The 140437-nt window shown below is 55.3% G+C and overlaps 1 protein-coding gene, 1 long non-coding RNA gene and 1 other non-coding gene across 14 annotated transcripts; 1 reads left to right on the top strand and 2 right to left on the bottom strand.

Annotated features, from left to right (window-relative positions):
* Positions 1–31128: 31128 nt before the first annotated feature.
* LOC105489811 (uncharacterized) lies at positions 31129–103334 on the bottom strand. Of its 9 annotated transcripts, XR_011614211.1 has the most exons (6): positions 101021–103334; positions 94839–99398; positions 42582–42666; positions 42038–42101; positions 37200–37257; positions 31129–31219 (listed from the first exon to the last, which is right to left on the bottom strand). XR_011614211.1 is itself a non-coding variant. In XM_071080752.1 (5 exons), the coding sequence occupies exons 1-5, from the start codon at positions 59301–59303 to the stop codon at positions 31154–31156; spliced, it is 333 nt and encodes a 110-aa protein (XP_070936853.1). In that variant the 5' UTR covers positions 59304–59747; the 3' UTR covers positions 31129–31153. The 9 variants fall into 9 exon arrangements, 6 of the variants coding, with proteins under 6 accessions (XP_070936853.1, XP_070936851.1, XP_070936852.1 ...); XR_011614210.1 differs by having other exon boundaries at positions 37200–42101; XM_071080752.1 differs by lacking the exons at positions 94839–99398; positions 101021–103334 and adding an exon at positions 59244–59747.
* Positions 82616–91358, top strand: LOC105489804 (PRR34 long non-coding RNA). Of its 4 annotated transcripts, none has more exons than XR_011614215.1 (4): positions 82616–82706; positions 83392–83564; positions 88040–88103; positions 88215–91358. It is a non-coding gene; the product is annotated as a PRR34 long non-coding RNA (transcript). The 4 variants fall into 4 exon arrangements; XR_011614214.1 differs by lacking the exon at positions 82616–82706 and having other exon boundaries at positions 83192–83564; positions 88215–88707; positions 88959–91358; XR_011614216.1 differs by lacking the exon at positions 82616–82706 and having other exon boundaries at positions 83192–83564; positions 88578–91358.
* On the bottom strand, positions 82708–88521 carry LOC105489805 (uncharacterized). Its single transcript, XR_011614217.1, has 2 exons — positions 88402–88521; positions 82708–82855 (listed from the first exon to the last, which is right to left on the bottom strand). It is a non-coding gene; the product is annotated as an uncharacterized lncRNA (long non-coding RNA).
* Positions 103335–140437: the final 37103 nt, after the last annotated feature.

Below are 140437 nucleotides of genomic sequence, written 5' to 3'. Positions count from 1 at the left end.
TTGGGCACCCTCCCGGGGGGCTCCGGCCTGGGGAAGAGCCTCCTCTCTGCCTGGGAGCCTCGAGGTGTGCAGAGGAGGGAGTTGGCTGGAGCCAGATGTGTGAAGGCAATCAGTGTTTCTCTGCAAGGTGACGGTGGCACGGGGCAGGCAGACACAGGACCAGCATCCTGGCAGGCAGGGTTGTTGGATGGCTGGTGGGGAAGACAGGCTGGGAGACTGTCAATTCATCGTTCCCCCTCTCCAGGTGGGGGCATTAAACTAGATCAAAGCATCTTGGTGAGTGTTCATGCTAAGTTGAGTTTTTAAAACAAAACCAAATAACTAGCTAGGGGGTGCTCAGTGGGTGCCAAGGACTGAGTTGGCCTTTCCAAGCATGACCCTGCTTCCCTGTCCAGTGTGCCCAGTGCTGACTTTCTCAGAGAACATGGTGGGCTCTGGGCTCCTGTGGAGTTGCCAGGACGTTTTCTCAGCTCTGCCCATTCCCTGGCTCCCTGGGACTTCGGAGTGTGCTGCAGGAGGGACTGGCCATCTGCCTGGCCTAGTCTAGCTGCTGTTCACTCAGGGCTGGGTGTTCTCAGTACCTCCCCTCCCTGCTGGGCTAGGAGTCTGCCCTCACTGCCTCCTCATGCCTGGGGCAAACCTCAGTTTCCCACTAACCCCATTCTTCTAACTCCCTCTCTGTGTGCCTGCCTCCCTCATCACTCCAGGAGGGGCTCCAGCAGAGGAACCCCGCCTTCCCCCCATGTGGCCTCAGCTCCTAGTAGACAGAATCCCTCCTGCTGCAAAATGGCTCCAGCTTCATGCTGCCGGCCCTTGGAGTAAGAGTCAGCCCTGAGCCCAGGCAGGCCAGGGGTATAGCTGAGAAGCGTATGCAGCAGGCACCTGGAGGGCCAGAGACCCAGGTTGAGGAGCTGGGATTGTCCTGCAGACAGTGGGCAGCCAAGAAAGATGCTTGAGCACCGGCGGGCTCAGACACAGGGGACCTTCCCAGCCCCCTGTCCTCACCTGCTCAGAGCCGGCAGAAGGAGCAGGAGCGGTGTCCTGAGACACTGTTCCATAAGGAACAATGGCACTGCTGCAAAGATACCAAAATGGAAAGTGGTCTGGCCCTACTCGAAAGACAGCAGTTTGAGTGGAAATTCAAAAGTACCACCTGTAGGCACAAGCCTGTCTTCTTTCTTTCCTTCTTTTATTTTTTTGGGAGGTGGGATCTTGCTCTGCCACCCAGGCTGGAGTACAGTGGCACAATTACAGTTCACTGCAGCCTCAAACTGCTGGGCTCATGTGACCCTCCTGCCCTGCCTCCTGAGTAGCTGGGACTACGGGTATACACCACCATGACTGGCTAATTAAAAATATTATTATTATTTGTATTATTATTTGCTGAAGGGATCTTGGTATATGGCCCAGGGTGATCTTGAACTTCTAGCCTCCAGTGATCCTCTCACCTTGACATCCAAAGTACTGGGATTACTGGCGTGAGCCACTGTGTGTGGCCTCAAGTCCATTTTTTAAAGTATTTCAGTGACAAGCTTATGCAGGCAAAGCAAAGCAAAAGTGATCAAATCCAGTGAGGGTGCTGCTTAAGGGGGTTAACAAGTGACTCGGGTAATTATGTAAATTCTAAACTCTTTACATCCCCCTCAGAAGGTGTTAGATTCAGGAAATGGCAAACAACACCGAAGGCAGAAAAACAGCTAAAGGAAAGTGCCCATGTGCTTCAGAAGGCAGACGCTGCCTCAGCCATGAAACTGGATCATGAGTTAATCTGTTTCTGCAGACGCGTTTTATGAATAGCAGATCAGTTTCTCCCTGTTCCTCCTACATTGAGGCTGGACACACCTTTACGGGGGATCAGGGTGAGGGGAAGCTGGTGAGGCTGCCTGGGCAGCCCCCTGCCTGCGTCCCCAGTGGACTCCTTGGGAGCACCCCCTCCCCGCCTCTGCCCATCAGCGCCTGAATCGTGGCCACTTGCACTCCTGTGGCCTCCCCTGTGGCTTGAACTCCAGAACTGGCCACCCTTCAGTGGAATTCCTGGAGGAGTGAGGAGCTCTGTGCTATGCCTGGCCACCAGACATGTGCCATCTCTTCTATTGTGGTTTGAAATGTCCCCTAGTGTCTTGTTTGGTAATTTTATTTTATTGTTTATTTATTTATTTATTTATTTATTTATTTTCAGATGGAGTCTCGCTCTGTCGCCCAGGCTAGAGTGCAGTGGCGCGATCTTGGCTCACTGCAAGCTCCGCCTCCCGGGTTCACGCCATTCTCCTGCCTCAGCCTCCTGAGTAGCTGGGACTACAGGTGCCTGACACCTCGCCCGACTAGTTTTTTGTATTTTTTAGTAGAGACGGGGCTTCACCGGGTTAGCCAGGATGGTCTTGATCTCCTGACCTTGTGATCCACCCGCCTCAGCCTCCCAAAGTGCTGGGATTACAGGCATGAGCCACCGCGCCAGGCCTAGTAATTTTATAATCGTATAGGGAGACCGTGCGGGTGTCTGCTAGCTTGTCTGCTGGTTCTTACTCATGCTGCCTTCTTCCCTTTCAGACTTGGATATCTTTGTGTGCTTCTCAGGGCCCTCGGAAGGGTGTCTGTGTGGTTTCCGTGAGTCCAAGGACAGAGGTTCTTTCTCACAAGGACTGGTGTTTGCTTTTACGTGGACAGCCCAGACCACCTGGAACCAAGTGCACAGAAGCCCCACCATCCCTGGGCCTCCCAGGTGTGATGGGCGAGGGGTCCAGGTCCACATGAACTCTGAGGCTCTTTGTGCTTGAATCTGTGTGTTTCCTTTCCTTTTTTCCTCCCACTCCTTTTAATGCTTACGAATTCCTTGTTTTGGGGCAGGGGCCAGGGTTATCTCTGCTTCAGTCTGCACCCTAGGTGAGGCCTTTCAGGCTCCCAGCTTGATATGGGGGTGAATCCCCTATCAGGCTCCTCATACCTTGGCCTCTGTCTACCCCCCTATTCCCTCCAAGGTCGAAGCCCAACTTGTCAGGTTGGCAAATGCTTGCAGGCAATGATGGCCCCAGCGTTTCTGTCAAGGTTCTTGGTTTCCCCCAAAACCTTGGCCTGGAGGTTTCCCACCAGCTTAGCAGCCCTTTGATGCTTTTAACATAATTTTGTTAAATTATTGTTTTATCCAAAATTCGTGCTTGTTTTCAGAAGGAAACGGGGTCTGCCATTACTCACAGAGAAGCTGGGGCAGTTATTATAACCACAGACATTTATTTTCCACGTGCTGCCCCATCTTCTAGATGAGACAGATGTTTAACAGCTGGAGAACTGGACCTGTCTTTGTCCCCATCTTGCCTAGCAACAGGAGGTGGTCACTAATCAGGGATTTTCGAACCTGCTGCTTAAGGACATTGTTGACCCAAAGGGTAGTGGGTCCCTGAGCCTCTTCCTGGGGAGAGACCCAGGTGCCCGGAGGGCCCTCCTGGCTTGGCTGCCTGCAGAGTGGCTGATGAAGTGCCTGCTGTGCATACAGGGCACCCGGCCCCGCTCCTCCCCAGGCAGCCTCACAAACAGCTGTTCCTCTGCCTGCTTCCAGCTGTGAACTTGAGGCTGAGAGGCTGAGCCATCGCCCTGAGCCGCATGCCTAGGAGTGGCAGGCCTGGACCCGGTGCCCAGACCTGGCTCACGTGACCTTGCTTTTTCCACTCTGCCTGCTGCTCCCTCCTGGGCTCTGTGACCTTGGGCAGCCATGGCCGTCCTGCGCCCATTCCCAGCTGTAAAATGAGAGGCTGGGCTGGCTGATCTCAAACGTCCCCTGCCAGCCTGGGATTCTGCGTTGTGCCCTGGGGTGTGACTGTGACATGCCTCCGAAGGCAGCTGCCAGTGCTCATGAGGGAAGCCTTTTCCTGAGTCAAGGCTGGTGGGGGGATTGGGGCTGAGTTGAGGGACTGGGAGGTGGGGGAAGCACGCACGGTCCCCCCCAGCCGAGCCCTCGTGGTGAATTACCTTCAGTCCCAGGCTCAGGGCTTTGGAAATGCTCTCAGGCCCAGCACCCAGGCCTGGAACCAGCCTCCAGGCCCCTGGCCCTCCCTTTCTCTACTGGAATCTTCCAGGCCGAGGCAGGTCAGCTGAAAGTCACCGACTCTGCCTTCCACAAACTCATAGCTGACAGACCATTCCATGTCCCCTCCCAGCCCCGTCCCGGGAGGGGAACTCGCTTTGCCTTCCCACCCTCCAGGCCGACTCACTGTCCGCTGCTCTCTGGGTCCCACCCACTGTCCCACCGACCTCGTTGGTCTAAAAATATGCTCTGGCGTCTTGTTGGAAAGCAGCAGGAATGATGCGCCCTGCTGATAAGGTGAAGAAAGTGACCCGACGGGGCAAACTTACGGACGGGACATGCTTTGGCAAAATAACAAAACAGCACAACCTGAAGGCTGGCTCCCCATGCGTCCTCAAGGCCTTGTGCCAGGAAGAGGACCCTCGGGCTTAGGGAAGTGAAAACCAGGCTCGGGTCCCTCACCCAGTCCCTTCTGCCCACTTTGGGAGGGAGCCCAAGAAGTCAGCTAGGGAGGGACCTCCTGGCAGGACCTGAGGCCTGACTGGAACTTTCTGGGGGGTTTCTTGGGGACAGGACCCCATGGAATCCTCTCTGGGTTCTCAGGGCCAGGCTCAAAGCCCATAAGAAAGATGTGGGCAGCTAAGAGAGGTACCCTCTCCCCTTCCCTGCCTTTTTTCTTTTTCTTTCTTTCTTTCTTTCTTTCTTTCTTTCTTTCTTTCTTTCTTTCTTTCTTTCTTTCTTTCTTTCTTTCTTCTCTCTCTCTCTCTCTCTCTCTCTCTCTCTCTCTTCTTTCTCTCTCTCTCTCTCTCTCTCTCTTTCTTTCTTTCTTTCTTTCTTTCTTTCCTTCCTTCTTCTTTTTATTTTTTTGAGACAGAATCTCACTCTGTCACCCCAGCTGGAGTGCAGTGGTGCAATCTCGGCTCACTGAAACCTCCTTCTCCCAGGTTCAAATGATTTTCCTGCCTCAGCCTCCTGAGTAGCTGGGAGCACTCACCGCCACACCCTGCTAATTTTTGTATTTTTAGTAGAGACGGGGTTTCACCATGTTGGCAAGGCTGGTCTGAAACTCCTGACCTCAAGTGATCTGCCTGCCTCAGCCTCCCAAAGTGCGGGCATTACAGGCATGAGCCACCACGCCCGACCTCCCCTTCACCCCTTGTTCTGAGAGTCTGAGCTGGAATCCTGGCTCTGCTGGGGGACCTGCATGGATCGCCTCACCTCTCTGCGCCTGTTTTCCATAGGAAGAAGAAGGCTACCTTCGGAGGGTCACTGTGAGGGTCAGAGGTTATGAAGGTCAACGGGGCCCATGTCAACAAGCTGTCGCCCAGGCTGTGCCCCTGCTCTGCCCACCCTGCCCTTCCATTTCTCATTTATCCACCCACACAGCCCACCCCCCGGCCAACCCCTTCACTGCTGATGGCTCCGCAGGCCTGGGTAGAGCCCCTGGGCCAACACCTGGAGTCGGCCATGGTCACGTCTCTTCCTCTCTCTCCAGCTCTCCACTTCCATCCCATTGCTTTGCACTTGCTTTTCCTTCTGTAAGGCATCTCCACCCTGCACTTCTGTTTTTCCTTTAAGGATTTACTTCAGGTACCACCTCCTCCAGGAAGGCCTCCCTGATCACTCCTTCCTGTGTTGTGTTCCTCTTCCTTACTCCCTCAGCCCAGTGCCTCCTGATGATTTCACTTTATTGTATTTGTTGACTAAGTCATCTCCCTCACTAGACTGGAAGCTTCTTGGGAATCTGGATCTCATCTGAGGTGATTAAAAACAATAACTACAGGAATGGTGGAATCATCATTTAATAACCATTATAATAATAACTGATCCAGGCAAGAGTCATCTAAGGATGCTAAAATTACTGGGTGAAAGTTTGAGTAATAGGATATTTACAAAGTCTCTAAGTATCGCCCAACAAGATAATTGTTAATGACAAAAGGAAACACAGTAACTTTTCAGTGGAGAAATCTGGCCAACTCGGTATTTATCAAGTGATCACCAGGAATGAAAGAGACATCAACAAATACCTCCTGCTCTGATGCACTAAGAACCTGAGGTCCTTTTGTGGTCTTCCTGCCAAGCACGGTAACCTGGATCTCATCATGATAGCCTGCAAAATAACTAATTTGTACTCCTCAGACGTGTCAATGTCATGAAAAACACACACACAGGCTGAGGAGCTGTTTCAGATTAAAGGAGATGAAAAATCATGACAGCAGAATGCAATACATCATTCAGATCCTTCAAACATTTTTTGTTTGTTGGTTGGTTTGGTGTTTTAAATCCTACATGTGCAGATTTAACAAGCATAGCTATTTTGTGCAGGAAATTTTTCTTTAGTGGTTGCTTTTATTCACCCTGCAATATTATTAGTATTTTTCCTAGCTGCTGGACTATATGGGATACAAAATTACTTTATAGTTAAATAAATCACATATGTGCTTGAATTTTGCTTGTTTTTATTATAATACATATAATATAAACTATATTTAAATACATTCAATTTATTTATTTATTTATTATTTTTATTTTTTTGAGACAAAGTCTCCCTCTGTCACCCAGGCTGGAGTGCAGTGGCGCGATCTCAGCTCACTGCAACCTCTGCCTCCTGGGTTCACGCCATTCTCCTGCCTCAGCCTCCCGAGTAGCTGGGACTACAGGTGCCCGCCACCACGCCCAGCTAATTTTTTGTATTTTTAGTAGAGATGGGGTTTCACCGTGTTAACCAGGATGGTCTCGATCTCCTGACCTCGTGATCCACCTGTCTCAGCCTCCCAAAGTGCTGGGATTACAGGCGTGAGCCACCGCGCCCGGCCTATTTATTTATTTTTATTTATTTATTTTGAGACAGAGTCTTGCTTTGTCACCCAGGCTGGAGGGTAGTGGCCCAATCTTGGTTCTGTCACTGCAACCTCTGCCTCCCAGGTTCAAGTTTTTCTCCTGCTTCAGCCTCCCAAGTAGCTGGGGTTACAGGTGTGTACCACCTGTAATCCTCACGCTCAGCTAATTTTTGTATTTTTAGTTGAGACGGGGTTTCATCATGTTGGCCAAGCTGGTCTCGAACTCCTGACCTCAGGTGATCCACCCACTCCAAAGTGCTGGGATTACAGGCGTGAGCCATCATGCCCGGCCAGTTTTATTTTTTAACAGTAATTTTTGCTGTGGTAACATACACATAACATAAAATGTACCAGTTTGTCAGTGCACGGTTCAGTGGCATGAAGTCCATTCACGTTGTTGTGCAATCATCACCACTCTCCATCAACTTATTCTTCCTTCCCAACCTGAAACTCTACACGCATTAAAGAGCAACTCCTGGCAGGGCGCGGTGGCTCACACCTGGAATCCCAGCACTTTGGGAAGCCGAAGTGGGTGGATCACGAGGTCAGGAGATTGAGACCATCCTGGCTAGCACGGTGAAACCCTGTCTCTACTAAAAATACAAACAATTAGCCGGGCTCGTGGTGGTGGGCGCCTGTAGTTCCAGCTACTCGGGAGGCTGAGGCAGGAGAATGGTGTGAACCCAGGAGGCGGAGCTTGCAGTGAGCCGAGATTGCGCCACTGCACTCCAGCCTGGGCGACAGAGCGAGACTCCATCTCAAAAAAAAAAACAAAAAACAAAAACAAAAAACAAAAAAAAAAATGAGAGAACACCTCCCCGTTCCCCTATTTAGGACTTTTATTTGATATAAAAATGATTTTGGGAACATTTAGTGGAATCAAAATGAAGTCTGTAGTTTAGATAAGAATGTATCATTGTTACCTTCCTGATTTTAATCATTGTATTTTGGTTGTACAAGATGGTTATTCTCAACATTTTGATTTCCTGAGTCTTTCACACTCTTAAATGGTATCGAGAAGCCCAAAACGTTTTGTTAATGTGGGCTGTCCTTTTTGAGATTTACAGTATTAGAAAGTAACACTGAGGCTGGGTGTGGTGGCTCATGCCTGTAATCCCAGCACTTTGGGAGGCTGAGGAAAGAGAATGGCTTGAGCTCAGGAGTGCCAGACCAGCCTGAGCAACACGGCAAAACTCCATCTCTACAAAAAATGTAAAAATTAGCCAGTTGTGGTGGTGTGTGCCTGTAGTCCCAGCTACTTGGGAGGCTGAGGTAAGAGGATTGCTTGAGCCTGGGAGGTGGAGGTTGCAGTGAGCCGAGATCATGTCAGTGCACTCCAGCCTGGGTGACAGAGCAAGATCCTGTCTCAAAAGAAAAAATAAGAACGGCTGGGCGTGGTAGCTCATGCCTGGAATCCCAGCACTTTAGCTGGCCGAGGCGGGTGGATCACGAGGTCAGGAGTTCGAGACCAACCTGATCAACATGGTAAAACCCCAACTCTACTAAAAATACAAAAATTAGCCGAGTGTGGTGGTGTGTGCCTGTAATCTCAGTTACTCAGGAGGCTGAGGCAGGAGAATTGCTTGAACCTGGGAGGCAGAGGTTGTGGTGAGCCGAGATCATACCATTGCACTCCAGCCTGGGTGACAGAGTGAGACTCCATCTGAAAAAAAAAAAAAAATTAAAACTGAGAGAGACTTTAAATATTTATTAATTCTTAGAAAACTACGAATAAATCATTCATATATTAACACAAGATTTTCATGAACTTGGTTATATTCAAAGCAAAAAAAAAATTTTTTTTTTTCCGAGACGGAGTCTCGCTCTGTCACCCAGGCTGGAGTGCAGTGGCGCGATCTCGGCTCACTTCGAGCTCCACCTCCCGGGTTCACGCCATTCTCCTGCCTCAGCCTCCTGAGTAACTGGGATGACAGGCGCCCGCCACCATGCCCGGCTATTTTTTGTATTTTTAGTAGAGATGGGGTTTCACCGTGTTAGCCAGGATGGTCTAGATCTCCTGACCTCGTGATCCGCCCGCCTCGGCCTCCCAAAGTGCTGGGATTCCAGGCGTGAGCCACCGCGCCCAGCCTAAAGCAAAAAAAAATTTAAAGCATTTTTGCAAATCTCTTTTTTTTTTTTTTTTTTTGAGATGGAGTCTCGCTCAGTCGCCCAGGCTGGAGTGCAGGGGCCTGATCTCAGCTCACTGCAAGCTCCGCCTCCCGGGTTCACGCCATTCTCCTGCCTCAGCCTCCCGAGTAGCTGGGACCACAGGCGCCCGCCAGCTCGCCCGGCTAGTTTTTTGTATTTTTTAGTAGAGACGGGGTTTCACTGTGTTAGCCAGGATGGTCTCGATCTCCTGACCTTGTGATCCACCCGTCTCGGCCTCCCAAAGTGCTGGGATTACAGGCTTGAGCCACCGCGCCCGGCCCGCAAATCTCTTTAATGTCTGGTTTAATCAAAGATGCTGGATTCTCACAACTCTTTCGGCATTCCATCTGCTGCAATGTGTTGTTTTGGTTGACGTCTATAAAAGAAATCTAGCCTCATACGCATGGTGGGCGGGAGAGGGCGGGAATCTTAGCCCTGGTTTCAGGTCATCGTGGGGATTCTTTGATCCTGCCTCCAGATTCAACATGTGGATGTTTCCTCTTTCTTTAATACAACAGCTCTTTTGCAGTGTGAGCCACATACCATGCAATTCACCTTGTTACAGGGCACAATTCAGTGGTGCTCAGCACATTCGCACTGAACAGCCTGTACCACTGTCTCTTCTCCCCTGGGGTCCTGAGGACACATCTGAAGGGAGGGTGCTCAGGCCAGGGTTAAATCAGGGAAGCCCCTCATCCCACAGAGGAAGGCGCCATGGAAGAAGAGGTGCCATGTGGCTGTCCCCCCATACAGGAAGGTGGCAGAGGGGCTGGCTGAGCAGAGGGTGGCTGTCCCCAAGAATTTACTCCATGGCACCGTGGTCCTTGCTAAGAAGCCAGGCTGCTCTCTGGGTCATTCTCTCATGCAGTCCACACAAGCGTCCTGGAAGGACTTGTTGGCACCGTGGGGCACAGACAAGAAAGCAGAGGCTCGGTGAGGAAGGGGCACGCTTGGTGTCTCCACTGGCTGGTGGCCGAGGTGGCCTTCAAGCAGCCTCCAGAAGGCAGGTCTCCCTGGCTTGGAGGTGCCGCACCTCCTCATTTGGGTCCTTCTGGACTTGCAGAGCCTGGGGTCTGCTCAGGTTAGAGGATAAGTGGGCAGGGGCCTCCATGGAGGGGTGGGAAGCTCCAGGGCTGTACTTTTGCTTTTCCTTCCCAGGAAGGCAGGGGTCCTCGAGCCCCACAGACAGCAGGGAGCTGAGAGCCCCTCTTGGAGTCCTCCTGCCTGAGACCACATGGGAAAGTCGTTAAGTGAGAGGGGAGAGAGGAATGCCGGGCAGGACTGCGGTGTTCGCATGCATTCCCTGTGGCTGCTGTAACAGATGACCACGGACTTGGTGGCTTCAAACACCCCAGTGTTATTCTCCTGCAGTACTAAAGGTCAGAGCCTGGCGTGGTCTCCCAGAGCGAAGGTTAAGGTGTTGGTGGGGCTGGTTCCTTCTGGAAGCTCCAGGGAAGGATGTTTTCTTCAGTTTCCAGCTTCGAGGGGTGCCTAGTTCCTTGGCTTGTGAGTCCCTCCTCCAGCTACAAAGCCAGCAGTGTGGCATCTTCAGGTTCCCTCCCTCCCTCCCTCCCTCCCTTCCTTCCCTCCTTCCCTCTTTTCCTTCCTTCCTTCCTTCCTTCCTTCCTTCCTTCCTTCCTTCCTTCCTTCCTTCCTTCCTTCCTTTCCTTCCTTTCCTTCCTTCTTTCAAGACAGGATCTCACTGTGTTGCCCAGGCTGGAGTGCAGCAGTGTGATCTCAGCTCACTGCAGCTTTGACCTCCCAGGCTCAAGCAATCCTCCCACCTCAGCCTCCCAAGTAAGTAGGACTACAAGCACGTGCCACCATGCCCAGCTAATTTTTGTTTATTTTTTATTTTTATTTTTGGAGAAATGGGGTTTTGCCATGTTGCCTGGCTTGCTCTCGAACTCCTGGGCTCAAGCAGTCCTTCCACCTCGGCCTCCCAAAGTGCTGGGGTTACAACTGTGAGCCACTGCACCTGGCCCAGGTCCCTTTCTGACTTGGATCTCCTTCTTCCTCTCATAAGGACCCTGTGCTAACCTTGGACACACCAAGATCACCTAAGAGAATCTTGCCATCTTAAGATGCTTCATCACATTTGCAAAGTCCTTTGGCCATGAAAGGTGACATGTTTGCAGATCCTGAGGATTAGGGCGTGAACATCTTGGGGGGGCACTTGGCTCTGCCACTGGCTGCCAGTGGGGCCTTGGGCAAGTCACTTCACAGCTCCGTGCCTCAGTTTCCCCATCTATGAAGAGGGGATAATGATGGTCCTACCTCATTCGGTTGCTGAAAGGATCGCTAAGGTAACATCTGTGAGGTCCTGGGGTAGGGCCTGGCTCTTCATCGGTGCTGGGTGGAGGTTTGTGTTCAGGTGGGCATGGGGACGAGCACTTCCAGGAAATGGCCCAGGAGGAGGAGTCGGGGGAGGGGAGAGTGAAGTATCTGCAGAGACAGGAAACCATCCCTGTAATGGGCGATACATTTTCTGAGACTTCCAAGAGGCTGGCTGTGCTGTCCATGGGCCTGGGGCAGGTTCCCAACACACAGCCAGGGGCTGCTCAACTCTGGTTCCTGAAAGGCAAATGTACAGTCCTGGAGGGGAAGCCGGCCTGTGCCCTGGGGCTCGCAAGAGGCTCTTGGTCAGAGGGCAGCATGGCTGCCACCCACAGGGAGATGTCCTGCTCCACTGAGCCATGGTGTGGGTGGGAAAATGGAGGCCCAGAGGGGATGAGCTGGCCTGGGGCACCACATTTCCCTGGCTCCCGCCTCTGGCCTGCAGGTACTTCCACACACCTACTGCAAATGCCAGTGTTGTGGGCAGTGGCCATGTTTCTGGAGCCTCCCATGGCCCTGGCCCATGTAGCTGAGGGACTGACCACTTAGGCCAGTAGACAGGACAGCTGTCCACCTGTACATCACTGCATGCACACTCAGAACACATTTGGCACACCCTGGAGCGAGGGACAGGAGGGCAGGAAGGTGGCCTAAGCCAGCTGTGGCCACTCGGCCGGCAAGGGGCTGCCTTTGCTTGGATTCCGCTGGTTGACAGAAAGAGGACTGGCGTGTCTGTCAGGGTTGTGTTCTCTCACGTCGCTGGGAGGTCCCTGCAGTCTCCCCTTGGAATCCCGGAAACCAGAGTGAGCAAATCTGTCCGACTTTCAGCAGGAGTCTGTGTGCCACCCACAGATGGGAGTTGGGAGTTCCCCCAAGGCCACGGCTCCACCTCCTCAAGTCCCTCGTGAAGCCTGCCTACCACCTGGGGCCTGCCATACCTGTGTGCACAAGGGCGTGTGCTTGTGTCTGCATGCGTGTGCACACACGTATATGTAAGCAGGCTTGTGTGTGCATACATACATGTGAGCAGGCGTGTGTGTACATACGTGTGAGCAGGCACGTGTGTGTACATACGTACGTGTGAGCAGGTATGTGTGTATATACATACATGTGAGCAGGTGTGTGTACATACATGTGAGCAGGCATTGTGTGCACATGTGTACGTGTGTGGCACCCGTGTTAGCACATGTGTATACACATGTACAAATATGCATATGTGCTTGCACACATCTGTGTACACGCATGCCTGTGTGTGCACGCATGAATGCACCCATGTGTGTTGCATGTATACGTGAGTAAGCACCTGTGCATGTCTCTATGTACGCATATAGGTGTGTGTGCTATTCGTGTGCACACATGTACATGTCTGTGTGTGTGTGTCTGTGTGAGTTTCTTGTTACTCCCTCGGACAATCAGGAGCAGTAGAGGTGGAGATAAAGCCAGAAGTGAGAGAAGCACATGTCCCAGGCCTGGGGCCCATCCTACATCAACTCAGCACGAGGAAGGCCTTGAGATCTTGAGCTCCACAAAGCCAAGGTCAGCAGAGCCAAGGTCAGCAGAGCCAGGAGGCGTCTCAGGACAGTGGCGCCAGCACCTTTGTCCTTCTCTGACAATTATTTCCCAACTTCTCCCCATGGAGGGCATCTTGCTTGTGTCTTTTGGTTTCAAGCCCGTTCTAAAAGCCAGCCGCATGTCCTTGTGGAAGCTTCCTTTTCCAGTTAGCTCCCCACGGACACGTGCAGGCCAGCACTCCATGGAGCCCTTCCCGCCGGCCAGACTCCATCACTGGGAGCTTGCCGCCCTTCCCCAGGGCTCTGAGGGGACTTCTCTTAAAGGCTCGACAGGAATTGGAATGGCCGTCCATTTCCCTATCATTTGCTGCAACTGGGGAACAAAGATGATGATTGTAGTGGCTTGTGGGAAAGGGACACAAAGAACGTATTTTTTCTTCCCTTATCCGAGCGGGGTCACCAGGCCCATGGGCTGCCTGGGAATTCCGAAGCGGCAGGGAGGAGCTGGGGCAGGGGGCGGGATGGTCATCCCCGCAGTGCCTCCGGGCGTCCATCCTAGCCTGCATGGCCCATGCCTGGCCCACGTGCATGTGTGGGACACCCTTGGCCTCTCTTTCTCCCTTCCCGACACAAGCCTCCCTGACCTCCTTCTCCAGGCCCCTTGCGGGCTTCAGCCTCCTCCCGGCCTGCCACCCTCCCTGGGTGCTCTCCGAATCCCCGGGCACCAGTGTCTCCTATGCTGCCTCCAGCTGCCCCCTACCTCCCAAGTTGCCAACTGGGGTGCCTCACAGGAGCCCCCAAACTGCCCTGAAGCCTGACCTCTCTCAGTGCTCCCCATCTTGGCGTAGGGCATCGCCTGCCAGAAATCTGTGCATGGCCTAACAGCCCCTCGCCCTCCACACCTGTGACAACCCCTAGGAGTGGCTTCCTCAACACCTCACCACCCTCGACACTGTCACTGTCACCTGTGTCCTGGCAGGCTGCCTGCTCTCAAAACAGCTCCCCACTGCACTCCCTTGCCCCTCCCAGTCCTTCTTGCAAAGTGCCTCTGGGCCGGGCGCAGGGGCTTACGCCTGTGATCCCAGCACTTTGGGAGGCCAAGGCAGGTGGATCACTTGAGGTCAGGAGTTCGAGACCATCCTGACCAACACGGCAAAACCCTGTCTCTACTAAAAATACAAAAATTAGCCAGGCGTAGTGGTGCATGCCTGTAATCTGAGCTACTTGTTAGGCTGAGGCAGGAGAATTGCTTGAACCCAGGAGGCAGAGGTTGCAGTGGATGGAGATCTTGCCATTGTACTTCGGCCAGAGTGATAGAGCGAGACTCTATCTTGAACAAAATTAAAAAATAAAAATAAAAACACCTCTGACCCTGTCACTCTGCCTAAAATGTTCTGGAGCCTCCCTGTGGCCGCAGGATGAAGCCCCCAGTGTCACATGCCTCTGGCTCGTGGGGAATGTCAAGGACACTGAACCTGCAGGGTTGGGCATGCCAGGAGCTGTAGTGCAGGTCCCCTGCCCCCACCTCTGCTGAGGGTCCTGCACAGATGAGTGTCCTGGCTGCCCAGGCCTCCTGGGGGGTTCGTTGTTGTGCACTCATTGTTTTTGGCCCCAGACAGTCATGGAATTCAAAGTTTTCCAGACATCACAGGCCACGGAATCTTAAGAGGACAGAAGAACGGCACGTTGAGGATTACCATTGCCTTCTGCAGGAGGAGGGAACTGTAGTGCTGTCCGGGGCTGGGCAGGGACCAGGTTTGTTCTGGATGGGGGATGCAGAGGTGACCCCATCTCTGGCCCTGTCCCCAGGATCACCAAGCCAGTGGTGAGTGCTCTGGATCATGGCCTGGGCAGTTGGGGTTGGGGGTCAGGAGGCCCCTCCCAGGCATGAGGCCCATTGCTTTCCAGGTGGAAGGGGTGGGGTGGGGAAGGCACTGTGGGGAGAAGGAGCACCAGGAATGTTCTAGCAGGGAGAACACCTAGACCAGACTGGAGCAATGGCCGGTGCTGCATTCTCAGGTTTTGTAAGAACTTGCTCATTTAATCTCCATACTGGCCCTATGGGATGGCACCAGTGATCCCCACTCTGGGGGTGAGAAAAATGAGGCAGAGGGGTTACAGATAAAACTGGTGGAGCCAGGATTTGAACCAGGGACTCAGCTCTGGAGGCTGGGCTCCTAAGCATCATGCAGTCCTGCCTCTGGGACTTGGGGGGTTCGGGGGGTCAAGGGTGAGGCGGGACAACCACAGGGTGCCAGGGCCGGCTTCACACTGCACCGTAGGGCCGGGGAGGTACAGGTGACTGGGAGACAGGTGTCTGGGAGGGGAGGGCAGTGACCGAGAGAGAGTGAGGAGCCCAGGATAGCTTGAGCCCCAAGTGAGAGCTGGGGCCTTTGCCCTGGAAGGAAGACAGACATGGAGGTCTGGGGTGAAGAGGCCAGTAGGGCCCCGCGGGAGGGCTGGGGAGGGAGCTGAGTGCTGCCTGGGGCTCTGTGAGTTCCCAGCCAGCCAATGTTCCCCTGTAGCCCTCCTTGGAGCTGTGGGCTGGCACTTCAGGGACCAATGGGACCTGTGACCCAGTGCCAAGCTGGAAAGGGCCTGCTGAGTAGACCGAGGTGGCTGCAGGCTGCATCATCTATGGGGCAGGAGGCCTTCAAAGGTGGTCCAAAGCCATCCCTTCCCTGGGGGTCAGGCAGTCAGGCCCTTAGGCTGTGCCCAGTCACCCTGCCAGAGCCAGAGTCCCCCCAGCATGCCAGCCATCTGTCCCTGTAACCAGCATACCCGGAAGAGCTGAGGATGCCACGGACTCCTGCTAGGATTTCACGGAGCTCACATTTCCTTCCCATGAGTCCACAGCCCTTCGGAGCCCAGCCCTGGCAGCTGAAAACTGCAGGTTCATGGCCCCAGGCCTGGATGCTGTGGCCTGAACAGAGGAGAGGGCTCAGTGCAAGGGTCAGGAGGCTCAGCTTCCAGCCCTGGCCGACACTGACCATGGCATGACCTTGGCCTGGCCTTTGGACTCTCAGGGCCACGTCACACAGGAGTGAGGAGGCCCTTTGGCCTAGTGGCTTTAGGGGATGGCTGTGCCTGTGATAATACAGCAACCCAGCCCCCTGTTGCTCCCTGGCCTTCAGTGGCCCCCCGACCCAGCTGGACCCCACTGTGCCCTCTGCCTCAGAGCACCAGCCAGCAGCCAGTACTTGGGTAACTGCCTCCATCGCAGGGCCGGGTCAGTGGTGTGCAGCCCAGGGTGGCTGTGTCACCTCAGAACTGTGCAAGACCAAGCTCCTCCACCCGGTCACCTCTTCCCCTTGTGCCCAGGGACCTCCCAGCTGCTGTCAGGTGGGTGGCTACCACCATGGCACTAGCCAGCACAGGCCAGGTACACAGACAGCATTAATTACAAGATGAGGCTGGGCATAGTGGCTCATGCCCGTAATCCTAGCACTTTGGGAGGCTGAGATAGGTGGATCACTTGAGGTCAGGAGTTCAAGACCAGCCTGGGGACGGGCGCGGTGGCTCAAGCCTGTAATCCCAGCACTTTAGGAGGCCGAGACGGGCGGATCACAAGGTTAGGAGATCGAGACCATCCTGGCTAACACAATGAAACCCCGTCTCCACTAAAAATACAAAAAAATTAGCCGGGCGTGGTGGCGGCGCCTGTAGTCCCAGCTACTCGGGAGGCTGAGGCAGGAGAATGGCAGGAACCCGGGAGGCGGAGCTTGCAGTGAGCCGAGATCGCGCCACTGCACTCCAGCCTGGGTGACAGAGCGAGACTCCGCCTCAAAACAAAACAAAACAAAAAAAAAAAAAAAAAAGACCAGCCTGGCCAACATGGCAAAACCCCATTTCTACCAAAAAGACAAAAAATTAGCTGAGTTTAGTGGCACATGCCTGTAATCCTAGCTACATGGGAGGCTGAGGCAGGAGAATCGTTTGAACCCAGGAGGCAAAGCTTGCAGTGAGCCGAGATCACCCCACTGCACTCCAAACTGGGCAAGAGAGTGAGACTCCATCTCAAAACAAACAAACAACAACAAAAAACAACTACAAGATGAATGTCTGTGTTGGGTCTGGCTGGCCATCAGCAGATCAGGGGCCTGAGTCCACTCTGTCGGGTGGAGAGTGCCGGGTCCCCACGTGCCGCTTCGCGGGTGACCTGATGGCTGAGAGCAGCCAGTGCTGAGGCCATGCAAATTTCAGCGTCCAGTGTGGGGCTGCAGACCCCAGCGCCCTGGGTCTGAATCCTGCTGCTGGTCTTGAGATATGGGAGCCACAAGTACCCGGGTGTGGGTGCTGATGGCTCTCGGGAAACCTGGAGGTGATGAGGCTGCTCCTGGCACGACCCCTGTCCCAGTCACCCTGACCATCCACACTCTTAGCTCCTGCCACTGCTGCCCCAGTCTGGGACCTGTCTCCAGCCCGGTCCCCCAACCCACGCTCCTGTAGGCGAGGTGCTTCTGGAAGCCTGCCCTCAACCACGCCTCGTCTTCCCCTCCTGTGCTTCTCCCTGAACTAAGGTTCTCGTTTGTGCTGCTCGCTGCTGATCCCGGGGTCCTGCACTGAAGGCCCTGAAATAGGCCTGGGGGTCTCGGGAGGTGTCACATAAATATGGCGGGCGTGTTCTGGACAACCTCGGTGACCTCTGTGGCCAGCTCAGCATCTTCATTCCGTCCCCTCCCCTCATGTGCACAGGGCCCAAGTCTCCTCCCAGCCTCTGCTGCCTCCCTCCCTTCCGCCCGCCTGGAGCGCTTTCCCTCCTTCCGTGGCCCACACTGAACACAGGGCTCCCTCTCTGAACCCCAATCCACCAACACCCCCTGCCGGACCCACCCACTTCCCTCCACCTCAGCCTTCACGCATCCTGTTCCCTGTGCCCGAAACACCCTTCCTGCCCTTGCTTCCTGGGACCCAACTTGCAGGGAGGGGCTTCCCTGGGGCCTAGCAGGAGTGACCCCTGCCCTGCACCCTTATGGTGGCATCAGCTCTGGCACCTGCCCAGCGCTCCCAGGAGCGGACGCTCTCACTGCTCTTACGGCTGTTTGCCTGGATGTGGGCTAGGAGCGGGGCACAGTCTGAGCCAGGCCCATCCCCGGTGCGAATCCCTGTGCAGGGGCCGACAGGAGATTGAACCCGGGAGGGCAGAAGGACTGGGCGTGGGAATGGGGGCCAGAGGCCCGGCAGCACCAGCCCCAGATCTGGGCTCTGCCAGAGGCAGGGGGCCACTGAATCCACACCCCTCATCCATCACTGGAGAGAGAGTTCAGGGCCGTGGGGTGTAGCCCCTCCCTCATGTCCCATCTCCACCGGCTTCCCTCCACACTGCAGGGCACCTGCCTGGGGAAGCCCCCACCTACCAACCTGTCCTCTCTGCCTCAACCCTTGTGACCCCAATCCAGAATCTATACCCAGTCAGAAGGAACTTTCAAAACACTCCTCTGGGCCAGGCGTGGGACTCATGCCTGTCATCCCAGCACTTTGGGAGGCCCAGGTGGGTGGATCACTTGAAGCCAGGAGTTCAAGACCACCCTGGCCAATATGGTAAAACCCCGTCTCTACTAAAAAAAAAAAAAATTAGCCGAAAAAAATTAGCCGGGCATGGTGGCGCATGCCTGTAGTTCCAGCTACTTGGGAGGCTGAGGCAAGAGAATCGCTTGAACCTGGGAGGCAGAGGTTGCAGTGAGCTGAGATTGTGCCACTGCATTCCAGTCTGGGCGACAAGAGTGAGACTCCTTCTCAAAAAAGCAACAACAACAACCATAACCACATTCCTCTCATCTCATCACTCACCTGCTAAAACCTTCAATGACTTCCCGTGGCCCTCAGGGACCCACGGGTGCCCAAGGCCCTTGGTGGCCTGCCTACTCTCCCCTGAACCCCAGGCCCTGTCCCTGGCAGGGGCTTCCTCACCTGTGGATGCTGTGCACGCTTTTCCTCACCCCACAGCCCTGCTTTATCTCTGCTCTTTGCCTTCAGGACTCAGGTTAGTGGTCAGGAAACAGTCCGTGATTCTCAGGCTGATGAGGGCACACCTCCCATGGCCCATGCATGCTCCCTATGGGTGCCTTCACCCACACAGAATGGATTTTGGTGCCAGCCTCCCGGTAAGGCTGGACATTCCTGGTTCATGCCGGGGAGGCAAACCTCACTACGGGAGTTGGGGCTGTGTGCGCAGGCAGGATGCTAACTTAGAGTCCACGGATGTGCTCCTGCTGCTCCTCCCCTCAGCCTTGGTTTCCCCATCTGTGAAATGGGGAGCAGTCCCACAGCACAGGGGCAGTGGGGTGTGCTGGAGAGAGTGTGGCTGTGGCTCCGTCCAGCGGTTGCCTGCGACACCAACTCTGTCACTCACCACCGTGTGACCTCGGTTGACTTCCTCCATCCTCTGTTTCCTGGCTGTGAAATGGGGATGACTGCAGGGGCCAGAACTTGGGACTCCGCGGATGATGTGCAGCATGCACCGTCAGAGTCAGGCTCGCGGGAGCAGCTCAGGCACCAGAGCAGTCAGAGAGCTCCCAGCCCAGATGGGAGGCTGGCACTGGGAGGGTCCCAGGGGAAGGAGGGCCTGCGTGAGGACACGGTGGGCATGCCGTTGGCCCTTCCCTGACTGCCCACCCTTGGGAAGGTCGTTGGCCTCCTGAGCAGTCCGCCCCTGCGAGGCCTTGCAGCATGGCCAGGCCTCACTGTGTTCCCAGGCCCTGGGTCATGGCGTGGCAGCCCAGCTGTTCCTGGGAGCTGGCCCTGGCTGAACGCGGCACTCAGCCAAGCCGTATTTCTGCATTTAGCACTGGAATCACAGACCCGTAAAGCAGAGGGGCCACTTCCTCTTCCTCCTCCTCCTCCTGCAGCAAGAGAAGCACCAAGGCCACCCCTCTGCAGCTGCAGGTCACCTCGGGTAGCTGGTCACCAGCCCCTGCCCGGGCTGAGAGCCCCTCCATCGACACAGGCTCTGGGGCAAGACACTGGGGGCCACCACAGGCTTGGGGTGGACAAGTGAGCATCAGGGATGAAAGCAGCCGTGTGGAACCTGAGGCCGTGCTGGCCTGGACTGGGCATTTCACTTGCTGTGCCTCAGTTTCCCCATCTCCTTCCCCTCTCTACTATTTTGTTCACCAAAGGCCAGGTGGGCCCAGCACCACACCAAGCCCTGGCCTTGGCCCTGTCCATAGGGCTCCATCTGATTCAACTGATTCCTCCAGGCAGGCCTCAGCCCCTCCCTGACCAGGGCCCAGTGAGCTCCTGCAGCCAGAGTGGGCTTTGTCACCTGGTGTGGACAGACCCCCCTAGCTGGGGGTGGGGTGGCAGGATGGAAGGCCCAGGGCGGCGGTGAGCCAGGACAGGGCCAGCAGGAGGGTGTCTGAGGCGAGGGCCTCCCGGGAGCCGTGGCCAGATGCCCTGTCCTCTGAGGTGGCAGGGGACGGCTGCAGGGAAAGGGTTGTTCCTCAAAGTGAGCCCCTCAGAGCTGGGGGAGATCCAGCTGAGGCTGGGAGCCAGGTGGGGGAGGACCCCTGTCATCTGGGCCCTCTGGCTCCAGTAGTTTGGTGTCTCTGGGCAGTGGACCCTGTCCGGGACCAGGCCCTGCACTGGGCAGGACAGCAGTGACCTTGGCCTTGACCTCTTCAGGACGACCTCCCCCAGGCCCAGGGAGACAGCTGAACCCATCACCTCCAGACAAGACTGCCCTGGCTGGGATTCTGCCCTGGCTGGGATTCTGCCCTGGCTGGGATTCTGCCTGGGATGTCAGGGTCAGAATAGAGCAGCAGAGCCCACCAGGCCTGGCCGCAACTCCTAGCCCGCTTCCCTGCCTGCCACCAGGCTCCCGCTGAGCCAGCCAGCAGCCACCCTGCCCACTGCTGATGAGGCAATCTCACCCGTGGGCCACCTGCCCCTCACTGAGGCACGGGTCGTTCCAGCTGGGAGAGCCGGTGGTTTCCCTGCCCTTGGGGTCCCAGCTCCCATCAGCTGCCAGGGCCTCCTGCCCACAGCCATTCCCACACCCTGAACCCTCCCTGCTGCTGTCTGCCCCGATCCCCCCGAGACTCCCTTACAGATGTCTCCCCGAGGCTCTAGGAGGTTGGAGACTTGACCAGGGTCACCCAGCTGTCACCGTGCTGGGCACAACAGACAACAGTGTTTACTGCCCCCCACTCCTATGGCTGGCCCAAGGGCAGAGGGGAGCAGGGAAGGCCCCTATCCCTGAGGGACACCACAATGTGACCTGGACCCATGTCTCTGGGTCTTGTATCCTCATCTAGAGCACAGGGATGGGACACTGGACCTCGGCCTCTCCTGGGATGAGATGAGAGCACGGGAGACGCCTAGAGATGCCTCCCACCACCTGGCAAGTGCCAGACCACCGGGGCTCCCTCTTTGTTCCTGTCTCTCGCCATCTCATCTGCTAGGTGTGACCTCGGGCCACACGACCTTCTGCAGCTGGGCATGGGGCAGTACCCTCTGCTCTGCAGGCGGCCCTGGTGGGGATATCCTGTGTGCAGTGGCTGGCACCACGGTGGGGGCAGTGGGAGCAGAGGGTGGTGCAAACAGGAGGGGGATGGGCAGGGCCTCCTGGTCTGGCCTGTGGCCAGCCTCACCCATTCACGGAAGGGGTGGAATTATTACCTGTTTTACATATGGGGAAACTGAGGCTGGGAGAGGCAGAGGATAGCGGAGCCCAGGGTGAAGTGGAAGCGAGCACAGAGGGAGGTGGGGTGAGACCCCAGTCCGGCAGAACTCCTGCAACCCCACTGGAGGGTTGAGGGGCCGGCCTCCTGCACACCCCTCCACCCACAGCCCCCCGCTGTACCCAGCACCGTGCCCGCCTGGGGGATGTTGCTGCCGGAGCCGGAGATGCCCCCGGCAATGGTGGTGGTGGCCAGGCTGGTGTTGGAAACGCTGCGTACCCACCCCACCACCTCCGTGCTCTTGACCCCAGGGCCGCTCAGCCTAGGGGCCGGTGTAGGCGGGGCCAGGCCTCCCTGACACTGATTCTCCAGCCTGGGGCGGTGTCCACATGGCTGCCCCTTCCCAGACCCACGCGTTTCATTGGGCGCCAGGCGCCACCTGGTGGCCAAGCCAGAAGCTGCCGCTACCAGAGCCGCGTGGAAAGCATCCCCAGACCCTCAATGTCCTCTTCCTGTGAGCTTGGGGAAACTGAGGCTGGGGAGGGGTAGGATCTCCCCAGGTCCCTCATAGAGGCAGGGCCTGGACTAGGGACAGAGATCAGGGCTCCTGACGCCTGTCCAATGCCTGCAGCTGGGCTTAAGTGGCTTAGGGGATGTAGGGGCCTGGCCATGCAAGGATGGAGGACGGAGCCCAGCGCCTGAGGTCCGGTGCACTCGCCCTGGCCATGCCAAGGCCTGGGAGCTGTGAGCACTAGCAAGTCCCACCTGCTTCCCCAGCACGGGTCCCAGGGCCCACATTTGGCAGCATCTTTGTAGGAGACACTGGCCTCACTTTTGAAAGCAAGGAAATGGGACCAGGTCTGGGGTTCACACCTAGGAGCTAGGCCCTGCCCAGGCCCAAGGCCCAGCTCACTGGGGAGAGGGGGAGTCCACAATGGCCCAGAGCTTTGCCTAGAGCGGCAGCACCAACAACCACGTGTAAGCGCCTGTCCTCAGAGGTCCCAGCCCTGAGCCAGCCTCATGGAGCAGCTCAGAGCACTGCCCAGCTCTGAGTCCTGTCTGGGGCCTGGCTGCTGTTCCCTTTGCTGCTCCGGAGCCCGCTGAGTCCCATGGGGACAGGGTGTGAGGTGCGCTTTCTGACTCTGAGGGCCCCAACTGACAGGGTAAGACAGCCAGGCCTCTCTTCAGAAGCCCCTAGGGCAAGGTGGGCAGGGAGGATGGGGGTACCGGCAGCTACTGAGTCTCATATCACAGGGTGGGTCTAGGTGGCTCCCCTGGTAGCAAAGGCCTGGCCTCCAGCTCTCAAGGTCAGTCCCTGGGGCACCTCACATATGACAGGTCCTAAATCTCGCCTGCCCAGATCTGTCCCCAGCCTGACTCCTCTGTCCCAGTGGCCATCCACCTACCCACCTGGAGAGACCTGGGCCTCCCCGCCACCCCCGTCTCTGCCCCAGCCAGTCCCCAGGTCCCAGCTATGTCACCCTTCGACAGCCTCTCAAACCCGACACCTCCAACACTCCCTGGTCATTACTGTCGTCTCGGCACATCCTTTGGCCTGAGCCTGGGCAGCCACCCTCTCAGAGCTCTATACCCCTACAACTCCTCTCCCTTCACGGTGGCCAATGCAGGGTTGCCAGCCCAGGCTGCACTCAAGCCCCTGTGTTGGCCTCTGCACTGTGGGATAGCCACTGGGTCTGACTTAAAAAGCCAGAGCTGGTACAGTCCGGCTAGCCCAGGAAACTGTGGGTAAACCAAGTCACATGGACCTGTTTCCTCCCTGCAGGCCTTGTCAGAGCCTTCAATAGGTTCACCACAGCATGACACCGAGAGAGGGCATTGTGAGCAGCAACCGTGGGGCATTTGTCCAGGGAACGTGCCATCCAAGAGTATTTCCCAGGCTCCTGAGAGGGACAGCCAGCCAGCTACCTCCTCAGCCTGGGTCCCCAGGGTCCCCCAGGGGCTGCCCCCTGCTGCTGGTCTGCCCTGCAGCCCCCTCTGCCACTTTCCCCCCTGGTGCTAGGTTCCACCCTATTCCACTTGACTGAGTCCTCACTCTAACCTGTTTGTTCATTCAGTGGGCTTTTTTTTTGTTTTTTTGTTTTTTTGTTTTGTTTTTTTTTTTTTTTTTGAGATGGCACCTTGCTCTGTCACCAGGCTGGCTGGAGTGCAGTGGTGTGATCTCACCTCACTGCAACCTCTACCTCCTGGGCTCAAGTAATTCTCTTGCCTCAGCCTCCTGAGTAGCTGGTATTACAGGCACCCAGGCAGGAGGCTGCCAGGCATGTCACTGGCTCAGGACAATGACCGGCGGTCCTGTGGCTGTAGTGGGCATAGAGGCCCTCACACCTCCCCTTCAATCACACACACGCCAGGGGAGCGGGAAGCGCCCTGGGGTCCCTCCCCAGGATTGTCCTCAAACCCAAGGCTTCCATAGCCCAGAAGGGGTCACCCTATTCCCAGCTTTGGCCTCGGAGGTGGGGGCTGCTGCCACACAGTGTCGCTGTCGGGAAATGCACAGTCCAATGGCGGGGGTGGCTGGCGGGCAGGGGCCCAGGCTGCCCAGGAGGGGCGGATGGTGGGGGAAGCAGGGTGGGGTGAGAGATGGCAGCCACTGAAGGAGGCACTGACCGCCCAGGGCAAGGCCCTTTACGGCTTCCCTGGCAGGGCACGTGGCCCTCCTGGGCCCTTCCTCCACAATTCACAACAAAATCACAAACCGCACCCCCGAGCAGGGTGGTGAGAAGACACCCAGAGGCCAGGCTGGGTTCGCCCGTCATCCACCCCATTCCAGAACATACTCATTACACATTCTACATTCAATATTCGAGGGGCCATTTTCCCTTCCTGCTTCAAAAGAAATGGAAACAAGACTCTTCCTGGGCCCTCAGCTCTACGCCCCGTGCTGACGCGTGACCCGAGAAAGGTCCCCCTCAAGATGCTCCCTGTCTGCCACCTCGCTGGTCTTGTCCTAGCCCTGGCCCTGGATGGCGGCCCTGTCCCTTGGTGCTCAGACTGCTGGGTTCAAGAGGTAGACTGGCTCTGCATCCCTCCTAGGAAGGCCAAGGTCAGCAGTGGCCCTTTTGAACCTTAGGGCCCGGGGGCCTCTCAAAGGGCCCACTCCGGACAGCCCAGGAGCCCCCTCGAGTCTCTCCGAGACCTCATCTCCTCGGCGAGCAGGGCCGTGCAGACCTTTCTGCCTCGGGTAAGGCTGTGCCCTGGCTGTACTGCCTGAGCTGGGAGGGGTCCGTGGCACGAGGCTCCTGCACGGCCCAGGAAGCTGGGGCCATCCTGAAGGTCCCTGGTCCCCGACTCTTCTCTCTGGACTTTGTTCTCAAGGTGACTCATCCACATCCCTAGGCACTCTGATATAGTATCAGCTTAAATCCTCATGGGCGCCCTGGGAGGTGGAAGCTACGGTGACCCCACCACGAGACGGGAAACAGGCTTGGTGAGCAGAGTGACTGATCTAGGCCTGTCACCCCCAGAGCTTTCACAAGCTGCTGCCAACCAGGTGATAAGTGGCTCCCTCCTCCCAGGGCCCTCATCCTATATTTTGGGCGAGTTCTGGCAACCCCATCTCTAGGTACAGCCAGTCCTTTGGTCAGCTGGAGGGTAGGGAGGGACACGGGGTGAACCAGGCATCACCTCCTCCAGGAAGCCACCCCTGACTGCAGGGCTGGGTCCAGGGATCCTTAGGGTTCCCCAGCCCTTGGGCTGCTCCACTGTGATGCTGACCCCAACACGTGGCCACTGTGTGTCCCTGGCAGCTCCCCGACCAGGCCTTGAGCTCTGCAGGGCCAAACCCTGCTCCAACTACACAGTATGGGGGCCGGGAGGAGAGGCTACGTTCACAGTCTGCTCAGACACAGACAGGGACTACGGTGGCCAGAGGTGGGTCTGAGCCGTGGACTGAGGGGTGGGGGAGCCATGGTGAGCAGGAGAGAGTCCTGGTGGAGGTGAGCACAGGCATGAGGGAGGGGTGCTGGGAAGCAGCGCAGGCGAGGGTGTCGGCAGAGATCTGCTCCGGAGACAGAGGGGGTTGCTCTGAGACTCTGAGGCAGTGGGAGTGGGGAGGTATGGAAATGGTGTTCACAGGACAGAAGTGACCAGACGTGGCTGCAGACTGATTATGGGGTGAAGAAGGGGAGCTGGACAGTGCCCATGTGTCACTCACTCTGGCCCCAGAGGATGATGGGAGAAGGGACCACGGGGCAGGTCACTCACTCTGGCCCCAGAGGATGATGGGAGAAGGGACCACGGGGCAGGTCACTCGTCTCCAGCTGCAAACTCCTATGCTGTCAAGACCCAACTCAGATGGCCCCTGCTTTAGGAAGCCCTCCCTGCCCTTGGGCCCCTCCTCCACATTCCCTTTGCCCTTGGTCCACACTGTGGCAGCAGCTCTGGGAGGGTAGGCAGGCCTGGGCTCTGAGGTGCTTGCCATGAAGAACTGGCACAGATGGGTGTCAGGGTAGGGGGTGCTGGTCTGTCCAGATGTGGCCATGCAGGGCTGGGGTTGCCTGCAGAACCAAGGGAGGTCAGGAGGGCACAGGGGGGAATCTGGGCCAAGATCGTGGCCTGGGTCAATAGGGGTGAGGATGGGCATTTGGGTGGGGGAGGTGTGGGCCCAGTTGTGTCAGCACCTCCCCTCCAGGTGCTCTCAGTGCTGGTGCAGGCATGGACAAGCCCACCCTGCATGCCCAGGGTGGGACTGCTGAGACCAGCCTATGGCAGCTGCTGGCACAGGGGCATGAGGCCTCCCAGGAGAATAGGTGCACATTTGGGATGGCAGTCAGTCAGAGGAATTACGGGTGCCCTGGAAACTGTCCTGAGGGAGGACGGAAGGACAGGCATGTCCAGGCTTTGGTCAAGGCACTTAAGGCACTGAGGTGGCCTCGGGAGCCAGGCCTTGGCAGTGCTCTGAGCTGCGGACCTGGGGCCTCGGTGGCTGCCCCGTGGGGACCTCTCCACTGGGCTTGGGTCCTGGTGCTCAGCCTGCCTGGCTCAAAGGCAGCATAAGAGGGCAGAGAATGGGCTGGGCCTGGCATCCTGAGCCCAGGGTGCAGCATGGAGCCAGCTGAGGACTCTGGAGGCGCTGAGAGGCACGAGCAGACAAGCCTGATGACCTGGAACAGCTCATGGCCGGGGGCCTCCACACTGTCCCACAGCAGATGCCCCCCAGAGCCCAGTCTCTGGGCTTCCAGAATGAAAGGGGCCAGTTCCAAGTTCACAGTCAGAACAGCTTTATTGACTCTAGGCCCCAGATGCCCGCCCATCTTCGGCTCAGGCCCCCTGTAGGTCAACGACGTTGGGGGCAGCCCTCCCGTGGGGTCGTGTCACTGGGCTCCTCAGGGAAGGCAGTAGGTTGTATAGTTATCTTCTGAGGGGCAACATCACTGCCCTGAAACCACACAACCTACTACCTCACCCCGCCAGGCCCGGCCTTACACTGCGGGAGGGCCCGCCGCCCCCGCCCAACACCAGCCCCTGCCCAGCGGTCCTCAGTCACCGGAGCAGGAGGGCTGGGCAGGCGCAGGGCAGGAGGGATGGGGAGATGGCACCCCAGGAAGGGGCAGCTGCTACTGGCTGGTCTCAGGAAGCCCCGGCTCTCTGGGCCTCAGTTTCCCCAGGTACAGAGGAGCCGCCGTCTGCCTTCAGGTTGTGCCTATGTGGGGCCCAGTGTGTGCAGAGCTGTTCCTCTTACTTCCTGCTCGGGAAAGGTGCCTCGGCCTCCCTTCCTCCACAGGCAGAGGCCCTGCCACTGAGCTGGCCAGGCTGGGGCACATGCTGGGCACCTGGGGTGGTGGGCAAGGCCAACACTCACGGCCCCGTGACCTCCGCATGTCTCAGCCACCCCTGGCCCCGTGGTGCCTTCTGGTGCTCAGCGGAGGGTATGGCTCAGTCTCCTGCTCAGGGTCACCCATGAGCCTGTGTCTGATGGGGCTGGTGTTGGGAGACAGAGGTCGGACAAACAGCCGCATGCATCGCTGCTCTCAGTGTGGCTGGGGCAGAGGGTGGGGTTGGCTCAGCTCTCCTCTGCCTTGGATGCTCTCCTTCCTTCCTCATCTGCCTCCATTTTACAGAGGAGGAAACCGGCCCAGAGAGATCGGGGCCTGTCCAAGGTCACAAGGCAAGAGGAACCTAGGCCTGTCAAACTTCTTAGTGCAGGGAGCCCCTGCCCCCGCCTGCTGCCAAGCCTGCCCCCAAACCTGCCCCCACCTGCTGCCAAGCCTGCCCCCAAACCTGCCCCCGCCTGCTGCCAAGCCTGCCCCCAAACCTGCCCCCGCCTGCTGCCAAGTCTGCCCCCAAACCTGCCCCTGCCCCTCCCAGCCAGGGTTCCAGATGCTCTGTCCACCGCAGATATTACAGCCACTTCAGGAAAGACAGTAGATTGTATAGTTATCCCATAGCAGGGCAGAGCCCCAAACTATACAACCTACTACCTCACCCCAAAGGGCAGTCGGTCTTGGTGCCGATGGGACTCCATGGCTTCCAGAGGCACCTCCTGGAGCAGGGGAGGAAAGAGGGCTGAGGGGAACAGGGCTCGGGGCTTGGTAAGCCACAGGAACCAAGGGCACAGGGATTCTGGCGGGCAGGTGCGGTGGGTGCAGGGGACTGGGACACCCAACCTCTGGGAGTGGGGACACCGTGGCCAGCACCAGCAGGGACAGGAGCCTGCAGGAAACCACCAACCAGAGAGGGACGAGAAAGAGAGAAGGAAGGAGGGAGGGAAAGCCCCAGTGGCATTTTGTGACGCTGTCACAGGCAGCCGGCCCCCTCTCATCTGGACAGGAGTGGCCGTAATGTCCCCAAGGAACTCCGCACTGGAGACCCTAAGAGGAGGGCTGTCATCTATCAAAGGCCAGCAAGCCACGGGCGTGCGAATGCCCACCCTGCTTGGCCCTCCCTCCCCACACAGGCCGCCAGAAGCAGCACTTGGGGCCCCCAGGCTGGCTGAGCAGCAGCCCCCGGGGCGTGCTGTCTCCTCCCACTGGGCAGGCAGGCATCCCTCCCCAGGGACTCCGGCTTTGGCCCTGCTATGCAGGCTGGCCTGAGCTGACCATGCTATAGGAGGTGGCGGGACATGGTTCTTTCCTTCCTTGAAGGAAGTGGCCTCTTGGGGAGAGCAGCTGGAGGGGGGAAGCACAGACCCTCCGGGCCACCCAGGGTCCAGTGCCTGTCCCTACGGGGGCTGGCACACTCATTGCCCTAGCTTGGGGCTCACAGGGCTGGGACAGAGTGTGGCATGAGGACAGCACTGAGGGGGGTCTCGGGGTTCCCCTAGCAGGGGAACGTGGCAAGAGATGGGCCTCCCTGAGCCCCGCCTATCCTGGGCCTGGGGCAGGGTCAGCCTCAACAAATGCTAACTGTGGCTACCACCTTCCTGGGGGAGCCTAGGGAAAAGCTGAGGAGGCAGGCACGACTGTCAACTCCTCTTACAGGTGAGGAGACCGAGGCCCAGAGAGGCAACATGACCCAGATGTCACACAGCCAAGGGGGGCAGCAGAGTGAAGTCCAAATGTTCTGCTTCCTGCCAAGTTAAACAGCGCGCCAGCTCTCAGCTCCCCGTGCCCAACTGGACTTGGAAGGTCTACCCAAGCCCTCCTTCCACAGCCCATCCTGAGCAGGCCGCCTACTCCAGGCAGGCACCAGGCTGAGCTGGACCATTTAATCCTCACAGCCCTGGTGAGGCTGAGATAATGAATCCCACTTCGTAGTGGGGAAACTGAGGCTTGGGGGTACTGAGGCTCTGGCTGGATCCCACTTCGTAGTGGGGAAGCTGAGGCTCGGGGGTGCTGAGTCTCTGGCTGGATCCCACTTCGTAATGGGGAAACTGAGGCTCAGGGGTGCTGAGTCTCTGGCTGGATCCCACTTCGTAGTGGGGGAAACTGAGGCTCGGGGGTGCTGAGTCTCTGGCTTTAGGTGCCTTTGCTCTCAGAAATTGGTCGGGGAGGGGGTCTGCTTGCTCTCTGGGCACTGTGTCCTACTCCCTCCCGAGGGGCATCTGCAGCAAATCCCAGGTGCTCAGCCAGCAAGGAGACCACTGAGGCTCACACCTGGCGCCACCCACCCAGAACTGGAGACTGAGATGCTGACTCACCCAGGCGTGGGGACCGGGAGGGCCCCAATGCAGCCTGACCCTCCTCTGTCCGGGCATCATCTGCCCTGGGGTCTCGAAAACCCCATGTTCCCTCAAGGCCTCAGAACAAAAGCTGTATGAGAGGGTCTGGGGGTCCTGTTCCCCTGCCCCAATTCTGGATCCCCTGACTGGTGGGCAGGACCAAGATGTCCCTAAGGACTGTCTGGGCAGAGCCAGCCAGGGTGGGGCGGGGGCTGAAGGGACAGTGGCTGAGGGTCTCCTTGGACCCTCCCAGCTGTGGTGAGTGGCCAGAGTGGGAAGATCAAGGCCATCCCAGCTCCGCTGAGCTCAGGCTGACTCAGGCTGTCGCTCACCTCATCACCAGCTCCCAGTCAGGTGGTCCACCTTGAATGTCCCCGCATCTGCCCCCATCTGCACCCCTGGGAAGTGCCTTGGGGAAGGCTGTGGGGTGGGCTGCACCCTAAGCATGCGCTCTGGGCTCCTGACTTAGTCTCTGGCTGGCTGGGTCCCCTCACACCTACCTACTGGGTTCTGACCCATGGTCCCAGCAGGCTAAAAGCAGGGTGGCGCAGGACGGCCCAGCAGGTGGAGCTGTGGGAATCCAGGCCGGCCTTTGGGCTATGCTCTGGGCAGGTCTCATGCCCTCGTGGGCCGTGGTCTCTCCACTGAGGCAAGGGGTCAGCTGCCAGGTCCCCCGCCACCAGCCATCAGAGCTGGAGTGCAGGTGGGGACCACCACACAGATTCCAATGGCCCCAGCCCGGCCCCCACAGGTCCCCCAAGCCAGGACTTCAGCCCCCCAGAGCCTGCAGTGCCCACCATGGGGGGCCCCAGCCCACAGGTCTGGCTCTATAAGGTGTGGCAGACAGAGAAAAGCAGACAGGCCCCTAGTCCACCCTGGTCGTCACCAGAAGTGCCCTCTCCCTGGGCCCCTAGCCCTGCCTGGGAGAAGCAGATATGACTCAGTTTCCCTTATTTGGCCTTTCTTGTTCTGGGTTAGACTTACCCAGGTGGCATCTTGAGTCATCCTGGGCGATGGCAGGTAGCCTCAGGGCATTAGGGCTGCATTCCAGGATGACCGGTGGCTAGGTGACAGGAGGGGCTACCGCAAGGCTTCTGTCCCCATGGAGCACTTGAGGCAGGCTGGGCCCTGCAGACAGGCAGTGCACGTAACAGAGCCCAGGCCCAGAGAGTCTTCAGGGTGTGGAAGTGAGGCTGAGGGCGCCTCTTCCACTCAGACACCCTGCAACGAACCACAGCTCCTTCAGGCCCTGTCTAGCCTGAGGGGTGCACCACCAGAGTCAAAGGTCACCATGCCCCAAGTGCACAGGGGGTGGATGAGGTGGGCCAACCAGGGGAGCTTGCTGGAAGGGTGGCGGGAAGACAAGAAGACATGGCTTCGGGGGAGGCCACAGCCTGGGCAAAGGTTTGGCCATGAGACCATCAGGTCCCCATCTAAGGACCTCTGTGCCTGAGTGTGGGGCCTGGAGAGGACCAGGAGTGGCCTGGTTCAGACGATGGCCCTCCCTCCCTATCAGACCTCCCATGGCTCCTCCTACCTCCAGAGCCAGGACGGCAGGAGGCCTAGCTCACTGCGAGGACAGCCAGCCACAGGCAAGGGCTCCAGGTCAGCGCCCCTTCTTGACCTGTCTGGTTTTAAAAACAAAAGTGACAAGTGTCAGCTCTAGAAGAGATGTGGCCTCGCCCAGCCCTGAACCCCTTTGTGACCTTGGGCCTTGCCCAGACATCCCGCACCAGAACCGACACTCCAGCCTGGCCTGTCTCTAGCTAGTGGCTCACCCACCCCTGCAACGGCCTGAATGGAATGGCCTCCGTGGCCAGCCCTGTGTTGGACAATGCCAGATCAGAGGCGACCAAGACCCAGGCCTGTCCTTGAGTGGTCAGTGGTCACGTTCCCCTGCTGGGAAGCCTGTGCCCTGCCAGGCTGGTGCCTGGATGTCTACGGCCCAGAGGAGGGCCGGAGGATGCACAGGGGGACAGCCTGGTGCCACTTTCCCGGGCGCCTGGCCTGTCAGCAGGTAGCTGGACCCTGTAGGGAGGGATTAAACCCCCACTGCACCGAGGAGGATGCTGAGGGTCCACAGGGGCTGCGGCTTCCCCTGGGACCCAGGGCCAAGGAAGGCTTGGCGTCCTCCCACGAGCGGAAACCCCCCAGAGGGGCCCACAGGATCCAGTCTGGGCTGCACGGCTTCGGCAACAGCTTGTCCAGTGAATCAAAACTTCACTTCACTCCACCCATTCTGGCCGGAGTGCCCTTGCAGGCCAGGCACGGGGTGCAAAGGCCAGAGTTGTGCATCCAGGCAGGAAGGGATGTGGGTCCCCAGGGCTGAGCTCAAGATGCTGGATGGGAGCAGACATACTCTGGTTCCCCGCAGCCCTGTACTATGTGACCTCGAGCAAGGACAGCCCTGCTGGGGACAAGGAGAGTCACCCACCAGGCTATTGAGGGGCCTGTGGGGACACCGGTTGGGAGGTGCCTTTCCCTCCTCCTCCCTGAGCACCAGCCCTGCCCGCACTCCCGGCCAGCCAGGCCATCCACCACTGCTGCCACCCTCTCTACTGTCTCTGCCCCTCCCCAGCGTGCCCGCAGCCCTGGCTCCCCCTCCAGCCTTCCAGAGCAGCGAGTGCCCCAGGCAGGCCTCCGCTCCCAGCATTGCCCTGGCCTGTCCCTCTGCCAGGCACGACCACCCTCCTTTTTCCCGCTCCTTTCCCCAGAGGGCCCTGTGTTCCCCGGTGAGTCCCGGCTCTGCTCCCAAGGCTCTAGGACTCACATCTGGACCACCCAGGCTTGCGGTGGTCAGGGAGCCTCAATGTGGTAGTGCCCGCTCTGGGGGACTCTGAGGAGGGTGTCTGGACACGTTTCCTGCACACCCTACACTGCTGTGTTCTACAGGACCAGGAAACAGACGCTGTGACCTTAGTGGGCTCCACCCCCACCACAGGAGGATTTGCACAGGAGAACTCCAGCCGACAACCAGGACTTTCTTGAGTACGGGGTGGGGAAAGACTGATGTTTCCGTGTCGTGACCCACTCATGGAGCCATTTCTGAGCCGGTGGGGAGAAGGCCCCAGTTGTGTGCATCGTGGGGTGTGCGCGAGGGTGATCTCCAGGCCCACCTGCCCGGCAGCCCTGGGGGTGAGCATGGGGCTCAGGCCTGGGGAGACAGCAGGAATCTCCCCTTTCTCAGGAGGCTTCCTGAGAAAGACCAGAGAGACCCTTCCCAGCCAGCCTGGATGAGGGCTGGGCGGACCACGCAGCGTGAACGGCGCTCCCTGAGCAGAGCTGACGGGGAGTGAGCAGTCGGCAGGCGCTCTGCCATCTGCCAGCTGCCACCTCCCGGGCACTGCCCCGGCCCCACGGTGTCTGCCCGTGGGCAGGGTGCCCGGCAGGCCCAGGCAGGGGAGGGGCCAGGCCAGCCAGGACAGGTGTGCGGAGGCCTCAGTGGGCAGGTGGCCATTTCAGGGCCGGGCGGATGTCTGGAGCAAGTGAGGCAGACAGACGGTGTCACCCTGAAGTCACCTCGGGCTTGGCTCAGGGCCACTGGGAGCCGGACACCCCCCAAGGAGCACACCCCCGCCACCCTGATTGGGTTTCTCCCCATAAGGCAGCCAGTGTCTCTGCTCAGCAAGCCGTGCCAACAATGGGGTCTGGGAAAAAGACGGGGAGGGGCGGCGTCCGGGGGCGCGGACGGGAGGCGGGCCTCCTGCAAACACGGCCCAGAAAGCTAACGAGACGCGCACCGGGCAGCCTGTGGCTCTGGCTTGGCCGCGGCAGGGCGGGGACCAGGGCGAGGTGTGCGAGGCATGTTAAAAGGACCAAAAACCCAGCCATCAGCAGAAATATCTTATTGCAAAATTTAAAAAAATCAATGCAGAAGGGTCCATGATCTAAAAATACCAACTTAAATCAAGATGGGACGGGTAAGGGTTACTAACCTCTCCTCTGGCCTCAGGCTGCAATACAACTAGGCCGCCCACAGTCTCATGGTCCCCAACAGCATGCCACGAGGTGGCCGTGGCAAAGCCACGACTAGAACTGCACTCCTCAGATCCAGGCTCCTCCCCTGGCCCTGCACACCTCACGCAGGTGGGAAAGGAGTGGCCCCAGGATGGAGCATGGCCCAGACCCCAGGCCTGCCTTTCTTCCAGGGCTGTCTGGGGTGCCAAGGTCCCCTCACTGGCCCTCCTGCTAGCACCCTCCCTGTCTGGCTTCCCCAAAACTGACACCCACATGCTCCGGGTCAGGGTCTCCACCGTCAGGGGTCTGTGCCCTGTCTAGCTTCCTGCTTTCCTGTTTTCTCACAGCCACTAAGCTCTCAGTGGGGGTGGGGGGCAGGCTCAGGGAATGTCCACTCCCTGGGGCAGGGGCCAGGCCTGCTGTGGCCACATGTCCTGCACCTAGAACAGGGTCAGAGGTCCAGCAGCCTCCAGCGTTGTGGCCACAGGTGTGAGCGTGGAAGCTCACAAAAGTAACGCAGCACCCGAGACACCTGAGGGCTGGCACTGGCAGGGGAGGACCGTGCTCTGCAGACGCACCTGCATCCATGGGGCACAGGCCTGGGGGCTGCCAGGCCTGGTTCTGACCTGCTCTGTCTCCCTCAGTGATGGGCCTGGGATGGGGCAGGTGAACCCCTCTGGGCCTCAGCTGCCTCCTCCGTAGGATGGGTCAGGACGCCAGCCCCCGGGATGTGGGGAGAATCCGGCGGAGCTGCTCGTTAATGCTCCAGGGTTACGCAAACAGGCTCACTTGGAGTCCAAAGGGGAAAAGCAGGAATGCGGAGCCCGCTCTTCTCCTGTGGGGACCTCTGTCTGGTGTTTAATCATTAGGCATACTTTTAACCTCAAAGGCGTGTACTTATCTGAAAACATTCTTAATTCAAGTCACAGTCTGGGTCACAAGGTGGGGAGACTAGGAAAGAATCGGGGGTGGCGGGGGGCGGTGACCAGATGCAACCACATCATTAAAAATACCCCAGCCTGAACCCCGCCCTGCGGTCACCCCACCCAGCAGCAACTCCCCACCAGGGACCAGCTCTTCTGCGGCGGGGGGGCTTTTCCTGCCGGGAAGCCTGGGGCTCCGTGTGCCCCAGGAAGCTGCAGGCCTGACCTGGCATGTGGGGCAACTCTGGTCTGAGCGGGCAGGCGGGCAGAATTCTTCCTTCCCATGCCCAGCTGGGTTTCCCCGGGGCCAGGGCAGGGCCTGGGCAAACTTCGCTTTGTGGTGACGGAATGTTCTGTCCAGGAACCACAGGGAGAGGAGTCTGGGCGGGGTGTAGGGTGGTGTCCAGAGACCTTCCCAGGCCTCAAGGGCTTGGCTGGGTGCCTGGCAGGTGTCTGGGGTAGGGTCTCCTCCAGCGAGGAACCGACCCACGGCCATGTAGAGAACACAGGCCACCGTGGGGTCCACCCGGCACCACCCCATGCCACCCATAGGACCTGCGTTGACCCCTAGAAAATGCACACACTTATCAAACACCATTCCCTGCTTCGCCTGGAGATTTCTCCCAACTTCTAGGAGGCGCACTGCCCTCCAGGGGACCTTGTTGCAGAGATTGCAGGAACCCATGTGTGGCCAACCTCACAGGGCTCCCACAGGGCCCACCTGCCCCCTCCTGGCCTGGCCAGGCCAGGGGCACAATTGTCCTCCACAGCCCACACCCAGTGTCTCCCTGATGCTGATCTGCAGCCCCCCGGCCCCCAGGGGTTTCCTGGAGACCGTCCCTTCAGAAATGTGCCACTTGGGATCCTCTGGGTGCTGGAAGGGCAGGTGCATGGGGCAGGAAGCAAGCTCAGAGGCTCGGGAGAGGCCGAGGGGCTCCAGTGAGGAGGGAGATGCTGTCTGGAATGGCTGAGGTTGTGGGGATGGGGCCTGCAGGAAAGTGGGGGCTGTGCAGGTACCCAGGAGGGAACAGGTCCTCCTCTCCTGTGTGTCACAGACCTTGGCTGGCCCCACCACAGGAGAATCCTGGCCAGAGTGCGGCCCTGCCCTCTTCCTGAGGTTGGCGGTGCCCATCTCTAAGTCAGAAGCTGGGCTGGCCACTGAGACACCCACTCCCGGCCAGGCCAAGCCAGAAGCGTGATAGGTGAAGCGGTCAAGGCCTGAAGGCATCGCCCCTGAAGAGGTGCGGGGAGCCCATGGGGCCCCACAACTGCCTGCACTGCCCTCGGCCCAGGGCTCCCCTGCCAGCGAGGCTGCACCGGCCCAGCTCTGGCTCAAGGCTTCTCTGTCTGCTCGGCAGGACCGCCTCAGGGTGGCAAGGGGCCGGCAGGGCTGGGTGAGGGGCCAGGACTCCCAGCCTGCCTTGCCAAGGGCTGGCTGGTGCCAAGCCTGGGTCAGACACGGCCAAGGCCAGAATGGGCGGGGGCCGGTGCTGGGCTCTGTCCAGGCCGCCAAGGGCAGGCAGGCGGGCCATGGCCGCCCTCCCTGCCAGGCCTCTCCAAGGCCGCGGCCACCTCAGCTACAAAATGGCGGCAGGCCGGGCGGCCATTTTGCAGAGCGCTTGGAAGACAAAGGCCGCCGCGGGCGGGAGCGGCTATGGGGCCGGGAGGAGGAGGAGCCACTGGAAAAGAAGCACAGTGCCCGCCCCGTGCGTGGGCCCAGAGATAGGCAGGTGGGCCTTTTCTGGGACCTTCTTCCACCCAGGCTCCCAGCGGCCGGGGCTTCTAGAGACCTTGTCGTCCCGTCTAAGGGTCTTGCAGTGGCCCCGGGGGACTGGGGCCTGCCTGGGGCACGGATGCCCTCCCATCTTGCAGCCCAGGTGGCCTAGCCTGAGGCACGACCTCTGGGGGAGGTGGCAAGGGCCTACTGAGCCTGGGCTCCCGGATTCAAAACCTTCCTTTGCCCCCAGACCCAGGGAGGGCTGCTCCTCATTTAGCCGAGGTTGGAGTGGTCCCCAGACAGGCGGCTCGAGGGCCTGGCCTGAACTCCAGGGACCACTGTGCCATGAAGCAGCTGCCATGGGAACGCTAGGGAACCTGCTCCAGGGATGGGAAGCTGCTCGCCCCTCCACCTTCCACAGCACCCACCCCACAACCTGGAATTTTTGGGGCCCTGCCAACAAGGGTGGGAGGTGGGGCCCACTCGGCCCCTCCTGGAGCCCTGCCCCAGCCAAGCTCAGCACCAGCCACTTCCCAAACAAGCTCCGAGCCCCATCCTGCTCATCTGTCTGGTGACCGTCTGTCCACTCCCTTCTTGTGTCCCCTTCTCTGGCCTCCTCTGGACAAGAGGCACAGGCCCCACTGCCCCCAACAAACACTCGCTGGAGGCAGAGTAGAGCCTGGCAGGCAGCACCCCCAGATCCGACAGACGGACGGCCCCAGGGTGCCACAGGGATGCCTTCCTGCCCCTGCCCAGCAGTGGTCTCCATGTCTCTTCACCAGGTCTTATTGAGAACCCAAAGGTCCAGCCAGAGGTCCAGCAGCGAGGCTGCTCCCGGGCTGGGGGTGCAGCCATGTGGCACTCCCTCCTGGCCTGTGCAGGGCAGAAGCCTGTGATCGCCACCAATCCCACTGCACAGACAGGGAGGCCAAGGCCCAGGGCAGCCGAGCTGTGACCGGCAGCGGGGTGCTCACAGGGCCACGGGGTCAGGGGACAATGTTACTCACACACCTGAGGACTCAGCCCAGGCCTCTGACGGGGACCGCCGATCTGGAGCCATGGGCAGGGCCTGCATCAAAAAACAAGAATGAAATGAGGGAAGCCCGCATGGTGCTCACGGGGTGGGGGTTGCCTGGGTGACACAGTGCAGCATCAAGGGCAGGTGCTACTGTCCCCATCACCGCGTCCCCAGGTGCCCTGACGACTCTCTGGGGGTGAACGGTACAGCCACCTTGCCTGTTCCCGGGGTCTCTCCACGGTGGGGCTAGACCAGCTGCATACCGCAGGCTCCTGGGCACATCCTCCCAGCTGGGGACCTGGCCAATGTGAATGCTTTGCCACTGTGACACGCCAGGCACCCACTGAAGCCCCTCACACCTGGTGACTCACTCAGTCCATTCCTGATCAAATGCAGGAATGGAGTGGCTGTTCCTTCCCCCACAGCCACAGCCAGTGCAGGAGCAACTGTGCTCCCCATGTTTCAGGGATGAGGGAACGGGGACCCAAAGATGTTTACCTGCGCACAGGCACTAGGTCCTTCTGTGTTGGGTGAGCCCAGGAAGCCCCCATCAGGAGGCCCGTTTTCCTTTTTCAGGGACAGCCAGGGGCCTCTGGCTCCCCAGTTCTCGAGGCCAGCCTGGCTGGGTGGGCGAGGTGTTTTTGGAGAAGGGCACGTCGTACCTGGGACAGCTGGAGCAGCGACACGAAGCTGCGGGATGAACTGGGAGCCTGCTCCTTCCCAGAGCTGGACATGGCAGTGCTTTCAGCTCGCTACTGTGTGGTGAACAAAGCCCCCAGCATGGGCCATGCCTGAGGCCAGGTGCCCAACCAACCAGGCCAGGGAGGGAAGCTACAGCTAAGGAGGCAGCAGCCTTGGGCACTGCCAGGAGCACTAGGGCTGGGGTTTGGCCCACTCCGACACCATCCCGGCAAGGGCCTGAGTGGCAGGGCCTGTCCCCACCACACAGTCAGACTTCGGAAGGCTCGGCCCAGACCCCAGACCTCAGCCCCTCCCTGCCCCTGAGGGATCTGGCGGCCCCACGCCTTGGCGAGACTATGTTCATGGAACCCAGAGGTGCTTCTACTGTGGGGCAGCTTGGGGCCAGAGCCCTGCTCTGCTGTATGCCAGCCTGGTGGCCGGGGCAAGTCCCATAGGCTCTTGGAGCCTCAGGTGAGGGACACTCAGCAGGGACATCAGGAAGAGGGATGACTCCACGTGACTGGCTCAGGGCTTGGCCCACAGGAACTCCTAACAAATCTGAACCGAATCAAGAAGGTGTTTCACCCAGATGCTGTTGCAGGTGGTTGTCCTTGCACCATGTCGCATCCCTCGTCACAGTGAGGGCTCAACCTCATGCTCACCGAAGTTTCTCCCAGCCAGAGAGCGCTGCTCAGAGCCAACAGGGAGGTGCCGAGTGACAAAATCACTCCGCATTCTGTCCATAAAGACAGCCCCGACTTACCAGGGTCCAACTTAAGATTTCTCAACCCGGAGGGATATGAATTCAATAGAAACCAACCACACTTCAGTACAGTGTTGAATAAATAACAGGAGATCTTCAACACTTTATCATCAATAGGCTCTGTGTTAGATGATTTTGCCCAAATGGAGGCTAACATAAGTGTTCTGAGCACGTTTCAGGGAGGCTGGGCGAGGCTATGATGTTTGGTAGTTAGGTGTATTAAATGCTTTTTTGACTTACAATATTTTCAATTTACAGTGGGTTTCTCAGGACAAACCCCACTGCAAGTCAGGAAGCATCTCTATTTTCAGTGGGACTGAAAGATCAAATGCAGGGCCATTGTAAGGGCTTGCTTGCTTCTGTCTGAGTATAAAAAGGCATCTGGGGCCGGGTGCAGCGGCTCACACCTGTAATCCCAGCACTTTAGGCTGAGGCGGGCAGACCAGCTGAGGTCAGGAGCTCGAGACCAGTCTGGCCAACACGGTGAAATCCCGTCTCTACTAGAAATACAAAAATTAGCCTGGTGTGGGGCAGGCACCTGTAATCCCAGCTACTCTGGAGGCTGAGGCAGGATAATCACTTGAACCTGGGAGGCAGAGGTTGCAGTGATCCAAGATCGTACCAAGGCACTCCAGCCCGGGCAACAGAGTGAGACTCCTGTCTCCAAAAAAATAAAAAATAAAAACATTTTAAAAAATTAAAAAAGGCATCTGGGTTGCTGGACGTGGTGGCTCACGCCTGTCATCCCAGCACTTTGGGAGGCCGAGGAGGGTGGATCACAAGGTCAGGAGATCAAGACCATCCTGGCTAACAGTGAAACCCTGTCCCTACTAAAAATACAAAAAAATTAGCCAGGCGTGGTGGCGGGCGCCTGTAGTCCCAGCTACTTGGGAGGCTGAGGCAGGAGAATCACTTGAACTCGGGAGGCGAAGCTTGCAGTAAGCTGAGATCATGCCACTGCACTTCAGCCTGGGTGACAGAGCGAGACTCCATCTAAAAAAAAAAAAAAGGCATCTGGATATTTGACATGAAAACAAACTTCTGTCCCCTCAACCTGCATGCAGAGGCAACCTGGGGCCGTGGCTCACGCCCTTCAACCTCTGGGGAGAAGAGAAAGTGCCACTCCACCGTCTGCAGAGGCTGCTGAGGTCACATCATGGTCCGCCGGGGCCCATTCTCAGGCTGTGGATACCAGGTCCACTAGGCAGTCTTGGAGCCGGCTGATGTGGCTTCTCAGCATGGCTCTGCCATGGGGTGACAGGCCATCACCTATCTCACATCTGCACCCATTCCTGAAGGACGGGGCGGCCTCTCCATCAGCCAGAACCCAGGGTACCCAGAAAAGGACCAAGTTCCTTCAGAAAACCAGCCAGTGCCGGGGATCAAGGGGGCCACATGGCCGCCGGCTCTGGTTGGGGCTGTGGCTCCTGTTGTCTGCCACCAAGTGTGGGTGAGGCACTGGGCTACTGCCACGGTGTGGCCAGCAGGATGCCACCTCCTGAGTGTGAGGCCTGAACAGCCCATGAGAGGCAGGCAAGGCCGAGGGACCTGCCTGGCTGAGGTTTCCCCGTCCTGGGCCAAGGACTCCAAGGGAAGCAGTTTTGACTTAGCTAAAAAACAAACGCTGCTGAGGGAGTCCCTGTCCCCACGGACCTTCAATGGCTCCCCCAGTCCAAGTCAGCACCCCAGCACCCAGGCTCCTGGTCCCCAGGCTCCGTCTCTGCAAGAACAGTGTGGGACGGTAGCCCTCTCTTGCTGGTGGTCCTAACAGAGGGTGTGTGACCCCTGTGGTGATTACGCCAGCATCTGGCATCTGATGAGCACTGAGTAAGCACCTACTGTGTGCACCCAGCCTCATCTTCCACGGGTCATGCATATTCGGGTGCTGGTCCCAGCCCTGGACTGTCCACTCTCCTCTGCAGGCCTCTTCTCCTCCACTCCAGGCCCTATAATCCAGGGGGCACACCCTCCCAGCCTCCCTGGACCTGTCTGTCCAGGCTTGGGAGTCAGAGACTCAGGGAAGGGCACATTCCATGCCCAATCCTGTGTGAGGGACACGCCTGTGGGGTCTGTTTCATTTGGAACCTGGAGGCCACCACTGCTGCCCATGGGATGTCGGGGGGATTACATTAGATGGTGGCCAGCTGTGTATACAGGGAGGGCTGGGTGCAGGTGGGATGAGGTCCCACGGGCAGGCCTGGGCTTATGGTGGGTGCCAGAAAACCCCGGCTCCATGGACCAGATCACCTTGGCCAAGACCCACTAGGTCCCCATCAGATACCTGGGGTCGGCTGCTCCCCCAGGCTGGTATCCCTGTGACAGCCCTGCAGTTCCAAGGGCTGCCTGCCCTGCCCTGTGTCTCCTCTTCCCCAGTCCCTGCCCCTCTCCTGCCCCCACGCTGTTCTCCTTCCTCTGTTACCCTCTATCCTCTTTCTCCTCTGTCCTGCCCCTCCTCCCTGATTCCCCCAGGGGCCTCCCCCCACTCCCCACCTGTGTCCCTCCCCAGTCTCTGCTCGGCTGGTGGCCCAGCCCTGCATGCAGACACAAAGGCCCCGGGGCAGCAGCGTCTGCAGAGTCTGGCGGGCAAGGCCGACCTGTAAACACGCCGGGCCCCAGATGGCAGAGGGGTCCGGGCCAGACGCCGGCTGCTCTGCTGACATGCAGCGGCCTGGGGTCCTCTCCGCACAGCCTCGGGAGGGGGGCCTGCCCCTGGCCATGGCAACAGCAGGGAGGGGAGAATGCCAGTCCTGCCCAACCCACATGGCCGCACGGATGCCCCAGGAGGAAAGAATCATCGGCGACAGTCTGCACTCGGGGGCTGGCTCGCCAGGGCGAGGGGCCCCAGGCTGGCTGCAGCCTCTGAGCAGTTCCCAGCATGACAGGCCCGTCCCCGGCCATGGCCTCAAGACAGCCATGACAGACAGCAGCAGGCAGGGGACATCTTACCTGCTGAGCCCCCAGCAGATACTGCAAATTGCCCCATAGTCACTGGTCCCCTAGGCTGCCCTTGGCCTCCCCTCCCAGGGCCCTTGAGACAGCTGGATCCTTGCAAACAGAAGCGGCACCCAACTCAGGCAGGAGGGAGCCCAAAAATCAGGGCCAGACCTGGACCAAATCTGGCTTCTTGGAGCCCCGGTTCCTCAGCTGCAGAAAGAGGCTGGCAGGGGCGAGGAGGGTGGAGGCCAGGCCAGCCCCAGCTGAGCCCATGCCAATGTGCAGCAAGCACCTGCCTGGCTCCTTGGCCCCCAGAGCTCTGGGGCTGGTGCAGTACACACGCATGGTGTGTGTGTGTGTGTCCAGTTTTAGGCACGCCCGGCGGAGGGTGGAGCCAGGAGGGAGAGGTCTGGGGAGCCCCGATTTTCATCAACATTCACAAACTGTACTCACCTGAGGATAGACACAGTCCCTTGAGCTTCAGGCGTCACTGGGGAGGTGGCCAAGGGTGGAAGACCTGGAAGGAAAGAGAAACGCTGAGGAAGCCTTATGGTGGAACCCCCGGGTGTGTGCGGCACTCTTCCCTCATCTGTTCCCTGTCGGCTCTGGCCCTGCCTGCCCTGAGACCGCCATGAGGCCTGGGCCCAGCCCAGGGGCTGCCTGAAGCTTTGGGTGCCCCCAGGCCATCTGGATGGTGAGGAGGCAGTGGGGGGGTCCCTGTCCCATTGGGCAGGGCTGCGGGCAGTGGTCACATAGTAGGCCAGGGACCCTTTGTTCTAATCCCTCACTCCCAGGCCTGGAGTGGGGTCTCTTCTAGCTGTCAGGGTCAGGCTGGGCTCCTCGAGGATCCTGGGCAGGGCAGACCGGGCTGCAAGGTAGGCCTGGGAGCCGGGCTGGTGCCGGGGTTTCCCCTTCTCCGCCAGATCACCCATCTTCAGGCTGCCTGTGACTGGAGTGAGTCCCTTCCCGCCCAGGCTGAGGGGAAAGATGCAGCTACCTGGGCCGTGAGGTCCCGGAGGGTCTTCCCAAGCCCGCGATGTGCTCCTGATGTCTCGGGTGGTGCTCTGGGACGGGGCCACGTTCTGCAAGACACGAGGAGACCAGGAAGTCACTTCAGGAGGTCTGGTGGCTGAAGACTGGGGAGGGAGTGAAGGTGGCCCCTCCCTCCACCCCTCAAGGATCCCTCACAACCTCCTGCAGGTGGGCCCAACCCAGCGAGCCCTGAGATGAACTTTCCTGGGAGGCAAAGGGCTGTGAGGACGGCCTCTGTCTTTGCCTCTGCTCCTGCCTGATGCACACGCCCAAAAGCAAACCCCACCCACTGGCTCTTGCACAGCCAACTGTGGACCTGGGTGTCCTCTAGGGTCCGCAGAGGAGGGGCCAGTGGGGCTCAGGGTGCTGGCTCACAGGTGCTCAAAGAAGCCCCTGCCCCCCTCGCTCAGCCCTGCCTTGGCACCCACTGTTCCGAGGGCTGGAGTGTTCTCCCACCATCAAAGGCCCCATTCCTATCCATTCTTTAGGTCACCTCCTCCAGGGAGCCCTCCTGAGTCAGGGATCTCCCTAGCTCTAGCAGTAAACTGGGGGTCCCTTGAAATCAGCTCACAGATACTTGCAATGCCCACATCTCCCCAGGCCTGGTAGCTCCACAGCAGGGACCATGTCTTATGTGGCTTTGTCCCTGGGTACGGCACATAGTGCCTGGCACCCGGGATGTTGGGAAGTGCCCCACTTATCCCCCATCACTCCTGGAATGATACCCAATATCTGGGACTTACCAGGTCCAAATAGGGCTTTGGTTCTTTCCCAAGAGGTGACTCAAGTGGTCACTGTGAGCCACGGAGGGAGACACCCTAAGACTGACTGCAGGAGAACACCAAGGCCCAGCAGCTGGCATTCGCCTGGGGTGACCCAGAGGTCCACTCCGTACCCTCCCCATCCTGCCTCAACTCAGGCTGGCAGGCGGGCACCACTTGCCATTGGTGAGGATTTGAGGGCAAACCCAGGCCAAGTCTGATGCACCATGGCTGGGGTTCTGCTGGGCCTCAGGCCAGACTCAGGTGGGGTGCTGAGCCCTGAGTGGGGGTAGGAGGAAGGTAGGGTCCAGGTCCTGAGGCAGGAGGGCGCTGCACAGCCCTGTACGGCTGCACACCTCGGGCACTGAGGCCCCCGGCGACTGTTTTCTCTCTCACGCTTCCTGGAACCCTCCCCAGACCCAGGCTTCCCAGCTCCTATGGACCCCGGGTTGCAAGAATGCTTGGTCGGCTGGGTGGCCTAGTGTGGCCGCCCTGAAACCGTGTCACCTGAGGACTGGGGCAACTCTCCTCTTTGACAGCTGAGAGTAAGTGGTGCTGGGTCAGGGACGGGGTAGGGCCAGGAGTCACCCCGGTCACCGCTAACGAGCTAAGGGGGCGTCTTCTCAGCAACACTCCCGGCCTCGAGTTGGTTTCATGAGGCCTCCGAGGCTGGGAGACCTGCTGGTGGCATCCCACAGATGTGCTTGGCCACACGCTGGGCAGAGCCTGCAGCCAGCACCCCCACCCCGACCCTCTTCCCATCCCACAGAGGCTGTGCCACAATCAGCCCATCTCTGAAAATGGGAACAGGTCCACGGTGACAATCTCCATGCCCACTGAGGGCTGGGAGAGGTCCGGGGTCCCACAGAAGCTGCAGGTGGTAGACAGCAAGGGGAAGTCGGCGCAGGCCCACTGCTCCTGCCTCTTGGACAGAGCCTGCAGGAGGCGCTGTGCTGCATATGCTGTCCTAACCCTTAGGAGGCTGCGCTGAGGCCACAGAGCCCATCATCGGGATGGCTGGGGCTCCCTCTCCACTCTCCCACCAGCAGCCTGGGCCAAAATAAAAGCCCCCACCCTGGGGCCCTGCGTGCCCTGATATCCACTCTAATAACCCTGGGTCCCCCTGCCTGCCACCCACGGAGATGCCCCCCTGCAAGCTGGTTAAGGAATCCCACGTGACCCACCCTCACCTGCTACCCCGGGCTGGCGTCACCCCAATGCCCTCACCTGGAGCAGACAGGACAGGAGCTCTGGGGCCCCCCAGGAAAAGTACCACAGACTGGAGCTCCCCAAACAGCATGGGGGCTGGCATGGCATGCCCTGCTCAGGTTCACAGGGCTGCCACCCGGGCAGGCCCAGCCGCAGAGGCCTACTTTTTTGTAGCTAGCCTAATTTAATGTATCTCAAACCCAGATTAGCATCAGACGTCAGACTTCCAGCTTACAGGAGCCAAGGGAGGGGAGGGGAGATGGGACAAGCCCGTTCCCCCAGTGGCAAGTGGAGAGAGACAGTGGGCAGCCCTACAGCCCACCTCCCGTCTGCCCTGGATGTGCCAGAGGTGTGTGGGATTTCTACCCTCACAGGTGAGTGGGCACCAGCTTTGGGGCAGGTGTGGTCCTGGGAGCTTCAGCTCCCCCCCTTGGAGACACAGGAGCCCCGTCGAGCAGCACCAGCTCCCGCAGTCTGCCCACCACCACTCACCCCAGCAACCTCCCTTCCTCTCTGCCTGGTTTTCGTCACTGGGTTCTTGAGTTGGACAAATGCTGCATTACCTGCCCACGGAGACTTTTAAAAATCTGAAAATGCCCTGCTCCCTGGGGGCTGCCTGAGTCTCCCAAGGCTGTCCCCCCTCGGAGCCCACACCCCAAGGTGTGCTTACTTGCAGCACAGGGCCAGCTTAGGCCATTTTCACAGATCGTGGCCCACTGAGGCTGGTGCTAAACCTGTTAGAGTCAACACTGGGCTGGGAAAAATGCCCCAGAGGCTGATCCCCAGTCCCATCCCTGCCCCCTCCCTGCCCCTGCCCACAAGCACCCCTAGGTCCATCCGCAGCGTCTGTTCCCATCTCAGCTCTGCCCCCGGTCACCCTGAACAAGCTTCTTTGCCTTTCTGGGACCCAGTCTCCCTGTCTGTATGATGGGGACAATGACACCCACCTTCTTGGATTTACACATACGTCAGAGACGATGTTCCTTGCCTGGGCATGGTGGGACTCAGTGGACGGCAGCACCCGCTGCTAATCCCCCAGGGGGCTTTGAGTACATGGGAGACGTCACTCCAGGCTTCAGTGCCTGGAGAAATTCCTCCCCCGCCTCTTTTCGTACAACTGACTGCCAGCTGTAGTCTGGGCCTGTGGTAGGAGGGGCCTGGGAGGAGGTTGCAGGGGCTGGCTGGGAGATGTGGCAATAAATGTGGCCAGCAGGACCTGAGCAGACACTTCTGGAGGCAGCCCAGGAGGCTCTGAGCACCCTGCAGGAACCCCGACGTTGGCCAAGCTGCAGGGCCTAGGTCCGGGGGCCAGGACTAGCCAGGGACTCAGTCTCATCTTATCTTCAGCACTGAACTTGGTTCCTCTCCAAGGTCACATGTAGGAGAAACAACCTCCATGCACAGGTCAGTTACACCAAGCGCCCCTCAATTGATGTGTGAAGATGCTGTGGAAAGGATTGAAATCCGGCCCTAACGCTGTCAGATGCCCAAGGCCTCCAAAGAACCCCAAGCAGGCCAGGCACAGTGATTCACGCCTATAATCTCAGCACTTTGGGAGGCCAAGGTGGGCGTATCACCTGAGGTCGGGAGTTCGAGACCAGCATGGCCAACACAGCGAAACCCCATCTCTACTAAAAATATAAAAATTAGCCGGGCGTGGTGGTGCATGTCTGTAATCCCAACTACTCAGGACGCTGAGGCAGGAGAATTGCTTGAACCTGGGAGGCAGCCGTAACAGTGAGCCAAGATCACGCCACCACATTCCAGCCTGGGCGACAGAGTGAGACTGACTCAAAAACAAAACAAAACAAAACAGGCCGGGCGCGGTGGCTCACGCCTGTAATCCCAGCACTTTGGGAGGCTGAGGCGGGCGGATCACAAGGTCAGGAGATCGAGACCACGGTGAAACCCCGCCTCTACTAAAAATACAAAAAATGAGCCGGGCGCAGTGGCGGGCGCCTGTAGTCCCAGCTACTCGGGAGGCTGGGGCAGGAGAATGGTGTGAACCCAGGAGGCGGAGCTTGCAGTGAGCCAGGATCGCGCCACTGCACTCCAGCTTGGGCGACAGAGCGAGACTCCGTCTCAAAAACAAACAAACAAACAAACAAACAAAACCAAAAACAAAAAAACACCCAGCGGTCGGCAGAGGTCAAAAACACATGGCAAAGTTGCAGGCAGTCATGTCCCCTAGTGTCCCTGAGTTTGCACAAACCAGGGCTGTATCCTCATCTCAGCCACTTCTCTTGGGCCAAAATGGCTCCAGTCGGGACGTCTGACAGCTACCACGGCAGCTAGTGGGGTCAGGGCACAGGGGGAGTTCAAATCTCCAAGGACACGGCATCTAGTGGTGGAGCTGTCACCCCTGGGAGAAGCACGGGCTCTCGGGCCACACACAGGTTGCACAGAATCTTCTAGGCTCTTCAGTCTTCAAGAAGCCGGCCTCTCCTCTCTGAGCCCCAGCTTTGTATCCTAAAGGCAACTATTTACACCTACTCTGTGATCTGATGCCACAGGAAAGAGAAAATGAACAGACGTGAAATTCCCAGCGGCTTGCCTGGCACACAGTGGGTGCTCACACGAGGCAGCTGGCAACGACTGCTAACCACCAAGTTGGTTCTGGAAAAGCAAGCCACGGCCAGACACGTGGCCATTCACACACCCACCAGGAGCTTCTGTTTGACGAGGGTTTGTCACAAACACTGCTAGTATCTGTAATGGCAAAACGACAGGCCACTGGTTCTAGATGAGAGAACTGAGTCCTGCTTTCTTTACAGGTATTATTTCCAGACATCACACTCGCAGCATTCTAACCACGCGCCCAAGGCTATACAAGGACGGATTCTGCCCCAGAAGCAGCAGCAAAGTTGCTCTCATCAACCATGCCAGATGTGGGGGAAGGCGGCCTTGCAGCACCCCTGTGCGCCCAAATCTTCAGAACACCCCTTCCTTCCCCTTCAGTCGGCTCTGCTCCTTTTAAATGGAGGAAAGAAAATGTGCCTGGCAGATGGGTGCTGCCGCCCCATGACCTCCTGAGCATTTGCAAATGTCTCTCTTTTGGGGGAGAACATGTTGCGATAATTTAGCCAGGTTAGTGTCACTCTGGCCAGATGATAAGTTTTGTAACTTAAACATTTTTTGCACATTGCAAAAGGAATGGGTGCTCATTCAACAAAGTTCTGGAAAACTGAGAGAGAGAACGCTGCAGCAAACACTGACAACCCCATGCCAGGCCCGGCACTCGGCACCCTGGCTCGCAGGGGCTCCCGTGTGCGTGTGGACGTGGGCTGCCTCCACCCGCCCACAGAAGCTTCTCTCATTGTGAAAGGCCACACGAGAGTCCAGCAGGTCATGTTATCACAACCCCTCAGTTCAAACGCCCAACCCCAGGAGCACAGCTGGTGTGTCGAGCTTTCCACATTTAAAGAGGCATGAACATCTCTGCAATAAATCTCTCTTCTGTCCTCCAAGTGGGATCCTGGGTTGAAGCCCAGGAATGTTTCCATGCCTGAGGCAGCCATTCCACACCTGGACCCTCAGAACCCTCTAGAGATCCATCATCTGTCAGAAGTGGGGATCAGAGAGATTGCGGGAAGCTGGGGTTCAGAGCCGGGGAGGGGCTGGTCCAAGATCCCACAGCTGAGTGGGACCCAGGCCCTGCTCGCTGGCCAGCCGTGAGCTCCCCAAGACACACTTGAAAGGCCTTCCCCGAGCTGCCTCTGATCCTCTGGGCAAAGATGCCAGGCCCCAGGAGGGTGTGTGGCATCTACATCCTTGTTCATTGCACCTGAGAAGGTGGAACGTGGAAAGACAAGGCCATGGTGACTGCGACGGTTCCTTCCGGAGGGACCAGATTGGCCAAGGACCCAGCTGCCAAAAGCGGCCAGGAGAGAGGGCCCAGCAGCGTGTGAGGGCTTCCTGGAGGAAGAGGATGTTCGTGAGCAATGATGCAGACGAGGGACTGTGCAGGAAATCTGTAAACTGAACCTAAATTCTCTGACCTAAATTAACAGAATGCATCACCACCCACCAGTGACACCTGACGGGTCAATGGGTCCCTGCCTTCCATACCCAGCAGTCTAGGAAGAAAAGGCTCCATGACCCTTCTGGGCCACCTCTGTTTGTTAATGTTCCCCAGTGAAACCCCCAAGCAGTAACCTCGGCTTCCCTGTAGCCTGACGCACACAGCCGTCCTTACCCCACAGCCGGCGGAATGGTCCCCCACCACAGGCTGTACCAGCCTGCCTACTGAGTGCAAAGATGCTGTTTTTGATGACGTGTGGCTTCACAACCTCTCGGATCAGTCCTGAAGGGGAACTTACTTAGTGGACGTGGAAAAATAAACTTGCCGGGGCAATGCCACACCTTGGTGGCTTCTGATGTGGCACTGAGCACAGGTAGGCAGGTCATGGCTTTCTCTTCTGATTCATTCACTCATAAAATGTTTCCCAGAGGAACACTTCCCTGTCCCCAGACAGGCAATGACTAGGTCCCAGGGCCCACAGCAGGGCAATGGGTGAGTGGAGAGCAGGGAGGGCTTCCAGGAGGAGGTGACACTAGGCCATAGTTTAGAGAGGTCAAGGATGGGGCCATGGAGGGGGTCAGGGCTGGCTGTTGAGGGTCTCAAGAGTCCCCTGAAGAGGAGACTGGAATTCCGCCAGGAGAAGGACAGGCACCCTGAAAGGCAGGAGACAGGGCAGGATGGGCAGAGGCCTGCTTTGCGACCACCACCACTGCCACTCCACCTGCATCCCTTGTTCTAAGGAGGGACAAGGGTCTCTCCAGCCCTTCCCACCCAAGGCCGCTGAACGTGGCCGTGGTAGAAAGGCCTAGGGTTTGGGCCGGTGGCCAGACTGGCTCAGGCTCCACCGTTTAGAGGGCCACACGAGGCTTGACCTCTCACACCTGGGCTTCCTAGCCTGTAAGAGAGGGCCGGTGATCCTTCAGGGTTCTGTGAGGTGGCCGTGATGACAGATGTCAGTGCCCAGCACATGGAGGAGCTGTGTCCCCTGTGCTGTGCCACCTGCCCAGGGACTGCCAAGAGCCTAGAACCAGGAGATTAAGGCGGAGCTCTGGTGCTGGGCCCACCTGGTGGCCTCCATCTTCCCCATGGCCACTCTCCAGGGTACAGGGCACTGGGAGGGAGGGGGCAGGGAGCCGCCAGGAGCCGCCTGCCCGGCCGTAAATCACCAACCACGCTTAATAATCATGTGGGCACTTAAGCTCCTCTGTCTTCTCTTCCCTTTTCCCTGGGGAAATTTCCTTCATTTCCTACATTATCCCAGCCTCCCCGAATGTCTAAATCAAGCCCTGGCCAGGACCGCGGCAGCCGCTCTGTGCTGATGTCCTCGGCCTACTTTTATCGGGAGGGTGGGGTGGGGTACGCAAAGGCAGGGGATGCAAAGGCTGTGGCCACCCAGATGCGGTCACTCGAACCAAGGTTTCATTCCTTCCCAGGACAGAAAACTGAAAATGCCACCAAGCCTGCCCTTTGAGCCACAGTGACAATGTCCCCTATCACTGGGACCAGTCAGCAAAGCCGGGTGGCCTTGGGCAGGAGGCAGGGGCAGAAGCTGAGTGGGGAATTGACTCAGCCTCTTGGCTGAGATGGAGGAAGAAGAAACGACAACTTTCAGGCTACCTGAGCCACCAGGGCACGGTGGCTGTCACCCTGGAGCCTGCCAGCAGCCACTCCAGGTGGGCCTGACCACCGTCAGCCTGGCCCTGTTCTCCCATCATGGAGCTGGGCTCTCTGGGACATGTGGTCGCTCTTGCTCATGACAAGGATGCCGGGTGGGCACAGTTCCGATGCTGTCTCCTGCCATTTATCCAGCTCTGATCCCGCTTCTCGTCTCGTCGAACTCTCACCCTAACCAGGAGGTCAGGGTTACTAGCCCCATTTTACAGATGAGGATACTGAGGCTGGGGGGAGGCTAAGCAAGTTGCTCACCCCACTGGGCCATTCACTCCCTGCTGCTAAGAAGGTCCCCCGCCTCCCAGGCTTTGTTCGTCTGTGAGCTGGAAACGTGTTCCCAGGCCAGCGCCAGCACCCACAGGGCCCAGGGGAGGCCAACACGCACCACCACCCCAGGCAGCAGGAGCTGCGAGGTCCCGTGGGGAGAGCCAAGCTGGCCACTGGCAGGCCAGGCAAAAGGCCCCAGCGCCATCATCACCTCCCCGCTGGAGCCTCCCAACTCCCAGGAGCCGGGGGAGGAAGACACCACCGGGACGTAGTCTGGGCTGGGGCCACCTTGCTGCTGACCCTAACAGCCCGGCACCCCCAGGTCCGGCCCGGCGAGCTCTTCTTGCAACTCAGCCATGTGGTGGTGGAGGCACCTTCCCAGGCTTCCCTAGGCTCCCTGGGGATGAGTCGGCCAGGTTTTTAAAAGCTGGATCTCATTTTCTGCCCACATTTCTGACCTCCGGAAACCTCTTGGGGAGTTTTCCAGAGCCCTCTGGATTCCGGCGCAGGCACGCTTCCTGCCTCCACTCACTGTGTTCACAGACAGGTCACTGGGTGCTAAGCAGATGCCAAGGCGGGCTAGTGGGTACCGCTGCCCGGGCTTCTGGCTGCGCCTTCCATGCTGCGTGTCCGTGGGCTCTGGCTAGCTCTTGGCCCCTCAAACAATCACCTCTGGTCAAATTCCATGACTCCTTCCCTCAAATAAAACCCTCTTTGAAAGCAAACAAAAATCCCAGTTCTGAGATCCCGGCACACCAGCGTACTGTGGCTTCATTTTCTCTTTGTCTTTCTTTCTCGGCACTGCAAGGAACTCAAGACATAGACAGAGGCTCTCATTTTACAGGTTGGTAAACTGAGGCTCAGAGAGAGGAAGGGGCTTATTCAAGGGCCCACCAGTGATTCTACTGCCCAGCCAGGATGAGAGCCCAGTGCCCTGACTCAGATCCAGGGCTGAGTCCACAACACCAGGGCCCAGCCGCAGCTGGCCTTCAATAAGAAAGGACAGGGGAGCAGCCACGGTGCTGGGCATCAGGCACTGCTGGTGGGTGTCGGCCAGGGTGGGCAGGGCCCAGACCGCTGGGTTCCCTGGCACGGAACGGCTGGTGCTCAGTAAATGTGGGAAGAAACCCCCAGGGGAAGCCTTGAACTGCAGGGGCAGAGCTCAAGGAAAGCAGGCCGGCTCTAATGGAAACCAGTCAGCGGGCCAAATGCAGCAGGAGCCCGCCCCCCCACACCGTGGTTTCCATGGGGACGGAGCCCGGGAGGCGGAGCTCTGGCATGGCTGCTGCAGCAGATGTGGCCTGTACAGGGCCGGCACGGGGCGGTGCCTGGCAGTGGGGCCCTGGGATGTGGCAGGCCCAAGGGCTGGACGCAGGGGCCCTGCAGCTGCACTTGGAGGTCAGCTTTGGGAAGGAGCCGGGGGCTGCAGAGCTGCCACCTCTGGAAGGCTTCCTGGCTTCCTAGGATGCTCCAAGCTAACTTCTCAGCCCCACCTGGTACTGGCCTCTGACTGGTCTCCGTTTGGTGCCTGTGTTTGCTGAGGACACGCAGCCTGCCTCTCAGTGAGGCCGCCATGCCTGTGGGCCAGGCGCAGGCAGTGCAGGGCTTAGAATGTGGGTCTAGGGCTCCAGCCCCTCTGGCCAAGGTCCCAGTGCTCCACCAGGTCTGCTGGATCCCATCACTCAATGGCATTCTCGGGCCTCTTCCCGTGGCCATCCTGGGGTCTGGCACATGACGGGTTCCATAACCTCTCTGAGCCAGTGCTCTGCAGAATGAAGTGAGCTCAGAACTGCTCTGAAACATGAGAAGAGCCGTGGACTCAGGGCCACGAGTGCCACAGCGCTCAGAGATGACTGGTCATCCAGGAGTGTGAACCATGCTGACAGATGGGGTGGGGTCTCCAGAAGGTTCTTGTGCCCCCTGACCTGACGTGGTCCCCATCTGCCCATGCAGGGCTGGTGTCTTGTGAGCCCATCCTGGTCTGGCACATGGCGTCTGGGTGTACAGTCTCATATGATTCCCACCTCTGGGCCGTAGGAACACCAAGAACAAGGACGACCGCAGCTCCCTCCTTCCCACCGCCTGCTGCCACACTGCGTGCAGTCTCGCACCCGCCAGCACACCAGCCTGGGCACAGAGCCCGAGTGGCAGGGTGCCCTGGAGCCCCGTACAGCCCAAACCATCACGCTCTGAATGCTAGCGCAATGGCCACCCAGCCATAATGGTCTCAGGGCCTCAGAGCCAGAGTGACCCATGCCCCCAGGACAATTCCGGCTTTCCCTGGGGCAGAAGAACTCCAAGCCGACGGAATGGTCCTTCCTAGTGCTGGGTATCTGGAGAGAACCGGACAAGACTAGCATCCAAGAGAGGCTGAAGATCTGAAGATAAACAGGGATCCTGTGTGGTTCTGTGCAGGCACAGTTGTGGGGAGGACCTGGGTTAGGGAGAAGGCTCTGGTACCTGCTGGCCCCGTGACTCTGGGGAGATCCCTCAGGCTCCCTGAACCTTGGCCTCCTCATATAGAAAACCGTTAGCACCCACACGTCACGAGACTGGAACTTCCACCCAGACAGGGACCCTGTCTGTCCTGTTTACTCCGTATTCTGGCCTGAGAACAGCACTGCTACATGCTGGCTCCAAATGGATGTGGCAGTGAAATAGAATTGGCAGATTAAATTTAAAAATGGATGTTTATAAAAAATGGACGGAAAGCACCTGGCCTGGGGTCTGGCACTTAGTAGGTGCTCAACAAAGCTCAATACCCCTTGCCCTGTGGGGGCTGAGTCTAACATCCAACAAGCTCCAACACTGACCTGGGGGTGCCGAATGTGGCCCCCAGCTTTCTCCCCTGGACCAAGGCAGGGGATTTCTACCACCCAGAGTTCCCCACTGCTCCTGCCCTGCTGGCACCCGTCGTCCCGGCCACAGCGGCCTCATCTTTTCCTCCACAGCACCTGGCCGAGGCTGTGGCCGCCGCGGGCCGGCGTGGCCTGCCACATTGCTTGGCCCCAGGAGAGCCCATTTGCAAGCTGCTTCCATAGCGCGGATACCGCGGGCCGAGCCCAGTGGGTTTGAGTCATTTGAGTCCGTCACAGGACAGACCTCACCCCTGATGCTGGAGACCCAATATGGAGGCCCGAGCCCCCTGCGGCCCACCCACCAGGTGCTGAGCGTCTCCACAGGTGCAGGCATTGAGCAACTTACTATCTCGAGCTGAGGGCACCGTCTCCACGCCGCCCAGGCTTCCAAATGCGGCCACGCGGACTCTGAAGGGCGTTCGCTGTGGGGTCACAGGCGCCAGCGTCTGCTGTCTGGACCTCGAAGCACCAGGCCCAGGAGGAGTCCTCCTCCCGTCGAGTTGAAAGAAGCCGCGCAGGCGGGAGGCCTGGCAGGGTGGGATCCCTCCACCCACGTCTGGGCCGGAAGCGTGGGCACACCCACTCCAGGAATCCTAGGGCGGGGTCAGGCTCCCAGGAAATGGGGCCAGAGGTTCCCTTACAGGCACTGGCGCAACCCAGCTGCCTTCCCGGTCCCCGCCTCCTGTGGATTCCTTCTGGGGTTTTGCCGGAACGGCTGGCCCAGCCCACACCCTGAATCCAGCCTGCCTTGAAGCTCCGGAACCCAGAGACTCATATCAGCTGATGCCGGGACCCTTCTCCAGGACCACCTGAAACTGCCACTCACCCGGCACCACCCTGGCATCTGGGCGAGTGCCGGGTAATACCATCCTGTTAAGGTCTTGGGAAGCCGGTGGGTAGGGTTTGAAATGGGCTGAGACGAGCCCACTGCAGAGCCCGGGCCTCCTGTCCCGTCTTATAGGCCACGGCAAGGGAAACACCAACGAACCAGTGTCTCCACAGACCAGGGGCTCCCCAGACCAGGGTCTCATGTGGTACCTCCAGCCGTCTACTGAGGCAGAGGCTGGAAGCCCCATTTTAAAGACAGAAGCCGGGGCCTTGTAGTAAGAATCGTTTTTATCACGGTCTCTTTTGTCTGAAGGTGTGCTGGGCGTTTACACCGCCTCATCAAACCCCAGGCCCTGCTATGTTCCCTATTAGGAAATAAGGCTGCTAAACCTCCCTGTGCCCTGGCACGCAGCTACACGTGTGTGCATGTGGGCAGACACACAGACCTGCCCGGGAAGGCCTGGCCAGCTGGCCGCTTCTTGGAGAAAGGCCGCTAGCACGCTGACCGGCTGACAGAGGCCTTCCAGGCCGCTCCCTCCCTCGGCCCGCCTTCCCGGTCCTGTTCTGGGCCTGCCCACGCCGCCATTTCCTCTCCAGGGCCTGCAGGCCTCACATCCACTCCTCCCAGTCTGCAAATGGCCGGCGCCCAGAACCGCCTGTCCACATAAGGAGGCAGCAGCGCGTCTGGCCAAGGCCCAGCATGCAGGCCACTCAGCCAGGGCCTCCCTCAGCAGTGCTGAGCACCTACGAGAAGCCCACGCCTGGATACCCAGTCCACCCACTGCCGGCTTTGGCTAGCCCTGGGCTGGGGAGAAACACCCTTCTTCACACAGGCATCCCTGGGGCAGTGGAGAGCCCAAGGCCCAGTCATCCCCAGGGGCGGTCTGAGGACTGTGCGGCCCACTCAAACAAATGCACCTCCAAACACCAGTTCACCTCTTTGGAAACTGCCGACCTACCAGGAACCTCACGCAATGGAGAAACAAGAGGACACCTGTGCACATGTGCAAACATTACACACACACACCTGTGTGTACAGGCATGCTGTCCACACCCGGGGCCCCACACACACAGGTACAGCAACACCCGTCAGTGAATGCTATGGCAGCACATGGGCTTTGGAGGATGGCAGGGCTGGGTTCAAGTCCTGGCCAAACCCTTATCAGCTGGTTGAACCTCGGGGAACCCACTTAGCCTCTCCGAGGTTCGCGGCCTCCCCTGGTGGAATGGAGGTGATAAAAATGCCCCCTTGCAGGCACAGTCTGAGCCTCAGAAATCAGGCAAGGAAGCAATAGCATTTATGGGGTGCTCACCATGAACCCAGCTTTCCATATGTTCAGAAAGTTGACATTTACTGCCTCCATTTTACAGATAAGGAAATGAAGCTGGAGAGGTGAAATGACTTGCCCCCGATCAACATGGCCCAGAAACAAAGACGACTCAATCTGAACCCAGACCTTGGGTCCCAGAGTTGGTGCTTTTCTGAATGCAGGAGCCACCGCACCCAGCGGGCGCCTGTGAAGAGCAGCAGAGAGTGCTATTGCTACTATTACCACCATGGCCACGCTCACCGCTGCTAAGAGGCTCTGAGACCCAAAAGCTGCGGCTGTTTCACTTTGCCTTATCTTTTAGAGCGCCCAGACCAGGGCCATATTCCTCTTGCTACGAGGGCGGGAGTCAATAGGCTAAAAGACCAGAATTGGAAGGGATGACGTCGTTAAAACTACCAGACAGCAGAGCTGGCTCCCAAGCAGCTCTGGCGAATTTCATCAACTTTTACTTTTCCTATTATTTGCTAACATCTCCGCCAACAGGTCCATCCCTTCAAATAAATAAGCCACAACAAAGTACTTCTGTGAACAAATGGATGTGGCGGCTGGAGCTCACAGGAGGGAATACAGGGGGGTGCGCCCTTCCCTCCTCCCGGCCACTGCCACTGAGGCAGGAACGTGGGAACGTGGTCTCAGCCGGTGAGAAACTGCAGAGCCTGAATTCAGAATTTAGAAACACAGAGGCAAACAGTTACACATATGGGAAAAGAAAGAAGCCTCCACTGATTACATCATAATATGAGCATATTTGCAAAATAAACAGTTATCATCATTTGCAAATTACTGTGGCTGTAAAAACTGCTCTGCCCTCAAGGAGGTTGATACAAACCAATAAATTCTGCACTTCGCTATCTAGGTGAGATAATTTTTTTTTTTTTTAAGTTTATGGCTACTTTACGTATTTTACCTGCTGGATTTTTTGTGGATGGTGTTTGGATTTAAATGTGTCTTTAGACCATCCTAAATATTCATCATCTGATTTTTCATAAAGGTCTCAAAATAATATGCAACTCAACACAGAACAGTTAGAAATTTAACACCTTCCCTATAGAGATTAGAAAGATAATAAAATTATTAAGATGTTAAAATTGCAGCCAAAAGATATTAAAAGCCACACCCAGGAGTTTGAATTTAAATCTTGTGTCCCGCTGCTGACGTTGCAGCACAAGAGAAAAATGGGTAATTAGTTAAAACATTGATGGGTCTTTCACACAGGGCACGTGGGGTCTTAAAAGATGAAGACCAAAAATTAAATTAAAGTTTAATGAAGGTGATGATTGTTCCTCTGCCGAACTTTCCAGGGGATGAGAAGATCATTGAATAAGTCTGTTTCTATACACAAATGCAACTTGTTTATTTTGACCCCAGTTCTTCGAAATTGTCGACTCCACAATTGAAATATGCTGTGTGTTCCAACAAGTACCCAGCAGCCGTAATGACAGACCAGCCCATCTGTGCTGCGAGAATGTATAATTTCAGTCTATAGTGGAATTTATATAGAAGCGATGATGTGAAAAGTGCTTTGCGTGGTACTTTCTTCAAAAAAAAAAAAAAAAAAAAAACTGCCGAGAAGCACTGGGAGCCATGGAGAATGCTGAGATTTTAGCCTGATTTTTTAAAAAGCAGAATCCACAGCATTTTACTGATTTTGAGGTGGCAGGGAGGGGTCAAGTGTTAGCCAAGCTAAAAAACTAAGATGATAGTTGATCACATACAATGGTCCCAGGTATCCAAGGTATACACAGGAAAGCGTGTTATCCATACATGTTAAAAATACTAGATAAATGTAACTGCAGTGGCAATATTAATTTAGAACGAAAATGTTTCCTTATGTGAATTAATTGATTTTTCTGCTACTTGCCCCCTACCCTGTCCAAAAAAACAAAAAACAAAAATGATAAATTAATGATCAGGAAATTTGACCATCTTTCATTCCAGGATTTAGGATTAAGGGTCTATTTGCCTACATTAATTATACCAAAAAAAAAAAAAAATGAGTGTCCAGCTGTTAAACACGGAAATTCTTTTAAAATGCTGAACTCTCCCCACTTTCCCCCCGGCCCATTCCCTATCTCCTTGACTCTTGCCTTTGAAATATATTACGCGCTGTTTTTTTTTTTTTTCTATTACTTTTATTTTGCCACCAGTGTTTTATTTGATGCTTGCTAAATATTTGGGTGGCATGAATCCTCCAGCTTGCAGCAGCAGAATGTGGCTGTCACAATCATGAAATGTTTTAATTATCTCTGCTATATATGCCTGTTTCTGCAGCCCCAGACCCTCCAGTATCGACTGCTGGCTCATCTACGAACAAAAGCAGCCGCCGAGAGTCCTCGCGTGAGCTGAGCTCCGTTTACAGATTTGGTGCTGTCTGCCGAGGCCGGCCGCTCAGACCGAGGCCCGCGCACGCAGGGCCCACGCGCCTCCGAACTGGGAAAACAAAGATGGATTTCCATGGGAGTTTTCCTCTCAGTGCTGTTTAGAACTTTCCGGGTCTGATTCTTCCATTTTCTATAAATCAAGACCCTGGCTCCCCTCAAGGGTGGGAAACCAGGCCACATCCCAGGACGCTTTTGTCAGCCTGCCAGAGCGTGGAGGTGGGCATGGGCTGCGCTCTGCAAAGCCCACCTCTGAATCAAAAGGGTCAGCACTTCTGGAGGGCCAGGGACCAAAAGGGACACCCAGGCAGCCACTGAACCCAACTCCGGGACAGCAGTGGCAAGGCGGGGGGACTCAAAGGCCTTTGAGGGACTTCCAGCCCTGCCGGCCACGTTTCAGGCCCTGGACGACCTGGGTGTCTCCCCTCAACAGCTCTGCAGGTGAGGAACTGGGGTGGGATCCAGGACACGGGCAGCCCATGAGGCCACTCAGGACATCCCCAAGGGGCCGTGTAGTGGACAGTGCCCAAGCGCACCCCACATGCAGTCTGTGGGCAGGGCGGTGACAAGACAGGCACAGCACTTTCAGGCGGAACCCCCAAGTTGAAATAAGTGCTCAAAAACAAAGCCCAAAACAACCTAAAATATTTTTCCCCACGCTGAGCTGAGAGCCAAAAGGAGCTTTCTTTCTTTTTTTTTTTTTCCAAAAAATAAAACGAAAGGGAGAAAGAACTAGATCCCTAAACTGTGGACATGGTAGCATTAAAGATGCCGGACAAAATAAAAGGGCCTCTGTTTCTAGATGCAAAGTCCTCCCTCCCGGGTGCTGGCCTGGCCCTGCCTGCCGATGAGTTTGCTGGGAGGAGCCGTGGACGGTCCTGGTGGTTTTCCCTTTGCCACTCCTGGTGCCACCAAAAATTAAGACAATAATAATAATAATCACAATGAGACCCCACACACAAACTGCCACAACCAGGCAGGCAGGAGTAGGCCATGGCTATTAATACTCCCAAAGCATTTGTTCCCATTATAATGGAAGACATAGCTACTGTGAAATAATAAACATTCATTTTTATTGTGATTTCTAAAGCCTGTAGCTTTGGATCTTGAAAGTAAATGGGCTTGGCTTCTGCATTTTCCCTGCAGTTTTTGGCAGGGCTTCCTGCACGGAAGATGGAGGGCTCTGAAATAGAATTCCGAGTTTGGAGAACCAATTAGAGGGAGGACACGTAACAGGCACCGGGGCACAAGATGGCAGCACCCTCGGCTCGTCTTCACGACAGAAGGAAAGAAGGTGACTTACCCGAGGTGCCGGAGGATGGAGGCGCCTTCTCCAAAGCCAGGAAGTGAAAATGACGTCCATGGGCCCGGCCGGTCACCCGGGCGGGGGAGGAGGGCAGGTCCTCCCGGCCAGCCGGCTGCCCGGTGCCAGCCCCGGCCGCGGGCCTGTGGGCCCCCGGTCTCTGGCTGTCACCGTCCCTCGGTCCAGTGGGCCCGGCTGGGCCTCGGCCACCCCGGCACAGGGGGCAGGGCTGCCAGGAGCCATGTGGTGCTGGGGGAAGGCCCTGCTGCCAGCCCCGGAGTACGAGGAAAATGCTACTTTTGTCTCCTGCTCTCATCTGGCACTGGCTGCCCGGGGAGGGGGGGCAGAGGCGGCCGCTGCAGCTCGGCCCCGCCCACCGGGAATTTTTGAAAGATGCTCGTGGGTGCGGGAGGATGGCAGACGTGGCAGTGGCGGGTGGGCCAGGCCCCCAAACCCACCACCAAAAAGGAGGAGGCTGGCCGGGCGGGAGAGGGAGGAGGAAGCCGGCGTCTGGCCACTCAGTGGCCAGCCAGGGAGGACATGGGGAGCGGCCGCCTGGGCCTGGCCAAGGCGCCCGCACCCTGTGGACGGGCAGCGTGGCCTGGGCGCCATGCTGTGGGCGCCTGCCTGACCGGGCTGCTCTGAGGGGCTGGGCGTCCGGGCAGCCTGGCTCACTCCAGGGATAGAGGCCACATTGTTCCCACGCCAGGCTCAGCAGGAGGCAGCCAGCGCCCTGCCCGTTTCTCCAGGGTGAGGCCAGAGACCCCACCCTGAAAGCTGCCCTGGCCGGGGCCCTGGCAGTAAGCCCCCTTCTAACGCCTGCGGAGGCTGGCGCTGTTGTAGCCGGGGACCCAGGCTGCAGGTTTGAATCTGGCCCTGTGTCCGACTGGCCACTTCACCATGAGCAAGCCTGCCTCAGTTTCCCCATCTATAGAAAGGGGGTAATGGCTCCTCCCACTCAGGGCTGCTGGAGTGGCAGAATTAACATGCACAGAGCCCCAAGCCCCATGCACGCACCCAGTCAGCACTCGACGCCAAGGGGTCCGAGAGTGGCCAGGCAGCTGCGATGGACAGGGCATCGGGGTGGAGTCCAGGCCCATCACCCTCCCCTCTCAGACCCTCACAAATCCTTGCCTTTCACCAAAATCAAACCTTGCCACTACCTCAGGGAAACATCCCCGTTCTCTGGCCCTGCAACTGGGGTTGGCAGGCCTGGGGTTTCACTGTGGCTCTTTCATTTGGAGACAAAATATCAGACCCCATTGCTCTCTCCTGTGGGCATCAGGCTGGGTCTGCTGGGTCACCTGTTTGTCCAGCTCTCCCTTCTCACCCTCTATGTGACCGGGAGCTGCAGCAGTGACCACTGGGGTGTCCTTGTGTGAGTGAGCAATAAGGCTGGAAGTGTGGGAAGGGGTTCCCCAGGAAGCGGTGCCACCCACCCCATGGCCGTCTAGGGGCAGGCAGGGCCAGCTCTGCACCAGAGGGAATGGCATGGAGTGACCATTGCCTTGTTCTGGGCCTGACTCCTGGGTGTACGGGACACATCAGGGCCTTTCTGTCCATAAGGACTCGAGGTAAAGGGTGGTCTAGGTGGACCGCGAGAGCCCGAGTGGACTGTGAGAGCCTGCCGCAGTGGACAGGAGCTCCCTGCTGCCTGGATTCTGTTTTCACACTGTTTTACGCCTGCTCAGAGCTGGTCCTGCTGAAAGCCAAAAAAAAGGGGGTGGGGGTGAGTGAGCGAGGAGGAAGCTGCCCGGGAGGAGCCCTCAGTCCTGGGCTCTGGTCTCACGCACACGGCCACGTGACTGGCTCGCCAGCTGATGCCAGAGACAAAGCAGGTAGGACTCTGATGCCATGCGCCCCAACAGGAACGCCGGGAATTCCATTCCAGCAGCGGCTTGGCCTGGCTGCCAAGAGTCTGGCCCTGGGAGGGGAAGGGTCCCCCATGCTCCACGGTGCGGGGCCTGTTCTGCCAGCAAGCAACATCGGGAAGCCACTGAGGACGAGATGGCAACAGTGGGACCCACAGGAGCATGGCAGGGGAGGCAGGGCCTGGGTTACAGTTGCAGGAGGAGATGACCGTCCCCCTACCCGCGGAACCGCTTCGACCAGAAACGTCCACTGCTGTGCCCGGCTGGCCGCCCAGGAGATAATGGCTTCCAAAGCAGGCCTGCAGGCCACTGTGGGGCTCAGGACACGAAGGCAGTGGGCCTGGACCCCAGCCCGTATCAGGACCTTCTCAGATGGAGCTGCAGGTGGTGAAGTCGGGCAACCATCGCACTGTGTGGGGCCAGAATCCCCGTCAGGCCCTTCTCCTGGCAGTGGAGGGAGGGCCCCACAGGTAACACCCATGCAGCCACCATGCTCAGGACACACGTGTGCCCTGCAGGCCAGAACCCACACGGTGGGTGGGGGGGGCTCTGGGTGATGGGCAGCCCCCATTCAATTCACGACAGCTTCTCTTACAGTTAAAATACATGGAAAACTGGAGCGCCGGCACCATCATTTTATTATAATTTAAAATGTAATTATAAAAGGCTGATTTGAATGTAAATATCTCTCTTAAACACATGAAAGGGGATTCTAAATTTAAGAGCCCCAAATCAGCAGGTAAATATTTCAGCTAAATGCTCTTCCTGCCATCTGAAATGCCAGAATTAAGGAAAGGGCGTTCCACAGGCACAAAAAAAAAAAAAAAAAAAAAATGCCCTGCTTTTAGAAAACCAAAAGCATCGGGGATGATTCTTTTTAAATCTGGAGGGAAAATTCTATCACTGCTTAAAAAAAAAATTGTTTGGCCTTTTTACCACGTAGATCTCATGCACACATTTAGTAACCACAACCACCGGTCTTATTTTACGACACTAATCGGTGACCCTGCGGTCACATCTCTACTCAGAAATCCTCTCGGCGCTGGCTGGACAGTGGGCCCAGCCACTCTCTCCACACAGGCTCCTGGGTGGTCAGAAAGATGAGACTCCCCAGTCCAGACCCCACCAAGAAGCTTCCCATCCCCAATTTTCGTTTTACTTTCAAACTGCCTCCCACCATGCACAAAAAAAGTGACTAGACACCTGGTTTTTTTTTTTTTTTTTTTTTTTGCCCATTGTCACAAGATTTCATTCTTTTTCATGATTTCCATTATACCAATTCTGCCTATAGCATCAGAGGCTCCTGGACACCCGGAAGGAGAGCTCTTTTCTGAGTGGGCTGACGTAAAGGGCTACAGGGGCCAAACTGAGAAGCTCTGGCATTGAAAGCAAAATAAAACATGTGACAGCCGATTGACCAAAAAAAAAAAACCCCTCATTTCTGAAGCCAAATATTATACTTGGCCAAGAACACTGCTTGGGTGACCCTGGTCCCCCACCTGATCGGGGCCACTCCCTCATCTGTCCTCCTTCAAGGCCTCGCTGGGCTGTCCAGACAGGTCCCCCTAATGCGCTGGGTGTCCCCGGCCGATGGGCCACCTCAGCCTTCCCAGCGCTCCCCTGGCACCACAGGAATGCTTCACTACAGCCCCAGCACGACCCACTCCTCCCAAATCTGCTAAGGCGAGCCTGGGCTCTGGCCTGGCTTCCCCGGGGCAGCTCCTCCCGCACCTCGGAGAAGGGGCCGAGGGATGGCTCGTGTGTAGGCCTCTTCATTCTATCAATTCAGAAAATATTCACGGAGCCCTAACTCTGGGCCACATTTGTCAGAGTTACAAAAACACCCTTTCTAGCCCAGAAGGGTGTTTGCTTGTGCGTGGCTTCCCCAAGTCAGGCTGGACTCTCCCACAACCTACGGGCCACTCCCAGGTTCATCTGACAATGGAATTTGGGGAGGAGTAGACACTGGTAAACCACAAATATTGGCCCAAATCGCCCTCTCGATGGCCTCTCCCTTAGCCCTTTGGGGACAGACCCTTCCTCTTCTGGGCTCTATTTTTCCTCACACTTCCATTTTGTGACCCAGCCGGCTAAGGCCAACTGGGTCTGGCCGAGGGAGGCCCCATCCGGCTCACGATCCCAAACCTGGCCATCGTTCTAGCACTCGCAAGTGAAGCCCTGCGGCTTTTAAAAAGAAATCATGGAAGAAAACAAAATTAACTCGTGCAAGCTTAGCCTCCACTCAACAAAGAAAGCCAGACATGCCCACTGAAATTGTTCAAGAACCACGGGTCAGGAGACTTCCTTTTTTCTCTCTAAATCTCTGTCTCCAACTACACGTTTAGGGCCTGCCATTCCCGGACGCTCGAGCTCCACAGACTGTCCCAGCCCAGGGAACACTGGGCAGCTCTGAAAATAAATATTTCATATGAAAGATCCATTGTCTCTGCTTGGAGACAATTGTTGCTTTTTCTCTCTGCTCAGTTCTATAACATCAGAAACCATGACCAATGCCATTTAGGGCTCTCTCTCATTCCGACAAGATGTTTTCAGCAAGGACGATCTTGCTGGGTCTTCCTGAACGACCAGCTAGGAGGGAAAACTCCAAAGCAAGCATTTTGGTTGATGTACCAGGCCAAAGAACAATTAGCTCGTCAGAGTGGTGAAATCCTCCCACCAAATCACCATCTGCATTTCCAGCGAGGACGCTGGTGGCTGGTGTGGCCGCTCTGGGACTCTGCACCAGGACGTCCTACCCCGTTCTTTCCTGCCCCTGAAGTGAGTGGGAGAACAAAGGTCAGACCCAAGGCCAGCACCCACGTGTGCTTTCCATCCTGCCCCTGGGAAGGGGTGCCTCCTCCGTCAGCACTTCCCAGGTCCCCAAGGAGACCCTGGTCTCATCTTGTGTACCAAAGGTGAGGTGCAAGATGCATCTGGAAGCCACATTCACACCAAGTCCCTGTGATGAGGAAAGTGCGGGCTCTGTGAGCTCCTGCCAGTCCACCTGAGAGATACCATCAAGGTCCACTTTTGCTCCCACTTGTGGGGTCGGGAGAGTAAACTTCTTGGTTCATTTTCTGGTGAGACTGAAGTTGGGTTATCTGTTACTTAGAATATAACATCATACAATATATAAAATAATAGTAGTGGTAAATAAAATAAATATTAAGCAAAAACAGTGATTATTGTTGACAACAATAAGTGACAATAGCAGTAGCCATTTATGTCCCGCCCCTCCCCGACAACGTGCCTGGAATGGTGCTTTATGGAAATAATGTCTGAGGTCTCTGAGGTGGGTTAACACTCTTCCCGCTTCAGAGCTCAGAATCCAGGCTCAGGGAGGAACTCAAATGTGCCACGGTCACCCAGGCAGAGGCAGGGGCAGACTGAAGCCCAGGGTGCCGACTCCAGCTTGCTGTGATTTCGGCAAGAGCATTCTCCTCTCTCCCCAAACGTGCAAAGAACCCTCAAAACCCAACACCCCAAGGAAGCACGGTGGCTTTATGGTGTTTCTTGCCTGGCCTGGAAGGACCCCTCCCTTCCTAGAGGCCACCCTTCAGCACAGGCATGCGTCTACACTGCACGAGAGGACATTGCACCGGACACGAGGCAGCACCTGCCCAGGCAGGGTGCCCATCTGGGTGATCTGGGTGGGCAGAGCTCTTCCCAATTCCTCCTGGGTCTGCCTTCCAGTCTGCCTTCCAGTCACGCCCCATCCATGCTGGGCTGGGACAGGCCCCAGTGCCCTTTAAGGGGTCGGAGGGAGTAAGAAAGGTTCACACAGACAGCCTGACCCAGCCAGGTGCAAACCACATAAAAGGTAACCCTGCTGCAAAGCACCATGCTGTTCCTGTGGAGCAAGGCAAACTGCTAGCCTGCACCTGCTCAGGCATGAGACCTCACCATGGCGGAGGGGCACTGCCCAAGTGGAGCCCAGCTCATCCCCACCAGCACCCTGGAGACCCTTCTCACCCAGGAGGGGCTGGAGCCTGGTGAGGCCCCAGCACAGGTGAGGGACTATCCTGGGGTAGGCCCTGGTTTAAAACAAAACCAGAAAAACCAGGGCCCATCCTTCCACCAGCCCACACCATAGTGCATGTGGCCCTCGCCCCCTGCTTTCCACATTCTTGATGTTAAATCCAGAAGTGATTTAAAAAACAGACAAGTGCCAGTTTCATTTTCAGAGCCTTCTCTTGTGTGTGTGTGCCCTCAAAAATGAATTGTGCCGGGATGGGAGATTCCACCACCACTGGGAAGACCCTGGTGGGACCCTGAGACTCTGTCAGGTTGAGCTGGCTCGAAGGAACATGGACAAAGGCAGGACGGGGCCTCGCCGGGGCCTCTGTGCCCAGCGCTGGCCCCAACTGTTGGCTGCAGAATCTTGACCTCATCCCATTTCATGGGCCAGGGGCACACTGTGTGGCAGGAGACGGGGCTCTGGAGCTTTGACGAATAGCAGCCCTCACTCAGCGGCCCTGGAGACTGCCTCCTCCAACGCTCAGGCCTTTGCCTGGCTCGCCCCGGGTCTGGCCTGTCGAGCAGGGGAGCTGGATGCCGCTTGTTTCAGAATCTGTTTTAATCCAGAGGGACGCCCTGCAGCCTCAGCAGAGCACCACACCATTCCTGTCCTCCGTGCTATGTTCCGTCTGCTGTGGCCTCCGGGTAAACGTCTCCAGCATTTTATAGGCAAGGCCCCGGTGGAACTTGAGCTTCTTCTAATTACCAACCTCGTCACTGCCAACGCCATGCCAAGCAGAAGCTCCCGGCTATCATGGCATGCCTTCCGCAGCTGCACCCCGATTCTGAGATCGCCCCAGAATGTCCCACCCCAGGTTTCACGTCTGCTAACTGCGTCTCATAAAGTCATAAATAAAAACTCAAAATGGGGCGACGGGGCAGTGCGGGAGGCAGCCCAACAAAAAAGACGGCCAAGGTTAGTTCCTCCAGCACAGAGGTAAACTTCCCACCTCCGGCCGTGGCTGGCTGGACCTGACTGAAATGGTCCCCTCAGTCCGTGGGGTTCTTGGGGAGGGCACTAGGCAGCTGAGGGGGAGGGAGGCGTGAGGCAAGCCTGGACTACCCAGGCCTCTGTCCATGTTCCCAGAAACACAGCCTCCAAGAGCCAGCTCATAGCCCTGGGGTGTTATGGAAACAGGCCCCCCATTATTTTGTGGTGAAAGCACCCAGCAAGGTTATCCAAACCACCTCAGTAAGGTGGGGAGGGCAGGGGGGATATTGCACCTGTGGCACAATCATATTAAAAAGCAGGCTCAATCCCCCACTGTTTGGGGTTTCATTTTAACCCCAGCTCTGTACACACGGACAAACATATTTTAAACCCCAAAGAGCTAGAACCAATGAACTAAAATAAAATGAAGCTATTGCTGGCCTGCAGGCTGCCTTGGCTTTTGAAACACAACTACGAAAAAATTAATCTCCATGTTACCTTGAAACCCTATAATCATAGCAAGCAAGCATTCCTTCACCCCTTTCTTGCTCCTCACAAACTCCCCAGGGCCACTGGCTGGGCCTGTGTGTGAGGTACCTATAAAGGGGCATTTATTACAAAAAGTTATGAGTTGTTTTTCGTTTTACACCACTATAAACAGCAGCTTCCACACAAGGGCCTTTCACTGAACCGGCCCAAATGCCGCCAACGCCGAACCGAGGATCCCCCCTTGAATCAGCTCTCCCCAAGTGTCTGACCAGGAGGAAAAAATCAGCAGTGTGGATTTAGAAATTAAATGGAATATTTCAATTTTCCAGGAAAGAGGTGTAGCTTCCCAATAACCTTTCCAAACACATCTAACAAAAAAAAATTAATAAAAATATATTCTAAAAACAGATGTTTTCTTTTTTCTTCCCATTGTGTTTAAGATGTCTGCTAACGCTTATTTTACGTGTTCAACAAGATTCTCTCTGGCAAATAGCCTGCACACCTGAGATTAGAAGCTGTGCTTCACAAATTCCAAGATCCAGATTAATGCCGAGTGGAGTTTTCGCAAGCTGGTGCGGCTTCAGGTTCAAGAGCAACCTCCTCGGTGCGTTCCCTGGTCTGTGGAAGGCCTGCCCTACGGAAGTGTCCCTCTTAGTGATCTCCTCATTAATATTTAAATACTCACTAAGTAGCGAAAGTGAGAAATGCACTTACCGTCCTCGGGAGTAGCCGTGAACCCGGATCGTGACCTGGGGCGCACAGGTCGACAGCCCTGCCCTTGCGGGAGGACCGCGCCTGGCCGCCGCCGGCGCCGCGCTCGCGTGCCCAGAGCGGCACAGGCCCTCAGCTAGCGGTCTGAGTCCTGGGTTCCAAATGCTCACCCTCTTCACGCGTTGAAGCGGCGGACGACAGAGCGGGGCCAGTTCCCGCAACTCCGCAGGGTGGGACTGCTCTGGACGGCCGCTGGCGAAGCGCACGGCCCAGGCCCCGCTTCCCCGGCCCCGCGCCGCGTCGGTCCTTGCCTTCGGGCTCCGGCTTCCCTGCGCTTAGCGACCCGACTGCGCCAGAGAGTGGCCCGCAGGACCCGGTCACGGCGTCCGCGCGCCGCACGGGACCTTTGTCCCAGACGAAAACGAAAGTGCGCCGTCCCGGGGACGCCCACGCCCTGCCGCGGAGAGCCCGGCCGGCGCGCCCCGCGACTTTCTCCAAGTTCACGTGCATTCCGGGGCGGGCGTCGCGGGCCAGGACTTGCAGAGCCGGGCCGTCGGGCGGGCGGCGAGATGCAGGCGGGCTTGGGGACAGCCCCGCGGGGCGGGTCGGGGCACAATGGGCGCCACCGGGCAGGCGAGCGCGGGGACAGCGTGGGCCCGGCCGCCGCGCGGCCGCTCGTCTCGCCCTGCCCGGGCGCCGAATGCGGCGGCGGCTTGGCACAGACGCGCCGCGCGCCCGGTGCATGCTAATGGCCGGCGGCCGCGCCATGAATTATTCAGCAGCGGCGCGGAGAGGGCTAGCGCGGCGCGGAGGGCGACCCGGGCCGCGCGTCCCCCGCCGCTGCGAAGCCGCCGCGGCGACTTCCCAAACTTTCCCGGGTCGGCACCGAGGATGCGGCCCCCGCGGCGGCGCCGTCCCCGCCCGAGCGCGCCGGCCGCGCTTCCCCCGTTGCCGCCTATTTTATGTCTTTTGTCTCGGAGTTGGCACCTGTCCCAGAGAGCGCGTTTCCCTGCCCACCCCTTCGCCGCCGGATCGGAGCGGGGGAGGGAGTACTGGGGACCCAGGGAGGAGGGGACGGGGAAGGCAAGGCGCCTGCGGGCCCCGCAGCCCGCGGAGACCGCCCGAGAGCGGCGGCCGTGCCCGCGCGCCCGGGCTCCCCTGTTCTGAGGGGAGATCGGGGCTGCAACCGCGCCCGGAATACCAACGAGGCCGCCCGCGGCCCCCGCCGTGCCCGCTGCGGGTGAGGACCGGGCGCCGCCCCTCCTGGGTTCCCCCCTCCACCGCCCCCTACCCCGGGACGGCGCGCGCGGGCGGGGCACGCGGCGCGAGCAGCGGATTCGCCGCCCGGGCCCCGCGCCTCGCCCCGCAGCCCCGCGTGCGCGTCCCCGCGGGCACGCCGCCCCGGGCGCTCCTCGCCAGCGCGTCCCCGCCCCGCAGCCCCTCCCGCCGCCCGCCCCGGGCAGGGGCACCGCGCCGCGGGGACCCAGCGGCTTTCCGTTTCGCGCCCCGGGGCCCACGCTGCCAAAGCGGGCGGGCGCGAGCGCCCGGCCCGGCCCGCCCCTGCCGCCCTGGCACCGAGGCGGCTGCTGGGGCGCGCTCGGCGGCTGCGCTCCAAGGCGCCGGCTGCCATGATTGCGGGCAGCGGGACGCGCGCGCACGCTCGGGCCCGGCTCGGGGACCCGTGGCTGACCGACGGTCCCTGCAATCCCCGCAGCCTGGTGCCCGCAGCCCCGAGCGCGTCGCGGACAGCGTCCAGGCTCTCCAGGCTCGTCCCCGCGGGGAACAGTGTGCGCTGCGGACCTCTCGACGCGGCCCCGGGACAGCGCTCGGGGCCGACAGTGGCAGCGGGCTTCCCCCAGGGCGGAGTTCGCGCATGGGCGACCCCGCGGTGGCTTCCAGGACACTGCGGGCTCCTCGGAGCGAGGGGTGTCCAGAGGGGTGGGAGTCGGGACTCGGCACACGGGAGCCGGCCTGCGGAGGCAGGGGTCAGCGCACAGTGCCGGGAGATGTAAGAGGGGCGCGCAAGGTGCCTGGAGGAGTTGGGTTGGGGGGTTGTTCAGGGTGCCCCGGGAGGCGTGGGATGGGCGGGGACGCGGTGCCCGGAGCCGCTGCCCAGCTCCGAGCGCGCTCTCTTCCTTCCCAGTGGAAACAACTTCCTGCTTCCCCGACTCAGGGCACAGGAGCTGTGGGGAGAAGTTCAAGGCCGCAGCTTTGCTCTCTCGGAGCCCGATGGCGACACTGCTGGCCCCGGGCCACACGATTCCTTCCCAGGCCCTCCGGGTGGTCGGGACCGGCTGGCCTCTAGGGTCCGGACACGGGTTAGAATGCCAAGGAGGCCGCGGCGTCTTTTCCCGCCCGCTCCACAGAGGCGCCCGAGTGGTTCCCAAACCGCAGAGGGGCCGGCCTGGGCCTCCGGCTCTCGGGGACGCACGCGGACACAGAGTCACTATTCGGACACAGAGTCACTATTCGCAGACCCGGTCCCCCTGCCCAAGCATGCCCTGGCTCAGAGCCGCATGGAGCTGGCTGTCCCCAGACGCCTGCGACGGCCCGTTGGCGGCCAGGGCCCGAGAGAAACAAGGCCTCCCGGGTCCCATCCCAATGTCTCTCTGTGCTTGTCTCCCCCCAACCCCCCGCCGCCGGCCTTGGCATTCTAACCAGTGTCCCTTGACGTCACATCTCGCCATTTCTGCCAACCAATTGAAACTTGCCCGTTGTCATAAAAATATATATACTTTTTATGCCATTGGTAAATTCAAAAGTTCCTCGTGTGCCCTGCTTCCCAGGAAACTTCATTTCACGTTGGATTAGACTGCCCAGGAGGGCAACGCTGGGCTGGGGCAGCCGGGCAACTCTGCCAGGGCCTCGCTGCCCACTGAGCTGCCTTCCACAGCTCCCTAGACCCCCATGATTGTGGCTGTGAATTGTGCCAGCCACCCTGATATACACACCACTGCCTCCACCCCATGACACAGAAAATTTTGGGTGAGGGAAGGAAGAACTCAGGGTATGTTAAGAAACCTTCCCAGTTGCTTTCCTGGGAGTTGGGGCGGTGGGGACTGGAATCTTAGTCTAGCATCTTCTTTCTAGAAGCTGAAGGAATTCTAGGGATAGCTTTATTTATTTATTTTTTGCTATGGGAAAACTCAGTTTTAGAAAATGGAGTAGAAATGTTTTCCAATTAATCTTTTCATTGGAATCCGGACCGACTTTCCCTTTCCACAGCTGCCTGGTGGCTTCACTATCGCGTGGGTCGCCCTCTTTTCCTGAGGAAGGTCTTGTGTCTCCCCCTCACCCCCCAGCTCCAAGGGCTGTGGGGCCCAGAACTGGAAGCTCAGGAGCTCTGTGCTTCCCCAGAAAAGGGCACTGCTCTCTCCGCAGCCTGAGTCTCAGACATGCAGTGTCTACCTTCTAGCAATACAGCAGGGGAAATCAATCCTGTCTAGCACTGTGCTTTATAATTTTCTTTCTTCACTATTAAAAATTTCAGCCCCAGATAGGAAGTGTGGGGTAAAAGCACACATTCCCACAGGATGAGTCTGTGCCCAGCAGCGCCCAAAGCTCCACATATGCCCCTGTAGCCCCTCCTAACCCGGCCACACCAAGGCAGAACTGAACCACTAACTGGTCTATAAACTCCTCCTGTACCCCATCGTTACTGTATGGTTCAACTACTTTAAAAAAACATACTACAGATATTTTGTGGTTTAGCAAGTTTAGGGACTCCAGAAGAACAAAAATGCTTTAGAAACTGAGATGAATGCAGAGATCTAAACATCATAAGCACCAGGCCTTTTAATATGGAATCTTGTTTTTCCAAAATAATGAGCACACCCGGTAACGACCAAATGGGGATTCTGAACATAAATATATGGTTACTATTCTCAATAAAACTGTTCTCAAGGGCAATCTCTAGAAATGATGCATACCTCGGAAATACACGTTCAAGGGAAAAAAGGAAAAAAAAGACCGCATCCAACAACCACACTATAATCTATTTATAATCACGTTCCTAAACACTATAAATATTATAACTAATGTGATATATGTTTTGTGATTAAATGGGTGGATTAAAACATTGAATTTAAAAAGCCACAAAGAAAAAGAGATTATCTTCTATTATGCCACTTACAACTTTTGTTCCATTGGCACAAATACAGATTTGACAACTATATCATTACTGAACGCAGTGACTAAATGCCAGGATATTAGCTTTGTAATTTTCACCTGAAATCATTGTATAATCATACTGGCTTGCTAACCTTCTTTTTATTAACTGATCTTTTTTTTCTTGCTCTCACACCGTAATAAGTTAATTTAATGCCTTTTTTCCACTTACAGTTTTTATTTGGTAAAGCAAGAAATCAGGTAAGTCAGAACAATATTCAAGAACACACACTTTTTAAAAAAAATTTCCCCCTGTACTTGGCAAGGATTTACATATAATTTGGTTGCAAATGCAGAAATCAAATGCTGCTTTATTCAGCAAAAATCATAGCACTCAGGTAATTCCACTGGGTAATATTCAGGTTAGCTTGTTTTTGTCTATTTGCTATCATATTATTCAAAGTAAATAATATTTTTTAAAGTATGCTCAAATTATCAACAAGAAAACCTGGAAAATTTACATTGTCGTTGAGCACTATGATGGACAAGTTTCCAGGAAGAAAAACTTGGTTTTTGCCTGTGGGCCACAGCCATGCCTGAGGTCAGATGTTTGAAAATAAGCTCTAGGAAGGCTGTTGCTGTACTGGGATGTTTACAGTATCAGCTTTATACAGTTATTTTTTTCCTGATTTCTCCCCAGATCTGCCTAATGGGAATGGAGCCGGCAACTTCCTGCTGCCTTGCTTTCTCCGCCAGCCCCTAGCCCACAGTCCAGCCTCAGAAGGCTGAGGGGGGTGCTTCGGTTTAGTTTCTTTTTTCTCAACCGATCGACATTTAATAGTTTAAATTTTTCAGTATCCAAGACGTTAGGAGGACTTAGTAAACAGATGCATTTAATCTAATTAAAGCAAGGACAACGAGTGTGAGTGAAAAATCACGTTTTCACTCGGGTTCTGAACACTTAGTTGCACATCCAAGAATAATTATGTTTTTAAAGCCAGCCCAATAAACTTGAGATTGCAAGTTTTCCGTGGCTCCTGGATAAGATGCCACTTCGATCATCCTAGACAATGTGCCTTTTGAGGAGTTGCTCAGCAGCTTTGGGGACTCTGGATAAAGGCAAACCAGGCTTATGATTTTTTTTTCTTTTGCCTTTGTTTCAAAGTAGTTTGCAGGTTTGAGAGTCCATTTTGATAGGCCTGTTTCATAATAACATACGCTCTTACTGCATGATGGGTTTATTTTCACTCTCGGTTATTTATACGCAACCTCTAAGCATCAATCCGCCTTGGACAAACATGCGTTTATAATTTTCATAGAAATAAAACAGCAAAAGATAATTCAAAGTCAATAGGATCTCAGGCTGGACGAGGAAATGTGAGCAGGCACCCGTGAAAAGGATTCTTTCCTTCTGACATGATGAAGCATTTTTCAAAATCTTTTGCTTTATTTCACTGTTTTTTGTCAAACTTGGCATTTGTTTACCAGCAACAATAATGAAACTCTGACCAGGGAACAAGCCTGTTTAAGGACAAAAGCATACGCCGGACACTGCACTAGTGCACCCCACCCCAAAACAGCAAACCAAAAAAGCCCAGCATGCTGGCACCATTTTTTTCTATCTTCTTTCCTTTCCTTTTCAATGTAAAGAACATACTTAAGTGTGCCTGCGTCTGTGAGTCATGCACATCGTGCTTTGATGGTGCCAGCTCCACACGCGTGCAATCACATGTCTGGTTCTTAACCTGTGTAAGCAGCGCTTTGCCGCCTTTAACGTGCTTTGGAAGTCTCCACATTCATGTTTCATGTTGCGGCGCCTGCGTATGTATCTCAAAAAGAAGTCTAACGACCCCGAAAGCATTCTTAAAGGGTTAATTATTACTTTTCAATTAAAAGGACCGCATAAAACAACTAGAAGTCTACGACAGGCGTGTGTTCAATCATATAAGAATATATTGTACATAATATTAATAAACACATGCTAGTATGAAAAATTTCCCCTTAGGAATGAGGAATTACAATTAAGTTTTCCATTCCAAAGAAGTAACAACAAAAATCTGAAAATATGTATTAAGGATGACGGGCCAGTGTCTCTGATTATATACGCATCTATCAAATGCCAAAGCCAGATTCTTGACTTTAAATGAGGAATGAGAAAAGGCACCAAACTAAATTTTTTAAAAATAAAAATTACCATTCAAGAAGTGAGTGCTGAATTAATTTTAGTCGATCACGTCTATAATTTCTAAAATTGAATGATCAGAAATTGGGAAATTAACATTTTTCTAAAAAGTTTATGTGCTACTTATAATTTTATCGTACAGATCTTCAGTAGGCTAGGTAAATTCCTCTAGAATAAACAGAAAAAGAAAAGAAAGGAGAAAAAAACTGATTTCGAAGTCAAATGGTTGTTAAGTTGCAAGGGACTGCAGGAATTTTTACTAAAATCAAGATTTCACAGATTACTTCTTTAAAATTACTACAACAAACTTAAGCTGCCCACAAATGGAACTCATACTGAAATTGGGATTTGGTTTTGGGGGACTGTCAATTACAAGTTGTTTGGAATGTGACCACACTGGTCTTATTTATTGAGAGACTCCCATTTTATTTTTAAAAAATCAAATGTGACTTCACACAACACAGGTGACTAATTTATATATAAAAACAGTTTCATTTTCCTGACTATGTCCAAGTATCCTAGCTTTTAGATCTGGCTAACTTCAAGGTTAAGGTCAGATTTTTCATAGGAACCCTTTCTACAGAAAGGAAAGAAGTGTTTTAACTAAACTTATCACTACAAGACAATATTTAATTGCTGCAAAAAAAAAAAAAAAAAAAAAAACAAAGAAGAAAACCAGTGCTTTTTTGTTTCTTGTTATTTTATAGGGCAACTTCTGGTATAGTTCCTAATTTTAAAAGAACATGGAAGTTCATTTTTTTAACTCCCAAAAAGGTGGTAATGTAAGCAACCAGACAAGAAGGGACACTGACCTTGCAAATAAATGTCTATATAATATTTACATGATGAATATATATTTTTAAAATTGATTTCAAAGTAACCTGAGATGTGGATAGGTATTTTCACTCCTATTTTGCTTGGTTTTCAATGATGCACAGAGGCAGGGGTTTTTGAATATCATCAAAGGTTTGCATCTTCGCTAATATCTTATCCATCAATTTTTCAACTCCGCATTCTAAATATACTGCAAGATGCTGCTTCCCAAGCGCTCCTTGCCCGTTGACTTTCTGTCTGAGAGGAGGCAGCGGACCCAGAACCGCACGCTCCTTCCCTCACTCTCTCGACTTCTCCAAAACTGGAAGTCTCTAACACAGAGAATGCCGGAAATTTATAGAAGGACTCCAAGGCTCCCTGAGAAACTTCTCGAGTTGGGAAAAACCTTGTCAACGCACACCTGGACCTACAGATTCGGAAAAAGTAACCGGCTGTAGCCAAAAACCAAACACTCAACCACCGAACACAGTCTGCAAGAAACACAGAGTTCTTTGACGTGACAAGAAGAATTATAAATAAAATAGCTCCAAGGCAGACAGGCTGAATGAGCCTTTTAAGACAGCCTGTTGGTGCCTCAAACTTTAATACTTAGAATATCAAATGTTAGCTCCACGAGGACAGTATCCTGGGATATGTGTGTGTGTACACATATGTATTCGTGTGCATAAATGTGTATACATAGGCGTGTGTGTAGCGATAAATGTTCTGTTGCCTTTACGGCCTGGGGGCTGATCGAGGGCCTGGTGGAACGTCCCTAGCCCAGAGGAAGGAGCAGGCCCTACCTGCGTTCTCCCTGGGTCACTCCCTTCCTCATTACACGTACACAAACACCAAAAGCCAGGGAAAGCATAACTGCTGTAGATAACAAGGGCAGATCTCAGATAGAGAAAAGCTTTCTCTGCAATAAAGAATTATTTTGTGAATGGTAAGCCAGGCTGACCACATTCACCATCATCAGGACAAAGCATAAGCAAGCCGGTCTTGGGAGCATGGCACAGTGCGGCACCAGGGCACCGAGAAGGTGTGCCCCCTGCCAGGCAGCTCTGGAGGCCGCACAGTCCCGTCCCCCAGGAGAGACGGCCCAAGTGTGTGGACTGGGCTGGGGTTTGGGCCCAGTAGACGCTTACGCAGTCCAAGCTGGGCAGAGCAGTGGAGGACTACAGATGACAGGCTTGGACCCCGGGAGAAACACGTAGGGCTCTGAGGCGTATATCCCAGGGGGATCTCCAAACCGTCCACTCCAATCCCCCAAAGTGGGGGCCATCTTGCTGTCATGTTCAAAGGCCTTCAGAGGCCTGCAGTGCTCTCTGTTTCAACTCCATTTCTCACCGTGCTCAGCCCACCTCTTTCTTATAGCCAGTGCAGAGGGTTTTGACACCACGGTTCAAGTCAACAAAATCATCCTGATCACTTAGTAAGTGCCCGGCACCATGTGAATCACTAACCATTTGAGTCCTAAAACAGCAGCCTCCGAGTAGAGGGTTTTTCCTAAGGTAGTAAGGACAGCACCTCACGTGTGCAGAGCAAGCACTTCATCATTTACACAACGTGTTCTCACCTCGCCTCACATGACTCTCCTGGCCCGTGTGGCAGACAGAACGAGAACTCTCTTAGCTCTTTCAAGACTGGGGAAACTGAGGCCTAGGTGAATGGAGTGGTGACTAGGCCTGATACTACACAGACTTGGGACCCTGACTGCTGTGTATACACACGCACTTTTGTCATTTTTGTTTTTTTAAGGAAAACATCACCATCCACCCCTTCACACTCATACACACATAGGCTTATTTTATGAACAGTTTCCATGCAAAACAGAGCCCCATTGATATTTAGGTCCCAGAACTGCCTTAAGCTGGTCCGGCTTTGGGAACTCTCCCCCCATCTCCCCTGCAGTGGCTTCCATCGTCCGAGGTGCCCACCTTTCCCTGCCAGGTGCATTCTGATCAGCCCCTAAAACTAGACTGGGGCGAATAGACCTTGGGTATAAAATCACAGACACAACAGCCCCACCAGAGTCCTTGTCACAAAGCTGCTTTGCCTGAGCTGAAGAATCATAATAACCCCATCCTCTGTCCTCGTCTGCCAGGCTGCCAGCCCCTGCAACCAGAGCCTCCCTGGCCAGGCACCCGGGGTGGTTCCAAGCCCCACTCAAGCTTCATCCCTGCTTACAGCCCTCTGTGAACCTGGCAGGCACCTGCCCCATGGTCTCAATATCAAAGGCCAATCAGTGTTGAGGACAGCCTGGGAGAACCCTCACCATCTCATGTCTGCAAGCACTCCTGAGAGAGGGGTGGCGGGGTGCCCAGCCTGGGCATCAGCATTCCACGGAGGCAAAGTTTCGCTGATCAGATTGGATTACTGCTCCTCAGAAAGGAGAAAGGCTATGGAGAAGTGGTGGCTTTGGGAGAAATGCACGGAAATGAGGCAGGCGGGTAAAGAGGCACCGGGCTATTTGGCAGTCGTTCTATGAAAGGCAAGAATTATAAGGCATGCCTCCCAGGGGCTTTCCTTCCCAGGTGGAGATTTGCACCGCACACCGAGGTGATGGCCACACCTGCCTCCCCCAACTCATGGCCCACGGCAGGACCCCTACTCAGTTCCATCCTCACAACAGCAGGGCATAGCCAACAACTCCTGACCACCAAGTCTTCCCAAAGCCAAATTCCACATTAGAATATTCCACCGTGCAATCAACAAGCTCAAAAAAAAAAAAAAAAAAAAAAAAAAAGTCTTCCTGGCAAAGTCTGGCAATATTTACAGCTGATGAACAAAACTGAAATCAGTGAGAATCAGGCAGAGGGCCTTCCTTGCCTGGCCGGGCCAGGAACTGGAAGCCATTCCGCTAGTCTTGGGAGGCAAAGGCTTTCAAGAAGAGTCCTTTCTCTTCTTTCCTTTTTGCACCTAATTACAAAAGAAAGTACCTTCTTAAAAATCAAACAGAACCCTTATGAAAATTACAAGTGCTAAGTCTCAAAAGCTTCTTAGGATAAAAATTATAACCTTGTCCAACATTTGAGGAAAAAACGAAGAAAGAGGTAAAATGGTCAAGGCCTGAATTTCGTGTCAACGGATGCATTCATGGCGTTAGCATCCTCCTCTGGCCTAGAACCGTTCCCAGGTGCTGGAAAGGTTATGATGTGGAGGAAAAAGAAGTTGTGGGGGGGAGGGGGCCCACGTGCTGAGGGTCTGAAGGGTTCCATCTTCCCCTCACCAGGGGAGTGAGGTTCGCATAGATGGAGCGTCTTTTTTTTTCCCCGTGTGACAGGCTTCCTAACAGAAATAAAGAGCAGAAAAAGGAAAACAAGAACTAATACACGTCTCCTCTGCATCCCGGCTGTCTGAGGTCCTTACGGGGCCTGCACAGGCAGACCACGAGCCCCGGGACCCGGGGAGCAGTGTCGCTGCGGCCTCCCCCAACCCCGCTCCAGGCGACAGGCACCCACGTGGCCGCGGGAGTGCGTGGGGACCTTGCGCAGACCAGGAGCACCCGGCCCCGGGGCGGGAGGCGCGGGCCAGTCTCAGCCGGCCAGCTCCGGGCCTGGCGGGGCACAGGACCTAGGCCCGCCACGGCTCTGAAGACGGGGAGGCCTCGGTGCGCCTCCTCCAGGCAGCCCCAGGGCTGGCACGCGAGGCAGGGCCGAGTCCGGCACCAGGCCTGAGGCTCCGGGTCCGCGGCGGGCGGGGAGTTCGGTCTGCAGCGGGGCGGGGCGGAGCGGGGCGGGTCCCGGCGGGTCCCCCGGGTTCGAAACGAGGCTTGGAGTCGGAGTCTGGGCCCGCGGTCCGCCTCGGCAGGGACGAGGGTTCGAGCCGGGGTCCGAGGCCCTGGTCGGGTCGGAGTCGGCGGGCGGGTCCGGGGCCTGCGTCCGAGGGCGCGTCCGGGCAGAGGCGACGGCACGCGCCCCAATTAGCCGCGGGCCGGGCGGCGGGGCTGCCCTATTGAGGGCGAACAAAGGGCGCGACCCCGGGGTCAGGAGTCGCCGGCGGCGGCCGCCGCTTTGTTCGGCGCCTGTTTACTTTGCCCGAGCGGAGCTCACAATATATTGACTAAAGCGGATTAGGGGGTCGCGCCCTGGAGGCCCGGGCGGGCTGCTGGAGGCTCCCGGGCCCGCGCGACCTCCCAGACGGGTGCGCCTGGCCGAGTCAGCCCCGTCCCCGCCGCCCGGGCGCCCCCAGCCTCGCCTCCGCCCCGCTCTGACGGGGAAACTGAGGCTCCGGCCGGCCGGGCTCGGGAGAGGGGGCTGTGCGGCCGGCGGGCAGCCCGGGACCGTCCGGAGCCAACCGGGACGTGGTGGGGTCGCCCCGGGCCCTGCATTTTAAAGAATTCTGCCTGTCCCGATACCGTAGGTCCTGGGAATTCATTTTACAGGGAAGCAAGTCGCACTTGCCTGAAGGCTAAGAAATATTAGTTGGAAACATGGACAGATTTTTCCATATAACAAAATCCTGGCACATTATGGTTAAGGAAGAAAATTCTAGTCTCGTAACACAAGCGATGTGCTCCTGTCGTGAACAGACGGGTGACCTAAGAGTGCAGAGAAATATTTTCAGGGCAATACAAGCTTAAAAAAAATAAATGTTTTCTTTCTTTTAGAAAAATAATAAGGCAACTGATGAGTCTAAATAAACCACTAAGATTCCCACTCAAAGACCACAATTTATTAATCTGACACTATAAATTCAGGATCTATGGACTTCTCCAGTAATAAACTTTCAGAATCTTTTAAATTATCTTTAAAAAACCAAACAAGGGAAGCAGAAAACTCAAACTGAAAATCAGGCCCCACGTCTCACCACCGGAGGGTTGTCATCCAACCGAGGATCCAAGAAGATGTCGGGCCTTTTTCCTCCCTTCTTAATGCTATTGTTTAGGGAACAAAAACACTTCTGGAGTCCACACAAAATCTTAATTGAGATTTTTCTGCCCTGGTGTACAAGTATATGTGTTTGCTTAGAAAACTCACGTAGTATTTGATTAATAAGCTACCAACATATAAATCTTTTATGAAAGAAAGAACAATATTGACTTACTATTCCTATTTGTTGGTCTAACGAATACTTCTGCTACGTGTATCATCCATCCCCAATGACTGAAAGAAAACATGCCATTTGTCTCTGTTTGTCTATCTTTCTATAATGAGTCTTTAAAAATAGTTTTTCCCTGATTATAAAAATGCCACGTGTTTAAGGAAGGCACAGGAAAGTGTAAATTATGTGCAACTTAAGAATAAAATATAAAGATAGATATTTGAGATACAGATAATTTCAGTAGTAAATAAAAAATATGAGTTAAGTATACACAAAAAAAGGAAAATTCACCTACATGCCATGATCCACAAATAATATTCTGTTGTAATTCCCTCCCAACTATTGTTCAGCACACATATGCATACACAGACATATCCTACATATGTATATACTGTAGGAAGGTAATGTATCCCATACACACCCATGCCATTCCAAACTTTTTGTCAACACCATTTTATTATTTATTTATTTATTTATTGAGATGGAGTTTCACTCTTGTCACCCAGGCTGGAGTGCAATGGTGTGATCTCGGCTCACTGCAACCTCCGCCTCCCAAGTTCAAGCAATTTTCCTGCCTCAGCCTCCTGACTAGCTGGGATTACAGGCATAAGCCACCACACCCAGCTAATTTTTGTATTTCTAATAGAGACAGGGTTTCACCATGTTGGTCAGACTGGTCTCGGACTCCTGACCTCAAGTGATCCACCCACCTTGGTGTCCCAAAATGTCAACACCGTTTTAAGGGTGACACAATGTTCCATTATTTCGCTATGGGATAATTTACTGTCATGTCCCCCTAATATGTCTATACTGTAATGAACACTGCAACCTATGATCTCGCCTGTGAAGTTTTTCTGCAACTTGGGTTATTAATAAATCTCGAATGATCTATTGTTAAGACGTTGAGGCCACTGCATTATTGTAAGGGGGTTAAGGTAGACCCCATAGACTTCATTTCTCCTATCACGAATGTACCCGGCTATTCTAGAAATGCCTTTGGATCAGTTACTCAGAAGGCAATAGGGAGGTCTGTGTGGTTCCCCCTCCAGAGGCCTGGTTCTGTGGAACTTTTTCCTGATGGACTTGTGGGGTCGGCCAAGGCACGTGCATGACTGTGACATGGTATTGGGGGACTGTGCCCTTGCACTGAAGTTCTGGTGGATTTCTGCCTACCAAACCACTTGGCACTAACCCCCAACCACGCAGCGGGTGTAAGTCAGGGCCATAAAGCTGAACACCTTGGAAACGTTATCCTAACAGTTCCGATGAAACTTTGCATGTCTAAGAAGTGGTTGGTTTGATTTGGCCCGAGCATCTTTCTTTGCTGAGAATTCAAGCATCGAAGCTGCTTTTTATACGCTCTCCCCTGCTCCCCGCAATCCACGCTGCAGTGTTCCTGGGTTTTCTGTCGGGGACGGCCTGCCTGCATCTTCCCACCTCCCAGCCCTCTCCTGCACGGGAAGACCTAGCGTGCTCACCTCCACAGCTCGGGCCCTGCGAGATAATGGGTTTCATACCACTCGCTCCGGCTCCCTGACGCCCTGAGCCCACCTGCAGGCCTGGCTTTGCCGTGGGGCTGTGCTGGCCGTGTGTCTGGACTGCCCCAACAGGGCTCCCAGCACGGCAGGACAAGGAGGCTGGGTGCCGTGGAGCACGACGTCTTCTCCCTGAACACCCAGACCCTGAGCCAGGCCCTCCTGAAGGAGGCAGTCAGAGAGAAAGAACTGCCACTGAGGACCAGAAAGGCCAAGGTGACAAGGAGGGACCAATCACAAAAGCCCATGGAGTTATCTGAAAATAGATGCTAGGAGAATTGATGAAAGCTGCTCGGCAGAGAGCAGAGCCTGGAAGGAAACACAGGAAAATGTGACCAGAGCTTGTCTCTGCGTGGGAGAAAGGATGAATAATTTTTCCCTTATGTGCATTTTTCTGTATTTTCCAAATTTTCTATAGTGAGCATATGTTGCTTTCATGATCAGAAAAGGACTATATTACTGATATGATTATATATATTATAAGTCAAATAGATATAATTCATTATGAGAATGAAATGAATTGTTAATAGTTATGAGATTAATATAAACAACCATCGTCGTGTATTGCCAGAAAAGTTATTAAGATGGTAGCAGTTGTTCTTGTGTCTCTAGCACATCCCCCTTCAGAGAAACTTTCAAATAGAAAATGAAACTGGGCATCTCTGCTATGCAAATATTGGTGGCTGTTGTCATATTCCTGCAACAGCCCTTGACAGTGGGCTGGGCTGGGTGCTGTTCTCACTTTAAATCCGGGGAGCTGAGGCTTGGAGGAATAAAGGGAACAGCCCCAGGACTTGACCAGAGCCCTTGGGTCACCCATGTCCCTACTGTAGCTTCCAGGCCGTTTCCCTTGGGGATCCAATGTGTTTCCTGTTGTCCCCAATCTTTTAAATTTTTTCCCACTATTAGAGGTAGTACCAGCAGCCAGGGTGGAACTGTAATTCATGAAGAATGTGTTGGCTTGCTTTAAAAGAATGGTATTTGTGCGGGTCCCTAAACCACTCGAGGGGCACCCTCGGGCTTGTGGGTCATGCTGGGAGGTGGCCCGGCTGCCTGTGACAGTTTCTCAGCCAGGCAGGGACTCTTTTCCACACGATGACATTGGAACTGAATGTCACACTCCTCCTTGGAAGAAAAAATTATGTATAGGACGAGAACTCAGGACATGTGTGTGGAAGAATCTCTGTGGTACGAGCCCAGCCTGGAAGAACTCTTAGGCCAGAAACACCCCTTTTCTGACCTTATTTTTGAAAACTGGGCCATTTCCAGCCCCTAATAACGGAGGGGGACCAATCTCCAAATTCAATGTACTTGATCTTAAGTATCTTTCTTTAAAAGTGAGTTAAAAGGCAAACTAGCATGCTGTTGTCTACTCTAAAAGGCAATTTCTAAATTTGGATTAAAAAAAAAATTGTACTCTAGCTTGAAAATCCAGTGGCTCTCAGAATGCAAGTGAGATACACCACTCTTTGTGCTAAAATCATCTTAAGCAGTTTAAAATAAATCAAAACAAAATGATGTGAGCAGAGCATATGTCTCCCATCCCTTGTTTTTTGAAGGCCGAGTGGGCCGGGCTGCCTAGCACAGACCGGTTCCGTCCGAGAGCCGCCTGGGCCCTGATCCTGGCAGTCAATGATTTTAACAGAAGGCCACAATGTCTCCTGGACCAACGAGACCTAGATCTTTCACTTTCCAAAGATGGCCTCAGTTCTAGACAAGGATTAAATTATGAAATAAATCATTCCAGAACATAATCAACAGGTAAGATTAATAAATTGAGACATTTATTTCCTCCAAGAAAAATGTCTGGCACTTGGAATTTCTAAGCTGCAAGTAGATGCACACATTTTCAAAAGATCTTTCTTTTCCTTCGCTTCCTCACACCGGGCACAGCAAAACATCTCTGCCTTCTAAAATAAAAACACATGCCACTTTAATTTAGCAAAGAAAAGCCAGAATGCAGAATCTTTGCAGAGATTTTTTTTTAATTAAAAAGAGAGACTGACAACTTCATTTTATACTTTTTCAGGGGAAGTTACCCTCCTCCCCATCGGTCAATAATTTAATGTCAAATCGCGGCAAAACAGCGAATTCCATCCCTGAGGCTCTAGAAGCTCAATCTAGGAGAGATTTTAATTGTAACCCTAAACAGCAAATGCTGACATTTGTCTTGCTTTCAGATAGTCTCCAGACTGGGCCAGAACATGACTAATTTATTTTATCTTATCCATCTATCTAGGCACAGGATTAAAATATTTATATCAGTCTGTTCACTTTAAAATGTGCAGTTACAGACACCAGCTTCAGGGCCACTCCTTAATTTTTCACAGTTTTGGCTTTTCATTGTTTCCAGAAATGCACAGTCCTTGAATGGCGAATACTTGCAAATGCTGATGAAATCTTTAAGTGGGGAGCCTCTAACTAATACGAAAACCTCCTTTCTCAGGCTGCATGGACGCTGCCCAGCCACGGTGACGGAGCTGTTCCAACGCCTGCTTCCTGAGACAGGCCCGTGAAATCATGCAGGCTTGAGCCCGGCTTCTAGAAGGAGCACGCCTCTGGCCAGGGTGGCTGGTGGAAACCAGAGCCTGGCCAAGGGAGCCCCGGCCAGGCTGCCAGGTAGGCAGCAGGCGGCAGGGGGTTAATGTGGGGAGCGGGCAGGGGTGGGGTGGGAAGCCAGCTGGGGAAATGGGGGCTGCAGGGCCCAGCCCGACCAGGCGCAGACACAGGGGGCTCTGTCTGCCTGCCCGCTGCCCTGGCACTGTGACTAACCGCCCCACTATTGTGAGTCTGAAGTCAGCCCTTTGTGTCGTCCCCTGGCGTCTGGGAGCACAGCTGAAGAACCCTTTCCAGCAGCCCCCCTCATTCTGGAACCTGCGGCCCCAACATCCATTCTTTTAGCTCTCAGGGTTGCTGGGGGCCGATGAACCAGTGGAAGCATCCCTTTCCCTGGCCAGGAAGGGCCACCGGCAAAAAAAGAAGCAGAAAACCAGTCTCCCCTACTCTGGGTGGGGAAGTGGGGGGCACAGGGACCTACTAAACCTGCATGCCTGCCATGGCAGCCCCTTCTCCACATGCAGCAACTGAGCCATTGAAATGGGGAGAGGCCAAATCGAATATGGAAAAAATGGCAAAATATCCCATTCACAGTTTCATACAAGCAACACATTGAAATAGGATTTTGGAAATTTATGTTAGATTAAAATGAATTTTAGTACTAAAGTGAATCTCACCTGCTTATTTTCACTTTCCAAAAATGTGGCTATTAGAAGATGTTAAATTACAGATGTGGCTTGCATTTGTGGCTCGCGTTGTTTTGTGTGAGCTCATGGGTTTGGGGGCACTGGGACCTTGAAGGCTGCCTTCTCCTAGGGAGACAATGGCACTCCCCACCCATCATTGTCAGGAATACAAGGCCCTCGCAGCCACACTGTCTCCTGACCCTGGCCTTGCATTCCCTTGTTTTGAGAATTGGGACTTACACACGCAGGTGTCTGGGAATCCTTTGTCAAACACTGGCATGCACACGAGTATGCCTGCACACCCACATGCACATACATGGACACGTACAGACACACACAGCCCTGGCTCCTGTCCGCCGCAGGCTGGAGCAACCTGTCCCGGCTAGCCTTCATGGAGGCCAGATTCACAGGGCACCCAGATGCTCCTAACCCCACCCCTGGACCCAGACATCCGACCCTTTGTCCTGGGACAGACAGGACCAACCCAGGCCACACCTGCCTTTCATGGGCCGGGGCACTTTCGGCTTCCTGGTTCCCTTCCTCCAGGAATACTAAAAATTCTATTTTATGACTGCATCAGATTAAAGAGTAATATAACCAGGTCGAATTCATTATCATATATTCATTATTTTTATAGTCGTTTTTTTCCTTATGATTTTAAAAGAAATTAAAATGAAAACATTTCATGGACCCTAGGCTCTGTGCCTTGTGGGCATGTGGGCCCAGACCATCCCTCTGAGATCCCTTGCCTGAACCCATGCCCCTGAGTCTCACCCAGTGAGGAGCACAGGGGGCTTGCCCGCCATTTGTCCAGTGACCAGATACCTTGTGAACTCATTCCTTAAGTCCTGCCTTGAATGTACAGTGTGTGAAGTCCTCACCAGATGCCAGAAAACGTTCCACATTATTTTTGAAACAGAAATTAGTCAAGAGGAAGGCCTGGGATGCCAGTGTGGTTGAAGGCCCCAAGTCAGTGGGCCCCCAAGTCAGGGGGCCCCAAGACCCCCACCCAGCACAGGGCTGGGGTCTCCAATCAGGGACTTGGACACCAAGTTTAACACCAAGAGGAGGCCAGCAAACAGGCGTGCTGCCCTGGGTAGTGACTGGTACCGTGAGGTGCAGCCTCCGAAGGCACCAGGCCCCTTCCGCCTCCCATCCTCCACCCCTGCTGCAGGTGCTGCGGGGCCCGCGTTCTGGATGGAGGTGCAGAGGAGGCTGGGCTTTCCGGCGTCCCCTAGAACCGGTATCGGCTGCTCTGGCCTTTCCCTTCCCAGGGTGCCTCGGCGCCAGGCCAGGGCCCAAACCCTGCTCAGGAAGGAGGGCCGGTGCAGGAGATGGTTAAAATTCTGCATCCTTTTTGCATCCGCCTCCAGAGGAAGCGCTGCTTTTTTTTCGCCCCCCCCCCCCACCACCCCCGAAGCAGGAGGAGGGGGGAAAAAAGCTGAGAGCAGCAATTTGCAGGCCTTGGGATGTTTTTCTCCTTGACAGCCTCGGGCCCCGCCTCGCTCCGGCCCTTCCTCCGACTGCTCGCGGCTGGCCCTGTGGCCACGGCTCGGCTCGGTATCTGCCGCTCCTGCCTGGCCCCCTGCACACGCGTCCTCCGCTCGGAGCCCAGGCCAGCCCCAGCCGGCAGGGAGGCCGGCTGGGGGCAGGCAGGCAGCGATGCCCGCGTCGGCCGCAGCTGCCTGGCACTGCCCTCCTTTGTGCCTGCCTCCTCTGTCAGCCTCCGCTCCAACGCCCCACCCCCACGAGGCCTGCTCCTGGGCCCGGCCGCAGGGCCTGCTGCCCGCAGAGCTCCCACCCTGCGCCCACTTGGTGTGCCCTCACCTTCTGGGCCCCCGGCTCCTGGCCTCAGGTCCTGCTGGTGCCCAGGTCGCCCGGCCCCGTCCTCCGTGCTCTGCGTTCGCCCCACCCTGCTGCCCGAGCTCGGCGGCGAGCCTGGCACCGTGCCAGGCTGCCTGGGAGCCCAGCCCGGGCAGGGCGAACTTTCCGGCGAGGGTGTGTATTGGGGGGGTAGCTGCGGGGTGAGGGTGGTGCCAGGGGAGGGAGAGGGCCCCAGGTGCCTGGTGGCCGGCCCCCGGTCCCCAGCCCCCAGCCCCAGGCCGGCCTGCGGGGGCCTCCCCTGCCTCCTGTCTCCCGAGTCCCACAGAGGCGCAGACAACATGAGCGCTTGAGTCCCAGCAGCCATGTGCAGGAGCCGGCAAACAAACAAAAGCCCTTATTTATTTATTTAGTTCACACACCCAGATAAGGAGGCGCCTTTTGTGCACATAATTTCACACACATCAGAACCGAGGCGATGCCACGGTACTCCCCACAGCCTGAGAGCCCCGGACAGCCGCCCGGCCCTCATGAATAATTGCATCGCCTAGGCCTGGGCATTTCCATATTTAAATTGGGCAGCAGCGTATGATTAATTAAGAAGGAAAAAGGCAAAAAGGAAGAAAAGCAGTGGGGGTGGGGAGCCGGACACTCTGGGCAGCGTAATGTGCCAAGGTGCCCGCGGCTGCTTAACTCCTCCCATGCCAGGCCTGAGGGAGAGGCCACAGCAGGGGCTGGGAAGGGAGGCTCCCGAGACCCTCGGCCTGGAGGGCGGCATGCCCTTTGCTGCCATCCTGTGTCGAGTGCCACCCCAGCCTCACATGCTGCCTGGGGAAGGTTCTCTTCCTCCTGTTCATATTCCGGGCAGCTCACCATTGCTCAGGTCAAAATGTGCCATGCCAGTGCTGGGGAAAGAGACACACCGAGGCCCCCGAGTGGGGCACTTCCAGTGGCGACTGACTTGTCCTTTGCCCTGCACAGCTTCACCCCACACCCCTGCCACATGCAAGCTGCAGTGCTGCCCTGCCTGGGGAGGCTCTGCGACCCCTACACATTCTCACAAGCCTCCTCCTCCAAAGGGCTGTTCCATGGCTCTTCTGGCCCTGAAAGCAGCTGGCCTGTTCCGGGAACGGGGCAGGAAGGCCTGCCCCCCTTCTAGAAAGATTCTTGGCTAAGTGAGTGCCAGGGAAGACTATATTCCTAAGGCAAGAAGTGGCCCTGGATTTAGAGTCTGGCCATCACCAAGGTTTGGCCCTATCCTTTGCCAACTGTGTGACCTGAGGCAGGTTATCTGGCCTCTCTGGGTCTCGGTCTGCCTGGCTGCAAAATGGGAATGATATGAATGCCCACTATTCCTGCCCCGTGGGGTCCAGGCGAGCAAGAGTGGCTCCTGGTTGGCAGAGAGCCTGCCTGAGTTCCCAGAACCCTTGTCCTTGTGGTGGGCTGAAGTTGGAGCCAGAACCAGTCCAGATAGACCCAGGACCATGCAGCTCTGCCCCTGCTGAGGCCCCAGGACAGTGGTCAGAAATTTGCTGAGAAAATAATCTGAAATCTTGTGACCAAGAGTGTCCTAGGGCCACCAGGCCTGGCTTGGTTGTGGGGGGCCCATCTGCCCTTGAGTGTACGCAGGGGTGCGTGGAGTGGAAGGGCTCTGGGGCAGGACCAGTTGCCCAGCAAGAGCCTCCTCGGTGTCCTCTGGGGTCTGGGCAGCATTATTATCACCCCCCTTTACAGCTGGGGGAACTCGGGCACAGAGCGGTCAGGAGCATACCTGAGATCACACCAAAGTGGGGGCCCTGGGATTTAAGAGCAACCCAGCTCCCGTCCCAAGGCTTTGCTTTTCTTTTTTTTTGAGATGGGGTCTTGCTCTGTTGCCCCTGCTGGAGTGCAGTGGCATGATCATAGCTCACTGCAGCCTCAACCTCTCAGGCTCAAGTTATCCTCCTGCCTCAGCCACCCAAGTAGCTGGGACTATAGGCATGTGCCACCACGCCCAGCTAATTTCTTTTTTGTTTAACCTTTGTTGCTCAGGTTGGTCTCAAACTCCTGGGCTCATGTCTTCTTGCCTCGGCCTCCCAGTGTGCTGGAATTACAGGTATGAGCTACTGTACTCAGCCCAAACCCAGGGCTCTTAACTACCCTACTATGCACTGTGCTGGCCCCCAGTCAAGGGAGAGAATTCACGTCAGGCAAAAATGTTTTACAGAGAGGCAGCTAAATCTGTTCCACAATGGATGACACAGTCCCCCTCAGAAACCACCCCACAGATCGAACCCCAAGGAACTCTGCTCCTACATGTGCCCATGGGGCAAGGGATGCAAAACACCAGGCAAAGGAGCTCAGAGGATGGCACTCTTCCAGAGAGCTGTGTGTCTCTGGGAAAACTAACACACCTCTCTGAGCCTGTTGCTACAGCTTTACCATCAGCGATGTGACTGCAGGTCTTCTCGGCTGCCTGTCAGCGGATGCACAGGCCTGTGCACAGGGCTCCACAGGGACCACGCCGACATCACCGCACACCCACCCTCCTGCTCATAGGACAGCCCATTCACACCCGCTTCTCCACCAGTCACAGGCTCCTTGGGAGGACCAGACTCTTCTCCACGGACAAGCCACTGCCCCTTTGAGGGCCTCAACTTCCTTACCTATGAGATGAGGAAACAAATCTGCACTTCCCATGGGACTTGGGGGGTGAAAAGGTAACCTCCGTAAAGCGGACCCTGGTGTGGGGAAGTCACCCAATAGATGACAGTCCCTCCCGCCTTCCCCCTAGGCCCAGAGCTCCACAGAGTCCTCAGGCTGGTGTCCCTCCAGGCCAAAACGCTGCCACCCCCTGGCCAGTGCACTACAGGGTGGTGGGGAAGGGGGGCATCTGTGGAAGACAACACAGGACTTGGCCTGGGGTCCTGGGCAAGACCTCTGTGACCTCAGTTTCCCTGGATCTCTCCAGGTGTGACCTTGTAGACGGCCTCTGTTCTGGACTCACAGCTGCTGAGGACGAGGAAGAGGACACTGCAGGCATTCCTTCAGTCCCCTGGGGAGGTTCAGATGCTCAGACTCCCTGATACCACCTTTGCCGGGCAGAATAATGTCCCCAAGATGTCCGAGCCCTAATCCCTGGAACCTGGGAAAGTGTTACCGCACTAGACCAAAGGGACTTTGCAGGTGTGTGATTGAGTTAAAAATCTGCAGTGGGAGGGTAGCCTGGATTAGCCACGTGCACCCAGTCTAGTCACACGAAACCTTAAAAGCAGAGACTCCTTCCCTGCTGTGGTCAGAGACAGAACGAGGGGACGCTGCTGGCTTTAAAGATGAAAGAAGGGAGGAGGAGCCAAGGAGCAGGTGCCGCCAGAGGCCAGAAAAGGCAAGGTATGGATTTTTCCCCTGGAGTTCCAGGAGGAACTAGCCCTGCCAACACCTGGATTTTAGCCCTGGGAGCCCCACCTCAGACATCTGACCCCCTTGACTGTAAGGTAATAAATGTGTGTTGCTTAAGCCTCTAAGTCAGCCAGAAGTTGTTACATGGCTGCCACAGGAAACTAACAGGCCCTCCCCTCTGGCCCGGACATGCCCAGCTGCCTGTGAAGGGGAAGAAGGACACAGCCCTCCTCGATGTGTTCACACACCTTGCTCCCCTGCTGGGCTGGCCCTGGGGCCGCAAACCTGATCCCCGCTCTCAGGGGCCTTCGCCAGCTGGGAGATGCCCGCAGAGCCTCCCCTCCTGCTGCTGCTGCCCCGTCCTCTCCTCTTCCTCCTGCTGCTGTTTGTTGAGTGCTCCCTGTGAGCAGGCACCAGGCTAGCGTCCTCCTCCCAACCCCGGCCTGACAGGCTCAGTGGTCAGGCCACCCGAGCAGCCACATGTGGACCCCCGAATCCAGCCCATGGTTTGGCAGGACAAAGGGTCTTTTCTGCTTCAGAGTCACAAATGTGTCCTCCTCACAATAAGGGCAGCAGGGAGTTTCCCTGGGCCAGTGCCTCAGCCCATTGAGCCTGGGGTCCTTGTCTGTACCTGGGGATGAAGGTAGCACCTCACAGATGGCGATCAACACAGCCAGTGCAGGGCAGGCAGTCAGCGCTCCAGACTCACTTCGAGTCTTTGCCTACGCTGCCAGTCAAGTCAGTTGTGGGAAAAGTCAGGTTTTTCTCTTAAAAGTCAGGGCCGGGTGCGGTGGCTCATGCCTGTAATCCCAGCACTTTGGGAGGCAGTGGTGGATAGATCACAAGGTCAGGAGATCGAGACTATCCTGGCTAACATGGTAAAACTGTGTCTCTACTAAAAATACAAAAAATTAGCCGGGCATGGTGGCACGTGCCTGCAGTCCCAGCTACTTCGGAGGCTGAGGCAGGAGAATCACTTGAACCCAGGAGGCAGAGGTTGCAGTGAGCTGAGGTAGTGCCACTGCACTCCAGCCCTGGATGACAGTAAGAATCTATCTCAAAAAAAAAAAAAAAAAAAAAAAAAGAAAGAGAGATGCCAGGGCTGTGGTGTGGGATCATCACTGCATGAGGCATGGGGGCTGAGGTACTTGGGCAAGGGGATTTTTCAGAGACCACCCCAAGAGGGTTCTGGAGCCAAAATGTCACCCCTAATGACTTAACTGGGAGTCCCACCACTAAAGCTGGAGGTAATCAGAAAAGTGCAGACAAATGTTCTGGAAGTGTTGCCTATAATGGGGAAAACTGGAAATAACTGAGAAGAACCCAACGGCCTGATAATAAGGGGTTAGTTAAGGACTTCTGTCCAGTGGAATGCTAAATAGTCATCAAAATTCATTTGCAGGACTGTATCTTCTGACTTACGAAAATACTGTGATAAAGTATTAATGAAACAAGCAGAAGATAAAATGATACACCTAATAAGATGCTAATTTTGCTTAAAATATGTTTTGACAGACTAGGTGCAGTGGCTCACATCTGTAATCCCAGCACTGTGGAAAGCTGAGGCAGGTGGATCACCTGAGGTCAGGAATTCGAGACTAGTCTGGTCAACATAGTGAAACCCCATCTCTACTAAAAATACCAAAATTAGCCAGGCGTGGTGGTGGGTGCCTGTAGTCCCAGCCACCTGGGAGACTGAGTCAGGAGAATCGCTTGAACCCAGGAAGGAGAGGTTGCAGTGAGCCGAGATTGCACCACTGCACTCCAGTCTGGGCGACAGAACGAGACTCCATCTCAAAAAAAAAAAAAAAAAAAAAAAAAAAAGTTTTGGCAGAAGCTGGGTGAGGCCTTTCCAGTGGCTATCTCTGAGTGTGGTTTCATAGGTGATTGAAAAATGTTTTTCTTTTGTGAGGACTCAAAGTGTTCTAAAATTAGCGTGGAACATCAATGATGGCAAAAAAAAAAAAAAGAATGGCAAAGACGAGGAGTTGTATTCCTTCACTGAAGCTGCCTTTGGTCCCTCCCTGGGCCTCAGCATGTGGCACGAACACGTGTGAGGGGCAGGGCTGGCTTTGTGGGTTTGTGACCCGTACCACTGCACGGGGCCCTGAGCTTAGGAAGGCCCTGCACTCGGAAGGGCCTCAAGCTCATTTTAATGCGCACCATCGTCACCATCTTGTAACTCTCAGGCATTTTCAAACCAGAGCGCCACATTCTCACCTTACCCGGGTCCTGCAAACTCTATAGCCGATCCTGGCGAGGAACCCTGGGCCTCAGAACACCTTGACCTTTCTCTCCAGTTTCCTGAATACAGCAGCCAGCCTTCTGGAGTAGGTTTATTTTCCATGCAGTGACTCTTTATATTTTGTCCAGGCTTTCCAAAATCAGGGGCCCAAGGACACTAACCTCGGAAAATCAAAGCATATATTGGCTGTCCCCTGGGACAGTGGCTGCCTTGTTAGGAAGTGGGTGTGGTCACCAGCACAGCCCTGGCATTGCTAAATGGGCTGTCGGCAAAAAGAGGAAACAGGGCTCTGTTCTGTAAAAACATGCATGAGCATTTGCAGTGCTTTTTCTGGAGACCGAAACCTTTCTGTACACCTCACCAAATGTTCAGAAATTTCTTATGAGGTAGGTGTTTTCTCCAGTAAAACCAGGTGCCTCTGACTCAGGGGCACTGTCTGTGGACCTGCCCTGCATCTCTTTCTACCAGTTAAGGCTCAAGGATGCCTGGGTGACCCTGTCCTACAGCTTCTACAGCCACACTGCCAGATAGGTGGTGAGCTGCCTGTCTCTGGAGGCATTCAACAAAGGCTGCACAGGAAACACCTTCTCTGGCATTAGCCTAGAGAAGCTCACCTGAGGGTGTCACTGCACAGGGCATCTGGCAGCTTCTAAGGCAGGACCTTGTCATCTTACCTCTCTGTGCCTAGTACTCCATACAGGAGTATAGGTGTGGGGGAGGTATTCAGTGACTGTTTCCTTTAGGGTATGGAAACAAGCACCAGAAGGTGGTGAGGCAAGCGATGCAAAGTTGACATGAGATGCAGGAGAGAAATTCCTGAGCTGCCCAGAAGCAGGTGATGTGTGAGAGAAGCCAGCAGCCACTGATGCTGAGTGCCTGCCGTGTGCTAGCGGAGTGCTCCATGTTCACAGGGATTGTCACCATTCTCCCAACAATGCAACTGAGATAGAACTCTTTTTTTACTCTTTTTTTTTTTTTTTTTTTTTAGACAGAGTCTTGCTCTGTCACCCAGGCTGGAGTGCAGTGGCACAACCTCGGCTCACTGCAACCTCCGCCTCCCGGGTTCAAGCGATTCTCCTGCCTCAGGCTTCAGAGTAGCTGGGACTACAGGTGTGTGCCACCACACCTGGCTAATTGCTGTAGTTTTAGTAGAGACGGGATTTCACCATGTTGGCCAGGCTGGTCTCGAACTCCTGACCTCATGATCTGTCTGCCTTGGCCTCCCAAAGTGCTGGGGTTACAGGTGTGAGTTCTGCCGGCTCTTATTAAGCTCCTTTTATGAATGAGGAAACTGAGGCCTAGAGAGGTGAGGTTACCCAGCTAGAATGAGGTAGCACTGGCAGGCGGAGGCAGGCCTGCCTCAGTGCAGAACTGCCTTATAAGCCCAGGCTTTTCGACATGCTGCGGCTCCACTGCCTGGGACATGAAGAAAGTCCAAGTTCAGGTTCACTCTCTGCATCCTGTCTTTCCTTCATTATACCCTGATTGAATGGACATAAAAGCTCCCCCAAAGGGTTTGGGGATGGAGCAGGTCAGGTTCCTCATTTCAGGGAGATTTTAACTTTAAATGGGCTCAAGCAAGGGTTAGTTACCTGGACAGCTCATGCCTGTGGAGGCCGACCCTCCCCATGGTGCTGGATCTGTAAGATACAAACTCTCCTGCCTCCCTGCTCCCCAGATCCACGGGGCCTCCTGCTCAAATCTCGGGCTGGGGCCAGGGTCACTAAGAAATCTGCCTTCCTTTGAACACTAACCAGTTCAGGCGTACACAGGAGTTGCAAACTTGGGGTGGGGGCATAGGTTCAACCCGACAGTGTTTCCTCTGTCCTGCAATGTGTTCAAATTTTGGACATTTCATGTACAAATCTGGATTTCTTCCGAAGTCAGAAACTCCGACAGCCCCAGCCCTTATCCTCATGGTAGCAACAGGCTGGAGCTGCCTGAGCACTCCGTCCCCTGCCATCACTACAAACCCCTTCTGTGCCCCAGCTGACGCCTGCAGGCTGCCCTGCGACAGCCCTGCCGGAGAGTCCAGGGACACGGTGTGGTGACCCGCTCAGGCTCTGGTTGGCCAGCCCTCTTGGCTTGGGTGCTCCCCTAAGGAGGACTTTGGGAGCGTAGGCACCCGGGGATGGAGGCAAGTTAGCAATGGTCTCTGGAAGGCTGAGGACCTGGCCACCGCGGGTAGCAAGACCTGATAGGTGGTCCCTGCTGTGGTTGGGGGCACCTGATCAAAATGGGAGGCTTGTGGAGGCCCAGGCCCAGGACAGCTCTGTGAGTTTCCAGGGCTTTGCCACCGCCCACTGGTGGGGTAGGTTTCTACCCCAGGAGTGCCCCCCAGGGATCAGAACCCTCACGGCGACAGAGGCCTTGTCTCAGGCAGACAGAGGGGCATGCAGAGAAGCTAGCTGGAGGTATGGGCTGGGCCTGTCGCAGGCAGGAATTGGGGCGGCAGCAGAGTCCCCCACCTGCTCCCCAAGGAACAGACCCTACAGGGCCCCGGCTTCTTCTCCTCCCCAGGCCCTATCCATGGCTGTCCTGTGACCCAGCACCTGCCAGGCTCACTTGGCACTGTGGTTGCCTCAAGCAGAGCCAACAGGACAGTTGGTGACCAGGGTGTCTTGCTCAGAAGGGTCACCCAGGACGGCTAAGAGAAGTCACTCAGAATGGTACGGAGGGTGGGGGAGATCAGGAGCAACTTCCATCTGAGCCCCAGGACCCAAGCATTGCAGCCATGAGGGGCTTGCCTCCTTGTGCTGTCGGGGGTCCCTCATCCCACAGGCCCTCACCTCCTGTGGTGTCCCTGGGTAGCTTGACCTTGGAGGGTCAACACCTGAGGACCCGAGGGGCGTCCGTGCCCCCTCCTCCTTCCCTCCAGCCAAAGGTGGGGGGCAAAGCGCAGGGAAGAAAACACCAGGAGAAAACCAGAGAGCTCTCCTTTCCCTTTTAGGAGCCCTGATGGCCGCAACCCAGAGCCCGAGGGGAAGGAAAATGTCGGGAACGATTCCCTTCCCAACTTTCCGAGTCTTTGTTTGGAAGGCTGGGGGCTGACTTCACCGGGCCGGGCCGCGGGCTCAGCCGTGCGCTCCCGTGCAGCGGCCGAGGAGCCCTGGCGCCCGCCGCCCCGGACACGCCCTCGTGGTCGAGCCACGGACCCCGACCCGGACCCCAGCGCCGCCGGGCGAGGGCGGGAGGGGTAGCGCTTACCAGATCGTCCCGAGCGCGCCGCGGTCCAGGCGGGCACAGCGACGGTCAAGTTCACGTCCGGCCCGCGGGCTGCCCGAGGTCCCCGGGCGCGGCTGGGGCAGCGGGAGGCGCGGGAGGCGGAGGTCCCGGGTGGCCGCCGCGGCCGCTCCCGAGATGCTGCTGTCACCCCGGCCGCGCCCCCCAACTTTCTGCACAGTCGCGGAGCTGGAAGTTTCCGGGCTTCGCGGACGCTGGGCTGGGTTTCAGCCGCGGCTCTGAGGTTGGCAACAAAGAGGGAAAGAAGGAGGAAAAGCAGGCCGGGGAGGGGAGGAAGAGAACGGCGCGGAGGCCGAGGCGCCGAGAGCCCCAGAACTTCCAATTCTACCCAGAAGCTTTTTTCGTTGTGTTTTTCTCTTAAGAGGTAAACAAGCAAGTCCCACGGCCCAGTCCTGCTGGGGCCTTCGCCAGTCAGCGCTCTGGGCTCATCTCCCGGCGCCTCCTCGGGGCACCTGAGTGTTTGAAGCCCACTGCCAAGTGTTTTGGACACAGGTTTTTTGCGGGGTGGTGAGGGTGGGCACGAGATGCTTCCTAAAAGGTTGTTGGCACGCAGACCATGGCCCCAGTGACGGAGCGGCAGGCAGGGGCTTGGAGGAACACGCTGTCTTTGTCTCGTCCCGAAAGCACCCGGCCGTGGGTCACCCGTGATTGTGGAGTAGAGGGACTGTTGTGACCCCTGGTGCTCCAGGAGAAGGGATTCCACGCTGGGCCCTGGACCCAGGCCCATGCTGTTGTGACCCCTGGTGCTCCAGAAGAAGAGGTTCCACGCTGGGCCCTGGACCCAGGCCCACGGTGCCCTCAGCCGGCAGTTCTTCACCTTCGGGAATGATTTGCTGGCCTGGCCCAGCTCCCACAGCCCAACTCCCACAGCCCAGCTCCCCAGCACCACCATTTTCTACCCTCTTCTCCCTGCCTGGCTTCAGACTCTCCGAGGCCAGGGTCCTGTGGAGACACCTGGGCTGGGGGAGGCAACTGAGTGGCCCCAGGCCTGGGAATCTGCAAAAGTGGCCAAGCCACATCTCTCGAGACTGCAAGGGCCCTGGAGGCGCTGGGAGGCATAGATCTTCTGGGTGCCAGCTGGGCCTGAGGCCGTTGTCCGTCCTTCCTCGCCAGACGTGTTTATGGAGAAGACACTCGGGGCCAGGGCAGCTTCTCCAGAGCACTGTTTCAGGCTGGGGAGAATGGGGATTTGTTTTCTTGTTTTTTAAAGAAAAATGAACAAGGAGCCTGTTGGGGATTGGGGTGGGAGGAATATTTGTCCTTTGTCCCCAAAGGCCTGGAGAACCACTCTCTTAAGTGGATATTTTCCCCTCAGACGACTTCTCAGACATGATCCTCTCTGAGGTTGGTCCCGGGCTTCCACATGTGATTCATGGAAGAGGCCTCACCCCAAGAGCCCCTGAGGGTACTGCCCACTCCCCTGGAAACTTCCAGAACCTGACGTGGGGCTGAGGACATAGAGGTGATGGGGGTGGGCTGGTGGGGCACTGGCGGGGACAATGCGTGGAGCCCTTGTTTTCAGAGCTGCAGATGCTTGTCAGCTGACGGTTCGTTTCCAGCATTCATAGCGGACCTCCTTTGGGGGAACGTTTACCTGCCAATGAACCTAAGATCCTTTCCCAGAGGCAGCAGGATGAAGTTTTCCTTTTTTTTTTTTTTAATTAATATATTTTATTTAAACCAATATATCCAAAATATTATCAGTTCAACGTATGATCAAGATAAAGATTGAGATACTTTACATTTTCATAGTAAATCCTTTTTTAAAATTTTTGTGAGTACATAGTAGGTATAAACATTTAGGGATGAAGGTTCTTACTGTGTTTTCCTAGTAACAAGCACTGGCATCAGCTGTCATGATTTCTCCCCAAGGCCTAGGATGGTCCGCCTCGCGCGCTCCACGGCAGAGTGACTGAAGCTCTATCGAGGTGTGGCACCAGCGTGTTGATATTTCCAGAGAATCTGCAGCCTCCCTGGTTTTTCACGAAAGCTCCTATGCAGGGCCTGGCCCTCTCCTGGGGAGGGAAGCCTGGCTGTGTCTCCTGCTGCGTCCTCACCGGGAACTCCATTCCTGAGCTGCGACCGCTATTTTTCAGATTGGAAAATGCCTTGGAAACGGCTCGTCTTCCTGCAGCTTAAGCCCATTTGTTTTCTGACTGGTGGTCACTGATGATTAGAGTGTGTCTCAAAGGGAACTGTCACCTTAGTTCTATCATACACCATCAATAACTTGTCCAGGGCTGACTTGGTGGGCCTTGTGGCCTACCCCGTGGTAGAGGGTCCGTGTGCAGAAGGGCCCCACACTCAATGTTTGGCTGTCCCCGATCTTAAAATTCTCAGTCATTCTTGAACAAGGGAACCCATATTTTCATTTTGTTCTGGGCTCTGAGAGTTACATAACCGATCCTGACTTTGGCTGTTGGTCAACAGTGTCATAAGGTAAAATAAGGTAAAAATCTATGAGTTTTTTATATATATATATATTTTAAGACAGAGTCTCACTCTGTCACCAGGATGGAGTGCAGTGACGCAGTGGCGCGATCTTGGTTCACTGCAACCTCCGCCTCCCAGGTTCAAGCGATTCTCCTGCCTCAGCGTCCCAAGTAGCTGGGACTACAGGTGCACACCACCATGCCCAGTTAATTTTTATATTTTTAGTAGAGTCAGGGTTTCACCATGCTGGCCAGGGTGGTCTCTATCTCCTGACCTTGTGATCTGCCCACCTTGGCCTCCCAAAGTGCTGGGATTACAGGCGTAAGCCAACACACCTGGCTGATTTTTATATTTTTTACTAAATTCTGTTTACAGAAATAATTCCATATTCTATGTAAGTGAGATACAAATACTTGAACTGAACATCATTGTATTTAGGGAAAATGTTCACCTTTAAGAGACAGGGGCTGGGTGTTGTGGCTCACGCCTATAATCCTGGCACTTTGGGAGGCTGAGGCTGGTGGATCACACGAGCCCAGGAATTCCAGACCAGCCTGGGCAACACAGTGAAACCCTGTCTCTGCAAAATATACAAAAATTAGCCAAGCATGGTGGTGTGCACCTGTAACTCCCAGCTACTCCAGAGGCTGAGGTGGGAGGACTGCTCAAGCCCGGGAGGTCAAGGCTACAGTGACAGACCTTGTCTTAAATACAAACAGGCAGGAAGTCGTTATGAGCATAATACAATCCTGGGAGTTGGAGTCATCCCTGTCCAGCCTTGGCTCTGCTACGTGGGTGCTGAGTGCTGCCTCAGGGACCTGGCTGCCAGCTCCCACCTGCAGGGGGTTCTGAGGAGCCAGCATGCTGGGAGGGCCTAGCATGAGATGCGGCATGAACCAGGTATCTGATAAATAGAAAGTGCCTTTGATTATCACATTTGACATGTAGGCTCAGGTGCACTTTATTTTTAATATAAGTCTATTTTATCTCCTCCCATTATAAAAGCAATACACACTGTTATAGATGGTTTGGAAAATTCAGGAAAAAAAAAAAAGGAAAAAGAAAACATTGTCTCCTAGGTCCTCTGCTCCAGAACCTCCAGCCGTCACAGGACAGTGTATTTCTTTACAATTACAGAAATAGATACATGACTGTTAGATTTTAAAACTTTTTCTTTTACCTTGACTTATTTTTAAATGGAAACACTAGTGAGGCCCCACAGAACTGAGCAGAACTAATGACCCCCCATGTGGTGGAATAGTTCTGAGCTGGCCACACTTTGGATGCGGCCTTCCCCCGGCAACTCTAAACCCAGTCTCTGTGGCTGCCTGTTCACAGGGACCGTGGACTGTGATGTTTACAGTACGAAAGCACCGGGAGAGAACGCTACATCACAACGTGTCCTTAACCCGCTGCCGCCTCAGCTTTCCCATTTGTGACTTGGTTAAAAAAATTTTTTTGACAGTTTTAGGCTCTTATTTTAATTTCCACAGGCTGTTGTAGAATCTGCTCAGCCAGGGAGGGGAAAGGAGCCGGCAATCAGGTCTCCTCCTGGGCACCTTTGTGAGGCCAGCTGGCGAGAGTGGGGGGTGACACTGAGGTCCCAGCAGCTCCAAATGCAGGCAGAGCCCTGTCCTCAGAGAAGGTCACAGCCTAGCCAAGCCCAGCCAGGTGGATGGGCCCACGAATGCACAGGAACCTGGAACGGAGGAGGAAGGCAGGAAGCACAGTCTGTGACTCCCCAGCCCACTGCATTCGATCACTGGGGGCCCAGAAGCTTCAGGAAAGGTGCACAGGGCCACTGGGTCCCAGTACCCCAAACAGGAAGGTCTGGTCCAGGGACAGGGCTCCTCCTGACTCCCCTTTGCCACAAGCACCAGAAGTTCTGCAGTGCCCAGTGGGTATAGCAGTCCCCAAGAATGACCCAGCACTGAAGCTGAGCCAAAAAACTTGGGGAGTGAGCCACACCCCCTCACTCCCTCTTTGTCTGCTCCAGCCTTGCCAGGCGGTTGCTTTTCATGGGAACCGGGATGTCCTCACCACCCTGTCCTGGGGCCCAGCCCCATGTCTCATGTCTCTGGCCTGCTGCAGCTGGAAAAAAAAAAAAAAAAAAAAGAGATATGTGTGTTCTTCTTTGTTTATAAAAAGAAAAGTGTTATCATATACATAACATATTATACCCCTGAATATATACAATTATTTGTCAATTAACAAAGTAGAAAAATACAGCAAGCAAAAAGGACTCCTCTTCCACAAAAAAAGTGCTCATTACAGAAAAGTAAAAAAAAAAAAAAAAAAAAAAAAACCACCCCTAAAAGGATATTTAGAATTAAGAAAAAACTAAGAGAATATTTAGAATTGAAAACTAAAAAGAAAACAATTACCCATGAGGTAATTACTGAGTTCATTTGTTTGAAAGTCCTTCTGCTATATTTTCCAAACTGTATGTATGCATATGTGCGCATGCATACATATGTGTGTGTGTGTGCGTACACATATCTATATGAATGGACCGTAAGTTATAAATACAAATATTCATGTATATACAATCATTAGATCATACTATAGGTTATTTTACAGTCTTTGTTGAATATGTTGTGAGCATTTTATGTCTATTATTTTCTACAAGATTTGAAAAATAAAATATAAATACCAGTTAATTTTTGAAATCCACCTTATTGAAGTCTAAGTTCCATGCAGCAAAATCCCTTTCACCTCTACTGTTTGATGAGTTTTGACAAACGTATGCACCGTGTTACATATCCAAGATCAAGAAAGAAATATCTATCCCCACAAAACGCTCCCTAGAGCCCCTTGCAGGCAGTCTCTGACTCCCTGGCAGCCAGCAATCTGAATCCAACCACTGTAGATCACTTTTAATTTATTTTTTTAAAAAATTTAAAACTCATGGTGTATGAACTCTTGCTCGGGATCCTGATATCTATGTTGTTGCGTCTATCAATGGCTCATTCCTTTTTACTGCTTTGTGATATTTTATCATACGCCTATTGATATTTGTTTACCCACTCATCTACCGATGGACAATTGAACTGTTTCTGTTGTTTCTTTGTTTGTTTTTTCAGACAGGGTCTCACTGTCACCCAGGCTGGAGTGCAGTGGTGCAAGGTTGGCTCACTGCAACCTCCGCCTCCCAGGCTCAAGTGATCCACCTCGGCCTCCCAAAGTGCTGAGATTACAGGCGTGAGCCACTGTTCCTGGCCTGTTTCTGATTTTTAAAAATGTCTGCTATTGTGACTAGAACTTTGTGACTGCCAATTAATGTTTACAATGTTTTAATAAGCAATGTCACCAGCACGTGCTGTGAATGCCCACGCATGTGGGCACAGCCTGTGTGTTTCCCTCCTGGAGCACTTAAGATGCGGAAACCAAGGGCTAGGGGGTGAAGAAAGGAGCCAGAGGCCACACAGCTGGTTAGGAACAGACCGGGGGAACCCAACCTCTAAATCCCAGTATTCCAGGACAACATGCTGCCGCACTCTCACACACTTGCCTGTATTCAGAAATGCTTGTAATTTTCCCACACAGAGAAATTTCCATGAAAATCAAGTTGTGGGCTGAGAGATGAAAGGCAGCCTCATGTTCATTAGGCAGGCTTTGGTTTGGTTCGTCCACTGAGCTTAGGAGTGTGTGTGAATATCTCTGTTTTCACACACACACGCACACACACACACAGACACGTTGCTCACACCCACCAAAACCAGTGGCGATGATCCAGTCCAGATCCTTTGTATACTGCCTTCAGCGCATGAGGCCAGACTGACCCGGACAGGAGGCCCTGGCTTGGCTTCTGAGCATCCATTCAGCAGACTTGTCTTAAAGGATGTCTGATGATTTCCCCAAATCAAATCTCCCCTCAAGGACAAAGTTCAGGCTGCCGGGGAGATTCAAAGGGATGATCTGTCCGCAAGATGGCTGCTTCCAGAAAGGTGTCACAGCCGCCTGGGAGTGGCTGTGCTCAACAGAAGGCAGGGGAAGAGGAGGTGCTCTTTGGAGTACGGGCACCCCGGGAGTCTGTAGAGGATTCTTGGGCCACTCTACAATAGCTCAGCATTGAAACAGAGACAATATTTGATTTTGCTCACTTATTAATTAGCTCCTAGTTATGTGTCCAATGGGGCATTTTCCATGATCTTATTTAATCCTAAATAACTACTGTTATCCTGCTTTTACAGATGAGAAATGTGAGGCCCAGAGAGGTTAAGAAACTTGCCCAAGGCCACACAGCAGTGGGTACTCAGTCCCAGAATGCCCGTTCTTTGCAGACACAGGCTTCTCATCTGAGTTAGAGGTCTCTGCCCATTTGTGGCTAGCAGGCTCCAAAGAACACACGTTCACCTGGAGCTAGTTCGGGTAGAACCCTAAATGATTCCAGTGTGCTTGGAGGACACAAATGGTCCAGACCCCCACTTCCTGTTCCGGTCTCTGAGGGGCCTCCCTCCTCAGACCACACCCCACTGCCAAGCAGACCTCTAGCACTTGTCTTTGCCCCCATTCAAGAAGGCGAGTTGAGCAAAGAAGAATCACCTCCTCTCAGCCCTCTGTCCGCAGCCTCCCTGGTCTTGAAGTCAGCAGGCCTAAGGAGACCTCTGTCCACGGGAGATGAAACCAGGAGAGGAAGTGCCCATTCTCTCAGAAAACATGTGTTTTCTGTTTACAGAGGGGCCTGTCCAGTTCCCATGCTTTGTTCTTTAATATGGAGCCAAAAAAAAAATCAAATGCGCAGCTTCCGCTCTGAGGTACACTTGGAGGCTAGAAAGTCTGGACTGCTGCGGGCTCATTGTGCTGGGATGCCCTGTCTGCTGCTGACGTCCAGCATCTACCTACCTGGAAAGCCAAGACTTTCGGCCTCTGCATTACAAGGGAGGGCGGGGTACAGAGGGGAGAGGCAGCCTCAGCACCCTGGGGGCTGGCTTGGCACTGTGTGAGCACCCTGGGTGTGTTCTGTCGTGCACTTGCAGCCCTGCCACCATAGGCCCAGCAGGCTTGGCGCTGCACACCGGCCATTCAGATCCTGGGCAGAGGGCATCTTTTCCCACCTCAAGCAAAGGGAGGCAGAGTATTGGGAGATCTGGGGTAACAGGTGGGTGGGAATTTCCAGGGAACTTGGGTCAAGCTCAGGGATGCTGAGCACCTTCAGAGTTGGGAGAGGGGCTTAGCTATGGGTAAGCGGGTCTTCCAACTCGAGGAGGCAGCAGTGAGCTAAGGTAACCAACGGAGCTGACAGGCAGCTACACCTATCGAAGGGAAACTATTATCACAGGATGCCGGGTCCGCGCACAGGCTAACCGCTGAGATTCAGAATCAGAGATCTGGGTCCAAATCTAGGCTGTGCCCCTTTGCCCTCCAGGGACTCTGGCAAGCTGCTTCTCTGACCTCAGCCCCTCATCTGTGAAAGGGGCTGGCATGCACGTTAATACAGCTGCCAGGATTACTGAGATAACACATTTACCGGTAAGTCCAGGATGGCCTGGCACGTGCTTTTCAATACACGGCAGCTGCCGTTGTCATCTCGTGGCTTTAGACTTCACCGAAGAGGCACTCTGGCTAGAAACAGTTCACCAGCTTAGGCTGTGACAGCCAGTAGAGAGGGGGTCCTACAATCCCTCCCACCCAGAGCAGACCCTGACTAGGACAGGAGGACGCCTCGCTAGGTCACACCTTCCTCCCTGTGCAAACGGGTGACATCAGTAACCGTGGTTGACAACGGAGCCTAAGGTTCTGATGTCACTTTTCTGCCCGGGTGGTGCGTCCAGCGCAGGCTGAGACGCGGGATGGCCCCCGACCCAGTGCGCACAGGGTCAGCCCTGGCTCCGCGCCTCCGACCTCTCGGGGGCTGCAGCAGGGCCTGGCACGCGCGGGCCCTTTCATCTCCGCCTCTCGGCTGTCTGGCTTCTACGTCCCGCGCACCTGGGGCTGAACGGGGACAGCAAAAAACCATCGCAGGAAGCGCGCACAACCTCGTTTGGGATCAGCGCCCCTCCCGGGCGGAAGCCGCGGCGCCTTGGACTGGAAGGTCCCGCCCGCTCTTCCGTCCCGCCCCGGAAGCCAGGACGAGGGCGCGACGTGCGGCGCGGACGCAGTGCCGTAGCCAAAGGGGCGAGGCCTGGTGCGGCCGCGGGGCGGGGCCTTGGCGCGGCCTGTTCCGGAAGCCCAAGCGAGGGTGCGGCGGGCCGTGCTGACGTAGCGCCGCAGCTGAGGGGGCGGGGCCAAGTCTGGGGCCGGGCCTCTACGCGCCAAGGGCGGGGCCTCTGGGTGACCGTCTCCTAGATCCCAGGCCGCGGGCTGTGCGGATGTTGCGTGGCTGTCGAGCGGGAGGGGCCTGGGCGGGGCCTCTGCGCGGCCCGCTCAGAAAGCTCAGCGTAAGGCTAGGCTGGCCGTAGCTGTGGGGCGGGGCCTAGCTGGGCCGGGGCGGGGTCTGGGCGGTTCCTCCGTGCGGCTGCTGGCCGCGGGGCTGATTCCGAGCTTTCGCGCAAACTGGATCTCCACTTTAAAGTTTAACAACTTTTCCTATATTTTTCCCCTCCCTAAACGAGGTAAAACCACCAGACGGTGGAGAATTTGTAAAAGCTAGGCGAGTACAAAGAAAGAAAAGGAGAAACCTTTCCTAGTCAGCAAGCAAAATATTGGCCTGGAGTATCTTTTTATCTAAATATGTAGATATTTACATAATCGGGATAACATTGTATATACGCTTGTGGCTTATTGCATGAAATTTGGAAAATTGGTAAAAAATACAAAGAAAAAAAGTACCCTGAGATTCCCTCACACGAGATCACCATTGTTAACATTTGACATTCTTTCTTTTTACGCAATTATGCATTTGTTGAGACAAAAAAAATGGATCATGCTCTAAATATTGCTTTGCAACGTTGTCTTTGTAACCGTGGCTATATTCTAAATGTCACACATCATTTAGTGTTCATTCACAGCATTGTTTGTGATCATACACAGCGGGGCTGTATTCTATTTAACCCATGTGAGATTATTGGATATTGATGTTGTTTCCCGTTTCATCTCTTCCTTACTTCTTTCTTTTACAATAAACATTCTTGCAGCTAAATCTGTGCATATCCAATCCCTAGATGTGGAACTGCTGAGTCAAAGCATATAAACACGAATGCTTCTTGTGCCTCCCTTTTTATGTTTTCCAAATTTAAAAAGTAATGAATTAGTATTTTAACAATTGGTTTAAACTCCAGTACTGTATATACAAAAAATATCTCTCATTTGCAGAATATATAAAGAACTCCTGGTGGGCGTGGTGGTTCACCCCTGTAATTCCAACACTTTAAGAAGCCAAGGCAGGAGGATTGCTTGAGCTCAAGAGCTCAAGACCAAGGCTGAGGCAGGCAGACTACCTGAGGTCGGGAGTTTGAGACTAGCCAGGCCAACATGGAGAAACCCTGTCTCTACTAAAAATACAAAAATTAGCCAGGCGTGGTGGCAGGCGCCTGTAATCCCAGCTACTCGGAAGGCTGAGGCAGAAGAATTGCTTAAACTCGGGAGGTGGAGGTTGCAGTGAGCCGAGATTGTGCCATTACACTCCATCTTGGGCAATAAGAGTGAAACTCTAAACAAACAAACAAACAAACAAAAAAACCAAGCTGGAGATCAGCCTGGACAACTTAGTGAGAACTCGTCTTTACAAAAGATGTAAAAATTAGCCCTGTTGGTGGAAATGTTAGCTTTGTTAGTGGGAATGTGAATGTAAAATTGTGCACCTGCTGTGGAAAACAGTATGAGAGTTCCTCAAAAATGTAAACACAGAGCTACTATAGGACCCAGCAATTCCACTCCTAAGTATATACCCCCATAATTGAAGACAGGAACACTAACACATATTTGTACACTTTTGGTACAAAAAGAAGCAGCATTATGCATAATAGACAAAAGGTAGAAACAGCCCCAGTGTCCAGAGGTAGATGAATGGAGAAAGAAAAGGTGATATATATATAATATTTATAATTATTATATATAATGGGATATTACGCAGCTTTCAAAAGGAATGAAGTTGTGACACATGATATGACGTGGATAAACCTTGAAAACATGATGCGCAGTGAAGTAAGCCAGACACGAAAGGGCACGTAGTGTACGATTCCACCTGTACGACGTCCCAAGAGTAGTCAAATTCACAGTCAGAAGTAAAGCAGTGCCTATTGGGCACTGGGGAGAGTAGAGACCGAGGGGTTATTATTTAATAGGTATGGAGTTTCAGTCTGGGATGATGAAAAAGTTGTGGAGACAGATCATGGTGATGGTTGCCCAGCAATGTGGATCTACTTAATGCTACTGAAATGGTAAATGGTAAATTTTGTTATGTATGTTTTGCTACATACACACAAAGACATTTCTGGAGGGGAAAAAAAAAAGATATTTCTTAGATTCTGGTCCCAAGAATGGTTGCATGGAACAAGGCCTGCACACGTAACCAGCTCCTCCTAGGTGACCGTGCCTAGGTGGTTGGGGATGGCCCTTCTGGGGAGCCCAGCTCTGGACAAACAGGGTCCAAGCCAGGCCTCACACATTTGGCATTTTCCGTAATAATTTCCAAGCTGGGAGAGAGAAAACTTGCTTTGGGGAAGCAGTGAGTCATTATGCATCTTTAACTTGGCCTTTTATTTCTGTGCCATTGAGATACACACACACACACATATACACACACACACGACTGATTCCTTTTGCAAACATAGATGATATATGTTCATCATCTGCAAATTTGCAAACATGGGAAAGCATCTCTGAGACCATAACAAATAGATAGAAGTCCAGCTCAGGGAAACACAGCTGACATTCAGGTGGATATTTGTCCAGCCTTTCTTGTCTTTTTGTAATACATATTTGAAATCACCGTGGTCATATGTCACGTTTTACTCTCTGCACTTTCACTAATATGCAGCAAACCACTCACCTCCTCTTTAAATATTTCTAGATCACACTTAAATGACTGCAGAAGAATCCGTTGTTCAGATGTCCCATATGTAACTTCTTTACCTCACTCTTGATGATTGGCTGTCTAGGTGATTTACAAACCTGCTGCTATGAACATCTTTGTCATACATCTCTAATAATTCCCTTGGTGTACTCCCAGGAGAATAATTGTAACTTCACTGAGGATTTGCTTTTTTAAAGGCTTTTGAATATGGTATTACCGGTCAGTACTCTAGGAAGAGCGAACAGATTGTTTTTGCATCAATATCGCGGGAGTGTGTGTGGACGTGTTTTTTTACACAGAGGTGTCTCATCCTACCCGGCAGGGACCTGTTATAGCAGGAACACCACTGTTGGGGGATGGGCCCTGGCTCAGGGGCTTTGGTCCATGGAGGACCGCCGCCTTTTTGTCTTTGCTGAGCAATCAATCCCAAAGAGAGTGAGGTGGGGCAGGGAGAATCTGGGCTCTGAGCTCTGCAGGGACAATGACCCTGAATCCAGGCTCCTGACTCTGGGGAAGGCTCCACTCTGTGACCCTGGGAGCCACAGAATACTTTTAACTGCTTGGTTGCTGGTGCTGTAGGACTGGGCCCTTTCCTTAGGTGTGGGTGTGACATGCCCTGCACATTTCCACCAGGCCCCTCTGGCTCTTCACTCTGGTGTGGAGGGCAGCCCCACAATTGCGGGCTCCATAGTCCTTGATCCATCTTTGCTGGGAAACAGGACGCCCGCATGAAACAGCCACTACCAGGATCCCCCTGCAGCCTCCCACCATCAGGTCCCTCCGTCACAGCAGCATCGGGGTGTCTTGCAGGATATTCCAGTGGCCACCCCACTAAGCCCAGTTGCACAGGGCCTCAGCCCCACACCAAGGCTGACCTGGGGCACCCCTTCCGCATCTGTCCATTCTGAGCATGAGCCAGGGCCCTGGGGCCAGCAGATGTACAAGTCCTGGCTGTCCTTCCTAAAACCTCCCCTGTAATTCAGCCTGGGCTCCTCCCCTCCCCATGGCCACACTTCCCCTTGCCGAAATAGTGGCCTCCCTAACTGCAGCCTCCTCCTCCGGGGCTGGGCCGCTGCCAGAGCGGTTTCCCAAATGCGCACAACTCCTGTCCCCACCTAAAAAAAAAAAAGAAAAAAAAAACCCTTTTGTTTTAAGAACCAAAGCAGGGTTGGCCCCCTGCTTCTCTTTCCAGCCTCTTCACCTCCCCCCACTTCCCCATCGCTGACCACCAACTCCCCGCCCCACCCCAACTTGGCTGGGCGAGAACTCCTTGCCTTTTCTCGAATGCTGTTCCCTCTGAAGGAGATGCTCTTCCCACTTGCATGGTGATCAGAGCTTCTCCCCTCTTACTCCTGCTGGGAATAACAACAGTAGCTGACACTAGTGAGCACTTACCCTGTGCAAGGCTCCACTCAGCTACCGCCTCCTCCAGGAAGCTTTCCAGGATGGATCCCTTGGCCATGACAAGCCACTCCTGAGACATAGGCTATTCCTGCCTCTGGTTACAAGACAGCAAGGACTGTTTTTTGTTTGTTTGTTTGTTTGTTTGTCTGAGACAGAGTTTCGTTCTTGTTGCCCAAGTTGGAGTGCAACAGAGCAATCTCGGCTCACTGCAATCTCTACCTCCTGGATTCAAGTGATTCTTTGCCTGAGCCTCCCGGAGAAGCTGGGATTACAGGCATGCGCCACCACATCTGGCTAATTTTGTATTTTTAGTGGAGACAGGATTTCTCCATGTTGGTCAGGCTGGTCTCGAATTCCTGACCTCAGGTGATCCATCTCCCTTGGCCTCCCAAAGTGCTGGGATTACAGGCGTGAGCCACTGTGCCCGGCTAAGGACTGTGTCTTGAGCGTCCTTGGTGCCTAGCCCAGGGCCTGACATGAGTGTTGAGTCACATCATATTTTTTTTTTTTTTTTTTTTTTGAGACGGAGTCTGGCTCTGTCGCCCAGGCTGGAGTACAGTGGCCGGATCTCAGCTCACTGCAAGCTCCGCCTCCCGGGTTCACGCCATTCTCCTGCCTCAGCCTCCCGCGTAGCTGGGACTACAGGCGCCCGCCACCTCGCCCGGCTAATTTTTTTTTGTATTTTTTAGTAGAGACGGGGTTTCACTGGGTTATCCAGGATGGTCTCGATCTCCTGACCTCATGATCCGCCCGTCTCGGCCTCCCAAAGTGCTGGGATTACAGGCTTGAGCCACCACGCCCGGCCGAGTCACATCATATTTGTAGGAGCAAGCCTAGGACAACACAGCCTGGTTAAAGCAAGCGGCTGAGCACTGATACATGGGCCAATGCTGGTCAGAGATTAATCCAGACCTCCCGTTTCGAACGTGATCATTGGGAAACAGGATAGCTTGAAATTTGTTCTTGACAAAGAAGGATTAAAAGGCAAAGGAAAGCTGGAAACAAGATTACAAATTAACGTCACCTAATAGAGCAGGTGTTAGCAGTGTAACCCTGCCCCTAATCATCTTCAGGCCTGTCTTCAATGCTGGGCTGTCCTCAGCAGTCACCCTGGGCCTCCCAGCTCTGAGGCTGAGCACAGGATTTCAATGCTAATTACTGATGGTACCCACTGTCTCATCAGCAGAACATCCACAGTACAGCCTGCCCTTGGAAGGGACGATGAATCTCCTTCTAGAACAATCCACAAGGCTCAGTGTGGACTCTCCACTCAGGCTGGTCATGCATCAGGCATTCCCTCCACCATGGGTGGCCCCAGGCTCCTGCGCACACACACGTTTGCTCCTTGCCTCACACTGTGGGGACAGAGGGCATCTGTGCCTTGTCCCCTCCTCTCTATTCTCATAAGCATCCTCGTGTCTTGAAGTCAGGGTTGCTTGGGCCCAGGAGGTTGAGGCTGCAGTGATCCATGAGTGCTGGAGCTGCAGACTGCCCCAGGGGCCTCCCCGTGGTGGGCACTCGTCACATTGGCCAGCTCGATACTCATCTGAGTTGACCTCTGAGAACCGCCAGGTTAGAGGGCCTGAGCGCAGCCAGGGGACCAGCCAGGAAACCCACCTGGTCTAGGGGGGTTCAGGAAACCTGTGGTCTGGGGCAGGAAGGGATGCCGAGAGGAGGCCCCACCCATATGGAGGCCCAGCCCTGATCACAGTTCCAACTGTTAGGCCGGATACCACCGCTAGCTGTTTTCCAACCATCAAATGTGAGGACCATGTGTCAAGTTTTCCAAAGGCTCTGTTTATCCAGCACAAAGGAAGGGCCTTTGTCCTGAGATTGTCTTCTTACTTTTTTTTTTTTTTTTTGGTTTAAAGATATTCTCTCAAAAAGGGAAATTGTAATTATTTTTCTAAAGGCCCCAACATAGGAAAAATAGAAAGTTGGCAATCTTCCGTAGGTCTGCAATACTCCTTTGAAATTTGACCAGCCTGTGAATTCCGGATGTCTGAGCACCCCTGTCTGCATGCTGCCTGCAGAGGCCACCACGGAGAGTCGCTGGGTCACTGCTCCCTGTTTAGAGCCTGCAGTGGCTCCCTACTGCCCTAGGATCTGCAGCCAAATTCCTTATCATGGCATCAAAAACCTAGGCAGGTGGGAAAAGGGAGGAGGAAAGGATCAGGGGCAGCTTCCTGGAGGAGGTGGTATCTGAACCAAGCCTTGCAGGATGAGCTCATTGGCAAGCAGCAGGCTGAGAGGGCGTTCCGTGGGCAGGAGAGTACCATGTGCAGGACAAAGCTGGGGTGGCTGGAAAACAGCTGGGAGTGGTATCCAGCCAGCTAAGCAGGGATGGGGTTAGGGACGCATATGAAACTGATGCTAGCAACACAGTGCTAGGGAGGGTAACATCCAGGCTTCTAAGTGATTCTTTATTTTGAGACAGGGTCTTGTTCAGGCTGAGTGCAGTGGTGTGATCATGGCTCACGGCAGCCTTGACCTCTTGGGCCCAAGCAATCCTCCATCCTCAGCCTCCTCAGTAGCTGGGACTATAGGCATGCGCCACCACACCAGGCTAATTTTGTGTTTTTAGTAGAGATGGGATTTCACCATGTTGGCCAGGCTGGTCTCAAAATCCTGACCTCAAGTGATCTGCCCGCCTTGGCCTCCCAAAGTTCTGGGATTACAGGCATAAGTCACTGCACCCGGCCTTATTATTATTATTATTTTGTGGAGACAAGGTATCACACTAATGTTGCCCAGGCTGGTCTGGAAGTCCTGAGCTCAAGTGATCCGCCCACCGTAGTCTCCCAAAGTGCTGGGATTACGGACATGATCTACTGCATCTGGCCCTGAGTGATTCTTAGAGCAGCGAGGTACGTGTAATTATGTCTACTTCATATTTAAGGTTTGGAGGGAAATGGGAGAGGGCTGGGGAAAGGCTTCGAACCCCCAGGCTAGATTTTCTGCTGTCTGAGGGTCTGTCTGAGGTTGGCTTCCCTCCTCTGGTGCCCATTTCACCACCTCACCTTGTCCCTCTTTCTTGGGCCTGAGACTTGGCTGGGGCTGCTTGTCTACAGGGCCCAGGCTCTTGTGCTCTGGGGAAATGCATCCTCGAGCACGATGCCCCCAACACTGGGGGCTGTCTCTGGTATCCGGTGGGGCCACTGGCTTCAAAAGTGCCAGGAGGACAGATGCTACATGAAGCTGTGGGTCCTTGGCAGCCTCATGCCGGAGGCCCCAGGTCTGCAGCTCCAGTTTCTGGACCTCGTGATGGGCATCCTGGCCAGGCACTGTGTGTGCCTGCACACAGCTTTCTGCAGAAGGACAACTTCCTTGCTTCCCCAGAGGCTTGCGGGTGGGGACGTTCCTGTTGGACAATGGAGCCCAAACACCCAGTGGGGATCTCCCAGGAGAAGCTTGCTCCTGCCTCCCAAGAAAGGCTCTGAGCCTCTTTCCAAGTACTGGAAATGCCAAATGCGGTGGCCTGTCCCCATCCACCATTGCACAGAGTGACCCACACTGGGGGGCATTCACCTATCCAACTGTGAGGTCATTCAGTGCGTCCCGGGTGCCACTGTGCTGTGGGAATACAGAAGTTCCTGCCCACTCGAGGCTCCCAGTCTAGTGGGTGAATCATAATATTGCCTGAGCAGGGCTACCTTGTGGGAAGATGATAAGGGCAGGACGCTCTGAGGGCCGTCCCAACGTGGAACGCTCAGCTCTGTTAGTCCTCAAGACGTCTCTGGAGACGGTGACCCAGACTCAGGGCTCAGGGTGACTGTCCACAGGCCAGCAGACTGGATAATGGCAGAGCAGGCGGGAGCTGGGGGAATGCCATCTTTACCACTACCTTACCTGCATCTGCTGGGAGACCCCAGCTCTGGACGTGCCTCTGGAGATCATGAAGGGCAACCTGCCTCATTGTTCAGGGGAAATTGAGGCTGAGAGAAGATGACCGCAGGCCCCACAGAGAGTCGTGTCAGAGTCCCAGAAGGGTCGTAGGCCCCAGGCTCCCCATCAGCCATTCCTGCAAGGTGCACCCGCGCTTCTGGCCGGGCAGAGGGCACTCAGGGCAGCTGGAGAGGGGGCCTTCTGGCGGGGGGGTGGAGGTGGAATCGGGTGGAGGCACCTGACAGCTAGGGTCGTGGGGAGCCCCTGGCAGAGTAAGTGGGGTCTCCTGGCAGCAGGGGAAGCTAGGGGAGGGGGCCTGGCAGGAGGGGACTCCCGGCAGGGAACGTGAGGGGCTCCCAGGCCGGACCGGGCCGCCCGCCCAGACGCGCTGCCAGGCTGATTAGCATGGGCGAGGGGCGCTGGCGCGGGGGCGCCGCCGGCCGAGCTGGCACGTCCCTCGCGGGCCCAGCTGGCCGGGCCGAGACACAAAGCGCCTCAGACGGTGGCGGCGCTCGGCCATTCACGCGCAGGGGCGTCCCGGGCGCGGGCGGCAAGGAATTCCCGCCGCCAGGGCGAAGAATAGCTCCTGGGCCGGGCGGGGCTGGGCCGCCCGGCGCTCCTGACCTTGAACCTTTGTGACTGGAGCGCATGCAAATCGCGGCGGGGCCGCGCCAAGCCCCGAGGGCGCTGCGCCGCCCGGCGTGTCCGGGGAACAATGCGCCACTGTCCCCCGCGCGGCGCCGCGGGCTGGGAACGGCGCGGAATGCCAATGCGGGCCCCGGCGCGGCGGGGCGCGGCCCACGGGCGCGTGCGTGTGCGGGTGTGTGCGGGTGTGTCCGGGTGTGTGCATGTGTCCGCATGTTGGCCAGGGCTTAGCTGGATCCCGGGCCTAGCCCCGGACCCTGCGGCCCTGGCGACCCTCCTGGAGAGCGTCTCTTTGTGACCAGGTCCAAAAGATTTTAGACTCTTGTAGGTGACTGCCTCTCCCTCCTTCCTGCCCGTCTTATTTTTATTTTATTAGGTTGACTTTTAAAGATGCTATAAATGATCAGTAAGGAAATAAAGGCCGCCCCCAATAACCGTCCAAACCCAGGGACAGCCCTGCTGCATGGAGAGGGGCTCTCTCGCCTCCTCTCTCCGCTTGGGGCAAATTCTTCCCCACAGCCCAGGGTGAACTTTCTTTTTTTTTTTTTTTTTTTTTTTTTTTTTTTTTTTTTTTGAGACGGAGTCTCGCTGTGTCTCCCAGGCTGGAGTGCAGTGGCGTGATCTCGGCTCACTGCAAGCTCCGCCTCCTGGGTTCAAGCCATTCTCCCGCCTCAGCCTCCCAAGTAGCTGAGACTACAGGCGCCCGCCACCACGCCCGGCTAGTTTTTTGTATTTTTAGTAGAGACGGGGTTTCACCATGTTAGCCAGGATAGTCTCGATCTCCTGACCTCGTGATCCACCCGCCTCGGCCTCCCAAAGTGCTGGGATTACAGGCTTGAGCCACCGCGCCCGGCCCAGGGTGAACTTTCAATTCAGCGTCTTGACTTTTTCCTGGAAAATAACATCTGTCATCAACCTTTTACCAATGTCCCTTGTAAAAACTGCATGGTCCTGTTTTCCTGGGCTGTGCCGCAGTCCCTGCCACTGGGGTTCCCTGTCACAGGGACAACAGCTAGTCTACAGGGTCTTCTGGGGCCGCAAGTGGATGTGCATAAAGGACAGGGACCTCACCAAGAGCTGCTAAACTACAATGTGCCTAAGTGAGCCCAGAAAGGCGCCAGGCCCACATGCGGGTCCTGTGGCACCTGTCCCCAACTGCTTAGACATGGTCTAAACAGACAAGACAGAAAAAACACATGTGCCAGGTAGGCACCTGAAGCTGATTTTTATGCACCTGTGCTTGCCCAGGCGATTCCTGCACCTTCTGTAAATTTGGATTGGGCACATTTGTGATAGGCGACAGAACCACAACCCAGAGTCTGATGTCCCAGCCCTGCAGCTGACTGTCGACCCGTCACTTGTCCTCCAGAGATTCGGTATCCTCACCTGATTAGGGGTCTGTGAGCGCTGCCTGCCTATGTTGCTGAGGCAGTGGCTGTGAGGGTCCCTGCGCATGTGCACACGCACACCAGTGTGGGGGGGGGCACGCACACAGGTTCATTTCTGCTAAGGTGCTGGGGAGCTCAGCTCTGCCATGGCAAGGGCTCAGGACAGGAGGAAGAGGTTCAGAGAAGGTGATCTTGGGCAAGATGCTCCCTGTCTGGGCCTCGGTTTCCCCAGAGCTAAAAGAGGAGGTTGTAGAGACCTCTAAGCATGCTTCCGGGTTCCCCAGATATGCATGAATAAGATCAGTCTTTCAAGGATGGGGATGGCGTACAGGGCTGGATCCTTCCCAGCCAAGGTGCCTGGGATTATTGGCTTTCAGCAGCTGACTCACGGAGGCCTCCTTTGGGCTAAGCACTGGGACAGACCCCTGCCTCCCCAAAGGCTTGAGACACTGGTCTGCCATTTGGGGGCTGAGAGCCTGGCTAGAGGCAGGAGAGGTGGGGAGGGAAGATAAGGACACAGATGGTGAATGCGGTGAGAACGGAAGCATGAGGGGGTGGGCATGGTGCGTGGGACAACAGAGGAGGCAATGGAGGAGTCCAGGAAGCCTTCCTGGGAGGTGGCCGCCTGAGTTGAGCCTCAAGGAAGATGAGCAGCTTCTCATCAGGAGAAGAATGTGGAGAGCGCTTTGGGCAGAAAGTTGCAGGCAGAGGGAGCACTACAGGGAGAAGATGCACTCAGGGAGCAGGAGCACTCAGAAAGAGAACACTCCAGGGAGAGGGAGCAAGAAGGTGCAGGGTGCACTGCAGGGAGAGGGAGCACTCAAGGGAGAGGGAGCACTCAAGGGAGAGGGAGCACCCAAAGGAGAGGGAGCACCCAAGGGAGAGGGAGCACCCAAGGGAGAGGGTGCACTCAGGGAGAGGGAGTACTCAGGGAGAGAGAACACTCCAGGGAGAGGGAGCAAGAGGGTGCAGGGTGCACTGCAAGGAGAGGGAGCACTCAGGGAGAGGGAGCACTCAAAGGAGAGGGAGCACTCAGGGAGAGGGTGCACTCAGGGAGCGGGAGTACTCAGGGAGAGAGAACACTACAGGGAGAGGGTTCAGGGTGCACTGCAGGGAGAGGACACCCTCAGGGAGAGGGAGCAGTGCAGAGAGAGGGAGCACTGCAGGAAAAGGGAGCACTCCAGGAAGAGGGAGCACTCAAGAGAAAGGGAACACTCCAGGGAGAGGCAGCATTCCAGAGGAGGGAGCCCTTAGGGAGAAGGAACATTCCGAAAGAGGAAAGACACTCAGAATTCACTTTAAAGAAATCCCTTCCTCGGGCAAACTGTCCTATTTCTTTGCATTTATAGACATTCTGCCTCGTGGGTAGCCAGCAGGACTAGAAACACCAACATTCAAATAAAATATAGAAGAAGTCAGTCCAGCTAAAGGAAAAGTCAGGGTGGAAAAATGAGATTGTGGGAAGTGGGTGAGTTGAGGGAAAACAAAAACCAAAAAACAAAACAAACAAACAAAAAACAAACAAACAGCCTGCCTTGAACTCTTGAAGAGTTGTAGGTTGGGAGGCCACAAATTTCTCAGTCCCAAGATTTGATCACCTTTAAGGAGCAGCTGGTTGCACAAGGAGTGGGCAGTTTGATTCTGGCCCCAAAAGTTGGAGGCCTGTGAGCTTCATGGCATCAGGTCCTTGCCATGGTCCCCTAACATCAGGGCAGGAGGCATATGGGGTGCACCTATCAGGGGCTGACTGAGTGGCAGCTGGGCCTACACGCCAGGGCTGCTGCTCTCAGAGTAGACAAAACCAGGAGGGGAGAGGAAGCCTCGATGTGGCAGGACATGCTGGATAGTGCACTTCAGGGTCTGGAGGACACCTGGGAAGGGGCTTGGCTCAGACTTGGGAGTAAGGGATGGCTTCCTAGAGGAAGTAATGGTGAAGGGTTGGTCTAATGCTGGCAGGGAGGTAGAATCGCTGTAAAATGGGAATAAAAACAGTACCGACCTCCCAGGGTGGGTGGAGAGGAAGCAAGCCTGATACAGTCAGTTCTGGCGGCCACGGCACAGCTTCCAAGTCCTCATTTTGCGGGAAGTCTGGCTGCTCCAGGGGCAAGGCTGGGACATCCTGAGGGTGGCTGGGGAGGGAAATCCAGTTCTGAATTCTTGAGTCCTTTGTACTCCTACTAGTAAAATATAACTTCTGAAATGAAATTTATGTCACGATGGATGGATCTTCACTCCCAAAGACATGTTTGCAAAACAAACAAAAGCTTTAAAGGCTGCAGTCCCAGGGTGACTGCGGTGCTGTCAACCTCACTGACACATGGGCACCTTGGAGAGTCGGAGCTGGACAGGGCCCTGGTTTCTGGTGGACAGAAGGGGAGACTGAGGCTCTGGGGTTCTGGTCTAAAGTCAGGATGGGCCAGAGTGAGAACCAGTCTCCTGCCTTCTCGATCTTTCCACTACTTCACCGGATTCCTCGGATATTAGCAATGGAAAAGCCATCCCACGTTTGGGAAGGATCGAGTCATACTTTCCATCCTGGCTTCTTGCGAACACCTGGGTCTCGGTGAGTCCCCCACCCATCCCACCCAGAAAAGCTGGGCTGTGTCACCCAGGGGGCAGTTAATGAGGATGCTTTGGTGGTACTGACATCACGGACAGGGCTCCTGCATGGATCGGCCGCCTGGGCTCCAGCTGGCAGCAGTGTGACCTGCCCCCTTGGCTGCCACCGCCCTAGGGTGGGGCCTTGGGCAGAGGGGCTGGCTCAGTGGGCAGCTGCCAGAGCTGGTGGGGGCTGGCCGGAGGGTATTGAAAAAGTCTTAGAGGTTTCTGGGCCCAGGAGAGAAGGAAGGGAGTGTGGACACTCGGCTCCTGTTTCACAGCATCCTCCCACCTTTGACCTCAGTGGTATGAGGGGAAGGAACCAACCCTGGAGCCGCCTGCCTGGCTTGACCCTGGCTCGCTACTCCTGGTCCTGTGTGCCTAGACAAGCTGATTCACCTCTCCGGCCTCAGTTTCCTTCTCTGTGAAATCAGATAACAACCGTAGGGTGTAAAGTGGAAACTGCAGGGAATTAGGAATTAGGATGGTGCCGGGCACATAGTAAGTGCTTAGTAAACACAAGGATCCTGGACTCTCCCTCCCTCCACACCCAGGCTGTTTTGACCTGTACTCTGTACTTCTGTTTGTCAGGCCTGAGGTCCCAAACTGCAAACTGCTCCGTGTGGATGGGCTGGGAGCTTCCTTTCTCCCTTATTCCCTCCCTCCTCCTTTTCTTCCTTTCCTTCCTTCCTTCCTTCCTTCCTTCCTTCCTTCCTTCCTTCCTTCCTTCCTTCCTTCCTTCCTTCCTTCCTCCCTCCCTCCCTCCCTCCCTCCCTCCCTCTTTCCCTTCCTTCCCTTCCCTTCCTCTCCCTCCTTCCTTCCCTTCCTCCTTTCTTCTCCTCCTTCTTCATCTCTCCTGTCTCTCCCTTCCTCTCTCTCTTCCTTCCTGCCTTCTTTCTGTAAACTTGATTACTGTCTGCTTCTGTGCTGGTCTCTATGCTACTTTCTAGAGACAGAAAGTAAAATTAGACAGATATCGACTCTATTATTCTGTGCTTACATTCTAGTACAAGGCAGCGGGCATTGGCCAAATCAGAGCAGCACTGTCCAACAGACCTTTCTGTGATGCTTGAAATGTTCCGCAACTGGACTTTCCAGTGAGGCAGCTGCCAGACACGTGGGACTGTTGAACACTTGAAAGGTGGCTCGTGTGACCCAGGAGCTGATTTTGGAATTTCATTTAATTTTAATTAATTTGCATTTATATTTATTTATTTTTGAGACAGGGTCTCACTCTGTTGCCCAGACTGGAGTGCAATGGCATGATCTTGGCTCACTGCAACCTCCGCCTCCCAGGCTCAAGTGATTCTCCTGCCTCAACTTCCCAACTGGCTGGGATTACAGGTGTGCACCACTACCGCTCAGCTAATTTTTGTATTTTTAGTAGAGATGAGGTTTCACCATGTTGGCCAGGCTGGTCTTGAACTCCTGAGCTCAAATGATTCACCTACCTTGGCCTCCCAAAGTGTTGGGATTGCAGGTGTGAGTCACCGCCTCACTCGCAGCCTGCATTTATATTTAAATAGTAACACGTGGCTAGTGGCTACCATATTAGATGGCACAGATCCAGAGTTACACTCCCACCACATCACCCTGTATTATTTCTCCATAATACTTATTATACTTATAATAAGTGCTTGTTTGGGTACACATTTTTTTTTTTTTTTAAATAAGGGATGGATGGAGCAACAGGCAACCATTGAGAAAGATGAAATGAAATTAGATCCATGTCTCTCTTCTTGTACCAAAATAAATTTGAGATGGGTTAAGAATCTTAAGGTAATAAAAAAAATTTTAAAAAAAGAATCTTAAGGTTAAAAAAAATGAAACCATAAATACACTAGGATGAAGTATACATACATATTTACCTAATTTTGAGGTTGAGCAATATCTTCCTAAGCAGGGAGACTCAGATCAGGGCCACAAAGAAAAGAATGGAGAACATATATACGGTTTTGTTTCCATGTTGGTAGGAAACAGTATAAGCAGAGTGCAAAGGCAAACAACAAACTGAGAAAAACTATGTGCTGGACAAAATACTTCTGACATAACTGTATTCGTCCGTTTCCACACTGCTATAAAGAAATACCCAAAACTATGTAATATATTCTTTATCTATTTATTTGTTTGAGATGGAGTCTCACTTTTTGCCCAGGCGGGAGTGCAGTGGTGTGATCTCGGCTCACTGCAAACTCCGCCTCCCAGGTTCAAGTGATTCTCCTGCCTCAGTCTCCCGAGTAGCTGGGATTACAGGCACATGCCACCACGCCCAGCTAATTTTTGCATTTTTTAAGTAGAGACAGGGTTTTGCCATGTTGGCCACGCTGGTCTCAAACTCTTGAACTCAACTGATCCACCCGCCTCGGCCTCCCAAAGTGCTGGGATTATAGGCGTGAGCCACTGAGACCGCCCAAGACTAGGTAATTTATAAAGGAAAGAGGTTTAATTGACTCAAGTTCCACATGACTGGGGAGGCCTCGGGAAACTTACAATCATAACTGAAGACAAACCGGAAGCAGAGACCTCCTTCATAATGCAGCGGGAGAGAGAAGTGCAGAGTGAAGGGAAAAGAGCCCTTTATAAAACCATCAGATCTCGTGAGAACTCACTCAGTATCATGAGAACAGCACAGGGGAACCACCCCCATGATCCAATCACCTCCCACCAGATTCCTCCCCCCACCACATGGGGATTATACTTCGGATTACAATTCAAGATGAGATCTGGGTGGGGACACAGCACCAGACCTTATCAGTAACATATGAAAGTCTCTTTGTAAGTAAATAGGACAAAATATTTGCAAAGGATATGGGAAGGAGATTTACAGAAGAGAAACTTGAAATTGCCAATATAACTGTGAAAAATGTTCAATTTCAAAGGATTCAAATTAGACTAAGATAAAATTTTCAGCTATTAGATTGGAAAAACTTATAAAAAGATCATTAAAAATACTTATAAAAAATTATAAGTACCAGTAAGTGTTCAGGGAATGAACATACTTATGTGTTGCTGGTGAGACAGCAAATTCTGAAAATGTAACATTCTTACATTTGCTGGTGAGACAGCAAATTCTGAAAATGTCCTCAAGGCAAAATGGGCAACATTAATTCATTAAACAAATATTTATTGAGCTCCTCTGTGCCTCAGGCATGTGGTAACAACATACAGCCTGTCCTAGCTCTCATTTCCTTTCCAGTGTAGTGCAGGAGATAGACATTAAAGAAGAAACTATACAAACAAGTTCATAATTGATGCAGTTGTAGAAAGTACTTATAAATGTGTTTGATAAGGGGTCCTAACCTGGTCAGGGTCATTGGAAAGACTTCCCTAAGGGGGTGATTCTTAAGCCAAGTCTAGCACAATGAGACAAATTTGGGGAGGAGAATAGTGAGGGAAACTGTCTGGACAGGGAAAGTGGCAGGGTGAAAGCTCTGATGAACTCTGGGATGGTTCATTTGTCTACCCTGCCATACCTGTCATTCCTGGAGTGCTCTGGCCCTGGCTGGTTTTCCCTGATTCCACTCCTGATTCCAAAGCTGCTATGATATATTAGCTACAATACCCAGTTTTCAACGGAAAATTACTAGATGAAGAAACAGGAAAATGCGTTTCATAAAGAAGCTAACAGTTGTAATCTCTGGGCCCAGAATTTAGATTTAGCAGTTACAGACTTCAAAGTACCTGTTATAAATATGTTTGAAGAATTAAAGAAAAATAGGTTCATAGGAAAATATGTTCAAGGAATTAAAGGAAAATATGATAACAATGAGTGAAGAGAGAATTTGCACAGACAAATGGACACATTAGTGAGAATTCTAGAGCTGAAAAGGACAATAACGAAATTTAAAAAATTCATTAGATGGGCTCCAGTTCTGGAGATGGCAGAAAAACAAAGGACCAGTAAACTTGAAGACACATCAGCAGAAAATATTTAACTCGAAGAAAAGAGGGAAATAGAATTGGAGTAAAAAGGCTGGGCATGGTGGCTCATGCCTCACTTTGGGAGGCCAAGGCGGGTGGGCCACCTGAAGTCAGGAGTTCGAGTCCAGCCTGGCCAATATGGTGAAACCCCATCTCTACTAAAAATATAAAAATTAGGCCGGGCACGGTGGCTCAAGCCTGTAATCCCAGCACTTTGGGAGGCCGAGACGGGTGGATCACGAGGTCAGGAGATCGAGACCATCCTGGCTAACACAGTGAAACCCCGTCTTTACTAAAAAAAAATACAAAAAAATTAGCCCGGCGAGGTGGCGGGCGCCTGTAGTCCCAGCTACTCGGGAGGCTGAGGCAGGAGAATGGCGTGAACCCGGGAGGCGGAGCTTGCAGTGAGCCGAGATCGCGCCACTGCACTCCAGCCTGGGCGACAGAGCGAGACTCCGTCTCAAAAAAAAAAAAAAAAAAAAATATATATATATATATATATATAAATTAGCCAAGTGTGGTGGCAGGTGCCTGTAATCCCAGCTACTTGGGAGGCTGAGGCAGGAGAATTGCTTGAACTCAGGAGATGGAGGTTGCAGTGAGCCAAGATTACGCTACTGCACTTCAGTCTGGGTGACAGTGAGACTCTGTCTCGAAAAAAAAAAAAACCGAGAAAAAAGAAAAGAATGTCAGTGTCCTCTTGGACAGTACCAAGCACCACAAATACATGTAGTTGGAGTCCCAGAAGGAGAAGAGAGAGACATAGGGGCAGAATAAATTTGAGGAAATAATGGTTGAAAACTTCTCAGTATTAATGGAAAGCATTAACTTGCAGATCCAAAAAGCTCAACAAACCCCAAGCAGAGTAAACACAAGTAAAATCACTCCTAGGCCAATCACAGTCAAATTTCTTTTTTTTTTTTTTTTTTTTGAGACGGAGTCTCGCTCTGTCGCCCAGGCTGGAGTGCAGTGGCGCGATCTCGGCTCACTGCAAGCTCCGCCTCCCGGGTTCACGCCATTCTCCTGCCTCAGCCTCCCGAGTAGCTGGGACTACAGGCGCCCACAACCGCGCCCAGCTAATTTTTTGTATTTTTAGTAGAGACGGGGTTTCACCGTGGTCTCGATCTCCTGACCTTGTGATCCGCCCGCCTCGGCCTCCCAAAGTGCTGGGATTACAGGCGTGAGCCACCGCGCCCGGCCAAATTTCTTTTCTTTTTTTTTTTTTTTTTGAGACGGAGTCTCGCTCTGTCGCCCAGGCTGGAGTGCAGTGGCCGGATCTCAGCTCACTGCAAGCTCCGCCTCCCGGGTTCATGCCATTCTCCTGCCTCAGCCTCCCGAGTAGCTGGGACTACAGGCGCCCACCACCTCGCCCGGCTATTTTTTTGTATTTTTTTAGTAGAGACGGGGTTTCACCGTGTTAGCCAGGGTGGTCTCGATCTCCTGACCTTGTGATCCACCCGTCTCGGCCTCCCAAAGTGCTGGGATTACAGGCTTGAGCCACCGCGCCCGGCCCACAGTCAAATTTCTAAAAGTCAAGGGCTAAGGAAAAATTTTGAAAGGTTTGGAAGATAAAAAAAAATGACTTGTCCAATAAAGGGGAATTATGACATAACAGCAAGTAGCTTCCTAAAAAAGAGGGAGTGCAAATTCAGAGGCTGCCTCGTTTATCTAATCAGAGGCCCAAGAGTAGACATTAGTGAGAAGGAAAGATAATTAATATTTAGTGATATATTACACACGAATCCCCTAGAACTGAAGGAAGAGGTGAATCCCTCAGATTGGAAGAGATCAGTGAATGCCAAGTAGGACAAATGAAAGAACAAAAATTAAAATCTCAACATTCCACTAGAAGGTACCTCATAATGGAATTTCAGAACATCTAGGAAAGAGAGAAAAGAAATCTAAAGCTACTAGTAAAAAAAAAAAAATCATAAATCTACTAATAAATAAAAGCTACTGCTTCTAGAGAAAATTCATCAGATTGACATCAGATCCTCATCAGTCATAAGCAGTGTTCCTGTTTACCAGCAATTGCAAGTTAGAAGATGTAACAAAACTTAAATCTCCCATTTATGGTAATGCTAAAACATACAAGAAGCCTGACACGAAATCTCTCAAGGAATATGTTAAAAAAAAAAAAAAAAAAAAGATGGGATTTCTGTGACAAGCTGATTCTGTAATTCATATGGGAATGGAAATGTCCAAGAATAGCCGGGGAAAGCAGAAGAAGAACTAGATGGTGAGAACTTGCCCTACTAGATTATAAGATGTAGATGTACACAGGAATTAGGCCGGGTGCAGTGGCTCATGCCTGTAATGCCAGCACTTCAGGAGGCTGAGGCGGATCACCTGAGGTCTGGAGTTTGAGACCAGCCTTGCCAACACAGTGAAACTCTGTCTCTACTAAAAATACAAAAATTGGCCAGGCGTGGTGGCAGGCACCTGTAATCCCAGCTACTCAGGAGGCTGTGGCAGGAGAATCACTGGAACCTGGGAGGCAGAGGCTGCAGTGAGCCGAGACCATACCACTGCACTCCAGCCTAGTTGACTCCACTTCAAAACAAAACAAAACAAAACAAAACAAAAACATAAGAAAAGCAATACTTTTTTCTCTTTGTTTTTTTCCCTTTTTTTTTTTTTTTTTGACACGGAGTCACACTGTGTCGTCAGGCTGGAGTGCAGTGGTGCAATCTCAGCTCACTGCAACCTCTGCCTCCCGGGTTCCAGCAATTCTCCTAACTCAGCCTCCTGAGTAGTTGGGATTACAGGCGCCTACCACCATGCCTGGCTAAATTTTATATTTTTAGTAGAGACAGGGTTTCACCTTGTTGGCCAGGCTGGTCTCAAACTCCCGACTTCAGGTGATCCGCCTGCCTTAGCCTCCCAAAGTGCTGGGATTATAGGCATGAGCCACCGCACCCGTGCAAAAAGCAATACTTTAAGTCAACTTGCAAAAAACTGAGTGTGTTTCTATATGGGTTGCGAAGATGCCTTCAACAAGGTACAGAAAACACAAATCACAGATGAAACCATTGGTTAATGATAACATCACTTCATGACAAAATATAGCAAAGTGAAAAGGTAAGTGACATAGAGGAAAAAAATGTCATAGGCTTGGAAATGGGTTTACGGGGGGTGTCCTTTCAGTGGTGTGCTGAGTGGCTGAGTGGTATCTGTCTAGTGACCCCGCTGGGAATGATCTGATTCCATGGGGTCCTTCTTCAACTGCTATGCTATGGACTAAGCTATTTTACAGCTCTGTCAGGGGAGAAGTTAACTTATAGAAAACCAATTATAAGGCCAATGATCCAGCCCATAGAATGCAAATGAATTTTGCTCCATAGAGATTGAATTGAATTCTGTCCCATGGAAAAGATAATCCCAAACAGTACACTTTATTGCCCTCTACGATATTAAGCACTTTGCACCAATAAGCAAATCTGTTTCGGCTTTCCTCGTTGCCTACACAGCTGTCTTTCCGATTCTCCTTTGAACTGGTTTTAACATCTTACTGGTTCCCTTATTAATGAGTTAAATAAAATCTTAGGTGTGTTCAATTTTTATTTTGTATGAGAACCATGATTTTGCCTCTAAACATTAATCTTTATCTACAAGAGTTTGAACTCATAATATATGTAAGAACAAAAGGAGGTCCTATACATTAACAAAAAGACAAAAATCCAATTAAACACGAATGAAGTTTTTATGCAGAGAAGAAATAACCTCATTAGTAATCAGAGAAAGTAAAATTAAAACAACAGCTTCTCATTTTTCACTCACAGCAGGTTTCAGCTGCTCTGAAGTGGTGGCCATTGTCAGGATAGGGCCTGGGAACTGGGGAGGGGCTGGCCAGGGCAGACTTATCTGTGAGGTCTGAATATCTTTAAAAAGAAAGATCCCCTGGGCTCCTGGGGGCGGGGTGTAGGGCCGTAGGGGACATTGGCAGTCGCCCAGGTGAGAGGGTTCAGATCTGTGTACATTTTATTGTAGCAGAGATACTGCAAGGGGGAGGGGGGGTCCGGGTGGCTTGGGGCATCTGGGGCTCTGGCAGTGACATCCCTGGGGGCTGACATCTGCCTCTGCCCTGAGGCCTGCAGAAGGAGTCCAGTCTTCTCTTGCCAACCAGCGAGACAGAGGTCAGAAGTCATGAGGAGCCCCCATCCAGAAGTGGCGGGTGCCCTGGCTCAGCTCCAAGAAGCCCTCATGGGTTGGGACATTGGAGGAGGCATTCTTGATCTCAACAGGGTGACCCAGTGGAGATGTGGGGCTGCTGCAGGTGGCTGGGGGTTGGAGGTCTTTCCGCTGTGTGGACATAGACAAGCCAGAGACCGCGGAGGTGTGTGCCTGTCTCCTGGCCCAGGCCTGCTGCTGCTGGCCCCGTCCTCTCCACCCAACCCCCCTTTGGGCAGGTGGCCTCAGAAATATTGGAGGGGATGGCCAGGCGCAGTGGCTCACGCCTGTAATCCCAGTACTTTGGGAGGCTAAGGCGGATGGTTCACTTGAGGTCAGGAGTTCGAGACCAGCCTGACCAACATGCTGAAACCCCGTAAAAAATACAAAATTAGCCAAGCGTGGTAGCACACGCCTGTAATCCCAGCTACTTGGGAGGCTGAGGCAGGAGAATCGCTTGAACTGGGGAGACGGAGGTTGCGGTGAGCAGAGATCGCGCCACTGCACTCCAGCCTGGGCGACAAGAGCGAAACTCTCTCAAAAAAAAAAAAAAAAAAAAAAAAAAAAAAAAGAAAAGAAAAAAAAGAAAAGAAAAGAAAAGAAAGGAAAAAGAAATACTGGAGGGGACTTGGGGTCCAGGGCTGGGCAGGGCTGAAGGCGTAAACATGTGAGAGTCTGGAGCCGGGTGAGGTCACGATAAGACAGGCGGGACAGGAACAGCGCAGTGGGTGCCACGCGAGACACAGGGTGGGCGGGGCCAGCCAGGCCCGGAGCTGGCTGCCACCGGCTGCGGCAGGAGGGAGCTGGCTGCCGCCATTTCAGTGCAGGGTGGCGACAACCCCAGTCTGGAGGGGGCTGAGACCCGTGCTGGGGGCCGCCCGGGGTAGATCCTGTCTTGAAGGTCCGGCGGTGGGAGGGAGGGAAGGTGGCCGCGGGTGGAGGTGGGCGTGGCGCCAAGGGCGGTGTTCGCTGAAGAGCGAGAGTCGGAGCCCGCTGGCTGCTGCAGGGAAGGGAGCGGCGGAAGATGCGGAGATAGAGGGAGGTTCCCAGGAAGGCAGAGGGAACGGGCAGGCCCGGAGGAGCAGGCGGGAATGTGGAGGGGGGTTGGAACCGCAGCACAGAGGGTTTGGGCTCACAAAGGTGAAGGATGTCCCCCGGGAAGCCAGCGGGCACGGCAGCGACTTGCCCGGGTCCCGGGCCTGACTTTCACACACCCCCACCCTGCACCTGGACGGTGACGATCTGCTTGGCCCGGTGGCGCCTGGGAAGGCAGCCGGGGGGAGGTCCGAGTTACTGGAAAGTGCAAGTTCCAACCCAGAGCTGCGCTGAGCAGGGCCGGGCTGCTGGGGCGCCCAGGGCTGCAGGTCCTGGCGGGGCCTCTGGGAACGCGGAGGGCGCTGACTCAGGCCCTGACTCACCAGGGGCTGCCCTGCGGGGGATCTGGGTCCGCCGGGTCCGCCGGGTCCGCGTAGCCACTCAGGTCTGCCCCCCAGCGACCTTTCTTGGGAATGTTCCAGAGCGGTTCTTACTCCTTTCTGGAGGGTGGCTTCCTTCCTCCTCCCAGAGTTCAAAGCCATTTTCTGCACTTCGCCCCATGGCCTCTGAGCTCAGAGTTCACCCCTCATGGAGCTGGAAGGGACGGTTTCTAGAGAGGCCTCCGTGCTTGGACCGGGATGAAAATCCTTCACCGTCTTCAATGCAACAAAGCTGTTCACGGACCCCCAGTGCCATTCTCTCATTCATGTGTTCATTCGTCCCTCATACAGTCACTCATTTATTCAGCCCATGTGTTCGCTGAGGGCCCCGTGCAGGGCTGGGGATGCTGCCATGGAGGAGGCGGAGGCACCCTTGCCCCGGAGGGAGCTCCTGTGAATTTCACTGCCAGCAGCCAGGAGGGTGGTGAAAGGCTATGGAGCCTGAGTCGGGCCAGGCTGGGGAAGGCCTCCTGGGTGATGAGGGCGGAGGTGGGTGCAGCGCGGTGGAGTCCAGGAAGCCCCGAGAGGAGGCCGCCAAGGTGTGGTGGGTCAGGACAGGTGAGGGCAAGGGAGTGGAGATGGGCACAAGGCCTGGCTGGCGCCGTGGAAGGTGCAGCCACCCAGACCCCCAGAAGGAGGCTGTGTGGGGCCGCAGGACACCTGGGGGCCATGGGACAGGAGGGAGACCCTGATGCAGTGCCTGCCTGTGGGTTCCCTGCCCCTACACACCCCCGTCTTGGAACTCCCTCCAGGGCACACAGTCCTCAGCTGTGGTCCCTTCAGGGTTGGCCCGAAGGTCCTGGCTTCCCTGGGTCAGCCCCATCGATCCTTAGCGTAAGGTCCAGCCCATTCTGCCCAACTCAGGCCAGCTCTGGTCCCTTCCAGCTGCAGAGCTTGCACAGGGTCAGGCACGCACAGGGTCCAAGTGCTGCCCCTGCCCACCCGTGTCCTTCCCCTCAGTCCCCAGTGTTGACTCCAGGGCGGCCCTGACTTCCTGCTGGTGCGAGCTTGCCTCGGAGGCAGCTTTCGGGGGCCCATGTGGCTGCCGGTCATCAGAACATGCTGCTGCCTGCCCCTGGGCTCTGGGCTATGGGGCTGAGACCCCACGAGCTCCCCTGCGTGGTCGGGTGGTCCAGCCCCAAGTGGGGAAGTGGCACGGGGAGAGGGGCTGGGAATGCCACTGCCAGGGAGCCCACAGGGACACAGACAAGGGAGCTTCTGCAGGCCTGGGAGCTGCTCTGTAGACAGCACCCCTTGCCCTGGGCCCCATCCTTATCTCCTTTCTCCTTAAAATCAGAGCCTCTCTCCGGCAGGCCTGCCCAGTGTCCCTCAGCTCTGGGTCTTTCTAGCCTCAGTGACCCTCGGCTTCCCACGCTGCTGAGTCACAATGATTGGGATGACAGGGTCCCGCCTCCTCTGCCTCTGAGTTCCAGGACCGCAGACTCCATTGTAACCCACGCACCCACAGAGGCCTCTCTGTGAGCTCCTGTCCTGCTCTGGGTCTCCCCAGAAGCCGGTCCTGAAGCAAAGATTCATGTGAGTGCCCCAGTCCAGGGCACTCTGCTAGTGGAGCCAGCACCGCCTGGCCCTGGGCTCTGTCTCAGGAGCCTGAGCTGGGAGGGCAGGCCTCCGAGTTGCCCCTGTGGAGGGCTTTTGTCCCCAGCCCCATTCCTCCCCTGGGGAGGGCCGCCTCCTGCACTGCACTCTGGCATTCTGGGTTTGCCTGGCTTGGGGCCAAAGACAGCATCTGCCCACAGCAGCAGCAAAAATATCCTTCACACGTGGGCCCAGGACTGGTCACTCTTTGGGGGTGCCCCTTGGGAGGGTGGAAGGCCTACGGGATATGATGCTGCTGAGCCCCAGTCACTGTGGCCGGACAGAGAAACCCTATTCCTTTATCCACTGAGATTCTGCTGTCTTCATTCTCCTGAATGGCTGGGCAAGGGAACTGCGTGCCCAGAGGGCAGAACTGGGGTAGTGCCTGCCCGGGCCCTCCCAGCCTCTCCCCTCAACTCCCTGTCCCCACCACCAGCCCCAGCTTGTTCCCCAAGACCCAAGGGACAGGCTGTGGGGCCTGGCAGCTCAGCCCTGACGGGCCTAGTCTAAACCGATGTTCCGCCAGGGAGGCCCATTTGGCCGCCCGGTTGCCTAAACAGCCCAGCCTTTGTCCGGGGCGGTCACAGGCGCTGTTTGCTCAGTGCCCGGCTTGTTTTTCCCAGGCCAGTGAGGCAGGCAGAGGCACCGGAACCATGGAAACAGCACAGACCACCTGTCCTGCCCCAGCTCCGCTCCCGCCCGGTTGCTTTCTCTGTCTCTGTGGACCTCCTGGTGCGCTGGCCCTACCCCAGCTGGGCCCTAGGCGGAGCAGGACTCGTTGCCTTGCCCCCGCCCGCCCTGGAACTTCAGCTGGGCCCAGCACAGAGAGAGCCAAGGGGTTTCTGGAGCTCTGGAGTCCCTCCACCTGCTCTCAGCACTCACCAAACACAAGCTCTGCGAACCCCGGGGACTGAAGGCTCCTTCCTCTGCCACCCCCTCACTCCTTCCCCCAGCCACTCTCCTGGGGAGGGGCCAGGGATGAGGTCAGCTCAGGGAAATACTCTCTGACCACAGTTGCCCCAACAGGAAATAGGCTATATTGAAAGGTGGTGAGTTCCCCATCATGTGAGGCATGCAAGGGTAGACTCCTAGGGCTGCTATAAGGGAATCCTTATTGTATGGGGGGACATTAATGGATCAAGTAAGTATAGAAAGAGTTCTTTCTTTTGTTCATTCATTCACTCCATTTATTGACTGACTCATTGATTCATTCAGAAAACACCAGTGGTGTGGCATCCATCCTCCAGCCTAGAACATTCAACCGTGAGACTGTAGTCATGACTCCTGCTTTCATGGCAGGCAGAGTCATGTGGGTAAGAGGACGTGGGGGAGACACACATGAGAATGAACAAGGCCTTCAGGAAGGTGGGGTGGGAGCCGAGAGGGATCAGAGAGATTATGAGTTTTGTGCCGTATTCCATGGGTAGGGAAGCTGCGGTACAGAGGGATCCTCATGCCACACAGAACCTGGATAACTCCCCAGAGCTTCTGGGTCCACAGTCATCCAAGCTGCAAAGGCCTCTGAGAGGAGGGGAGGCTCCTTCCAGGTGCTGGGAGTGGCTCGGGAGTGCTCCAGCAACTCACATGCCCCAAGCACTGCTTATGGGCCAGGTTGGGCTGGGGAATGCAGAGAACACTGGGGAGAACCTGTTCTTGGGACTGACTTCCAGGTTAAGACAATCTTGCTTCGAGGGGTTGTGTGGCTGGCTTTAAGTACCAGGAAGTTCTGATCTTCTCACCTGTTCTAGTTAATTAGTGCTGCATAATTATCTCCTTTCTTATCCTTATCCTTAACAGACCCAAAACAGGAACTAAAACTACAGCCACTTTATTTCGCTTAGGAATTCTGACCTGAAAGGGCACAGTAGGGACAACTCCACTCTGCTCTGTGTGGTTCAGTGGCCCACCTGAGACAACTCAACTGGCTGGGGGCCGGGACACCTGCCGCTGGCAGATCCACTTCCAAGATGGCTTCTGCATTCGCATGGCTGGTGCCTGGGCTGGGCTGGCCAGAAGGCTGGAACTGTCAACCAGCACACCCCCATGTGACTCCTCATGGTGCTTGGGCTTCCTCACAGCATGGAGGTCTCAGGCTTTTGAACTTCCTTCTTAGATGGCAACTTAGGACTCCAAGTTATAAGCCATATGGCCTTTTATGAGTGAGCCTTGGAAATTACCCAGCAATACTTCTGCCACATTGTCTTGGTTGAAGTAGTCACAAGCCCACCTGGATTCAAGAGGAGAGGCCATAGGGCCCACCCTTCAATGGGAGAAGGACCAAGGACTTTGCAGCCGTATTTAACACTGCCACACTAGCCTCCAATTTCCTCCTTTCCTCTCTGAAAATTCTACCTTCTGCCAAGGTTGGGCTTAAGTTCCAGCCAGAAAAACTTCCTGCTAATTCCTATCCCCAGTAATACTTCCTGCCCACTGCTGCATTCTTGGTTAATGGTTGCTCTAATAAGTAATGGGGACAGTCATGAGTGTGATGCCCCACACTTGGCAACCATGCCCATGCGTTCACACATGTATGTTCTTCTTTGGTTCTTAGAGCAATCCTGTGAGGCATTTTAGATGGGAGAGTGGGCATCTCACATGGAGTTTTGCGGGGTGAGTAGGAGTTTTCCTGATGGACAGGGTTTGGGAAAGGGTATGATGAGCTTGGGCACATGTACAGTCGGGTGGGGCTGGAGGACAGTGTCACTGACTTGCGGCAAGGGGCTTCTCAGTGGAGAAGTGTTCCACACAGTCCTCTGTTTTAGGAAGACTCCTCTGGCCCAGACAGTATGAAGACTGGAGGATGACCTGGGAGAGCTGGCACTGAGGCTCACTCATGGACCCCCACAAGTGCCTGTCTGCCTGTGCCTCCTATGTGGTTTCATGAGTCCTTTCAAGCAGCATCTGGGGTGGGTATTATCAACCCATTTTATAGATGAGAAAGCTGGGCTGGGCGCAGTGGCTCACGCCTGTGATCCCAGCACTTTGGGAGGCTGAGGCAGGTGGATCGCTTGAGCTGAGGAATTTGAGACCAGTCTGGGCAACACAGGGAGATCCTGTCTCTACAAAAACGAACCAACAAACAAAAATTAGCCAGGCATGGTGGTGTGCACCTGTGGGCCCAGCTACTCGAGAGACTGAGCGGGGAGGATTGCTTGAGCCCAGGAGGTAGAGGTTGCAGTGAGCCATGATCTCACCACAGCACTCCAGCCTGGGTGACAGAGAAAGACCCTATCTACAAAACACACACACACACACACACACACACACACACACACACACACACTCTGCAGATGAGAAAACTGAGGCACCAAGAGGTGTTTCTGGAATCCAAACTGGGCAGAGCAGGGTTGGGAGCAGCCCTTGTCTCCTCCACAGGCAGGAAGCTCGTCCTCCCTCCCCAGCACCTCAGCTGCCCCTGCCGCCTCCACCCCTCTCAGCCCTGACCCTGTGATCCAGAAAGGCCTCTGGAGGCTGGCTGCAGGTGGCAGGGCCTCTGGCTTACACCAGTGGGCAGCAGGGAGTGTAGTCACCTGCTCACTCGTGTCTGGTGCTCTTTGTGGCTATAGGAGGCAGAGGACAGGTGCTGGGGCGAAGAGGGCTGGCCTGAGGGGAAACTGAGGCCTGGGACTGTGGGGTCAGGGCTTAGTCTCTGCCACTGAGTGTGCACCTGGCTCCCTTCATGCCTGGCTATTTGGTTCTGGCTCTTGAAACAGATCCTTTGCCCACCTGGTAGCTGGCCGGCCACGGGCCGTGCCACGCCACCTGCCTGCTGCAGCCCGGCCCGGTCACCCCGAAATGCTGACAAAAGCCAGCTGCTCTCCCAGCAGTCGCTCAGCAGGCAGACACCCGGAGGCGTGATGCCTGCCCTCGTCTGGCACCGAGGCTGCCAGGAGGGCGCTGACGCAGCTCTCCCCACTCCCACTCCCAGGGGCTCCGCAGCTCCTTTCTGGAATGGCTTCCCGATGAGGTAATGCAGCTCGGAGCGCAGGAGGAGGCCACTGGGAAGCGCTGCTGGCCAGGCCCCAGCTCCCCGGGAAGATGGCTGCCGCGGCCTCCCTGCCCTGCTGCCCGACACCACCGCACAGGGGCCGGGCAGGCTGAGAGTGGGAGCCGGACTTCAGGCCGGATGCTTGGCAGCCTCACTCTGGCGTGGCTGGGGGACCCAGACATTTACTCATCTCCCGGCCGAGGGGGTGCAGGCCTCAGCCTGGGCCTGCGGCCTCGCTCTGTTCCTTAGAGGCCCCTGCCCTGAGAACACGCCGCCCCCATGCACACGCGGAGAAACAGAGGCCGTGCCCGTGGTCATAGCAGGAATCAACGTCTGTTCTCGCCCGCGGCCCTGGGGGCAAGGGCAGGCCTCCCCCCACACGCCTCGCATCGGGTCTGGGAACAGCACCATGAGCTTGCTCCGACCTGCCAAGCAGCTTTTTCCTGGAACATGAGTCTTTTCCGGGCACAGAGCAGAGCACTCAGGCCACCGGCCCTCCTATGCTGGTACCAGGGGGAGATGCCAGGTGGCCGAGCAAGGAGGCCCCTGGGGCTGTCCACCCAGTGTCCCTCTCAGTGCCTCTCTTGGCCCCATGAAAAGGTGGCACTCCCACCCCTTGTCTCTCCTAGCGCTGCCGGGCCCCCCCTGCAGGTGTGACCTGCCTGGTAGAAGCTGCTGAGAGGCAGGAACTGAGTAGGGAAGTGTCTCAAAGGGTGAGTCACTTCCCTCACCCACGTTTCCCCCCTCCCTGCCAGGCCCTGTGCTGGGCGGGCCCTAGGGCCACAGGAACCAGCATGGCCCGGCAGCCCTGGACCTCCCAGGTGAAAGGAAGGACCCGGAGAACTGGAAACATCCTTGCACAGCAGCCTCTGAGTCGGAGGCAGCCACTCGGCACCTGGCGCCCTGCCCAGGGGGGCCTCCTGCGGACTTACGTGGGCTCTGGGAGGTGGAGGAGGGTCACCTCCCCCAGGGGAGGGCGGAGGGGGCTGGCAGGACCCCGCTGTGGGTGAGACTGGGACTGTGCTGGGGCCTGCGTTGGCCAGCAGTGTCCTGAGTGGGCCTCGGCGCCAGCGGGCCCAGCTGGGCCTATTTCTGACTCGAATTTGTTGCGAAACGTCGGCCAATCCCCTGCCCTGGCTGGGCCTCAATTTCCCCATCTGCAGACAGGAGGCGCGCAGGAGGGCCTCATGGACTCCAGGGCTGCAGCTGAATCTCCGGGTTGGAGATGGCTGGTCCGGGGCAGCACGCCCTGCGTGCACAGAGGGCCGGGCTGGCTGGCTCGAGGCATGCGGGAGGCAGCAGTGGAGCTGGGATCAGAGTCCGGACTCCTCTGCTGGCCTCGAGTGACCCCGTGGGCCTCCTTGTCCCCCCTCCTTGCAGGAAGCACAGGCTCCAGCTCCTGAGAGCGGAACGGCTCCCCTCTGCTGCCCCCTAGTGGCGGCACTGACACATGGCGGCCCAGTCCAGAGCCGAGGCAGCCCCAGGGCCACCCTCAAAGTCGTGAGCTCCCGGGGGCAATGGGTGTCGTAGGGCTGGGGCCACCCTTTCTGGGAGCCCTGGGTGAGAGTGTCACTTGTGATATTTCATTGAATCTTCACCCCTCCCACACACAAGAGAGGGATGGTCATGACTGCCACTTCATAGCTGGGTTGTCAGTTTCAGGGGGCAGGGTCTGAAGGAAGCAGGGGCTGGAGAGGTTTGAAGTCAGACTTCCAGTGGACAGTGTCCCCTCCCCTCCAGTCAACAGTCACCTGGGGCTTCAGGCTGTAGGAGGGGAGGAGTGGGTGGGGAAGGGCGAGGCATATTATTCTTTGGGGTGTGGGGGGTGGTCACTAAAATGGGACCTGGCAGCTGGGCACGGTGGTTCACGCCTGAAATCCCACACTTTGGGAGGCCGAGGCAGGCAGATTACTTGAGGTCAGGAGTTCTAGACCAGCCTGGCCAACATGGTCAAACCCTGTCTCTACTAAATATACAAAAATTATCTGGGCGTGGTGGCACACATATGTAATCCCAGCTACTTGGGAGGCTGAGGCAGGAGAATTGCTTGAGCTCAGGGGATGGAGGTTGCAATGAGCTGAGATCGTACCACTGCACTCCAGCCTGGCTGACAGAGCCAGACTCTGTCTCAAAAAAAAAAAAAAAAAAAAAAAAAAAAGTTGGGACCTGGCTTCCTAACTGAGGGAAACTGAAGAGAAGGGCCCAGTTCACGGGAACGAGGTGCCAGTTTGGGATGCCCCTGCAGGGCCCTAGGTGCAGGGGACAGGGCTGAGGGGGCGGGGGGAGGAGCCAAGATGGCCAGACCCCCAGCCCTTCTCCTGGGGCAGAGGGCCAGTGCCCACGCCCACACCTTGGGTCCCCAGGGCAGCCAGGTGGAGCCATACCACCTCCTTGGGCTTCGCCTGCAGGCCTAGGCCCTGTGCTCACTGAGCCCCTATGCCCGGCAGGCCACTTCCAGAGGCCATGCATGCCCTCTGCCCGGATCTAGGAGAGGGGCTTTCACACAAGGAGGGAGAGGCTCAGAGCCCTGGCAACGTACCCAAGGCATAGCACATGGGGCTACACGGGTGGACTGGAAGCTGGGTTGGCCACCTGAACCCCTGGGGTCCTGGTATTTCCAATGTCACCATCAGAATGGAGGATGGGGGCCAGGCGTGGTGGCTCATGGCTATAATCCCAGCGTTTTGGGAGGCTGAGGTGGGTGGATCACCTGAGGTCAGGAGTTGGAGGCCAGCCTGGCCAATATGGTGAAATCCCGTCTCTCCTAAAAACACAAAAATTATCTGGGCATGGTGGCGGGCGCCTGTAATCCCAGCTACTTGGGAGAATGAGGTAGAAGAATCACTTGAACTCAGGAGGCAGAGGTTGCAGTGAGCCGAGATCATACCACTGTACTCCAACCTGGGCAACAGGGTGAGACTCTGTCTCAAAATAAATAAATAAATAAATAAATAAAAAGATAAAAGAATGGAGGATGGGAGGGCCGCACCACACAGGTGCTGGGGTCCTGGCATTTCATTTTCAATGTCACCATCAGAATGGAGGATGGGAGGCCACCCTGTGAATGGAGGGTGGGAGAGCCATGCCATGCCAGTGCTGCCTGCGTGGGTTCCCGTGCTGGGACTTCCTCTCTCATCTATCACCTCGCACCTCCATCGCTGTGACACCCTTCACCCGCCCGCTGGGCCTCCACAAAGCATGTTTGGGCTCTGCAGCCAGACTATCCTCCCCCACCCACTGTCCGACTCCTGGAGCCCTTTCCTGGACCCCCAGCGCAGTGCGTGCGTGACAGGACCCCGCAGAGCCACTTCCTGTTAGAATCAGAAGGGCCGTCAGCCACTAAACCCAAGTGTCAACTTTTGGTGATGGAGAAACAGATCCAGATAGAGGGAGGACTTGACCAGGCCCAGGGTGGCCAGAGACCCTTTGGACCGGGAGCGGAATCCCAGTGGCCTGTCGCCGGCCTAGCATCTGAGGTCCTGAATCCCTGGAAATCAATGAAGGCAGGCAGGTGGGAGGCTGGAGGCCTCGCAGCCCACTGAACCCACATCCACCAACATCTCATGGAGCCTCCCCAACCTGGGAAGGGGAGTGAATGACCCCAGCACACTGGTCTGAGGGATGAGTGAGCGGCACCTGGGAGGCCGGAGGTGGGAGGCTTGGCCTGGCCAGCAGGGAGTGGGCGCCTTGGGCTGGGACCCGGTTTCCTGCTCCACTCTGTCTAGGCTTTTCCTGGGGGATTTGGCCTTGGAGGCCAGCGCCTGAGGGCCTGGCAAGGCAGTCAGTCTTGCTGTCACTCCCAATGCCATCTTGTGTCCCCTCTCCCCAGCCCCCTCTGCTGAATGACTCGAATGAACAAGAACCTGGTAAGTGAGCACCTCGGGAGGTGCATCCTGTGTGGGCAGGATTCCGACCATGGAAGGAAAGAATGCACACTCAGGCAATCTGGGTGTGACCACCTTGCTGTCCTGTGATCTAGGGGATGCGAAGAGGTGACAAGGCCCAAGGGGGTTGTGCTGCAGACATGCCCAGGCCCGGCCTGCGTGGTCAGCCGAGGGTCCGTTAGCTGCCGATCTAGTGTCCTCGGGTAGGATGCCTCGTGCCGGGAGCCCGGCCACCCAGCACCCCTCCAGCCTCTGCTGACTCCAGCTGTGTGTCGTCGGGCAGCTTACTCAACCTCTCTGTTTCTTGTCCTTCTGTGCCTAGGGTCATGACAGACCTTGCTTCCCAGCATGCATGGAAGAGGCTGCGAAGAACAGCTGGTGCCCAGGAAACTGGAAAGCACTGGTAGGTCTCAGTGCTGTGGCTGTTGGTGTTCACACCATTGGCCAAGGTGAGGGATTCACAGAGACATGGGATGGGGGCCCTGCTCCAGGGGCCTCCCAGTCTGAGGGCAGACATGTGGCTGATGTCCTGGGTGGACTGGGGTGAGAGTGACTCATCCCTGGTGGTCTTGGGGATGGCAGCCCTAGGAGGGGACTCCCCTGGCCCTGAAGAGGTGCGTGGCATCCCAGGTAGAAGGGCTGGAGGGGTACAACCCACTGCCATGCTCCGAGCACGCTGACGGCTTGGTGTGGGGGTGTGGGGGCACCATGGGGGCCCAGGAGAAGGTCTGAGTTTACCCTGTGGGTGGCCTGAGGCCCGAGGACTAGGAAGGACCATGTATCTGTCCCTTGGCAGATGGCTATGGTGCCCAGGGCAACAACAGGGTGAGCTCTGCTTACATGGGTCCTGATGCAGATAGGGGGTGTCTGGGCCCCTGTCACCCCTGTGGAGTCTTCCTTGCCTTCCTCTGGGCCAGTCTTCTCAGGTCTAGTTCGGGGGCATCTGGGAGGCGAGGTGGCCTGAAAGCTCGGAGGCCCTACAAAGCTGGCTGCAGTTAGGAAAGCTACTAAGTCATTATTTTGGGGTTAAATCAGAACTAATCTACCCAAGCCAATGGCCGGGTCCCCTCAAGGGAGGACACCCATGACTCAGCTGCTTGAGCCTGGGGAAGTTGTGTCCCTGAGGTCCAGGAATGTGAGGGAGGATGACACCATCCACCAGGCCTGGCCCTGCGGGAGCAGCTGGTGTGGCTGCTTCTCACTGTGCCCACCCCACCCTCAACATCCACCGCCGTCCACCTCTGGCCAAGGCCCACTCTGTTTGGGCTGCACTGTTGTCCCGAAGCCCTCCACGCCCCAGCGAGAGCCTCCCTCCCTGGCCTCTGTCCCTCCATTTCTCCATCAGCGGCCACCACGGCAGTTTTCTTTTTCTTTTCTTTTCTTTTTTTTTGTGAGATGGAGTCTCACTTGCCCAGGCTGGAGTGCGGTGGCACAATCTCGGCTCACTGCTACCTCCGCCTGCTGTGTTTAAGCAATTCTCCTGCCTCAGCCGCCCGAGTAGCTGGGACTACAGGTGAACGCCACCATGCCTGACTAACTTTTTGTACTTTTAGTATAGATAGGGTTTCACCATGCTGGTCAGGCTGGTCTCGAACTCCTAACCTTGTGATCCGCCTGCCTCAGCCTCCCAAAGTGCTGGGATCATAGGCATGAGCCACTGCGCCCGACCCACCAGGGCAGTTTTGCTAAAAGGGGACCATGGCTGGTCATGGTAATGGCTCTCCTGCTGCCCCTGGGGGCGGTTCAAGCCTTCAGGGCAACTCTCAGGGCTCCCAAAGCGTACCCCCAACCCTCGTTTCTCCCCCCACTGCCCCTTCCCCTTTGACATTCCTTGCTGTGCTGGGCTGGGGATGTAGGATCTGAATGTGCCATCTGGACCTGCCAATCCCTCGCCCAGGCTGTGCACCCGAGAGGCCGCACTGTGGGACACAGGAGCCAGGGTGAGGAACGGGGTCGGGGGCTGCAGCCATCTCCACTGAGGAGTACGGCCCCACCCTTGGCCTTGAGCAGCCCCCAGTCCGGCGTGTGGGACAGCCAGGCTGCAGGGGGCCTGGACCCATGGCGGTGGCTGTTGATTCAGCTGTCTGGTTGGTGCCGGCTCCCCCGCTGGGGCCGAGTCTTTCTGGAGTTAGAGCCTGCAGCCCTGTCCCCACTGAGCCAGCGCAAGGGCAGTGACCGTCTCAGAGCAGCTCTTCTCTGTGGAAGTCTTACGCGGCCCCTTGGCCGGAGACCCACGAGTGACAGCTGGTGGCCCTCTCGGCTCCCGGGGAAGCAGACGATGTGGCCCCTCAGTTTGGGCCACTTGAGGAGCGTTTAAAAACAGGACAAAGGCGTGGGCCCAGCTCAGGAAAAGCTAGGAGGGAAGGAGCCATTCTCCGGGGCTGGTGGCCAAACGGGGAGGGAGCTGCAGCCGCTGGTGGCAGGGACCCTTAGGCTTCCTACCAGCGCCTCGAACTGGCAGAGGCCATGGGCAAGTCCCAGCACAGGGAGCTGGCGAACGTGCCCACAGGGTCGGCCTCTGGGCCGGCTGGAGCAGGTGCAGTGACGGTCTGGGAAGGCATAGAGAAAAGCGGCAGCGCGGCTCCGAAGATGCAAGCCTGGTGGCTGCAGCATGTTCCAGCGAGGGACAGGCAAAGTGGCCAGGGCAAAGGGCAGATTTCTTGTTACAGAAGGAGTGGAGGATGCTTCAGAAGTGCTGGCTCTCCCATCCGACGCGTCTCCTAGAGTCTCACCATGCCCCATCCAGGGCGGTGCTAATGCTTCTCCCTGGGTCGGCTGGGCCTGGGACCACCCTGTGAGTGGGTGGTGGAGGTGCCATGTGAGCCCTGGACTGGGCTGGGAAAGCCCCTGCTTCTGCCTGGCTCTCCAGGGGTGCTGGCTGGTGGAGCCCAGCTGATACCAAGTGAGGAAATCTTGATTCTAGCCCAGCCCTGGGGCTTCCTCCAGCCGAGGCCCCCACTGGGGGAAACAGAAACCCCACTATGACACATGGAGCATAAGAAAGTGACTGTTGTCAGCGTCTATGTTTTGGGGTAACTGGAGCAAGCGCCAAGTCTTCTCTGGTCTCCCTGGATACTCTTGCACCTTCTGGCCCATGTGGCTCGGGGCTCTAGAGGCCACAGTAGGTCAAATGAATGCCACCATCTGTGCTCACTCCAGAGGACCCCGTGTCTTCGGCCTCGATCCACCTGCATCCAGGCTTGGCCTGTATGGAGCCATCATCTGCCCAGGTTGGAAGGGGCAGGGGAGGTCGAGGGGTGGGGTGGGGTGGAGGAACTTTCTCTTACAGCCATGTGAGAGGCCTGGTCTGCCCAGCGGGTTCCTGAGCTATTGGTTCTCCAGGCACCTTCAGAGCCACTGGGCTGGGGGTTGACCAGACTGAAGCGACTGGATGCTCAGGACTGTGCTCCCTCCGCACCTGCCCGACCTGCAGGGAGGCAGGAGCCCCGCTGGCCAGTGGTCGGGTGAGGACAGAGGTGAGGGTGCTAGAAGCAGCCACCAGACACAAAACCAAGTCCCTCAGCACAGGCCCCTCATCCAGGAGGCACCTGGATGGGAGGACAGGTCTGGTCAAAGAGGCGCACACACGTGGGGCTGTGGAATGGGGTCCCCGCACAAAGCCAGCGTCTGCATCACAGGGGCAGATGGACCACCACATCCTCATGGAGGGCTGACTTCTTTCCTTCCACCTCCTTATTTATAGGGTTAGAAGAGTGACAGCTGAGACCCCGACCTCAAGTGCCCAGCCTCTTGTGAGGAAGAAGCAGGGGCTGTCACAGGTACGGGCTGAGGGCCTGGCAAGTAGGGGCTGTTAGACCTGGAAGCCCCAGAGCCCAGGACAGTGCAATGCTCTGAATGTATACAGGATGGGAAGGAATTCCACACGCTCTTTTCCTGTGGCATCCCCAGTCCACCATGGAAGGGAAGCGTCAGGAGTAGGATGTGGTGCCTTTAATTGTACCCATAGAATAGTAATTTGTGTAAACTGCCCCTTTCCCTTTTAGCCTCTGTTGCTGGGAAACTTGGAGCCAAAGCAGTAGGCCCATCTCTGGCTCCACTTAGACCTACCTTCTCTCTCCCTTCCCTTCATCTTTCACTTCTACTTTTAAATACATGTTCTCTGGCATCTTTGTTGCACCCCCAAATCCCTTCTGGACAAGATGACCCCTGGCTCCTTCCTTTGAGCTCCTTGGTTTCTACAACAAGATGATGCCCCCACCCCACAATGGAGAATTTCACTGTCTAGGAAGCGTGGCAGCAGGTGTCTGGGACGCGCCCACCCGAGCCTAGGCTTCGAATCCCTGCCCCCTACTCCACGCGGGGTCAATGTCGCCTGGCCGCCTGCACGTCTGTTTCCTTTGTGCTCAATGCATTTTCTAAGGCAGGTGCCAGGTGGTAGCTGTCCGTGTCGTTTCTATTTCTGCTGCTGATTTGCTTGTCTGCTTCTCCGACTGCCTGGCCCCCAGGCTCCTGAGCTCAGCAGGCTGGAAGTGCATACAGAACATCCCCCGCCTCTGAGCTGTCCCCTCTCATTGGACAATGCCCCTAGATGGCACCTCAGGCCTCTGTCCTGGGGGCTGTGGGAGTCTGGGGGCTGGTGGAGGCTGTCGGGAGAGGCTGCCCGGGGGAGATGGTGAGACCTGAAGGCTGAGTCGGGTTAGCCAAGGCAAGGAAGGCAGAGGAGAGCAGATGGAAAGGTGGCTGTGAGGAGCGGTTTGGCCAGGTGGGTGGATAGCCCCTCTGAAGCCAAAGAGTCTAGAAGGTCCTTTGAACCTGTCCCTGTGAGCCTGTGCTGATCAGGCAGAGGGGACCGCATGAGCAAAGGCACGAGGAAGGACTTCTATGTGTGCCTGAGGAAGGGGAACAGGGGAGAAATAAGACCCAGAGGCTCAAGTGTGCTGTGCTGAAGAGCAAGGCCTGCAGGGAGGCGATGGGGAGCCACAGAAGGTTATGGGGGGAGGGTGCACAGCAGGCTTTCCGATGCTTACACTGAACACACAATTCCAACATGATTATTTACTTGAATCCAGTGACTCTTCTGGCAATGGGCTTGGCTGTCCTTGCCTGGTGCGGGGGATGTGACTTTCTCCCCAAGGTTGTACCTCCTCCAGCCCCAGGCAGCTGCATGGTCGAGGGCAGTACCCAGCAAGGGACGATGGAGATGCCGGCCAGGGTCTGAGGTTAAAGTATACTTTGAAAAGCGTGGCTAATGTTTGAAGG

This window comes from Macaca nemestrina, chromosome 15 (assembly GCF_043159975.1).
Source record: "Macaca nemestrina isolate mMacNem1 chromosome 15, mMacNem.hap1, whole genome shotgun sequence".
Lineage (NCBI taxonomy): Eukaryota > Metazoa > Chordata > Mammalia > Primates > Cercopithecidae > Macaca > Macaca nemestrina.
The sequence above is the reverse complement of the archived record's forward strand: the minus strand, read 5'-3'. Positions and strand labels throughout refer to the sequence as shown.

Coding starts and splice junctions, on each gene's coding strand:
- LOC105489811 (XM_071080746.1), bottom strand. CDS start 95,766: ATGGTGGTGCTGGGGAGCTGGGCTGTGGGAGTTGGGCTGTGGGAGCTG. Junction 42,667..94,838: donor GGCGCGCTCGGGACGATCTG/GTAAGCGCTACC, acceptor CGTGTCTTGCAG/AACGTGGCCCCGTCCCAGAG. Junction 42,102..42,581: donor TCCGGGACCTCACGGCCCAG/GTAGCTGCATCT, acceptor CTTTCCTTCCAG/GTCTTCCACCCTTGGCCACC.